At 46.2% G+C, this 144,179-nt stretch overlaps 1 protein-coding gene across 1 annotated transcript; it reads left to right on the plus strand.

Moving 5' to 3' along the window:
* The first annotated feature begins 15,047 nt into the window (after window positions 1–15,047).
* LOC126523600 (ovochymase-1-like) lies at window positions 15,048–108,399 on the plus strand. Its single transcript, XM_072288999.1, has 13 exons — window positions 15,048–15,633; window positions 38,243–38,270; window positions 40,891–41,018; window positions 43,747–43,880; window positions 53,218–53,443; window positions 54,959–55,089; window positions 68,356–68,480; window positions 70,878–70,928; window positions 77,225–77,310; window positions 80,741–80,832; window positions 81,933–82,177; window positions 88,377–88,510; window positions 107,152–108,399. Exons 1-13 carry the CDS (start codon window positions 15,592–15,594, stop codon window positions 107,341–107,343), a joined length of 1,614 nt encoding a protein of 537 aa, XP_072145100.1. The 5' UTR covers window positions 15,048–15,591; the 3' UTR covers window positions 107,344–108,399.
* Window positions 108,400–144,179: the final 35,780 nt, after the last annotated feature.

The following is a 144,179-nucleotide window of genomic DNA, read 5'->3' on the forward strand; positions in this document are numbered from 1 at the left end:
GTCAGTGTTTATTGGCTGCTTATTTTATGACTCATAGAAATCGGGCCCCTTGGTTAACCCCATTTTTTCTCGTTCAGTGCTCATGTTCTATTCTAGAGATCGACTTTAGTAAAGCTCTTGCAGCCTGTTCACCTGATAACTTGTAGTTGTAACACTTGTAATTTTATAAACACTTGTGAGATATTTTGAACCTACAGCCTAATCGTTCTCACAGTGTCATCACATTGGAAGCATATCATGGTTGCATTCAATTATGCTTCGTGACAAAATATTGCGAAGAGTTCGAAATTTGCGGTTGGAATGTATCAATCCTTACAAGAATATTCATCAGGAACTGCGATTTAATTAGAGCAAACGCAACAAATTCACAGCCTAAATTCAAATGCGAATACAGAGGAGTAAATATAAGTAGTGGCAACACATGAATCTAATATTCTCACACGAATAACGTTTAAGAAAATATACATATTCTCTTTTCTGTCCAGTTTTTTAGTCGAAGACGTGGACAGTTTCCTTGAAAAGTACCTCCTCGGGCCGGTTGCTGCTACACTCCGCAATATTGCGCTGCCAAAGAAAGTATTACGTCATTTTCACATCTGTGTATACCCACTCGAAGGAAGATGGCGACAAGGTTTCTGCAAGTCGTCGTCGTAAAGCGTCACCTCGATGCGTTCTTTGTGGTATATGAACAAACAGATGAAAATTAGAGTTACCTAAGATTCCCAAGAAGAATGCGGCTTCCCGGTGTAACATTCCCTCAATTGCAATGCACAGCCGAAATGTCTACTATGTTTAACTGTTATGTAGTAACGATGTAATTGATTTAGAACCTCTGATGGGTTCACAAATATATACGTCAGCGAATATAATTTTGGCATTGTTACTGAAATCTAAATCAATTCTCTTTTTGGCAGTCAAATAAGGGGGTTGAAAAGAAGCTATTTGACGCTGCCAGAAGCCTTTTCGCTAGGTTCCTTGAATGATTGAGTTGCAATAGCTTGAGGTGTGTGTTTTGGCGGTGGCTCTACGCATTTACTTTCGTGCATTATTGATTCTGTAGCATTTCTTGCAGTACCACAGAGGCAGAAAGCAGGTATCTTATTTTGTTTTGTGTATATAGTTCTGTTCACATAACTCGCAATTCCATTTTGGACCGCATTATGTTCCACTATTGTACATTTCCCATCAAAAGAAAAATTTGAGTTTTCTTTAGACTTTTTGGGCAAGTTGGTAGGTTTTACTAAACAATGTTTTCAGGTGCTAGATGACACATTTCTTTCCATATGTGCTGTCATTATGTACTTTGTGCTTTCATCATGTCCAATCCTTCCCTTTGTATGTCTCTTATAGCACCCAAAACCAACGGAGGTTATTGTGTAGTTATTGATACGCGGTACCCTTAAAGGCATTTCGTTGAGGGTATTAGATAACAGGAATTGTACAAATGTAAAAGATATTACAAATGAATAGTGGCAATAAAGAATAGGACAAAGTACAGAACAAAAGTATGCCAACAGTGCTTAGTTATAAAGAAACAGAGTGTAGGAATTCATAAAAATTGCAAAATGAATGTTAGGCTGGAAGCACAATAAAATGCTGAAAATATGCGTTCTGACATTGACTATACTATTAGTACAGGTGTTTATTAGTAACTCGCAAATACAACTGAGCAAAAATGTAACAGAAAGGCAAATATTTAACAGTGCGTAGCACGTCGTGAAATTTTATAGGGTCAGATTCTGTGGCAAAATCAGAGGGCAACCAGTTCCATACAGTAATGGCGCAGGGTATAAATGAGCATGCATATTGTAACGTATGACATAGTGTGCACTTGAATATGAGATGGTGATCCCGGCATGAAAAGACGGCAGGCGGTAACTCAAAGAAATCATTGTGAAGAGAAGTATGATTATAGAGTTTGTCAAGCAGGCAAACACGCACTAATTTCTGGTGAAGGGATGGTGCTTGTAAATAAGTGCGTGCTTTTAATGATGACACGTTAGTGTAAGACGAATAGTCGGAAAAGATGAAGCGAGCAGCGCAGTGTTGAATAAACTCAATTTCGTCGACACTGAATGCCTGCCTGAGTCCTATATTACTGATGCGTATTGAGCTTTGTGTGGATTAGTGTAGTGCAAGCAAGTTTATCTATGTTAACTGGAGCACGCTTTAGGTTCCGTTTGATGATGCCAAGAGAGTGATTAGCAGCAGCAAAGGCGGAGTAAATGTGATGCTTTCATGTTTTGTCGTAATGTGAATGAAAGCCAAGATACTTATAGGTAGGATGAGTTCCACAATACTCTGTTCTAAATCATATGAAGTGGATACTCGAGCAGCTCAGCTAGTAAAAGATATAAGTTTAGTTCTCGCATATTTCAGGGCAATAATCATCACTTGCACTACGTGTGAATTGCATCTAAATTATTTTGGAGGGTTATATGATTGTTATCACAATGTATCTTACGATAGCGTACACAATCATTGCCAAAAAGCCTAATGCGGCACGAAACAGTTAGGCAAGTCGTTAATATACACCATTAAGGAAGACTAACGGCTCAAGCACACTCTCCTGAGACACTCTAGATATGACGGAATTATGGTAGAGTAAAAGTTGCTAGCAGAGGTGTAATGCAGTTTAGACGCTAAGAAATTGTACATACACTCTACAATATTGGTATGAATATTAAGTCCTCAACGTTTAGCCAGAGGTCTGTAATTAGGCACACTGTCGAACACTTTCAAGAAGTCTAGGAATATGGCGTCAACCTGGAATCCAGCATCAATAGAGCCATACAAGTCGCAAAGAAATCCATTGAGCTGTGTGTCTCAAAAGTAATTTTTTCCAAAGCTCTTGTGGTAGTTAAATGTTAAACTTTTATCCTCGAAATAGTCGATGGCTTTTTTTTTTTTTTCAATCAATCAAATCTTCATTCCATCCACAAATCTGTTCTTTTGTGGAAGACGAGTGCTCGAAAAAAAGTGGATCTATCCACTTTTAAGTAATAATATGTTCCATGAATTTCCAAATTGTACTGGTTAATGATATTCATTGGTAGTCAAGGGGTGAGAGACATTCGCCCGATTTATAAAATGGGATGACTTTAACCACTCGCCAGTCTTGAAGAATGGAGCCATGGGGGCATGTCACAGAGACACCGTGACACATTCTTGAGTAGCTTGTTATAAATTCGTTGTGATGTGCTCTAAATGAAGTTTTTAATCTGTTTAGTAAGATAAAAATGCCCGACTCATTAATAACAACTTCAGACATGTCTGATCGCGTGGGGAAATCAGGGCATGCAGTGATGTCTTCGCAGGTGGACACTCAACAAAACATGTCATTTAGACTCTGTACACACGATAACTTGGGAACTACGTCACCACCAGAATTAGAATTATGTCAAGCTGAGAATTATTACACTCCATAATCACAATTATTCATGATATATCATAGCCGTAAATGTGCCGACGTGTGGATTTTAGTAGCGTCTGGTATTTCTGACATAATATGTATCCTGGCATGTCTTGGAACTGTTTCTTTTATTCGCCATTCTATAAATGCAGTCAGTTAATTTTATTATTGAGGTGCTACAGGCGTTTATTGAATATTTTGTTACATCTAATGCTGAGAACAAGGACGAACATTGTGATAAGATTTGCAAGGGTGCCTCTAAACATAACCAATAGCTCTAGTATGCCTGCAAAGGTGACGAATTCAGGATTATGCCGAGTAAAGTTGTCCCTATTCTAGCATCTAATCTGTTTAGTAGTGTTTTTTATTTGTTTGTTAAGGAGAAGTTAAGCAGATCTACTATAACAGCGTAATCAGACAGCCTATTCCGGTGCGTATTGCCGGAACAGAGTATAGGAACGGTCGTCGAAATGGGGGGGGGGGGGGGGAGATCTAGACTATTGACCAATGTACATGACGAACAGGCTGGGAGAGTCATGAGTTGAGGTAACGGGATGTGTAGACAGGGAGGAAGGAAAATATGCTCTTGACTGTAAGCAGCTGCGACAGATTCTGTTGCCGCGTTAATAACGGAGAAATTAAAATTGCTCTAAATGTTCCGAGTAGAATGCCGAAATAGCATGCGGACTTCATTTATAGTGTTTGAAACTCACTTGAATATGCATATATTTACATCTGGAGGGCAGTAGTATGCACCTATGATAAAATTTCTGCTTGAGCGTTGAAGCGAAACGTAAATGTCCTCTAGGAATGAGCGAATGCCACTTGCAACTGCAAGAGAGAGAGAGAGAGAGCAATGCCTTTTGTTTATGTAGCTGGTAGATCTTTTGACAGAATTATGTAGCTGGCAGATGTAGGTGGCAGATTATTTATGTAGCTGGCAGATCTAGGTGGGGCCAACCCCACCTAGATGGCGGCCACAAGCCCTTGGGCTCTGGCGGCATCTTCGGCCTGCTCGACGGCCAAAGTTTGTCTTCGGGGGCCGAGCTTAGCAGCCTTTCTCCAACTGCTTCCAATCCTTAACTACTCAGCCCTGTCCGGGCGCCCGCGGTCAGGACCAGATAATGTGATCCAGGTCCACCCTTTGTTCACAAAATTTACATTTGTCCTAATATTCGTCTGGATTATAATGATTGTAAGCCACAGGATTCGGATAAGTATCGGTTTGAAGGAGGTGCCATGCCACCGTCTGCTGCTTATTAAGCGATGAGTGTGCGGGAGGAAAACGCACCCTCCCCAATCTATAATGGTCAGTCATCCCCCTGTAGCCAACCATCTGGCCCTCTGTGAGCCCCAGCCGCGGCGCCCCGGTGGCTCGGCTTGTGAGTCCTCGAGCCACGGTGCTGGCCGCCTCACTACCGGAGAGGAACGAGTGCGCAGGCGCCCGAATGGTATGAACAACCCGCTTACCGCGGAAGTTTGCCAGGATTCGCTGTGATTCATGTGAAATGCGCCCTTTTGGGTAATTTGAAATTGAGGATTTAGAATCTCAGATTATTATCGTGGCCAGTGTGGAAGCCACACTGGCCGATTCCTCAGCGACCTCTGCTCTGTGGGTTTTAATAGATCCTCTGACCTTAAGATCACCCTCCAAGTTCACCGCAATGATAGACATATTCTGATTCGTCGTATACTGTGCTGCGACGGAATACACCACGTCCAGAGAGCATTGGAATGTCGTCGGTGCAGCCCTTGCCCTTTCCTTCCGCCTTTTTGTGTGGTGTTCGGGATGAAAGTTTTTGACTAGCGGTGGGATAATAAGCTGCTTCCTGATGTCGTGGGAAATATCTACTTTAGTGCCATGCTGTAATGCGTATGTTATTCTAAGCTTGTTACGTATGTGTCTGCCGGTAGCGGTTTGTGTGAGCCTTTCGTATTGCGCTATGGGATGGGCTTCTATGAAGTCTTCGAACGTGTTGTGGACACCTATGGCTAAGACTAGCCTGTCAATCTGTGTGTTTATCGGCAATCCTGCGTTATTTGAATGACCGTCTAATGATGCCTTCGATTTTTGTCTTTTGTGCTACTTAGAGATTTAGGTAGGAGGTTGCATATAATATGCGGCTAATGCCAAAGCCTGGACTAGTCGTAGCAGATTGTTCTCTTTCATGCCATAATGTCCACTAGCAGAAATTATTTTTTTAAAACTATGAGCTTGCCACCTTCTTTGCAGTTGCATCATTCACAACGAAAAGTGTTGTATGCCGGTGTGGAAAAAAGATTTATTGGTGATGGTATCATTTGGCCACGTCTTGGTTAGTACACGAAGATATGTCGAGCATGGATCAATAAGCGATGAAAGTGACGCATATTTTGACATCACACTTGAAATTTTTGTGTATAAGAATTACAGGTTTGCAGAAGTGTTATAGGTGTGTGGCTGCATACGCTGTCAGTTTCCACACACTTGCAGAAGATGAAGGTTTGGCTTGTCATTCGGAAGCATGCTGAGTTACACGTTGCTTCCGAGTTTGCAGTTTGCTTCCGAGTCCCAAACATACGTGTCGCTGTTGACCAAGAGCTTGCTGAAAACCAACCGAAATAAGTGTTAGTTGTCTCATACTGAATACAAACTTTAAAGCATTAAGAAAATAAATTAACCTGATTTGCTATTCTTAAATGATGTAGTACTGCAGAAATGACATATATTTTATTTGTACGTCTTGTATGTACCGCACAGCAAAATAAATGACAAAGAAAGAAAGTAAAATGTAATTCTGTGTAAATTTACAGATGGAGCATCCCTGTGTATTTTTCATGCTGAAGTATAAACAGATGCGCATGTGAATACGATATGTGCATGCATTAGAATGATTTTCACATCAATCATATTGTGTCAGCAGGACAGCAAGGTGGGCGAAATGATTAGGATCTATCGCACATTTGGTAGCAGCTAGTGCTGTTACCAAATGTTACCGAGTATGATGAGTAGAAAATGCTAATAAATACACAAGCAGGGCTGGTTATAGTTTGTGAATACTTTTCTATAATGCTATATGTCATATCCGCGACAACGGCGACCAGGCCGGCGCGGATAAGCGTAGATTATGATCGAGCTCTTCCCTGTTATTTCACGCGCTGATAACCACGACTTATTACAATACGGCAGTTTTTTGCCATTTGGTAATCCGGCTTGGGCAAAGCTCCCGTCGTTGTGTGCGGTCTCACGTTCGCGCTACGCTCGGATGTCATTCGGATGGTGTGCTCGCTGCGGGAAGGAACCCCGCAGATGAAGGGCATGAGAAAGTAGCCCGTTCTTACGACGCGGGGTTCGATATACGACCTGTGATTAGCCCGAAGATAGATTGCGTGGCGAGTTGTGCGGCCCAATGCTTCGCATTGCCCTATTATAGACGGTGGCTGGGGTAAATTTGTTGTCGAAATGAACATATTTGAATTGCGCTTGCGTTTCCCTCACGCATAAACTTTCAGCAACTCACTGACTTCCCGGCTGTCACCAATGAATGTTCCCCAGACGCTCCTAGGTCGTAGCCCGGCCCGGGCCCGAGTAAGCAATTGCGTGCTCGCCTGGACAGACCTCGCAGCGAGTTTGGCATATGCGGCCGACAACGCTTTGTCTGGCCAGCGCTGGACGTAAAATCACGTTTTGTCAACAATTAGCGTGTTGACGGTACGTGAAACGTTGGTTACTTCCGTATCATAGCTCTATTGGCATTCGCGTGTTATGTATTCTGATACACAGTAGGCGCTAGGTGCAATTGCGATCACCTAATTCTGACGGTTATGTATTAAGCCAACAACATATATATATATATATATATATATATATATATATATATATATATATATATATATATATATATATATATATATATATATATGTGTGTGTGTGTGTGTGTGTGTGTGTGTGTGTGTGTGTGTGTGTGTGTGTGTGTGTGTGTACGTGTGTGCGTGTGTGTGTGTGTGTGCCTGCGACGTCGTCGGCGATAGAGCAGGCAGGCTGGATCGAGGTGCCATACTCGTTAGGGCCTTTCCTTGCCGTGCTGCACGTACACTATCACTGATAGGTCGTCTGTACGGATGGTAGATCTTAATAATGAAAGTAAATTTAACCCCCAGAAAGGAATTCATGCGACATTCTGGCCCTGCAAATGGGTTCATGTTTCTTTAACCGCACCGAATGTATGTATGACTCGGTCGAATTGGCACGTACAATTGAGAGGCTCACATGAGATATGCTCGCCAGACGAAATGCCATCGAAATGGTGTTTAGTATTTTTCTCGCACGTAACTATAAACAAACTTCCTATTAGCGTGTAGACGAATGATGAGCGCAGTGTATATGTACAGTACCGTACATATTCACCAGATGAGGAACATTAAAAATATAATTATTATGTGCACATTGTATTCACATTTTGTTAATTTAATGATATATGTGGGCTGTAAGGACGTATATTGTGTAATATAATATTGACAGGTGTACTTGTTTATCTTTATCGGTTGACCGCGTTTCACCATCTCAGAAATGTTATCGCACAGTGCAGGACGCGCCCGCATGTATAGGAAGTTTCTCGAAAGTTATCGATGGTTCTGTCCGCTGCCTGTCTTCAACGAACCTTGCGTAATCTGATTTCATCGCGCGACGCGAACGGCGTAGAACTTTCTGGAAGACGCGCGGGCCTCAGCGATTACTCTGGAGCGTTCTATGACTGATGTACAAAAGCCGACGCACTTGAACCGCTGATCAGATTTTCGACGATCACCGACTGTGTTCACCGCTATCGCCGTTTTTTAGTGTAACTTGCTTTTGAGGGCATAGGTTCGCCCAATAACGATTTAGTTTCGCCCTTTACAGTCTCGCTACTGTGTTCGTCACAGTCACTACCACGTGACATCTGGTGGAGGTGCGGGAAGCGAGAACGAAGACAATCCTTGCTTAAATGCACCTAGGGAGAACGTCAGTGGTCCTCTTTCGCGCGACGCTTCATTCGAGCTTGGGTGTCCTTGACGCTTAGTACTCAATTTGGTGTCAGTGTGCTAGCGCGCGATTACATGGCCCTCCTGTATACGTGACCAGCACTTTCCTGAGACGGCAGCTTCAAGTGCTCTCTTCAGGCTATGAACGATTGTAATGTTACGCTATCACGGCCCAGGACGCGACTGCCACAGCCCAGCACCTGTATTTTTGCCGCATAGAAAAGAAAGCTCAACTTTATTTTCTATGCGTAGCTTGCTTTTCCGCCGGCCGGGAAGCGTGGAGTCAGAACCATCTGGTGGGGTTGCAAGAAACCCAGCGCCGCGCGCGAGCATGGATGGATGGCAGGATGGATGCTATGAGCATCCCCTTCGAAACGGGGCGATGGGATGCGCCACCAGGATCTGGTTATTATTTTTCCTAATGTCCTCCCTATAGTTGTTAGGGAACAAGAAGCAACAAAAAAAAACAATAAAAACAGAATTTACTGCATCAAAGCTTTTTTAACCACTGCTGGGAACTTTGTTATTGTACGCCTCCGTTGTTTGTGATCTCCCTACTTTTCTACTACCACACTTGCAATTTTCACTTACTAATTTCCATAGCGGACATATTTTTCCCGTGCCATTGCTGAACCCAAGGGGCTCAAGGAGACCCGAGGAGAGAGGAAGAGAGTGCCATCTGGTGGTGTTGCAAGAAACCCAGCAAGACCACAGCAACAGCGCCGGGAAAATCGGGAGAAGATGCAAAGAAAGCTTTTTTTTCAAAACACGTGACATAGACTTGGACTGAGGTCAAATTTGTTAGTAAGCATCCTGGAATTAAAGTAATTTGATGGGTGTGAGAAAAAAATTTGGTAGATTTCGGCCTGGGTGGAAAACGAACAGGAGAGCCTCTAAGGTGCGAGAATAACACGCTTCCCCGATTCCACGGCAGCTCCCCAGTTCTGGATGACAGCAGGTGTACCAAGAGCGTGCGTGATTACACACGTCACGTCGCAGCCATCTGGCTGACTAAAGGTGTGGGCTTAGTGCGTATGTCATTGTGCACGTGAAGGCGCAGCTAGTAGGGAGGAGGTGGCACCACGTAATGAGTGTATAAAATGAGCGCGCTCCCTCCCATGCGTCACTTGCGCTTCGAATTTCATTGTTGCTGCGTCTACTGCGACAGACTCTGAAGCGTCTCCCTCAGCGACAACTGTGAAAGAAACACACGCCAAATCAGCACACGGAATTTCATTGCATGTCGAAGACATCTATGAAGAAGATTTCACCAAAGCCACAATAATGCTTTCGCATTGCCATATCTGAGCAGTCTTGAGTGTCTCTGCCGAAATTTTTTGTTGTAGTTGCTTTAAGATTTCACGTTTTCTCAAATTCAAATTGCTGGCAAGCATAAAAGTGTACATAAGATTTCTAGTGAATGCTTTTTTGCAGGAATTAATCTTATAAGCTTGCTTTTGCAGCCACTTCCATGTTTTAGGCCCCGCCTCATATTGACTATACTGTTCGATAAAACCCCTACACCAAGCCTCACTCCACACTCGCCAACACAAGCATCGCAGACCTACTTATCCTCATTTCCATGACGGCACAGCGCCCGTTAGGCATCTGTCATAGAGGTGGCGCCAGATCAACCTCCCGGTAATGTTGTGAGAAACTCGTTGCTACCGCGATGCGACACCTGCAATGCCGTTGCCAGCGCTCCTCATCACGCCAGTTTTCAAAGAGGCCTTCCGCGCAACGCTGAACCTTGCTATGTGCTTCAAATTATTCGGAGAGAGAGAGAGAGAGGCAGGTTGCACAGACAAAATAGTGGCTATTTGTAAATGCCTCACCTTTGAATAGATCTGGCATTTTTTTTCTCCTTTCCATCCTTGCTGCGTGGCAGATTCGCCCAGGCGTTATTTACGGTATCTGAGCTTCACGGGATGCTTCAAGAAGTTCTCTGCTGCTCGTGATCTGTGCGTGGCAAGGGCGAAGCGCCAAGCCCTTTCTATTCGTCTGCTCCGCCGAGGGTCTTCTACCAGAGACATGGGCGTACCTGTTTGCTGTTTCTGACCTGGAAGCTACATCAAACAGATGCGGCTCACTTCACGTGCGTGGCCATACTACGACAGCTTGCCCTCGGAGGCTGTCACGCCGACGGAACATGGCTCTAGTAGAGCAGCCGTTGGAAGTCATCCTCCTGTAGGTGTGTGTTCTAACAGTGTTTTGTCCCCATTGAACAGCGGGTGCTCCGACTCATGCGCACCGCCAGTTAGTTAACCAACACCGAAATAGACGTCCAATAAACGCCTTCTTTTTACTCTAAGCGTTCTCCTTGGTGCGCTCTGCCTCGCTCTTAGTGGCTGCCAAACGAGCGTCCACTTCGGGCGCACAGAACACACGCGGCTAAGTTGATCGTCTGCCTTGAAGGCTCGGATCCTCAGACCCGTGCGGTTGTCTATGTGGCTCCCGGTGGAGCACCGCAAGATGTGACCCCAATGGAAGTGCTGATAACCACCAGTTTTATTGAGATATCTTGTAGGAAGTTCATCAGCACTTTGTAGGTATTTTCTGGAAAAATATGGGACACTCACACTACTTTCAGTGAAATTACTACGCACTATCACCTGGGCAAGAGGACTTATCCTCCCCCTCACAGCGAACTGGCTAGACCCCTGGCGCCCACTTTACGCATGCTTCAGACGAAGTGCTATCCAAACCTGGCCCTTTTCCACACGATCACTCCAGTGCCTTTCAGCTCTACTTGCCCCGACTGTGGGGCTGTTAGCAATCTCGTACACATGCTCTGGCGATGCCCCTCGTTACAGGGACCCAATCGCATCACAGAACAAGAATGGAGCTCTGCCATCCGGAGCTCAGAATATGCACGTCAAACTTGGGCTGTCCAGAGCGCCCACGATGCGGCGGTTAGGCTCGGCCTACCAGTCCCCACGTGGGAGCGGCCCGCCGCTCTGCCCTAGGGCAAAGCTTCTCAGGACCTTGTCATTAAAGTTATTTGTCTGTCTGTCTGTCTGTCTGTCTGTCTGTCTGTCTGTCTGTCTGTCTGTCTGTCTGTCTGTCTGTCTGTCTGTCTGTCTGTCTGTCTGTCTGTCTGTCTGTCTGTCTGTCTGTCTGTCTGTCTGTCTGTCTGTCTGTCTGTCTGTCTGTCTGTCTGTCTGTCTGTCTGTCTGTCTGTCTGTCTGTCTGTCTGTCTGTCTGTCTGTCTGTCTGTCTGTCTGTCTGTCTGTCTGTCTGTCTGTCTGTCTGTCTGTCTGTCTGTCTGTCTGTCTGTCTGTCTGTCTGTCTGTCTGTCTGTCTGTCTGTCTGTCTGTCTGTCTGTCTGTCTGTCTGTCTGTCTGTCTGTCTGTCTGTCTGTCTGTCTGTCTGTCTGTCTGTCTGTCTGTCTGTCTGTCTGTCTGTCTGTCTGTCTGTCTGTCTGTCTGTCTGTCTGTCTGTCTGTCTGTCTGTCTGTCTGTCTGTCTGTCTGTCTGTCTGTCTGTCTGTCTGTCTGTCTGTCTGTCTGTCTGTCTGTCTGTCTGTCTGTCTGTCTGTCTGTCTGTCTGTCTGTCTGTCTGTCTGTCTGTCTGTCTGTCTGTCTGTCTGTCTGTCTGTCTGTCTGTCTGTCTGTCTGTCTGTCTGTCTGTCTGTCTGTCTGTCTGTCTGTCTGTCTGTCTGTCTGTCTGTCTGTCTGTCTGTCTGTCTGTCTGTCTGTCTGTCTGTCTGTCTGTCTGTCTGTCTGTCTGTCTGTCTGTCTGTCTGTCTGTCTGTCTGTCTGTCTGTCTGTCTGTCTGTCTGTCTGTCTGTCTGTCTGTCTGTCTGTCTGTCTGTCTGTCTGTCTGTCTGTCTGTCTGTCTGTCTGTCTGTCTGTCTGTCTGTCTGTCTGTCTGTCTGTCTGTCTGTCTGTCTGTCTGTCTGTCTGTCTGTCTGTCTGTCTGTGGGTCGAACCCAAAGGCAGTGCACTCTAGCGCAATGTCTTAAAAGAATAGCTGTCCTCAGGCAAGAATACGAGCAGCTGGCACTTCACGCACGTGCCAGGCATTTGAAAGAGCGACTTTGGGGCAAGAGGTCGCGCGTGTGATCGCGGCTTAGTGTTGAAAGCAATGGGCTTCGTTGTATGAATACATAGGTTTGATCCCATCCACATATTTCTTCGCAGTATTATAAGTTGCCTTCACGCACTCTGGAGGTGCCTTACATAAAACCCATTGTTTTGACTGTACGTGAGCATGCAAGAGTATGCCCAAAATCACAGCTTTGGAAGAAATGTGGCTATAGAAACGTCATTTTGATAAATTAGACTGCGCAAGGTCGCGCGTGAAGCACGCACACGCAGTTTTCGAGACGTTACAATCATCTGATTTACAGTATTTTGTTGCATACTTAGATAGTGACGCATTGTTCTGCCGTAGTTACTTTCTGTTATGCGTTATTGATAGCTGTAAGACAATGATTTAATGCTTAATGATGCTATCTTGTTAGAATTTCACCGTTAAATTGTGAAAACAAGCGCTGCTTGAAGTCAGAATAAATGTTTTCACAACTTCGGCATTTTGACTAGCTTTGTTTAACTAGGCTGCTTGCATAATGTATTAGAAATATGTAGTTTCGGCAGCAACGCATCTGTATTTTATGAAAAGCTGCTTAGACAATTTATAATTCTCCTGAGCAGTTACTTCAGAACCAGCATCCATCTACCACATTCCTAAATCGGTTGCGTTCAGTCCTTGCTTCCCCGAAACGTAAATCTATTTTGCACTTTTATGTTTTGGTCTTATGCATTCTATATCATTATCTACTTTTTTCTGGGACATTTGGTGTCTTCTGCATATACCACTGAAATTTTCCTACCGTATCTGATATATATATATATATATATATATATATATATATGTGTGTGTGTGTGTGTGTGTGCTACGGCGTCCGCACTTTCATAAGTCGTTCTTGACATATATGAATTGGTGTCAGCCGTACATGGGACTTTCTCAGTTCCTGAAGCGACGGAGTTTTCTTAAATAAAGTGTAACAGGAACTAGTACCAAAATATACAAGCTCTACACACGGCTATCTCTGGAGACCTGGAATGATTGCCGCAATTAGCACTCGCCAAAAACGTCAGGTACGACACTACACACTTCACGGTGAGGCTTAGTAGGCACGCAAAACACAGCGGTTCAGGCCGATTTTTCAGCGCCTTTTATATTAGAACTCCCTCTATCTTTGTCTGAGTTTTCTCTTGCTGTGTCTTTGCAATCTCCTCCACAGATGTCATTTGGCGCCTCCCAAGTTCAAAACGGCATTTTGCAGGATCCACTGCAGACACTTAAGCAGATTCTGACAAAATCGCTCGACGTCCAGTCGCGTCATAGGCAGCACAGCCTGCACCATGCTCCCTTATGGGCTGCAGAACATAGCTCCTCTTCATTTCCAAAATCACTCCTTCTCACTGCAAGCGGCATCGTGAGATTCTCTAGGGTTAATTTATTCTTTGAACGGGTATCCGTGTAAAAGATAGCGGTCAACTTGCTTCTATAGCTTGTGCTGACGTCCCCGCCATACATGGCAGTGCGCACCCTATATTTCTACTCACACATACACACGGACATAATTCCGCTGTGCGCGTCCCGTAACTCTAGCCTCAAACCTGCAGGCTCTTCTAGAACATTCTTCCATTCTGTCCACGTGGAGGTCATTGCCAACGAATAAAAGGGTGCGTAGCTCCATAAAGACGCCAATGGTAATAGCATAACGACTACAGCGACGTCATGATGGCGATCGCACCATGAAGGTAACAGCCGAACATGGTGACACTAAGACCTCGTTGGCCTGATGAGGACGACCACACGCCAATGGCGGAAAATATTAACGACCGCTTAGAAGAGAGCGCGACGTCTAACACGTCACGCTGCTCCAGCGGCCTTACCGTGTTTGCTCGGTACTCGCTGCTACTAACTTTGTGTTGCGCCACCGTTTTGAGGTACGTAACAGGTACACACAAGCACGACATAGCTCAGAACTAGCCGGACAGCTGCACCTCTGAAAGAACTACGTCACATATTCTACATGGTGGAATGTTAGCATCACAATAGAAAATACTGATGAAATTTAGCCGCGCTCAAAAATCACGGTGGCGTTTTCGAGATGTCTTTGAAACGCGACCTGTGAAAAGACCAAGGCGAGTGCAGCTATCGCCTAGCCCTTAGGTTTTTAAGTTCTTCCGAAAAGAAACAAAAAAGTTCTATTTTTATGCTATGGCAATCTTTAAATCATCATACGGCGTTTTGGAATACATATTATGCGTGAGGGTTGCCATTGTCCTTAAGTGCTTGTTCTCAAGTTCCTAAGTGTTTGGTGAACGCGGTTCCTGGGTGCGAAATCAAAAGAAAATCTGTTGCTGCTTAGACTAAAGGACTCTTGAGTGGAAGACAACAGCGCAAACTTCAAAGACCAGCGCACCTCGGACATTAAGCAATGAAAGGCTAAATAATGCATTCCGCTGCCTGATACAAAACTGAAATGAGAAACACTTTTCCAGGTCGATTGCTCTTGTCGGATGCCTCCTTTTACAGAGGGAATTCAAACAAACAAAAAATCAATTACTAGCGAACTGTCTGATCCTTCTTACTCACTTCTGTTCGCGAGCGTCCAGATACTTCGGAAACCGCGCGGCGGTGCACAATGGAACGAAGAGAGTGCAGCTTCTGCGACGTCACATTGTTGTGAGCGGTATAGATTACAGGCTTCGAATTTTTTATGTGTTTTTTTATTTTTATTTTCTGCTTCTTTGAACTTAAGTACAACGCGTCTTCTATGTACATGCGCTACGCGTAGAAGCTTGCGATACGACCTGAAACGACAGAATCCGCAGACGGTGCTCCTTTTGTTTTCGTGTTGTCGCTCAGCTGCTTGCCTCGAAAGTGCTATGACGTACGACCTGCACATGAGAGCACGCGCTCGCAGCTCGCACTCTTGCTGCAGACGCGGCGAGGACACTGAAGCGATGAAAAGGCAGCACGGCGCTGGCGGGATCCCGTGCATGCTCAACGTTCCTTAAAAGCGTTCCACGGCTGCAGACGATATTATACGAGCTCCTGAAACGTGAGCTTAGAGAAAAAAAAAGGAAAAAGCGGCTACTGAAGCGGCGAAAACAAAGCAGACTCGAATCCTACGCGAGCGAAACAGACTTCAAGGGCGGCATGAAACTGAAAGCTCCAGCTGTCATCGTGTTCTTCGTTCCGGTGAGTCACTTAGAAGGTAGGCTTGGAAGCTGTACTGTGACACCGCACCTATAGAAGACGGGTATCATCTGTCGGCGAAGAACGTGCTCGTCTGCGTATAACGTGCTCGTCGGCCCTCTGTCAGAATGCATTACATTACAGTTAATTCATTCGAATTTTCATTATTGCGAAGCAGGTGCAGTGCAATATTAGCTGCATTAGTATTACTGGCAAACGTTGCGCATTTGTTGATAAGGTTGGAAACCCTGGTCATGTGTCAACTCGCAGCGCGCAAAGGCAATATTGGTGTTATCACTTAATTTTATTATGCAAGATTGTTCGCCAAAATCTGATTGGAAAAATCAAGCTAGAACACTTGCGGTTCGACAAATATTCAAACATGCAAGAATCATCGAAAAACCCTGCTCAGACATTGAAACAAATTTTGGTAGCAAAATCCAGGCAATAAAGTCTGGACTCCGCTTGGAAAATGCCAAACACAAGGAGCACACCGACGTGAACACAATTACGCCGATTGAGAACATGATATATTGTCCAATTAACACGTCTGTTTAGACAACGCCTCAATTACGTTGAGCTGCATGTGGACTAGCGAGCTATGTTTATCGCGGTACGTTTACGGCTCCAATTACAAAAAACTACCAGATGTCATACATAAAAACCATATAGGAATCCGAAACAGTCTTCATGTCTTTATCATGTCTTTAATGCGTAAACCATGTTCGGTTGTAACGGTTCAACAGACGCGTTTGTTCTGGACGGACATTTAGCAATAATTTAGTGGCACCGCGCCTCCACAAAATGCAGTCAACAAACGTGCTGAAACGAAAAGCACATCGCAACTAATTGTACTGTAAATAGCGTAGGCGAAAGCCGGAAAAATATTCGTCGCACTCGCCTATTGGTTATCATAGCCGTACTGTACGCAATTGAGTGCATTACTTTTCTGTACTTCGCCACACACACTGCAACAAATGGTGAGGCGCAATTTAAACAAATGCGCATGCCCACTGCGCAGCGATTTCTTTTTTTTTCAGCACCGCTTTCAACCTTTCTCATTCTTACTTACATTTTCGCTCGTCTCACCCTACCAATGCGGAGGGATAACTCCAAAAACTGTATGCTAATAGGTTATCACTGTGTAATAGCAGCGAGTAGCATTTACTAAAGAAATATACAGTAATCATTACTCGTAAAACATGTGCAAACTACATAACGTAGCAACTATTGCCAAAGAAGCTCCATTCTCAGGGTTAGCTGTCTGGTCATTTCTGTCCATAATGTTCTCCACATGTCAGCAGAAAGGGTGTTTTGGTTATGAGGCCATTCAGCATGAAATAGCTTTAAAAACATGAAAAAAAAACTGTACGCTTGTTTAAGGTTAATTTGCAGCGGATCCTATTTGCAATCACTAGGACATAGTGCTGCTTCAACAGTACTTCGTTGAATCTCATGACTGTAAGAAATGGTAAGTCCTTGAACAGACTGTATTTGCCTGTAATTCCAGTCAATAAATTCGGTAACTCCTGTACAGCCATGTCTGAAAAAATGTGTAAGTCATGCTATAATGTCGTGTTTAAATGACTCTTCGTTTGTTTAACTTGGTTTTGTGATCACGTCTTTAGGAGTGCTGACTGCCTTAAGTTCATTCTGGTTAACCCGTGCGGCACCATTTTAACAACACTTAATCATCACTAACTTGGACTTCACTGTATGTTTGGACTTTCCTGCTATCCATTTTAGTACATCAAGGACTCTTGAACCAATGAGCATAAAGGTAACATAAAGTATAAAGCATTTGCGTAGCGCCGCTGACAGATGCTAGATGTATAAACTGTCGGTTGCGGCTTCGTTATGTTGTTGTGAAAGTATCCTTTCAGAAGTGCACCTAGTTTGCGGTGTGTCTGTATGTATGTACGTATGTATGCATGCATGCATGTATGTATGTATGTATGTATGTATGTATGTATGTATGTATGTATGTATGTATGTATGTATGTATGTATGTATGTATGTATGTATGTATGTATGTATGTATGTAAACCTTTTATATTCATCATATAAAACCCATGATTACGAATCACGAAGCAATCATAGGATTGACTGCTAATCGCGTGACAGTCAGCAATCATCTCTGAAGAATGGATGCACCGGAAATTGTATTTCGATAGCATTTTAATGCGTTAGCATTCTTAAAGCACTTCACGTACTTTCCGGGTGCTAACTACGCTTATATGTATGTATCTAACCGTTCTCTCGCCAACCAGAGTCACTGTATAGTCGATGGTCGAATAATTAGATCAAGAGGCTACTGTACTGAGGGTACGCGGTTCGGAAACAACCGTCACACCAACGTCAGCCACTGACTATTTGGAAATGCCGTACATATGTGCCACGCTTTATAACCAACCTCTTTCACGTCGACTTGGAGCACTGGGTATGTGCGGATGGGCCTGTGGTGGTCTTCGACAAACCCCTTTCAAGCCAAGTTTTGCCACTGGGTATCCACCAGTAGGCGCGTACCACTCTACATTGACAAAAATGATCTTTTAAATATCTCCACTGCTGGGCGGAATCGAGCCCACGTCACACGGGTTACTCAAGGCGTGCAACCCAACCTTTTAGCAGGCTGCGTCACAAATCCACTGGGTATGTGCCGCCTTTAACGGGGCCCTGAACCACTCTTGTCGAAGCCGAGAAATGCATCTGAAGTTGAATTTGACTATTTCAGAAAGGCTTTGCCGCAAAAAAGTGCTTCAATGCGTTAAGCATAAGCGGAATTGCTGGCAAGCAAACGTCGCTTTAGTGGTGTTTCCGTTCCTCGTTCTATGACTTTTACCGCGAAGGCTACGGCGGAGTGGAGCGTGACCACAACGCTCCGCCTACTGAACGTCACCATGGCACGCAGTTGAACGTTGAGTTTGGATGCTCACGTAGACGCCACTATTTCCGATTTCAAGGGCTTACAACCCGCCAAACGCTGTTGTACACCGGGATCCGCACTGCGCTCAGCCAGCGGACGCATCGCGGCACTGAGCCGGCGCCGTGGTATCCACGCTAGGCAGGAGACGGAAGCCAAGCTACATGCGACTGCAGTACGCAGGCGCAGCGTTGTGCACTTTGTACACGACAGGGTTGGAGTGCCCGCAAGCGCTCATATGCCCCAGTCTGGTCATGCGATTTGGTGCCGACTTGCTTCGTCCTGCACCGGCTTGACCAACGTATACCAGCCACATCAAACTTGCGCATTTTGAGGCGCTATCAATATGTAGCGAAATCTGCCGAGGCGTCTAACCAGGAGCGGTGCGCTGGCAAACACGCGTGTGGTATGGCCATGAGTGTCGCGGGGTTATAGGCTAGCATATCGTCCAAACCTAGGGCCCTATTACGTAAAACTATTCCAATATGATTTTATTCCAATCTCCTGACGTGAAATTTGCGTAACCACCGACGCAAGTACAGGGCGGTCACCGGCAGGGTTGTTTGAACAGACCAATCAAACGCTTTCCTCGTTCATAGGAGGTTACGTTTGTTTGCTTGAAAAACGAGTAAAATTGCCTGCACTGAGTGGCTTGTCGTATCTAATTGCCTGACAAGAGGCGAGGAGAGTGCTCAAGTGGAGAGGGATACGATGGGGCAGAGCCAGTGCACTGAAAATCGATAACCGCATGAAGAGGGTGGTGCTGGCGTCTGCAATTGGTCCGCTTTCCCTTACTTAGCTTGCGGTGGCTGGTCGAAAATTGCGGCGGCATGCAACGGAAACTTAAGAATGTCGCTAAAACGGATCGTCAGCAACGAAGAGTTGGTAGAATGAGGTCGTAAACGTGCCGAAAGTGCTCGAAAACGTTACGCGGCCACACAAGAAGTTTTATTTTATATATATACGCAAATAAACCTATGCTCTATGGTAAGTGCGAGTAGCCAGCGTCTGAGCGATCGACGGCAGCCATCTTCTATTCCTTTCGGAACGGGACAGCCTGCGGCTATTCCGAAAAAAATTCAGTTTCGTTCGGCATATTAATGCATCTTTATCGCGTACACGTCACTTTGACGCGGTGAGTTTCCGCGGTTTTGTGACGTCGCGTGACAGGCAGGTGAAGTGGGTGCAGCCCGAAAACTTTTGACCAATAGCCGGGGGCTAGTGGTGAAAAGGCGTAGAGTCAGAAATAACTGTTTTTCTTTTTTTCAGTCAAATCATGCATTATCAGTGTATACACATCATATCAGATGGGGAGGTATCGCGGTTTTCGTGACGTCGCGTGACAGACAGGTGTAGGGGGGGTAGTCGAAAAGTTTTCGACCAATCGTGGAGGGCTGATAGCAGAATTGGAATAGAAAAGTTTGGAATAGTTTTACGTTATAGCGCCCCTAGTCGAAATTGGCGAGGCCCGACGGCTACAACAACGATGAGCAGGGTGACCAAAGTCTAATACGCAAGCATCGGCAGCCGAGCGTGACCATACGCTAGTTAGCTCCTTCCGGAAACGCGTAATTTGAAAGCAGATTTTCACTTAATTCAGCGTGTTCATTAAACTGCACCAACAATTATGCAAAGTAACAATTGGAAGAAGCGCACTGATCCAAACACCCTTCTAGATTGATGTCACCTATTGGCCAATAGCAGCCGCTTATGGGAATCTGCTGTATTATGAAATACAGCTTCCAGAAAAGAATGAGGAGCAGGCTTTTGTTGAAAAGAGAGCGTCTAAGAGAAATGTGATTTTGCGCTCTGCTTACGAGCTCCACGCCGCTACATGGCGCCGCGTGTTTTTAGGGAATCACGAAGAGGAGTGCTGCTGCAGTACACGCCTCATACATAACTCGTTTTTGAGATAGCGATACATGTTGTGTCGCTAAATTGATTCAATGTTAAGGTCATTACCGTCGATAGTCATCGACATATGGGTTCTGCCGACTTTCTGGGGGAATTTGCGTCAACCTGTATCTATATATTGTCACAGTCGGTAATGTGGGAAGAAGAGGACGATTATGGTGGCCTTGGGGACGACGAAGAAGAGTTAAGTTTTATCGCTGCTCTACGCTTGTTGGCTCAGCCATTAAAAGCCACCTGTAAATAGACACACGCTTCTTCACTGTGCCGGTTTGCCTCTGTTCTTGTACTGTTGCTTGAATTTCAGACAATCGGACAAGAAAGTGCGCCATTGTATGTATGTATGTATGTATGTATGTATGTATGTATGTATGTATGTATGTATGTATGTATGTATGTATGTATGTATGTATGTATGTATGTCTGTCTGTATGTATGTATGTATGTATGTATGTATGTATGTATGTATGTATGTATGTCCGCATCTAACCTTTCTCCTGTCACCTTGGGTCGCGCGGTCTTCATAATAGAAGGGGTAAAGCATCGAGCTGCTGTGCTGAAGGAACCGGATTGAAAACCTAGCGTCAGACCAACCTGGGTTACTGCGTAGGTAACACTGAGTATATGCTGTTCCTTAATGTACCTATTTAATACCAATTCGGGTCTCTGGGTCGGTATATGCCGCTCTTCGGTGGACCTCTTTGACTCCAAATTGGCTCACTGGATATGTGCCACCGTGCCATTAGTTATGTGCCGCTGTTCAATGACCCTCCTTCACGCCTTTTAATCACTAGATATGTGCCACTGGGCATGCTCTGCTCCTCAACAAAGTTTTTTTTGACGTCAGCTTGGCCCATTGGGTATATGTCGCTGGGCAAGGACCGTGGACTGCGCCATGCCCAAGTGGGCCGGAAAGAGGATAGGCCCCTGCTTACGTACGTACGCCATCATCATCATCAGCATGGTTACGCCCACTGCAGGGCAAAGGCCTCTCCCATACTTCTCCAACTACCCCGGTCATGTACTAATTGTTGCCATCTTGTCCCTGCAAACTTCTTAATCTCATCCGCCCACCTAACTTTTGGCTGCCCCCTGCTACGCTTCCCTTCCCTTGGAATCCAGATCGTAACTCTCAATGACCATCGGTTACCTTCCCTCCTGATTACATGTCCTGCCCATGCCCATTTCTTTTTCTTGATTTCAAGTAAGATGTCATTAACTCGCGTTTGCTCCCTCTTCCAATCTGCTCTTTTCTTATCCCTTAACGTTACACCCTTCATTCTTCTTTCCACAGCTCGTTGCGTCGTCCTCAATTTGAGTAGAACCCTTTTCGTAGGCCTCCAGGTTTCTGCACCGTACGTGAGAACTGGTAAGACGCAGCTGTTATACACTTTTCTCTTGAGAGATAATGGCAACTTGCTGTTCACGATCTGACAATGCCTGCCAAATGCACCCCTGCCCATTCTTATTCTTCTGATTATTTAAGCCTCATGATCCGGATCCGCGGTCACTACCTGTACTAAGTAGATGCATTCCCTTACCACTTCCAGTGCCTCGCTACCTATCGTAAACTGCTGTTCTCTTCCGAGACTGCTACTTTAGTTTTCTGCAGATTAATTTTTAGACCCACATTCTGCTTTGCCTCTCCAGGTCAGTGAGCATGCATTGCGATTGGTCCCCTGAGTTAATAAGCAAGGCAATATCATCAGCGAATCGCAAGTTACTAAGATATTCTCTATTAACTCTTATCCCTTATTCTTCCCAATCCAGGTCTCTGAATACCTCCTGTAAACACGCTGTGAATAGCATTTGAGAGACCGGATCTCCTTGCCTGACGTTTTTCTTTATTAGGATTTTTACGTACGTGCAATTGTACGTACGTACTTACGTACGTATATACATACATACATACATACATACATACATACATACATACATACATACATACATACATACATACATACATACATACATACATACATACATACATACATACATACATACATACATACATACATACATACATACATACATACTGTGATGAAGCATTTATCCTGACGTTTATTACGCGTCGGAGATGCGGCGAACCGACCACGCTCAAAGCACGGATCACACAAGAGCGAGCCCCACAAGCGATGATGAAGAAGAATGCCATATAAACCCCACATGATGATGATCATGTACAGATTGTGTAGCTAATGTACAAAGTGTAGCTAATGTCCCCTCGCGCAAGAGCGCCCATCCTGGCCGCAATTCAAAGGGGCGGCGAACGCCTCGTGAAAGGCTTCATACGGGAAACGTGGACAACCTCAGCAGCGCGGCAGCGGCGGTCATTTGGAACAATAACTGGTGCCACGCGATAGTTAACCGGAGAGGTCCACTGCAAGATTTTCTAGGCGCCGATGACTCGAAGCTGAAACTTGTGACACAAGCCAGGAGCACGAACTGGTGAATAGAGTAGTACTTCCTCGCCAGGGCGGAAGCACACGACGCGGTGAGAGGCGTCGCAATGCTGCTTGCGGTCCTGCTGCCATGCTTCCGTGTTGATGCGGGCGAGCTGGCGACAACGCACAATGCGGGACACATATTCTTCACAGGAGGATGCGCATCGATCGATGGTTGGCGCGAAGAAAGAGACGTCAAGGCAGGAACAGGGCGAACGACCATAGACAAGGTAAAACGGCGAGTAACTGCTCGTGTGTTGAACGACGGTATTGTACGCAAAAGTCACGAATGGAAAAATTGCATCCCAGTTTCTGTGATCTGGCTCGATGTACATAGCTAGCATGTCGGACAGCGTGCGATGAAATCACTCTGTTAGGCCGTTGGTTTGCGGATGGTAACTGGAGGTAGTCTTGTGGGTGGTTCCGGAGGCTCTGAGTACTTCGTCTACTGGTTGCGAGAGGAATGCTTTTCCACGGTCGCTCAGGAGGACGCGAGAAGCACCGTGACGTAGAATTAAGGCTTGAAGTACGAATACAGCAACTTCAGACGCTCAGGCAGAACTCGCACTGGCTGTTTCGGCGCATTGTGTCAAGTGGGCAACGGCTGTCCCAATCCATCGTTTACTGGTGAGAGCCACAGGGACAGGACCATACAGGTCAATGCCAACGACTTCAAATGGTTGCGACGGACACGGAACCGGTTGCAGTTGTCCGCTTGGAGCTGGTGTAGGGAGCTCTCGACGCTGACATAGGGCGCAGGAAACCACATACCTCGCTACACTGGCGGACAAGCCAGGCCAGTAGAAGCGACCTTTGATGCGGTCATAGGTTTTCTGGAAACCAAGGTGACCAGCAGTCATGTCGTCGTGAGAAGCCTGCAGGAAAGGAGCACTTAGAGAGCGTGGCAGGACAGGAACCCAGCGTTGACCGTCAGAGTGACAGACATGACGGTACAGGACGCAGCCGTCAATCTTAAATTGCGTCAGCTGTCGACGGAGGCGGGCGTTATGCGGGCGCCATACTCCTTGAAGGTGGTCTATGATGCGCCGACAGTAACAGTCTGCAAGTTGCTGAGATTGGAAGAATCTGTTGTCGTGTGTAGGCATCTCCTCCACAGTGGCCAAAGAGAAAGCATGTGCAGAGGGGTCGTGCGAAAGCTTGTCACGGATGGCAGTTGGAGGTCCATTGCATGGTGTCATAGGAAGCGGACAGCGAGAAAGCGCGTCTGCATCCTAGTGTTTTTTCCGCACTTGTAGGCAACAGTAAAGTCGTATTCTTGCAGACGAAGGATCCACCGACCAAGTCGTCCAGACAAGTTCTTCAGCGTCGAAAGCCAGCATAATCCATGATGATCTGTAACTATGGTGAAATGGCGGCCGTGAAGATAAGGTCGAAATTTCTGCACAGACCAAACGACCGTGATGGTGTAATTCTTGTCGGCATTTGTGAGAACGCGACTCGCGTACGCGACGACCCTCTCGCCTAAAGTGTCGTCTTGCTGTAGGAGAATGCAACAATGCCGTGACCACTAGCATCCGTATGCAGGAGGGTAGAAGCAGCTTCATCAAAATGGCGAAGCACGGATCACAGAAGAGCGAGCCCCACACGCGATGATGAAGAAGAACGCCATATGAACCCCACATGATGATGATCATGTACAAACGACAAAGTGTAGCTTATAAATGAAAAGAGAGTGGAAACATCATTCTCATTTCCATACCGGTAGCTGCAGATAACTATACGCGCAATAAATGCAGAAATGAACGAATTCTATGTGGCAGCCAGATTAAAAGCATAAGACGTAAAGTCAACAATACCTAACTGGGCAGAAAAATGTTTCGATTTTCGCAAGTAAAATCGGCAAGAACTTGCAGTATCCTGGGTAAAATAGAAAAGTTGACCTTAGCAGCCACGGGGAGCGGAACTGTAATTTCAGTTTTGGACAGCACGAAGAAAAGTGTGCAGATTATGTGTGTTGAACATTATTCTTTGTTTCGAGTTTCAAGACGAGAAAATTTGTTCTGCAGCTGTCCTCTCCTGTTTCAGCCTGGCGAACTTTCGATTGGGCAAGCAGCGTTCTGTAAAAGATCGGTTGTCACCATTTGTGAAATATCAACACTCTTGGGGGTAACAGCCGCTCACTGACATTTCGCTTGATTGACATAGCTGACTGGCCTCAATCACTACAAATATTGAAAAGATATGACGAGACGCAGCCTGGAGGAGGTTGCTAGCGCTGATTTGCCACAGTAACGTACCGATAGCCAGAAGTGATTCGGACTTCACAGCCAAGTTTGAGGGCTGTAGTGCCTAGAGTATATTTATATAGCAGGGTGTTTTCTGTTTGTTTCATTCATTCTTTAAACTGTTTATTGCGGGGCCTTCCGTCCAGAAACCAAGCCACACCCAATTAACCACTATAGCGGTGAACACAGTCATCGGTCATAAATCTGATCTTACTTCTCAAGTGACGACATATTCTCATGTGGCGTGGCACGCTCACAATCTTTTCAAACACGCATCCCATGCAATAGACAGCGTTCAACAAATTTCAGATACTATAGGCGTGTCTTCGCATACCCTGCGCTGAGCTACAACTCAAGAATAGTGCGGTGAAAACAGACAGTAGCAAAAAGTAAAATAACCACACGCGGAAATATACGCTACTTCTTGTTTATCTTGAGCTGCTTTTCTCCTTATACCTAGAGACATGATTTATTTAAGCACTCTTTCATACAGTAGGGTAGTATGATATTGCCGAACTTCGTTTAATAAGTCAACCTAATAGAACGTATGCAGGTCTAACACACACTTTTGAGTCTACGTGCAGCAAAGCTTTAGTAAAGCGGTTAATTTACCAATTTTATTTCTGTGTCCGTGGCTTAATAAATATTGGCACGCGCGCATGTGCCCTCGCGCACCAGTGCTACGCAATATATGACACATATGCGATCATCTCCACGAGTCAGTTGGCGATGGCTCGATAGGAGTATACGTGCGATAGAAGTATACGTAAGTAAGTAATTGATCGAAGCTTTTATTTGAAAACCTCACCGGGATTCGTAACCGTGCCTGCGGTCTGGCTGTTTCCTTGCCGAATAGGCCAACCAATCACAGGGGAGCACGGAAGCCGTTGGGTTACTTGCAGCGCGACCTGATGGTGCTCTCCTCCGCGCACCGGCGTAGGCACCAGGCGTGTCGGGGAAAGAAAAAAAATAAGAGCCAGAAAGCTCGCCTTAGCGCATCCGCGGCTGCACGGTATTGACGAAGTAAGCACTTCTGGCAGATAGAATGGATTCGAATTCCACTACGTGCGTATACGCATGCTGCCTCTGAAACCATGATCCGTTCAAGGCGTCCGTCGTCTTCGCTAGCACTCAGTAACTCCGCTTAACTCCGCTTTGTATAATTCATGTGCGCCCGCCCTTCTGTGTGTGCGTGCGTATGTGCGTATACTGGTGTTTCGACTCTTTAGCCACTCACACAAAGCTTCCCTGTATATAGATTCCAACTCGATGAATGAGCTGCAATTGTTTTTTTTTCATCTGTGACCTATTCAGCAAGACAGAGGCAAAATCGAGAAACCATTGTCACAAATGAATTGCGAGGTTCGTAAACAAGCACCATTTTAATTCGCAGTTAAGCCCGAAAGCAAAGCACTCGAAACGATAGCAAGATTTAGCATTGCGCTAGATTTCCACGCACAGCGTTTTGAAAATGTGCAGGAATGATGCGGTCAAATGCAGCACATGACACAACCACTACTACGGAGCGGTAACATAGCCCTGGCAGTAACACGGTGTGGCAGAATGCTCGAGGGACGGGAAATAAATTCCAACGGTGTTATTGGCGTCGCATCTTGTCGGCGCAAGGGAAAAGAATAATGAAAAGCCGTCGGCATTTCTCAACGCCATATGAAAGGAATAGATAGACCTAGCCCGATGTTTACGACCTGTTCCGCTTAGCCAAGTACATACTCCGTATACACACAGCTCCCTTTAACGTTCAATGTGAGTGCGTAAAATACCAGCAGGGGATGCTAGCCCAATTTTCAGGCTCCGGAAAAGCTGATTGAGCGGTAGGTAATGGCGACTGCGCTTGTCGCGGTTGTTTCTGCAGCCAGATACACTGCGCGTCTCTGGAAGGTACCTAGCCTTCCGTGCGCAGGGCCGCGAATGCGCCGTCGCTTCAAAGACAGCACGACGGTATTGGAAGCGCGAAAAGATTTAGAGTGCCGCTGGAATTGCTATCGCAACAATAAAGCTCACAGATAGCGCCAATCATTCCACTTTGGTAAAGCATCGAGTTGTTTTCGTTTTGTCATAGCTGCTAGGGCACGTCCTTAGACAGAAGTCAGAAGAAGTGAAAGAGGCGTCGATCATGGGGGCACAGCTACCGTGACTGACCTCTTGTATGTCACAGGTCGCGAGAGCCATCAGATTCAGGAATCACTTGAAAGTTGCTTCAGAGAAGGGCAAGAGAATTGTCACTTGTTTTACAGCGCCCAGCTTAACTCCTGGTCCCTATAGAAGCTTCGTGGCCGTGAGTTCAGAGTAACCTTTAACGAACGTCGCAGTGACGTTAACCACACAGCCGGCGCCCTTTCGCCCACAGCAGAAACACGCTCAAGTTGACAGCTCTCGCAGACACAATCGCTCTTTCAATTCTCGGCTGCGCGCTATATGCACAGTCCGCCGTAGAAACCACTCAATATTGGCGATTTCAGGAGACCGTGCAACATTCTATGAAATGGTACCTGCTCCACATTGCTCGTTTTCTGCGCCGAGCCTCGCAGTGATTCACATACAGCTGTCAGCTAGAGTTCATGTCTCCATGAGTTAAGCTGAGACTGAGAACTGTAGTTTTTATCAAACGGATGGTTTCTCGTACAACTGCGTACGAATTAGAAGGCGTCGTTTTATGAAGTGTATCCGGAATAAGCGCTGGAAAATATAGAAGCAAAACAAAATAGCACCTCCGCCTGAAGCACATTTCTCAAGTGAACAGCTGCCCTTTTCGAACCTACCAAACGCATTTTGAAAACCATAGGAAAGCTTTGTACTTGATAAGTACTTTTCAAGGTGAAAACGATTTGCATATGTCTTCATTGCTTGGGTTAATTACGAAAGCAAGGTGGGGTGAAGATTGATGGGCCCTCATGGCGCAGTATCTACAAGGTCACAAAAGGCCAAAGCCAAGGCAATACGCAGCGAATATGACGGTTTCTTCAAGTGCGAGTGGAGCGTTTTACGGCGGGCCCCAGACAACGCACACATGAATAAAAATACTTAAATCAAGCCACAATATTCTCCATGAAGGATATAACATTAATAATGAAAGCTTAACTAAATGAAGAGAGATGGCTCAGATGGCTTTATTATGAATCGTTTTGTTTTCACTTTCGTATTAGTTTGGAGCATCGGGACGACGCTTTTTAAGAGGGGGGCGTTGACAAGTGTACTTGTTTATCCTTTCTTCAGGAACTGCACTTCACCCACCTACAACCTAAAATTATCGGTAAGCGCCGGACGCGTCCGCATTAGTGAAACTTGCTGGAATGTTAGCGATGGTTCTATCCCTTGTCTCTTGTCACCTGAACCTGTGTAATGGGATCGCGTGTGCGACGCGAATTGTGTTTTAGTTTCTGGAAGACATGCGGGCACAAGCGAATAATTTGGTACCTTCGATCACTCATGTTTAAAAGCCGATGCGCTTAACCGGCCTATCCGATTTCGACGATCGCTGACTGTATTCGACGCTATCGTTGTGCTTTGAGTGTAACTTGTATCTGTGCGCACAGCTTGCCCAATAAAAAGTTAGGTAAGTTATTCATAGTTTTAATGCTCTGTTTTCACCGTCACTACTAGGTGACAATTTAAGCACTTGCAGGTACAATGGTAGTGATGCATCACATTAGCTACATCAGTACTGAATACACCTCTCGAGACTCAGAAGTAGACCTGCCATGGAGAGTAATATCTTATCTGCTGTATTAATCCATCGTTACACAGGTAAATAACAGTGCTTTGAAAGTAAACATTGCGTCAGGGGATGAGAATGCCCAGGGGTGACGGTATCTGCGTATGTGAATGTCTTTGCCTCTTCATGTCACTTTTCGTGGACACGATTACGTTGTAGATTACTTAGATGTGTGCTGTCCATAATCTGCGTGTAATGGTGATTCTCTACCTTATAAAAGCGATTTAATCGTTCACACAGTGACAAACTTGCCTGTTCTTCCCAGCACGTCTCATCACGTGCTGACCACAAACAGGGTTCTGGTCCCATTCTGCATGACTTACACCTTCCGCTGTTCCTTCCTTCCAAGAAAATCTAAAAAATGAAATCGTTTTCGTACGCTCTCAACCGATGTAGCACAACGCCTTCGTTTCATAGGGACTTAAGCCGATTGGAGCCAATTGATTACGTTCAATGCAAGTGGCAATATTAAGGCCTAATCACTGGCACATGTCGCTTCGCGTCGGTTGGAGGAAAAGAGCACGCAGCCACTCTCATGCGCGCCGACGCTCGCTCCTCGGCTGGGAGGCACTATTACTTGACCATTTGGTCTCCAACCGTCCAAGACCGGCCTAAAACAGCCTGCTGCAAACTTAGCTTGAAACAGTAAGTTAGTTATCTGTATGCTCTTTTAGATATAAAAGCAAGTTTGATTAATGAATGTGCCCGTGCCACAACAGTTTCCTTTTACCTTTGAAGTAACAGTAATGCGCAAGACATCGAGATCAGTGCTTGCGGTCCCTGCTCGCACCGTCGTCTGCCTACAACATTGCTTTGCTAACACCTACACGGCCATGCCATAAAGGAAAAGCTGTCGTATGATCTCATTTTTGGTAGCTCGTTGCACCGCCAACTATGTAAGAATTACATGTGCAAAGGCTCATTAAATTTCTTTATTAGAATATAATTATGCTTGTTGGTGTATTAAACGAACACGAAAAAGGGGGTTCTGAAAATATCAGCTAATAAGAATTGAAGTCCCTGTAGGACTCACAAAGAAGCATCTAGAACAGTTAAAATTTACCATATTTGTAGCTTGTCTCCTCCCATTCCTTAGTTCTGTCTAATCTTGCCAATGGAGCACCTCAATTACTTTTCTAGGTTGTTCTGAAGCATCAGCACCCCATCGGGAGGCCGGCCTTCACATTGAGCGGCATTCAGTGCATAGCTACAAAAGTTGACACTGTGTAAAGGCCATGTTCTATAGCAATAGGCTCCAACGTGTCTAGTCTGTCTTTCTTGGCATACCATCATACAGTGCAAACTTGGGAGAGATATAACTTTGTTATGTCCTTGATGGGGTCCAGGGTTGGCAGGGGTCGGGACACTAACCGACAGTCCCCCCCTTCTTCAGACGGCGGCCAGTCCTTGCTTTCTGGCGGCGTCTTCGGCCATCCGGACGGCCCAGAGCTGCTCCTCTGGGTCCAAGCTGAGCAGCAAAGTCTTCCACTGCACGGCCGTAGTTATGATGCATGTGTTAGTGCGGTAGGAGTTGGTTGGTGAGGCTTTGGGGCATTGCCAGATGATGTGATCGAGGTCAGCGCGGGCTTCGCATGCTTTTCAGAGTGGGGAGTATGCATCGGGGTAAATGCGGCTGTAAAGCAAGAGGCTCGGGAAAGTTCGCATCTGAAGGAGTCGCCAAGTGGTGGATTGGTATTTATGCAGTGTTTTGTGTGCTGGGAGGTACCGTAACCACTCTCTGCGGTAGTGGAGGAGAATTTCTTTGAACGTGACTATACGGTACCGGGCGTGACCGCGATGCAGAGGAGAGGGCTGGTCAGGATCGGAAGGCTCAGGAGAAGGATGATGCGCCCGGTGTGCGAGAGCTCGGGCGGCATCGTGGGTGGCTTCGTTTTCAGCCAGACCGGAGTGACTAGGCGCCCAGATGATCTGGACGCGACGTTGCCTTGAGGGAGGAGTGCCAGAGAGTATCTTCTGCGCTTTAGGTGCTATCAGTCCTCTTGTGTAGTTGCGAATGGCCGTTTTTGAGTTGCTGATGATGCAGTGTGCATTGGTAGCCGCGTAGGCCAAAGCGATGGTCGTTTCTTCTACTTCGGGTTGCGTGTTGAGTATGGATGCGGCCGCAGCGAGGTGGTACTGCGAACCCGCGACTGTGACGACCGCCATGGCGTCGTCGCAAGCTTGAGGATCGGAGGGTTTTAATAGATGCATTTCGTTTCCCCTTTCCAAACCGTACTACGGGAGCACTTATTGAAATATATGGGAGCAGCTAATTTGCATAACATAAATATGTATACAAAATGGTTATTTTCCCAGCTTATACACTTCAAGTCACCAGGAAAAATATGAAAAATTGCACTGTTTACAACCTAATATGATTTTTTTTAATGAGAAAGACATTCAAGTTGTTTTGTGAGGCACGCAATAATTCCTCTGCCATATTAACTTATTTCAGAACACTGTACACGGTAGGCAATCATTGTTAAGCCTCAGAGGAAATAAATAGCACAATATATATTATCAAGCACATAGCCGTTGATAGCGCTTTCTTAATTGCCGCTTTAAAAAGATTCTTGCCCTATAACAATATTGCACAGAAAAGCTGGTGCTCTGAAATAATATACTACTAAACGCTTACAATACAGAATTTTATGCTATAACAATAATCATCAGTATTCAATCAATCAATCAGTCTAATGTTTATTATAGTGCTCACTCTAATAAAGCTACACACGCCAGAGAGCCTTCGTACTGGTGCACTTAAAAGGTATTTGCGAGGCAAAATGTACAGAGAATACAAATTTGGTAGACAGAACAATGCGAAATAGAGAAACAAACAGGGGAACACACACGAAGAAGCGTAAAAGGGAGCTAATCACACAACATGGTTTTCTACATTATACAAAACACACGAAATGAACTCTAAGATATCTTGATACAGGCATAATTCGTATTACATGTCTTTGGAGTCAAGCCATACCAAGGACAATCTTAAATGCAACAAGGCCAGACATAACATGCGGAATGTTGCATGGTATACTGTTGAGGCACGAAAAACTGCACATTATCAAGAAGCTTTGGGGAATATATAATGTCATGCACCACCTTATATAGGAACAAAAGGTCTGATTTAATAAGCCTTGCGCTCACAGGTGTGAGTTTGAGGTATATTTGAGAGGGCTTGACTATGGTCGCCACATTGACAAAAGGGGAAATTGATGATAGGTATCAGTTTATTCTGGAGGCGGTCAGGGAGGTTAGAATTATATTCCCATGTTGCCCCCCAATCTACAGAGGCATACTCTAGTAGTGGAAAGCACGCAGCAGAACACAACTACAGGAACAGGGCAGGTGAGTGGAAATCATCCAATATACGAGATACAATTCTAAGAGCGTGAAGGACACGTTGTACATATTTAACGTGTGAAAAGAAAGCGTTTTGTCGAAGCACAGGCTAACATATTTCATTTCATAGACCCTGGGCAGCGCGGCATCATGGTAGGGGTGTCAGCGTATAACTTAATACCCTAGTACTGGAAGCATTTAAGAGTACCTAATTGTTCCAGCACCAATTTTCGAAAGAAGAAATGCCTTTGTGGAAGTCAGTCCAGTCGGGAACACTGTTTACAGTCAAATAGCTTTAAGTCGTTCGCATACAGTGCCATGCGGATAATATATTAAAATGTTCTTAGAACTAAGAGAAAGCCGGGAGTGTAAAACTGATTCAAACACGTTTGACGTAGTGTAAAGAATAGATATGAGCTGGTAGTTAGTAACTACGCATCTAGCACCGGATTTGAGCACGGGCAAAATTCATGCTACTTTCCAAATGCTAGAAAACGTATTAACGTTTAGGAAACTAATGAAGAAGCTTGTGAGAACAGGGACAAGTACGCTTTCATACCTCTGAAGCACTACGGGAGAAATATCATCAGCACGACAAGAAAGGGAAGGTTTGAGGCGTTTCCTACACTTGAAAACAAGGTCTTCGCTGTCTGATAGCGTACACATCGTGCCAGACTGAGAAGGAAGGTTCCTTGAAGGAGTTTTACACCATATACAGAACAGAAATGTTCTGCAATGGCCTCAGCAGTGTTTCAGACATCACAATTTTCATGAGGAAGGCATACAGCTTCGGCGCTCTCTTTTGAATTACGTTTATTATTTTTTATTATTTTGAATTACGTTTCATACTGGCTTCCCCGTATTCAATGTGGTAGTAGTGATCATTCTATTAACAACAACAGCAATAATAATAATAATAATAATAATAATAATAATAATAATAATAATAATAATAATAATAGCGGTAAACATAGCACTCTAGTCAGCTCGCAAGGCTGAAAGAACGGTGAGGCACGTACGCTATATCGTGTGATTGCAAATCCTCAGGAGCACGAATTTGAAGGGTGCAAAGACATGCGTTCACACACACACGCACACAAGCACACACACACACACACACAAGCACACACACACACACACACACACACACACACACACACACACACACACCACAAGCACGCGCGCGGGGGCCTTGCCAACTCGCAGAGCACGTCATCCCCATATACAGGGCAAGAACAGAGCACTCGACGGGTGGACAACACGCAGGAGGGCAAATTTAGTCCGTTCGTAATGAAGGGGAGTTCGACTGGCCAGGGGCATGGAGAGGAAGCTCTGTATACTAGATATAAGCATGAAGTTGCGATGTAGAGCTGTACAGGCGTGATGGGCCTCAGGTTGTGCTGAGCGCTTGTACAGATGGACTGAAAAAAAAAATTGAGGATGCTCAAGCTTCGCTTTTAAAAGTAGAACGCGATAACATTGAAATATCCTTGACTGCTTCTCACGCTTCCCGGCAACTGGAGCGTATGTAACCACAATGTTTACCAGGAAACACTGCCCGCGAACGCTAAGTACGAAAGAGGGCTTTCTGGCAGAAACGCGGCCTCTTGTGTGGGCTGCGATGCGGTGGAGGCGAGCGACGTGTGGAGGTATTGCAAAGTCCTGCGCGCGCCGCTCCGTGGCCCCCGACATACTCACGCGCCGGTGCGGGCAAACGGCGGATGCTGTGGCCGGTCTATGAATGGTAGAAACGCAAGAAAATGGGTTTTTTGGTTTTTCTCGTAATTTAATTATGTTTTCTCGTCTATTCAATTTATAATCCGACGCTATCATGTCGGTAGTTTGTGTGTAAGTCGTACTTTACGATTTTTCTGTGTATTTTAGCTTGAACATTTCACTTAGTTCAGTAGCTTTCTCGCATTACGTGGGGGCACTGGGTAAGGGTGGTTCCAAAACCTTTTCGCCGAAACGACGTCCGACGCCGTATTTTCTGCGACACGTCGCCCTTAACGCTATCGCGTTAAAAGAAAGATGAGACCTGTTGTGAGAGCCGTGAAGCGCCTTGCGAAATCGACAGACTAGTGCAGTGTTGTTCAGGCATTGCAGGCTGTGCCACTTAAGGGTTTTAATGAGGTGTTTTGGCATGAGCTTGCGACGACCGGAAAGACGGAACTGTAGAGTGCGTGTTGCCCGGCACTGAGCAACTTCGAGTTTGTCAGCGCGGTGAGTTCGGTACGGGGACTATACCAAGCCTTGCCAGAATGAGAAAGTGCACTGTTCTGAACACCTCAGGTACACAAGGAAGAGAGACACGAGACACAAACACCAGAATGCGACGAGTCTTAGAAACAGTGTTGGTGACATGTGCAGCAAAGTCGTAAAATGGATTGAATGTTACACCCATATTGGGAAGGGGCCGCACGGTCTTCTAGGGTTGCCGCCGAGGAAGTAGATTGGGCACGCCGCAGGTTTGTGGTGGCTGATACGCATGGTCATACCTTTTTCAGGGCCAATATAAAGTTTTTTATTGCTAGCCCAGTCACTCACCTTTACAGAACTCATTTACTTAAAGCGCATGCGCTGTGGTATCGACATGATGTCGCAATGGAACTGTTATCTTGTTATTTAAGGTCATTTTGCGAATATGCGTTAGGAACTTGGTTTTGAGTTCATCTTTTCGTGTTCACAAGCTATGGCATCTAAGCAACAAGATATTAAAGGCAGCTGAACAGATTCAGGCAGATTAAGCATACCCACTGCACAAAGCACTGATGACACTTTTACCCCTTCCCCGCAATACACTCACACCGTCTGCTGTTTCCATAAACAAAAAAATAGGTGAAAAGTGGGGAGCAATTTCGTTGGCTCAGTGCTGCTCAAGCAAGCATTGAATTAATCCTGGTATACGCGGCGCCATCCATAGGTCTTGTATGATGCAAGTCCGCCTGAGCACTGCGCACGCTCACAAATGACAAACAGATAATTTCTCTTTGTAGTGCTCAAGTACAAGGACAGACAGACTGAAATATGACAGCGCCGTATCACGTTTCGCTAAGCGTTTCAGCGTTCTTGATTGCTACACGAGTGATTTTTTCCCCAAGCATACCTTAGGACGCGCCTGCACTAGAAAGAAGTGAGTGAAGAAGTACTGTTAACCTTTGCTGAACTGAATTTGACATGCCGACATGAAAAGCACACTGTCAGCTGAAACGTGCGACATGGCTGAAGATGTACTTCTCATTGCTCGGCTACTAGTTAGTTTCTTTCGCTTTTGACAGTTATCTTTTACGGTGGAAACTGCGCAGAGCTCGCCCGCTAGACTTTAGTCACTTGATACCACATAATTCACAAACTAAACCCGCCGCGGTTGACCAGTTGAACTTCCACACGGTTCATTCACGACGCCACAAACCAGTTTAAGTCAGGAGTGCTCTCCTCGCTTCTACTCGCTGCAGCGCAAACGGAACTGAAAATTTATTTCGTGTGATAGTTGCCAGCTGGGCTGGTTCGCACGCCAGTTGCGAACTCGATGGATACGCATCGCCTACGCCTAAAGTAAACAACATCGGCGAAAAGCGAATGCTAATTATCCAGACATAGGACTTCAACAGCATGTTTCCGTGCAATTCGAGCCCAACAAAATACACATACAACAAGCACAGGCGCTGCCGAAATCATGAATCGGTACGACATTTTAGAAGGCAAACGCATTGAGGCCGGCGTAATGACAGTCGGTAGGTTGGATTTGTCGGCGTCGTTCGAACCCGGCAAAAATTCTCGTTGAACTGCCAGCACCCACAGTCGCCGGTCGTGTCCTTGTATCACGAAACTGTATTTCAGGAACATTGTCGCACCCGTTGAACGTCCAGAGAATTCGGACGATCGTTGGTGTGGGCGTCTTCGCATCAGCGGCTATCATAGGCATAGCACCAGGGGCTTCTTGGCCTCTGGTTTGTGTATGCCGGTTACGCGTCGCCGATATCCTAGCATCGGTAGTCGGCAAAATCTCCGCACGTGGCCATGCGTCATCCTGTTCGCGACCAACGCTTTTGAAGCATTGGATGCATTGGCACGTGCCGACGAGTGCCGACGCACACTTGTGGTTGAGCCTTTAGGGTACTTCACTAACTTTCTGGTAGCTTTGTTTCTATCTGTAACCGTATTCCCACCAACTTAGATCACTGGTTCGTCCATTCTCTAATGGGTGGACCATCGCGTTCCTGTGCTGGGGAAATCGTGTTAGAAAGTAGCCGTCGTATTAACGTTGACCACTGAGTATTTGACACTGAGTATGCGCCGACCTTTAATCAAATTCTTTCACGCCAACTTCGGTCGCTGGATATGTGCATCAAGGTATGTGCCGTTCTTCAAGGAACCACGTTAATTTCGACTTTGGTCACTAGTGAAGCGCCACTGGGTATGTGTCATTGTTCAATGAAACTCTTTCTGGCCAACCTTGATCAGTGAGCTTTTTATTGAAAGTATTTTACGTCAACTTCGACCACTCAGTGCGTGCCACTGGATATGCGAGCCGCACGTCACTGGCGAAAGAAAATCACTTGCTATTTCTGGGGTGCTGGGTGAAATCGAAACCACGTCAGCATATTCAGATAAGAGCCACTCGTGGGCTTCCTGGTAACGCCGCTAGATGGCGTGATAAACTCTGTGTTTGATGGATGGATGCCCAAACGCGGAGTTCCGCCTGCATACATGCTTCACACATTACACATTTTGGGGGGGGGGGGGGGGGGCAGTACAGTGTGTTGGTGCTATGTTTCAGTGTTAAAGGCATTAACTAACGTCACCATTCATCGTGAGATGAGTTCTGCCGAAATTCTTTTGGTGGATCCATTCTGATTGTTCCATTGTTTTACTTTCATGAGAGAAAGAGAATTGATGCATACACAGGCAGGGAGCTTAAGCTGAGATAGTTCTGGTTGTCTGCCCCGCCCGGGGGAAGTAGTAGGGGATAGATTAAGAGAAAGAGATATGGGCACAAACAAACCGCGTACACTATAGAGTAGTATAGGGCGGCGTTCTTAAATTTTATTGTGTAGGCCCGTAGACCGCAGGAATCTTAGTAGCCAGAATGAAGATTTCGGCCCCGAGGTCCTTTGGAAGCACTGGCCTAGAGGTCTTTGTTCTGATAGTGAAGCATTGTTCAATTGGCCCAGCACTTTGCAGATGACATGCCTCTCCCCAGTATACAGCTCGGGCAGCTGCTAGACACAGGTAACAAACACAAATCTAAAATTACAGTCTCGAATTTAGCGTACAGAAATTACACCATGAATAATGAGGTGCACAATGGATGATGAGTGACAGGCGGCGCATTAATTCTGACTACCAGGCGCACCCTAATGTGCACTTAATCCAGGTATATGAGCGTTTTTGCATTTAACGCTGGTACAAATTCTATCAGCGCGGCCAGACGTGGAACCCAGGACCTCGTGTTCACAAGCAGAATACCATACTCACTGAGTCGGAGCGACTACGGCAATGTTTTAAAAAAACGTCACACTAGACTTGCCTTTTATTCTTCAGGAAGTTGAGGCAGAGGGTTCGGCAAACAAGCGTATAGAAACATTTCTGCTGATAAAAAATGGTACTGGTCAAAGTTAAAAAAAAGATGTGGTGGTATCCACTAGTCAATAGCCTTTTTACCTAATCACGTTACCGGTGAAACGACGCGATTGGATCTGCATACGTATGCGTAGCTTATGGGCAAGTAGCCACTGGTATCGTATGAGTGACACAATATATTGAAGTAGCCTTGTACTTACATTTACTACTTTGAGCTGGATGGCCTCATAAGCGCTAAGAGAAAAGTTAAACGTACAGCCCGCGGTAAAAGCAGCTGTGAATGGTGTGGACGGCTCATAAAGAACATTTGCATTTTCTACAGGAACGCTGATGTTTTGAGCGTAACGTGAGCGAATACTATATTTCATTATTTTTGAACCACGTCCACCTGTTCTCATCAGTTTCCTTCGCTTTTTTTACATCGCAGGTAGTGCTGGACTTATGGATGTTCTCAGGTAGGCACACAAATTTTGCGATTATACATTTTACCCCCCAATCAGTTTAAGGTACAGCAAACTGAACGATTGCCACCATTGTAACTTTACGCGCCCTTTTGAGGTCGCGCTAAAAGGAAAATGAGAAAAATTATTCTATTTAGTAGAACATAATTGCTAACTGTACAATGTGTACACAGGCATTGTTATTATTTATGGAAGAAAAATATGTTTTGGAACATTTAACGTATGAATTAGACGCTATCATACTGCACCGCTGAAAACAAAGGAGCTTCTCAGTGAAGATAGGCAATAATTCCAGTATGCAGCCCACTTCAATAATGTACGAGTGCTTAAGTGCATGCAAAAGAGATTTGCAGTAAGTAACGACTCGAACAATATCCTCATCCAAAAACATTTTGAGGTTTGACGCCTTAAAAACTCTAGTAAATTCGACACAAGAAAATTATGCGCCTTTAACACTCGCTAGTTGTATCGCCGCAATTCAGTAGCCAAAATAAACAGTATCTTGTCGGAACACATAATTGTATGACGCACCAAAAGAACCACAAGACTGATAATATCACGACGAATGTAGAAATGCGTTCGGAACACACCAGGTGCAAATGACCGGCGGAAATTTGGAGCCTTATTTGTCAGCGCACCATCTTGAAACGTACGCGATCAATGTTCGTTATGCTCATTTAGTAGGCCCACTAAACGTGAGGTGACAATAACCAGTGTCCCCTAAAGTCCTGAGTTTTTGCAGCGCAAAGGGATAGGTCATAAAGGCACTCAAATAGTCCTCGACTCAAAGCCCTTTCTACACCACCCAGTTGCGCACAGCGCGATTCTTAAGCTGAAGAACATGCAGCCTTTCTCAAGAATCACCGTGAATTGTCAAACGAATCCATGGGACGTATTCTGGGGCGATCACTTTCAGCGAAACTATCGCCCCGGCCATCTGGTGTCTGGTGATTGGCTGTTTTAGCATTACGTAATGCGATGGCAACAGTTTAACTGAGTGACTGTCAGAGGATCATCATCATCATCAGCCTGGCTACGCCCACTGCAGGGCAAAGGCTCTCCCATACTTCTCCAACTACCCCGGTCATGTGCTGTCATGTCATGCTCGAGAATCTGTCCCCATAGCTTCCAAGTCGCCCAATCACAACGCGCCCTGTTCAGCGCACGAATAACTGTCAACGAAGTGCTGCTACCGCTTCTGACTTTGTTAAGCCCAGGTGAACTGGTGAATAGAGTTCTGTAATACGGAGATTTATGTCCTGTCCATTTGCGCTCTCAAACTCAGTTTTTCGAGAGAAATCTGCCAATTCGGCTTTGTATGAATTCATCTCGAGGTTTCTCCGTCGGGCCCCTTGAGCAATTGCTGTATACCGAAAGTTGGAAAACGTGGTTGAGGGAGCATTTTATCGAAAGCATATTTCCAGCGATAAAGCGCTCTCCAGCATTTTTGTCCTTCCTTGTGTCTTAGTCGTTTGCGCTGCCCCATCAATATACTTACAGAGAGTTTAATAATCTCCAATGTATACACAAGCGTTTTGACGCAATGGTAGTGCAAACAAGCGCTTCACCGCAGTCCTCAAGTTGTTCGCGCTGCTGCTGGCTGTTTTTGAGGAGCAGGCGGGATGCGTGACGTGGAGGCTAAAGTGGTGTCGCCATGTCCGCTGGGCAGGAAACTTGATAGTATGAGGAGGCGGACACGACGTCTAAAAAGGTCACTTATACAAGGCGGGCACTTTCCAACAAACGTAGAACCCACGCAATTTGGCCTCTAAATGCCGCGAAACTTGCTTTAGTTATTGACGTAGCACCATTAGCGGGGGACACGAGTAAAGCCTCGTCACCTGCAGGTAGCTGATCGCTGTCTGCGTCACGAGGAAGAAGGCGATGTACTATAATCGTCGAGATACAAATTACGATAAGAGGTGCATGCGCATAAAAGTATACGACACGTATGCAATGGTATTGAAGGCTCCGTGCCGCTTGTGTCAAAGTGGCACATTCACTTTGGGAGATGGGTAAAGAATGGACACATAATCTGGGCAACGCACCCACTTGCACACAGCCAGTGCAGAGGATGTCATGGCACATACTAAGCTGCAGCACGCCCTGTGACCCAACTTGTCTACTAGGCCAGACAGCAGACGGCAGTGAGATATTTATTCGGGTGCATACACAGAGGCTGCAGTTCTCTACTAGACACAGAGAAGCTAGAAATTACCAGTGGCCCAAGTTTTTGTACATATCCACAAATATATCCACAAGTAGATGACGAGCGCCAAACACCAAGGAGGAGGCAAAGAAAACCTTAAAATCACCGCAAGCGGTCATTCAGGCAGATGTCACTAAAATATATCATAATAATTTAGAACTTTGACGGCGCTGCGCGGCAATGAATGAGTTACAATGCTGTAATGAAAGTCAAATAAATAAATAAATAAATTGATTGATTGTTTGATTGATTGATTGATTGATTGAAAAATAAATCATGCGTTCAGAATCTCGAATATCCTTGCATATACTGTCTGTAGGTGCTGTTCCTCACTTTAGTCACACTTACACAGAAAGTCAGCGCAATGTTACAATGCAAACTGGCAACAAACTCGGACGTTTTCAGTGGCCGTAAGTGTTCTACCCAGCAAGTTGATCACATTGACGAAGGATCACACAGAAGACTACATCGAAAGTCCAAACTATCCCGATGACTATTACCCTCAAGACACACAAATTCAATACAAAGTTGAGGTGAGTAGCCCTATGAATGTGCCATAATATATATTTGAGAAACAGGAGATAGTAGCTGCAGCTTGGGGATTCATGATTACCGTTAAAAAAACCTAAACAGTAGGGTTGAGTACGTCTTAGATACATCAGCAGCCTATTTTGACTTGTCAGCAAATGACACGCCATACCACATTGCGGGGTGCGCGCAAGACGCCACTTCAGCTATGCAATAAATTGTTCTGACAGCGAGAGGATTTGGTATGCTGGCCCGCGTCTGAGAAAACTAACCTGCTGTCAGTGCGACGTCTTTCGAAAATGGGTCGGAATCCTTTATAAATAACAAACTTGCGAAGTTACGAATTGATTTGCATATTGAGAGCGTGAAGTTTCTGCCATAGTTTTAGAAAGTAACTCCAGCCTGTCAGGCACAGAGCTCAATTTTTTTTCTGTGTCACAATATTGGTGAGTTTTGACAGAGTTCTTGTTTTGGTTCAGATTGCGCTATCCCCCTGTATAACCGACCTAGCAGGCGTAAGCGTAAAATGCCTGAGAGTTTTGGTGCATGTAGATAATGTCTACAAAACAGATAGCCACAGAAGTGTATTTGATACAAGAATTACACATAAAGAAGCATAATTTCTTGGTCGAATGAGCCCTTTCGATGTGTGAGATACGTCGATATATTTGTCTAAATCCCATTACACATGTAACGCTGAAGGGCGTGCACAATGTTATTAGGATTGGCTTGTACAATACATGAATTACAACAGCATGATATGCCCATTTTGACATCTCCGCGAATGACACGCAATAACAATTTCTAGGTTCCGAATGATTACAAAAGTATCGCGTAATGTAAAAGCGATTACGAGGTGATCCTCATGATTTAACTAGCTTCACCCTGTTGCCCCCGCGTCAGCAGACTTTGCTCAGCTAACTGTTTTTTTTTTTCTTCTCATAATTGTCTAGGGTGAGCAATTTATAATTGCTACTAACTATGTCTGTTTCAGCGTACTAGTGCTAATGAGACGTGAGACACGAAAACTCGAGATGCGGCAAGGAACAGGGAAAGCTGTTTTGTCTGTACTCTGTTTCATTCTAAGCAAACAACACTGGTGAAGCTACGCAAATATAGTTGTCTCACTACGCGCGTTTCATACGGAAGTTGTGTTTGATTGGCGAAGATTTCTATGAAATAGCCATTTCAAACATTACGACTACACTTTGTGGATATAAGGCTCTGTCAATCACTTACTATTTGTGCACATTTATGCTTTCCGTATACACCATAGTGTGCTTAGGTCACAGCACAAGCGGTAAATTGTGGCCACTTGCCTCAACAACGTTTCATTCCACTCACTCGGTGGAAGATAGGCTCACATCTGCGACGCCTTCCTATTATGTCATATAGTGCAACATAAACGCATGAAATTTAGTGTTACATGCTAATTACACGACGCTTACCTGTACATTTTCTTTTTCACAAATGGGAACAGTAAGAAGTCTCTAGCGCTACCTGCTAAATATGAAGGATAATATTATTCCGGAACCTTATCTAGAGATGGTATTAGCTAGCGAAATCAAGGTGCTTCAGTATTAAAATCCATTGTAATCCCGTGAAGAAGCAGAACGCACGAGTCGCTAACTGGAGGCAGGAGAAAACGCTATTGTGGCCAAGATACGGTTAATAATTTACAGCCCTGCCAGTTATTGTGCAAATATTAAGGTTGAGTATTTATTGTTTGTTTATTTACCCTCAGGGCCTTTCCGCATTAGAGAGGGAAGTGGGCTATAGAAGACATAAGGATGAAATATATTACGAACTTATAGACAAATTTCCTAATTATGCAATGTTAGCTGAAAGTACGATAAGTACAGTATTAGAACGTGGCATATATAAGTAACAATTAAAAGGAAACAACCAAGAGTAGTTAGTAGAAATGTTTGCTACTCTACAGTGTTAGCTAGTGCATTTCGAAAATTATCATTGTTAATAATGGAAACCATATCAGAAGGAAGTGCATTCCAATCTTTTGCAATACGTCGTAAAAATTCATGTAAAATATTTCGTGTTACATGCACCAATAAATAAAACGCGACATAGGCGGCTATTCTTTGTAAAAATTTATCTTCCCCAGACGGAATGACGCACACATTTTCGAAACTTAAGATTCACGGTAACGAGTCTTTAGCAAGCGAGGACATTTATTTGAAACAAAAAAGTAATGGGGTCTTACGGGCAGCTTTCTGGTTGAGACAGTCTTATTTCGATTTACGTGTTGTAAGTTATTGGCTTGCGCTGTAGAATAATATTAAATGAAATCATTGATTTAGTCATGTCATTATACTTTAAAACCAAGAAACAATGACCATATAAACTCAAGGAGCTATGTTCGAAATTAGGACTATCAATAACAATATAACACTCCCATCCTTCATTGAAGTGAGCGAAACGTCACTCACGTAACAATTTTTTTAGAATCCATAACCGGTGAAGAGTATCAGCAATCATCTTCAAAACACGCTTGCTGGTTCTCGCAATAAAGAGGAAAATTATAAAGTTACGCTGTTCGCAGTGTTCGACTCTTCAGCGTCACTACAACCTGAAATCTTCTGAGTGTGGTTGGTAAGAGATTAGTGATAGCCAAAAATATATTTTACGTGAAGTTTAAGTAAGCGTACCTTCGATACCACTGAGCCTTCATCGATCCCAGGTAATACCACATTCGCATGTGCTTGTGACGTCCAGGTGAAGATGGGAAACAACGTGCTCCAGGAGATGGCGCGGATCCAGGTGACGTTCGAGGTGTTCTTGATGGAGCGTAGTGCCTTCTGCCACAAGGATGGCCTCGACATCGTCGACAGAACCGGCGAAGTGAGAGCGTAAGCGGTCCAGGCAGACCTGAGCACGCCCTGCACGTTGATGGTTCAAAGATTAATTGATTGCCAGGATATTGACGTGGTTTTCATAAGGACTGATGTGTGATGATGGGTATTCATAGAGTGGAATGTAGTTTTGAGGCGCTGTCGATGAGACCTCATAAGAGACGCCTATCACCTCGAATACCCTCCTAGAACGCAGCCCAGCATTTAATTTCTCAGTCTGTGCCAACATAAGCGAACAATGCAGTCTTCTACGTTTTTACTGTCTACGGCAACACGTTTTCTCAGAGACTGCGATTTGTGTACTTTCGATGTGGGCTGTACTTATCAATCACGAAGCACGCAAAATAAACGTTTGAATAATAAGCTGCAGCCTAACTTCTATGGGCAGTGGAAGAGGGGCTACAGACGCTAAATGGTAGCGACAAGAAAAACAGTCAACACCAACACCTGCACAAGTCAACACAAAAGCTCATTGATAAAGATTCATAAAGAAATTTAAGCACTTATATTAGACAAATAAGCTATTGACGGCTTCATATGATTTCATGATCGTATTGAAGTAAGGTTGGCGCTATGTTTATGCAATTTCAACGTTTTGTAAGAGCCTCCTTGCTGAAATGTTAAAAGAGATGAACGTGACAAAAATAAAGAATATTTAGAGTGATGGCATTTGAAAAAAAAAGCGGAATCAGTAAACAAGTGTTTAAAACCCTGTACGCAAAACAAAAGCTCTTCGTACTATTAGGAACCATATGTACGCAGTCACCTCTACCGAACAATCTGATCAGCAAATTCGATTATTTATTAGGGCAGTAAGAAATTTCACACCGAACTTTAGAGCGCCTACCACTTAATGAAGGCCACTTACTGGTATAGCTTAACTATTCAACTTCAGCAAATTAATATTCATGAACTTATTAGGGCTTTGCAAAGTGCAGTAAGGAAAATTGCAGCAGGATGGCTATATGAGAGTCCATCTCACAAAAGATGGCTGGGATATTTTACTTCAAATGCTTGCTACCCTGTATAAATAATACCATGATTTCAAGTCTACTAAATATTTGGGGATGATGCCAAAGTCATATTGTCTCGAGAGGAAAAGCGAGAGAAGTCCACCGGCAGCGAATGGCGCCTTTAGTGAAACAGCCGCAACAACCAACGTCGTCCACGTCGTCTTCTACCCACCTCCAGTTCAACAAGTTGCGCCCGACCAGATGATGATGATTGTGAAATGAACATGTAACACACGCGTAGTAATGGGCGCCCTATCTGATTATGATCATTATAGAATGAACATGTGAAACAAGCATGGCAATATTAATCCATAAGAAAGGAGACGAAGCAGAAGTAACGAATTGCAGGTCCATTAGTCGGGCTTGCCTTTGGCAGCGTACCAAGTATTGGATATTGTATATACAAATATAATCAGGCCAACACTCGGCTTTCGTCGGCCCTGAAAACATGCTGAATTTAGAAAACTTTACTAAACAGGCGATCGCATCGATACCTTGCCTAAAGTGACTGCGAAGTCCGCAGAATATAAAGAATGCGGCCATCATTGATTACATAAAAGCGTGCCTGCAGATACCTGCAGTTATGGAGGTAGTCATGGGTAGAGCAAAGACACATCGATAACTTCGAAAAGGTTCATAGAGATTTCGTCACTCCCAGACTTCGTCACAACAAAATCGAAAAAGCTTTTAAATAGGGGAGGTTCCAGGCAGCGAGACACTTCTCCTCAATCCTCTTCACTGCATTCTTAGAAGAAGCATTCAACCTATTCAGCGGAGAACCAATAGGGCACTGAATCAGCAACTTGTCATTTAAAGATGTATTCGTTTATCTTGAGGCATTGGCAGGCCTGTTGGTCCAATAGCAGGCAAGCATTGTTTCCAGTATCGGGGGGGGGGGGGAAGGAACGCTCAAATTTACACTGACAGGGTAGACATGCTTGCTGGAAAACAAAAATACACGCAAAGTAATCACTAATGAAAGTTATTATACAAACATTGTCATGACAGTGACATTCAACAGAACAGTCAAGTATATTAAGGGAGCAAGAACACACTTAGGCAAAACTACAAATTGAAATACACGCGTAACCAGTTTAGATGTACTAGAGCTAATAATCATTTATGTATCTTTAAAACTGCTGACTTGAATGGCGAAATCTGGTAGAGAGCTACATTCATCAAATTGTTTTGTTCAGCAACGGCTAAGATGACCTGCGGCAAGGCAACTTTACGAATAATATGAAGAAGACTGATTACTGCACAGGTTTCGCGTGAAAACGGAAGACTTCTTGATTGGTAGTCAGTCTTTTTGGTCTGTGGAAGTGTATGTTTACCTAATGTGCGAATTAGTTACATATGGTACGGATCATAAGAACCTTGCAGACAAAGTTGCCAGGCACTCCCACGCGTCAGTCTACCGGTTTCCTTAAAAGCCGTAGAATCAATGAATCTATGCTGCTGAAACCCTGAAGATAACAATAAATTTGAAATATAATTGAAGGACGTAACGAACGATGGCGTGAAAAATAATGGGCGTAAATTTAAGAGACATGAACACAATGGTATGAAAAGAAGAAACGATGTCCAGTTATGTTCTTCTTAAGGCCGAGGCATGGAGCTGAGAACGTCATGAAATGCGTAAAACAGATAACCGATGGTTTACCATGGTAGTGTATTTATAGCCGAGGTAAGCGAAACTCAGTAGAGAGTGACAAAAGTTTGGGTGGTGCGATAAAGCTATGAAATTTCTAGGCATGTGATCCAGTAATTTGACACAATACGGGAAACTGAAATACTTGGTACATGCTCTCTTCTTGCAGTGCACATGGAAGAGCACAATGCCAGTAATGATAATTACAACCTATGGCTCCGGACAGGCCGCCATTGGAATATGAACCTGGCAACGTTTAACGCAAGAACATTATCTAGTGAGGCGAGTCTAGCAGTGCTATTGGAAGAATTAGAGGGCAGTAAATGGGATATAATAGGGCTCAGTGAAGTTAGGAGGCCAAAAGAAGCATATACAGTGTTAAGGAGCGGGCACATCCTGTGCTACCGGGGCTTAGCGGAGAGACGAGAACTAGGAGTCGGATTCCTGATTAATAAGAATATAGCTGGTAACATACAGGAATTCTATAGCATTAACGAGAGGGTGGCATGTCTTGTTGTGAAACTTAATAAGAGGTACAAAATGAAGGTTGTACAGGTCTACGCCCCTACATCCAGTCATGATGACCAGGAAGTCGAAAGCTTCTACGAAGACGTGGAATCGGCGATGGGTAGAGTGAAACCAAAATACACTATACTGATGGGCGATTTCAATGCCAAGGTAGGCAAGAAGCATGCTGGAGACAAGGCAGTGGGGGAATATGGCATAGGCACTAGGAATAGCAGGGGGGAGGTATTAGTAGAGTTTGCAGAACAGAATAATATGAGGATAATGAATACCTTCTTCCGCAAGCGGAATAACCAAAAGTGGACATGGAGGAGCCCGAACGGCGAGACTAGAAATGAAATAGATTTCATACTCTGCGCTAACCCTGGCATCATACAAGATGTGGACGTGCTCGGTAAGGTGCGCTGCAGTGACCACAGGATGGTAAGAACTCGAATTAGCCTAGACCTGAGGAGGGAACGGAGGAAACTGGTACATAAGAAGCCGATCAATGAGTTAGCGCTAAGAGGGAAAATAGAGGAATTCCAGATCAAGCTACAGAACAGGTATTCGGCTTTAAGCCACGAAGAGGATCTTAGTGTTGAAGCAATGAACGACAATCTTGTGGGCATCATTAAGGAGTGTGCAATAGAAGTCGGTGGTAACTCCGTTAGACAGGATACCAGTAAGCTATCGCAGGAGACGAAAGATCTGATCAAGAAACGCCAATGTATGAAAGCCTCTAACCCTACAGCTAGAATAGAACTGGCAGAACTTTCGAAGTTAATCAACAAGCGTAAGACAGCTGACATAAGGAAGTATAACATGGATAGAATTGAACAAGCTCTCAGGAACGGAGGAAGCCTAAAAGCAGTGAAGAAGAAACTAGGAATTGGCAAGAATCAGATGTATGCGCTAAGAGACAAAGCCGGCAATATCATTACTAATATGGATGAGATAGTTCAAGTGGCTGAGGAGTTCTATAGAGATTTATACAGTACGAGTGGCACCCACGATGATAATGGAAGAGAGAATAATCTAGAGGAATTCGATATCCCAGAAGTAACGCCGGAAGAAGTAAAGAAAGCCTTGGGAGCTATGCAAAGGGGGAAGGCAGCTGGGGAGGATCAGGTAACAGCAGATTTGCTGAAGGATGGTGGGCAGATTGTTCTAGAAAAACTGGCCAGCCTCTATACGCAATGCCTCAAGACCTCGAGCGTACCGGAATCTTGGAAGAACGCTAACATAATCCTAATCCATAAGAAAGGCGACGCCAAAGACTTGAAAAATTATAGACCGATCAGCTTACTGTCCGTTGCCTACAAAGTATTTACTAAGGTAATTGCAAATAGAATCCGGAACACCTTAGACTTCCGTCAACCAAAGGACCAGGCAGGATTCCGTAAAGGCTACTCAACAATAGATCATATTCACACTATCAATCAGGTGATAGAGAAATGTGCGGAATATAACCAACCATTATATATAGCTTTCATTGATTACGAGAAAGCGTTTGATTCAGTCGAAACCTCAGCAGTCATGGAGGCATTGCGGAATCAGGGTGTAGACGAGCCGCATGTAAAAATACTGAAAGATATCTATAGCGGCTCCACAGCCACTGTACTCCTCCATAAAGAAAGCAACAAAATCCCAATAAAGAAAGGCGTCAGGCAGGGAGATACGATCTCTCCAATGCTATTCACAGCGTGTTTACAGGAGGTATTCAGAGACCTGGATTGGGAAGAATTGGGGATAAGAGTAAATGGAGAATACCTTAGTAACTTGCGCTTCGCTGATGATATTGCCTTGCTTAGTAACTCAGGGGACCAACTGCAATGCATCCTCACTGATCTGGAGAGGCAGAGCAGAAGGGTGGGACTAAAAATGAATCTGCAGAAAACTAAAGTAATGTTTAACAGTCTCGGAAGGGAACAGCAGTTTACGATAGGTAGCGAGGCACTGGAAGTGGTAAGAGAATACATCTACTTAGGACAGGTAGTGACTGCTGATCCAGATCATGAGAGTGAAATAATCAGAAGAATAAGAATGGGCTGGGGTGCGTTTGGCAGGCATTCGCAGATCATGAACAGCAGGTTGCCATTATCCCTCAAGAGAAAAGTGTATAACAGCTGTGTCTTACCAGTACTCACGTACGGGGCAGAAACCTGGAGGCTTACGAAAAGGGTTCTACTTAAATTGAGGACGACGCAACGAGCTATGGAAAGAAAAATGATAGGTGTAACGTTAGGGGATAAGAAAAGAGCAGATTGGGTGAGGGAACAAACGCGCGTTAATGACATCTTAGTTGAAATCAAGAAAAAGAAATGGGCATGGGCAGGACATGTAATGAGGAGGGAAGATAACCGATGGTCATTAAGGGTTACGGACTGGATTCCGAGGGAAGGGAAGCGTAGCAGGGGGCGACAGAAAGTTAGGTGGGCAGATGAGATTAGGAAGTTTGGAGGGTCAACATGGCCACAATTAGTACATGACCGGGGTAGTTGGAGAAGTATGGGAGAGGCCTTTGCCCTGCAGTGGGCGTAATCAGGCTGATGATGATGATGATGATGATGATGGCTGCGGAGTGATTAGGTTGACGTGGCCAGTTGAGGGGCATTATGGCGGTTTTTCTTCGTTTTCAAATTACAGTTTATGCAATGCACATTTTCTGCGAACTACGCTCAAACTATTCAGCTTCGTTAATAGTGAAGGCTGATTTGTTTTGTCAACTGCTACCTGCCTCTCCAGACGACATTGATTGCTGACGTCGGCAAACTTCAGATACCACACTATCTGACAACGGCAAGGCATATCCACCAATTTAGAAAATAGTATTTGGAGAAAGAAGCAATTCATAGCCAATGTAGTTGATGCAAGGCTTCAATATTGATCGATCGAGAGAGAGGAACGAAAGTGTTTGTTAGGCAAGACTATATACATCAATTAAAGGCTACCACCGCTATGCTTTCGACAGCATATTGAAAAAAATGAGGCTCTGGAGAAGTCCAATAATATGACAAAATTGTTTTGAACCCCTTTTTCTTGCGCGGACATGGCTAAGCCATAATTCATTACACTCTCCTGGAACTGCACCGTTCCCCACATGCCCTCCTATAGCCCTCATCTTCCTCTTGCTTTTCAGCTGAGGTGACCTCACAAGCAGATGCAAGCTAAAACCACTTCATAATTTGAAAGTAGCGACACTCTCCTTCCCACATCGCTTTCTTCCTCGATTCTCCTCTTCCTCCGCGCTATTTCTCCTTGGATCCCGCGGACGGGCCGCAGTTTTCAATGGAGGCGCATAAATTCAGGCCATTTGCGCGCCCCAGTTTAGTAGAAAAGTTTTCGAAATGGTGATAACAGCATCGAGAATGCTGAAAGTAACGTTTACGAGTAGGTTGGTTCCCTCTTAAAGCCGTATGAATGGGGTACAATGATGTAAAAGGAGCTTTCAGGCGAGTTCTATACCCCAGCAATTTTTTTTCTCCCACATAATGAAATGCTTTACTTTACGCATCTGTTCCGGTATTGCTTGAGGCACATCCCGCTGTGTTGGGATTTTTTTTTCTTGGCGGTGCACGCATGTGCGCCGCATGTATTATAAGTAGCGTGCCTTCTTATAATGAATAAGTCGCGAATGCATCGTCCGTTCACGTGTTTGTCTTCTCAATGCGGAAGAAGTTTTTTATCTGTGGTCTCCAAACCGAATAGGACGGTTGCGCAAATTCAGTGCGAGCAAGCGTGCGCGATCATTTAAACACTTTCTGCCTGTATCCGTGAGGAAACCGAATATTCTGCACCCACTTACGTGTGCGTAGTAGCTCGATTCGATGCAAATTCAGGAAGTGAAAAATAATCCAGAAACTCCACTGGAGTTGTTTAAGCATGCGTAAGCATACCCCCTAATTTCAGTTAACGCCCTCCAAATTTAAATTGGACTACCCCAAAATTTAGGTTGGCCCACCTTCAAATTTCAAGTTTCGCACGCCCAAATTTAGGTCAGATGATGTCCAAATTTAAGTTGGCCCACCCCGAAATTTCAAGTTGGCCCACTCCCAAATTTCAGCTGGCCGACGTCCAAATTTCAAGTTCGCGCACCCGCAAGTTTAAAGTTGGCCCACCATCAGATTTCAACTCCGCTTATTTCCATATTTGTGTTCACCAACCCCCTAAAATATAAGTTGGCCCGCACCCAGATTTAAAATTGGTGCAGCCCCAAATGTCAAGTTGGCCCACCCCAAACTTAAGTTGCCCTATTCTCGAATTTCAAGTTGGCGCATCCCCAAATTTCATCTGGCCTACCCCCAGATTTCAACTTGGCTTAAACACAAATTTTAAGCTGGCCAACTCCCAAGTTTAAGTTGTCCCATCCCCAAATTTGAAGTTGGCCCACCCCTACTATAAGCTTCCCCATGCATTTTCAAGGAGTCCTCTGTACTCTAGGAGTATTCTCTTCTTTTTTTTTTTTTTTGAGGGAGGGGGCGTTCATACTGCTCCTTATCGCTTATAAAGCTACCAATCATTTGCATTTACTCCATTATAACGATTACATCTGTTAAGTTTGCAACTTACGTATTTTTATGCAGATACGATAAATTACACTTTTACGTGACGGGCTGGGGTTCTCACAAAAGAATGCTTACGCATTAAAAACGCAAAGTCGACTACCTAGCGCTCATCACCCGCAATGCCACCCATATACTTGCAATTAATTTTTTCAGGGCCAGCATTCATTGTACTTAAGTGACTGACGCACTCATCGAAGTAAACTGGAAAGAGAGTTCTTCTACAAGCCGCTACTTCGATTTTCAGTAAAACAGGCAACGGATCCTAACAATCACTAAAAGTGCGATCGTGAGGCGGGGTCTTCACACATGTATTTTCACAACAGAAAGCAGAACCTATAGTGCTGCATTTGCGGCCGAATAACAGTCGGTGACGGGCGAGGTGATGAATCTCAGCAGACCATTCAAGCATATTGAGGACAATCCCATATTTACGCTATGTACGAATTGTCGCCGCAAAAACGTTGATGAGTAGGCCGGTAGAACTAAAAAAAAATGAGGCATTAGGATATGCTTTCATATGAGCAACAAGAAGGACACCTTACCTCTCAAAGAACACTGTTCTTTGTCGGAAGAAAGTTCTTTTGGCCAATTTTATGTAGCCACTGCTTTTTGCGCAAGCCGTGGTGCTTTCCTTGTCGTATCATAGAAAACTGCGTAACAATATTCAGGCTTCCTGCTGAAGTTACATGCGCCACTGTACGGCATAGCGCTAGCACAACACCGCAGGAAAAAGCACATGCAACGTTCGCTGCGCCGACCCACTCGAGCGAAGGAGAAAAATGGCGCCAGCGGAAAAATAAAACGCTAACAAAACTCAAGATCCGCGCGTTTCCAAGGGCAACGGCAAGGACACCAATCGTCGTGCAGGAAAGTAGGGGCGAAACTGGTTCCAGTGGTGGGCACGCGCAAGGGGCGAGGAAGAGGCGAGGAAGAGGCGAGGAAGTAGCGCGGTGGTGGCAGAGTTCAAAGAGAGGCGGTACGTTAAAATTATCAAAGGACTTTAACTTTAATGCAAGCGAAGCCTGCGTTCATGAATTGTTCTGGAAATGAATGCAAGATTTCTAACGCGTGCGACATTTGCTTCCTATCTCCGTGAACGCTCCAAGAGAAAGCAGAGTGTGATAGGTGTACAAACATAAGCAATAGCATCATGCCCACAAACATAGATCTATTTATAGAAATGCCTAGTTCGCTCATTCACAAAATCAAAAGGCAGTTTCCACAATTCGAAGTTTTGTTTCAAGCACGCACGACTGGACAACGTCATTATGCGTCCCGATATGCCACAAGTATCAAGCAAAAGCACAGCTGGGCTAATAAAGCAGTTGAGAAGGCACCTGCGTCGCAATGCTTTCTTGGGACACCTGACGTGGCGCTTGGCGTTAAAAGGTTAACGTCGGTAATTCATGGCGAAAAAAGAGCACATTGTCGGAAACGGAGACACAAAAGGAAAGAAAGTTTCGTATCTATGTAGGCAAACAATTAAGGCTGGACGTGGATTTTAAGAAACGCCTAGACAGCGCTCTGTGTCTATGTCTTTCTGTGTCCCCTTCTGGGCTTCAGTGCAATCGCCATGGAGCTTGCTCCTCTTTATACAGGTACTGCGGTCCCCAGAGCGGCCGCAACTTTCTGATGGAGGACAGCGTCATCATCATGCGGATGTACACGGACGCAAACGGGCGCGATCGTGGCTTCCGGATCCGTGTTCGCCTGCATCAGTCACCCTGTGGTGGTGTGTTGCGGCTTTCCCGGTCGGGATACATCACTACGCCCGACTATCCGTACAGTTACGGGGCCCACAGGTTGTGTGTATGGAGGATACAGGTAAGAACATGACAATTAACGGTCCACTTCACCGTCTATAACCTGTATATCCGTGGCATCGTAACAATATCTCCGCTGCTCCATTGGAAAGTGGCTCAACGGCAATTACCACTTTTTTTTAATTCAGTGCTATAATTACGAAGCAGTTTAAAACAAGAACAAAGCGAAAGCTGCAAATGCACCCAAACATGAAGAAAATTGTTATTTCAGTTCCTGCACAGTACGTTCTGTCTCAATAAATACAGATCATAAACAAGACGAGCAAGGATTTCAGGCTTTACACCGGTGCATTTCTACTCATCAGGCTACGTAAGTACCTAAAGGAACACTAAGTTGAAAAGTTTGAGCTGTGTTAATAAAAATACTCCAGTGCAAGAAAACTACATCGATTGAGGCTTGGTGAGCTGGAAAAGACTCAAAAGCAAGACACAGATGGCGACGCGGCCTTCAAGTTCCCGCACCAGGGCGCCATGAAATCATGAATTTTACGGCGCCCACTGGTGCCGTGGTAATTTTTGTCGGTAAACATGCACCTAATTGTGCTCTAAAAGAGCCAAGGGCTGAACTTAAGAAGTTTCAGAAAATCTACCTGGTCATTACAGAGACAAATACGCACACGCAAGAAGAGTACCTTGAAATAGTTGACGTCACAATGACGATCAGCGCTGAGGTTCTCGCGGAAAATTGATAACATGAAACAGTGACCCTAATTAATTTTATTCTAATAACGAAACCATTGCCGCACCACTTATGCAAATAGACTCCTGAAATAATACTTTATCCGTATAGACTGAACTAGCTTCTTAAAGTGTCCCTTGAAGTCATGAGGACATTTCCTCAAAGGCACTTGAGTTCTCAGGAGTCTGCGATCCAACGCCACTCAGCTGCGAAGACTCTCCCTAGTTCCTGCCTGTGTTGAACCTCAGTAACTTGATTCATCGATCGATCCAATAATCAATCTATGAACCTCTGTTGGACAGATTTGTTTACCTTTACGGCATGAGAACAGACCACCAATACACACCATGTATTCGCGAGTAAAAAGGCCGTAGGCTTGATTTTACATCAAAGTTTAACTTGGGAAACGGCGCTGGTTTACTTGGCTGCTGTTGGCGTAGCATTCTTCTTTGTACTCAATATTAGGCACGCTGAAATAGTGAGTACTAAAAAAGCAAAGGACGGCTTTGACCCTTCTGTCATGGCTCGTAAACAGGAAGAAAAAGTAAAAAAGGAACATAAAATAAATTTTAAATTAAAGTACATGGTTGTATGGTATAACGCCCTTCGAATTCTTTTGCCGATGTAAAAAGCAACGCGACAAATGCAGTTCCCTCAAAGCTACCTTTCTAGCCTGAACTTATTCTGGAGATTGTCCAGTTCCGCAAACCAGCGAGTTAAAGTGTTCGGAAATAAACAAGTATGCTTTGTGAAATATCTTTAGTTCCATAATAAAATGTGTTACATGGTGAACAGGCGCCGTGTAACAGATGTGTACTTTTGATACATGTTTTGCAGGCCACCTTTGGCATGCGCATCAAGCTGAGCTTCGATGGCTACTTCGATATGAGAAGCGACGACCATGACACCTGCTTCATGGATTATCTCGAGATTAGCCGATCGGGCAAGTTCGAAACTGACTCGCAGCGGTAAGTTGGTTGGCCACCAATTGCAGTCCGAGAGGTATGTTTATTCAAAGCATACCAACACACAGCAAAGGCGCGTAAACAGACCTGTGGTAGGCTTCTTCATAGATCACATCTCGCCCTCGTGGTTGTTAGCATAGGTTCTAAATGGGTCGCCAAGCTTTGGGCGAAAAGCGGTCGAGTACCAATAGTCGCCGACATCAGCAAGGATCGGTTATTGGGAGCTGCGATTCAAGCGCGACTATGTGAGGAGAGAACCAACGTTGAGAAAAAAAATCATTTTATTCTAAAGAGAGACACACTTGGATGTCATTCAACAAAAAGAAAATTTCAAATCCATGTTATATATTTGCGGCACGGAAAGAAAAGAGAACTCTCTTTTACTTTATCATTCACAATAAGTGTCTCCTTTCTAGCAGCCGCTATAAAAGGTGGCGCTCACGCTGTTAACAAATGTAATGCAATGCAGCCATTGAAAGCACGCACCTAATGCTCACTGAATGCTACATGCCCCCCTGACAAGTTCTGTTTCTTTGTTTGTAACCGCTAATCTGATTTCTCCTGGCGCGGAGTATACGAGGTGTATTTCATCGTTGTTCCACGGGCTCAGTTAGGATACGTGCGTTAGAACCGCTAGATAATTATTTACTTAAGTGGCCTTCGTGCGATTGCACTGGCCGTGAAGCTTTACGTCCGACGATGCAACCAGTACACAACACCCAAAGCTTTTTTGGCCTGCAGAGAAACGATGTTCTGTGAATGGGTGAATCTCTGAATTCGGATGGCCGTACAGCTGGCATTTTGCTGCATCGCTCTCTGCGCTAAAACATCGAAACGCCCACAGCGTAGAATTGCGGGTCATTTGAAGATAGCGCTCCAGTGGCAGGCCACGAAAAGAATGTTGGTGAATTTGATCAGAAAAATGGCGTTACTTTTGTTTTAAACGTAAATGGTGTGACATTATTTTTTCGCCGGAGGTGGTCCCTCGTCAAAGAGATTCGATCCCACGATCTCGTGCTCATCAGCCCATCACCATAGCCACTGAGTAACCACGGCGGATTCGAGAATTTTGAATAAATACCATACGTAATCTGTGCACTATAGACAGTTCTCCGTACATCTTGACCTCATCCTTCAGCCATCCGGTATCCTACATGGATAAGTGAAAACAAAATTTCGCACGCCACTATAGCGGCGTGTGGCTGAAGGCCGAAGTACATGTACCTACGCGGCCGTACCTACGCGGGCGCGCGTACCTGCGTACCTGCACTCCTACCTGCGCGCGTATCTGCGCGCGTACCTACGCATGCGGAGATAGTTGGGGACACATCCTACGCGTCGAAGGGCGGCGCTAGTATGGATATTTTCTCCAGACAAATATTGTTCCTCGGGCTGCATCATAAAGCTATGAAACGATGTCTTCCAAGACGAAAATAGTGAGTAAGGAGGGCACGCGCTGACGCGCATATTGTAAGTTCTAACCACTATTCCTCACGAAACGCGACAAACGCAAGGCTCGCGGGCGCGAGCTATCGTGCGCCGGCAAGCGTACATGTAGTTTGGTCAAAGAGTTCCTTACAGGTCTGGCTAATATGAGCTGATAAGCGCAGTGCATAGAGTGTGCGCTAACGATAGTGTCTGCTATGTATTACATCCCTTCGCGTCGCAAAAAGCAAATAAATTTCAAACGAAACACCATTGTCCCAGCTCGCGGGTGCCGCACACCCATCCGGAGATTCGACGTCTACCGCATCTTCGTCTGTGGCCTACGTACATGGCAATGCTCTCACGTCATTCATACTGGCATTTGACTTCGAGGTTTATTCAATACAACGTCAGTCATATGTTTAGCCTGTTGCTTCAATAGACGAATTAATATATACAGCAATGTTCAAACAGACCAAGCGAATGTCTGCGTGCTTTTCTTTTACTTCGTACCGTAGCAAGAGAGATGTACTTCTGTTTCTTTGCTTGTTCCCAAGTAGTGCAGTCGCGCGTGCTGAGCACAAAACAGTGTGATTTTCTACTGTGTTAGAGCGTTGTGATCATGCTCTTTCATGTTCTCGAGTCTGCCTCAGAGGTCGTGATTGTGACACAGACTTATACAGATAATCAGGTGCTCTCCTGCAGAGCGTGCCAAGTCATCCACTACGCGAAACGAGACAAACGGAACAGCTCGCGCACGCGAGACCGCTACCGGAAGGGAGCCACTCGGCAAAAATGCTCGAGAGAAATAAATCAAAGGAGGCCGCTGCTGTGACGTATTCTTCACGCGATCCTTCGGCTATGGTAGGTCAGAAAGCAAGGAAGGAATTTTGCTTGCGCAGGCTAGAGGGAACAAGTGAAGAGCGTTGCTATTTTGGTGGTCGCGCTCGCCTCCGGAAATCATGGGTTCGCGGCACTTCCAATATTTTTATCTCTGCTATTTATGAACGAACATGAAACATTATCGCGCCAGACCACTCTCTAGAGGGCACCTTAGAGGGCATAACCAACCTTTCCACAGTGACCTGGTGAGGGGCCCTTCAAGGTGGTTTCGCGAGCGCTCTTGCCTGCGGCACCAAGAAGCTTTCAGTCGTGTATCTTTTAGTCGTTTATGCAAGGGCGGCCTCAATGTGTTCAGCATCAACCTAGAGCATATGCATAAGCTCATGGCGTTTCTTTTTGAATGTGTTGGTGAAGGGGTCCGTGCACTATGGAATAACGCAATAACTATTGTACTCACTGTAATAAATATAATCTTTGAAGCGCATCGTTCCTTTCATAAGGCGACTATCATCATGGGGCTATTCGCATACATTGACAATTATCATCGATAATTTCTGCACAAGCCCCTCGCCTATTTCGCCCGTTATGGGACCGTCGATCACTGCTGCTAATTGCAGGGAAATTTTTCTAGATTTTGAGATATAAGGTATTGTGTAGGGAAATAGGACAGTTAGTTGAAACCTTGGGCAATTTCGCGCTAACGCATTGAAACGACCACACTCCTGACGTGATGGCATGTCTTGATTTGCGTCTCTGCAAATTTCCTTTGCATTAGAATGCAAAGTATGACTTTTCCCTACGTCAGCGCAGTGAACACATCGCGCGCCCAATAATAGACACGGTGCGCATGCCGTCGGCCCTCTAAACAAGTATGGCTACTACGAGCTTGCCGTTCGTACTGCATGAAATATTTGTCGCAAAGCGGTAACAGAAACGTATGCTGCAACTACAAACAAATTATCACGGGCACATGGTGTAAAATTTCTGCAGCGAGAAGCTCTGAAGTGCGGAAAAAAAAGGACAAAAAAGGACAAAGAAGAAGAGTTGCAAGAGGACAACACGAGCGCTCAACACTGATCAACTAACCCTCATCACTATTCTTATTTAGCACCGGTACATGTGAGCATAAGCGAAAAGATACCTAGGACTGAGCAGGACTATGCGGTCGTGGTGCTAAACAGCTCACTATGCATGCGTATATGAAAGTTTGTCCGGAACTGCCTATAGGCAAAACAACTTTGTACGGAGTGCGAGTAGTCAACCGTTTGGGCAAGTTTTCGTTGGAAAGCAAGTGAAAATTTTCTAATTCGCTGAAATTACATTTAAGTACATAACTGTGGTGTTGCTGCAACACTTCATTGTCCGTATAAAAATTATTCTATTTTTTGTACATTGCTGTCATGAAGTGGTGCACTGTTCTGGCGCTTACTTTCTGTAAGTGAGGTCCGGCGCCTATCTTTCTTGCAATTCAAATAAGGTTCCATGTAATGTTTGTACTTGGGCCAGGTCCCACACAACTTTGGCCAACAGCAAAGCATGCACGTGGTGACGTCTTCTTCTGCAAATATGGCTTATAGCTAGAGTCCGTGCTGTCAACATAACAACTTGCACTGCGACATCATTTCAGCTTGAGTCCAACCACATTTTGCCAAACATATGCACATTTTTCTCTCGACTTAGGGAAAAACTGGCTTCAGAGGTTGGCAGCACTGCCACTCTAGTTCAGCCGAGTTACGTGCCGGGTTCGTCGCCGATTTCCAACTTGCTCTTCGATACACACGTGCTGCCATGCGAGAGCTTTGGGGCAGCTTTGAGGGTTTAGATGATGTGGTGCAGCTCTCGGGAAGGACACTGCTCCTTCTCTTCTGCCGCCACCCTCTTTCCCAGTGGGGGCTGGAGGATGTGGCCGTGGCGTCGCCTCAGGTGTACTGGTTAACGGTTCTGGGGCGCTATAGCGTAAAGCTATGTCATACTTTTCTATTCCAATTGTGCAATCAGCCCTTCGAGACTGGTCAAAATAATTTGCGGGTCGCCCCAACTTCGCCTTTCTGTAACCCGACGTTACTAAAATTACGGTAACTCGGCATCTGGTTTGACGCGAATACACTTATTATGCATGACTAGACTGGACAAAAGAAAAGTAATTATTTCTGATTCGATGCCTTTCAGCCGTTAGCCCTCTGCTATCTGTCAAACGATTTGGGGCTGCGATCACTTCACCTGTCTGTCACGCGACTTCACAAAACCGCGAATACGCGCCGCGTGATAGTGACGTGTACGCGTTGAAGATGTAGTAATACGCCCGACAAAACTGATTTTTTTTTTCTGAATAGCCAGAAGTTGCCTAGTTCCGAAATGAATAGGAGATGGCTGCCCACTGATGCTTCTGGCACTGGCTGCTCGCACCTGCCGGAGAGCATGGACTTATTGTGTATAATAAAGCTTCTTGCGGGGCAGTGTAACGCTACCAAGCCAGTTCGGCAAGTACACGACATCGCTCTGCCAACTCTTCTTTGATGAGAATTCGTTTTAGCAGCATTCTTAGCCTACCGTTGCAAGACGCCGCAATTTTGGACCAGGCACCCGCAAGCCAAATACAGTGAAGTCGACCAATCGCAGACGCCAGCACCACCCTCTTCATCCAGTTATCTATTTTGACTGCACTGGCTCGCCCCACCGAAACCATCGCCACTTGAGCATGCTCTTCGCCTCTTGTCAGCCAGTTGGATAAGAAAAACCGCTCAATGAAGGCACTTGTTTTCGTTTCTAAATTAACAAAAGTGACGTCCTATAAATGAGGAGAGCGTCTGATTGATCTGTTATGACTTCGGTACGGGTCACCACCCGATGCCTACGACGGTAGTTACGTAATTTTCACGTCAGGAGATTGGAATAAAGATATCTAGGAATAGGTTTACGTTATAGCGCCCCTGTTCTCGCCTCCCTTTGGCAACAGGACAATCAGCACCTAAATGATATAAGGCAACATGTAGGCGCCTTCGAGGTGATCATTCCTTTAAAAATGGCCAAAATTTTGCTTGAAGTTTTCAGCTATTTGACTACATTGACAATGACCATCAGTGGCTTCTGCTCAATTTTCTTGAGCTTGGCTCATCTAACTTTTGGGCCTTTGGGCACTGCCACTGTGAGACAATTGGGTAGGCTGGGCAGACCCGCTGAGACACATTGACATACAACACTACAACAAAAAGATTCTAAAAAATTGATTGAAACATACAGGGAGAAACGAACTCTACATAAAAACATCTCAGGCAACCAGCCAAGAAGAGCAAACTCGACAGTAGGAGCACCAGATGGTGCTGATTTCTCCAAAGAATTAAACCAATCTAATGCTGTAGACATTTCATAAGCATTAAGCAGGGATGAAACAGGCCTGCTTAGCAAGGGCGTAAACTTTTGTCCCACGAACAACACATAAATTCGAGCTTCGCACACGCGACCTCAAACTCAACCACCTCGATGGTTCGAATAAATGTATTTTCTCTCTCTCTCTCTTCCTGACGAATGCGTATCAGAAATTTTTGGCAGACAACAATGCACCATACAGTGAGACGACACCACTTAGAGCACAATTGACTTGGACTTCAGAACCAGAACAAATCGTTGTGTTCGAGATATTTTATTTATTTATTTCAGCAATGCTGCTATCTTGGAAAGCCTGTGAGTAGGAGTGGGGTACAAGATGCATAAATACAAAACACAGACCATACGATACATGTTTTGCATAACGTCCCTTCCGCATAATTTATATATATATATAGATGAGGAGTAATAGTTCCGCGGAAACCCGCAAGGTGGAGAGGAGTAATTAATAAAGAGAAAATTAGACAACCACCCAAACGTAGTTCAGTGCTACAAAGGAAACCATACGGGTTCCTCGAAAGAAAAGCTTCGCAGTTCAGGAAAAATTCGTCCTGGCCCGGGACTCGAACACGAAACCACCACCTTTTCTGTGGAGCCACTCTACCATCTAAGCTAACCAGGCGGCTAGCAGATGGTAGGCGAAGTCGAATTTGTCAACAACTCAGAAGAAAAGGCAAGAGTGTAACGTAATAGTGCTGCGCAAACCCACAGGGTGGAGCGGTGGTTTGGATTTCCCCTTTATATATATATATATATATATATATTGTCACGTGGTAGTGACGGTGAAGAAAGAAGCAGTATGGTGGAATACAAAACTAGCTTTTATTGGGCGAACCTGTGCCCACAAAACAGGCTACACTTATAGCACAACGAAAGCGGCGAACACAGTCGGCGATCGTCGAAAATCTGATCTGCGGGTCAAGCGGGTCGGCTTTTATAGAGCAGTCGTCGAATGTTCCAGACTAATCGTTCGGACCCGCGTGCCTTCCACAAAGTTCTACACCATTCGCGTCAGGTGATGAAATCAGATAACATAAGTCTCGGCGACAACAGACAGCGGATAGAAGCATCGATAACTTTCCAGAAACTTCGGATACATGCAGGCGCGTCCCATGCTGTGCGATTACATTTGTTAGGCGGCGAAACGTGGTTGCCCGATAAAGATAAGTACACGTGTCAATACCCCCCTCTTAAAAAAAAGCATCGTCCCGATGCTACAAATATAAGAGAGCGAAACACAAAAGGACACTTCTTAAACATAAGTAACAAAAAAGAAATAAAGTCCAAAGGTCAGTTACGCGAAGCCACAAAGTTCGTTAACGCTGGTAGTAGGGCTTGAGTCGCACAACGTGGACTATTTCAGGTCGCGAGCGGCGCCGCTGTGATAGCGAAATACCGTCTGGCACGACCTCATAGTCCAGTGCGCCAATACGTCGGATGATCTTGTACGGTCCGAAATAGCGACGCAAAAGCTTCTCGCTCAGTCCTCGTCGGCGTATAGGGGTCCAAACCCAAACACGGTCACCGGGCTGGTACTCCACGAAGCGTCGTCGGAGGTTGTAGTGTCGGCTGTCGGTCCTCTGCTGGTTCTTGATTCGCAGGCGGGCGAGCTGTCGGGCTTCTTCGACGCACTGGAGGTAGGTACGGACGTCAAGGTTCTCCTCGTCCGTGACGTGAGGCAGCATGGCGTCGAGCGTCGTCGTCGGGTTCCTGCCGTAGACCAGCTTGAACGGCGTGATCTGTGTTGTTTCTTGTACCGCCGTGTTATAAGCGAATGTTACGTACGGCAGGACGGCATCCCAGGTCTTGTGTTCGACGTCGACGTACATCGCTAGCATGTCGGCGAGGGTCTTATTCAGCCGCTCCGTAAGACCATTCGTCTGCGGGTGGTAAGCCGTTGTCCTCCTGTGCCTTGTCTGACTGTATTTCAGAATGGCTTGGGTGAGCTCCGCTGTAAAGGCCGTTCCTCGGTCGGTGATGAGGACTTCTGGGGCGCCATGTCGCAGCAGAATGTTTTCGACAAAGAATTTCGCCACTTCGGCTGCGCTACCTTTCGGCAGTGCTTTTGTTTCAGCGAAGCGGGTGAGGTAGTCCGTCGCCACGACTATCCACTTATTTCCGGTTATTGACGTCGGAAAGGGTCCCAACAAGTCCATCCCGATCTGCTGGAATGGTCGGCAAGGAGGCTCGATTGGCTGTAGTAATCCGGCTGGCCTTGTCGGCGGTGTCTTGCGTCGCTGACAGTCTCGGCATGTTCTGACATAACGGGTGACGTCGGCGGTCAGGCGCGGCTAATAATACTTTTCTTGTACCCTCGATAGTGTCCGGGAAAATCCGAGGTGTCCAGCGGTCGGATCGTCATGTAGGGCGTGCAATACTTCTGGACGAAGTCCTGACGGGACAACAAGAAGGTAATTGGCGCGGACTGGTGAGAAGTTCTTCTTCACGAGTAGACTGTCTTGAAGCGTGAAGGAAGATAATCCGCGCTTAAATGCCCTGGGAACAACGTCGATGTGCCCTTCCAAATAATCGACGAGGCCTTTAATTTCCGGGTCCGCTCGTTGTTGTTCGGCGAAGTCTTCCGCGCTTATTATTCCAAGGAAGGCGTCGTCATCCTCGTCATCTTGCGGCGGCGGGTCAATGGGGGCGCGTGATAGGCAATCGGCGTCTGAGTGTTTTCGTCCGGACTTGTATGTTACAGTGATGTCGTATTCTTGTAGTCTCAGGCTCCACCGTGCCAGCCGTCCTGAGGGATCCTTTAAATTCGCTAGCCAACACAAGGCGTGATGGTCGCTGACGACTTTGAATGGCCTGCCATATAGGTAAGGGCGAAATTTCGCTGTAGCCCAAACGATGGCGAGGCATTCCTTTTCGGTTGTAGAATAATTGCCTTCCGCTTTTGACAACGACCGGCTAGCGTAAGCTATCACGTGTTCATGTCCATCTTTTCTCTGGACCAGGACGGCGCCGAGGCCTAGGCTGCTGGCGTCAGTGTGGATTTCGGTATCGGCGTGCTCGTCGAAGTGCGCAAGTACGGGCGGCGACTGCATGCGTCGTTTGAGTTCTTGAAATGCGTCGGCCTGCGGCGTTTCCCACTTGAACTCGACGTCACATTTAGTTAGCTGCGTCAGCGGCTCAGCGATGCGTGAAAAGTTCTTGACAAATCGCCTGTAGTAGGCACATATGCCAAGAAATCTACGCACTGCCTTCTTGTCGATGGGTTGTGGGAACTTTGCTATGGCAGCTGTCTTCTGCGGGTCGGGGCGGACTCCAGATTTGCTGATGACGTGGCCTAAAAATAGAAGCTCCTCGTAAGCGAAGCGGCACTTTTCCGGCTTCAGAGTAAGTCCTGATGACCTGATGGTCTCTAGTACTGTTGCCAGCCGCCTAAGGTGAACGTCGAAATTTCCGGCGAAGACGACGACGTCATCCAAGTATACGAGACAGGTCTGCCACTTCAATCCTGCTAAAACCGTGTCCATTACGCGCTGGAACGTTGCAGGCGCCGAGCACAGTCCGAATGGCATAACCTTGAACTCGTAGAGGCCGTCTGGGGTGATGAAGGCGGTCTTTTCGCGATCTCTTTCGTCGACTTCTATTTGCCAATAGCCAGACTTGAGGTCCATGGACGAGAAGTATTTAGCGTTGCAGAGCCGATCCAATGCGTCGTCTATCCGTGGGAGGGGGTATACGTCCTTCTTCGTGATCTTGTTCAGACGACGATAATCGACGCAGAAACGTAGGGTTCCGTCCTTTTTCTTTACCAGAACAACAGGGGATACCCACGGGCTTTTCGACGGCTGGATGATGTCGTCGCGCAACATTTCGTCGACTTGTTCTCTTATAGCTTCACGTTCCCGCGCCGAAACTCGGTAAGGGCTCTGACGGAGTGGTCGAGCGCATTCCTCGGTGATTATGCGATGCTTGGCGACTGGTGTTTGTCGAATCCTCGATGACGTCGAAAAGCAGCCTTTGTATCGTCGGAGCAGACTTCTGAGCTGCTGTTGCTTAATCATAGGGAGATTTGGATTAATGTCGTAGTCTGGTTCGGGAACCATGGTCGTCGGGGTAGATGCGGCGGAATCCGAGAGGACAAACGCATTACTTGTTTCCAGAATTTCCTCGATGTACGCGATCGTCGTGCCCTTGTTGATGTGCTTGAACTCCTGGCTGAAGTTTGTCAGCAACACTTCAGTTTTCCCTCCATGCAGTCGAGCGATCCCTCTTGCGACGCAAATTTCACGGTCTAGCAGTAGACGTTGGTCGCCTTCGATGACGCCTTCTACGTCAGCGGGTGTTTCGGTGCTGACCGAAATAACAATGCTGCAGCGAGGCGGGATGCTCACTTGATCTTCGAGCACACTCAAGGCGTGATGGCTACGAGGGCTCTCCGGCGGCATTGCTTTATCTTCCGACAGCGTTACTGACTTCGACTTCAGGTTGATGATTGCGCCGTGTTGGTCCAGGAAGTCCATACCGAGAATGACGTCTCGTGAACACTGTTGGAGGATAACGAAGGTGGCAGGGTAAGTCCGGTCATGAATGGTTATTCTTGCCGTGCAGATCCCAGTCGGCGTGATGAGGTGTCCTCCAGCGGTGCGAATCTGAGGGCCTTCCCATGCGGTCTTAACTTTCTTCAACTGGGCGGCGATGGGTCCACTCATGATGGAGTAATCAGCGCCTGTGTCCACTAAGGCGGTAACTGCGTGGCCGTCGAGAAGCACGTCGAGGTCGGTGGTTCTTTGTCTGGCGTTGCAGTTAGGTCTTGGCGTCGGATCGCGGCTGCGTCGTGTTGAACTCAAGCTGGAACGTCGCGTCGTCAAGTCGTCTTTCGTCGGTGTAGTCTTGGCTTCCTGACTGCGTCGGGACGGCGGCGGCTCGTTATTATGTCGTCGAGGTGGTCTCTTCGTCGTCTTCGTCGGCGGCGGAGGATCTTCGTCAGTTCGACGAACAGCAACCGCACCTCCATCGGTTGCTGCTTTTAGTTTTCCGGGTATGGGCTCGCAGAGCGGCCCCGGGCTGGGCCAGTGTATGGACGGCGCTGCGGCGACAGGTAGCGGCCTGGTGACGGCGAACGGGACGGTCGTCGAGAGTTCCACTGAGTGCCGGCTAGGTAATCGGCAATGTCACGTGGGCGCTCCCCAAGCTATGGACGCGGCGCGTTGACGGCGAACCCTCTCAGTCCCATGTCGCGGTATGGGCATCGGCGGTACACATGGCCGGCTTCTCCGCAGTGATAGCAGAGCGGGCGGTGGTCGGGGGCTCGCCAAATGTCCGTCTTCCTCGCATAGGTGCGCTGGGCAACGGGTGGGCGCGCTGGCGGCGGCGGCGGCGGACGACGGAATTGCGGTGTTGCAGGACCTTGGCGCGGTCGCGCAGGGGGGCCTTGACGGCGGGCGACGACGGCGGCGTAGGTCATTGCTTCCGGCTGCGGTGGTTCTGGTTGCACCTCAGGAACTCCAAGGGATCGGTGCACCTCTTCTTTCACGATGTCGGCGATAGAGGCCACTTGAGGCTGCGACGAAGGCAAGACCTTGCGCAGTTCTTCGCGCACAATGGCCCTGATGGTCTCGCGCAGATCGTCCGTGGCCAGTGATTGAATTCCTGCGTAGTGGGTAGAGCTTGTGCGGCGGTTGAATTGCCGGTTCCGCATTTCGAGTGTCTTCTCAATGCCGGTGGCCTCGCGAAGGAACTCTGCTACGGTCGTCGGTGGGCTTCGTACCATTGCGCCGAAAAGTTCTTCCTTCACACCACGCATGAGTAGGCGTACTTTCTTTTCCTCGGCCATATCCGGGTCGGCGTGGCGGAACAGACGGCTCATTTCTTCCGTAAAGATGGCAACGTTCTCATTTGGTAGCTGCACTCGGGCGTCCAGCATAGCTTCGGCCCTTTCCTTGCGCACGACGCTTGTAAAGGTGCGCAGAAAGCCGGTACGGAACAGGTCCCATGTTGTCAATGTCGACTCCCTGTTCTCGAACCACGTTCTCGCGGCGTCTTCTAGGGCGAAGTATACATGCCGGAACTTGTCGTCGGAGTCCCAGTTGTTGAAAGTCGCGATTCGCTCGTACGTCTCCAGCCAGGATTCCGGGTCTTCAGTTGCTGCTCCATGGAAGGTCGGTGGGTCCCGAGGTTGTTGCAGGACAACGGGGGTCGCTGGGGCAGCCATTGGGGTTGTCTTGGCCACGATCTTCTTGGTCTTCTCAGGTAGAAGTCCGTGTTCCGGGGGCAGCTGTTGTAGACGACGGCTTACTCGATGGTCCGTGACTACGTTGGTGCTCTCTTTACGGTCCGGGCTTGGATCACGGCTTGTCGGGGGCGTCCGGTACATGGACCAAAAGCACCTCCACCAGATGTCACGTGGTAGTGACGGTGAAGAAAGAAGCAGTATGGTGGAATACAAAACTAGCTTTTATTGGGCGAACCTGTGCCCACAAAACAGGCTACACTTATAGCACAACGAAAGCGGCGAACACAGTCGGCGATCGTCGAAAATCTGATCTGCGGGTCAAGCGGGTCGGCTTTTATAGAGCAGTCGTCGAATGTTCCAGACTAATCGTTCGGACCCGCGTGCCTTCCACAAAGTTCTACACCATTCGCGTCAGGTGATGAAATCAGATAACATAAGTCTCGGCGACAACAGACAGCGGATAGAAGCATCGATAACTTTCCAGAAACTTCGGATACATGCAGGCGCGTCCCATGCTGTGCGATTACATTTGTTAGGCGGCGAAACGTGGTTGCCCGATAAAGATAAGTACACGTGTCAATATATATATATATATATATATATATATATATATATATATATATATATATATATATATATATATAAAGTAAATCTGTCACTAATGAAATTATAAGCCAATCGAAGGTAAGCAACTGAAAAAAATACCTGTCTCAGAGAGTCTCATCATATCAAATCTTATTTCCTGGGACGACATTGCAACTTAGGAAGCAGGTAAAGATGGAAGTACTGTCATTTTGTCACTAAATAAGGACAAGCACAGGCTTGCATACAGCAAAACAACCCTGAACACTACCGTTAGCTAGAAAACAACCCGACATTACTATACGCACTGCGAATTACCAACAGGCTGAAACCACTTTTTTTCTGATAGATTCATAACACTGTCAGAATTGAAATTTCGTAAACCAAGCAACAAAACTACAGGGTGCTTTTATCTCTTTACCAAAATTCATAAAATCCTAGCCACTGAACTATATATCGCAAATATCCCAAGGCGTCTGATATTATAAAAAGTCAACACACTGATGGAGAGCCTCGCAACATTTTGCAACCGCTGCCTTCGATATTTACCCTAAGCACCTCTATAATTAGTACAAAGTATCCTACACCTACTGACAATTATGGAAGACATTAATACAAAAGGCACACTACCGCAAAACAAAATTCTCATAATACCAGGTGTCACGGCCTTATACACAAATATTCCAGTAGTAATGGTTTAACTTCGATAAAATGAAGTTTATATTAACCAAACATAATTTGCAACAGTCTATCGAAGCCTGTTTATCTATTTCTGAATTAGTTGTCACATAAAATACTTCGAACATGAGGAGAATAACTACCTATATATATAATGTTTATACGTGCAGGTACTGCGGACAGACGCGACCCAAGACGATCATGTCTACTACTAACAAGGTTGAGCTGAAGTTTGTGAGTGACTGCTGCGAGGAAGGACGTGGTTTTAAACTGCGCTATGACATTATTCCTTCTTGTAAGTACTGACTCAAGCTTGAAATTGTTTAAAAGGGAGGATTTACAGAGCTGTTGCTTGCAGATACCTTGCTGCAACTCCTTAGATAGCATTGGTTTTTTACTATCCAAGCATCCATGACAGTTCCTATAGAATTTCTACTAAAGTGGCGATTATGTTGAATTAATATGAAAGAAAAATTAATATGCGACAAACGACTTATATATACAAGGGCACCAAATTGGCTTAAGGTGAATATTATCACGCGGAAAAAAAAGAAGTTTATTGAGACAAGAATTATGAGCCACATGGTCAAAGGTCAACAACGGCCCACCGACCACACAGGTGAGCCTGTCTCTGGCGTTCCAGTCCACATTGGTGTAAAACCAAAAGGAAAAAAAAAGCGTAGGCGGACGAGTAACGGTGCTCAAATAATACGAGCATGGCATCTCACGTTTTGTTTCTTTTTTGTACGTGCACACAATGATCGTTAACTCTGCGTCTTTGCATTCCACTTCCACCAGTGTGCTGCCGCCATGCCAGGCATTGAAACACGCGACCTTGTGTTGAATACAATTGTCAATTCTGATTTTACATGCTGAAACGACGATGTCATGTTGAAGGGCGCTTTAGTTTGGGATGTCGGTATAATTTGGACACTTGGATTTCTGTAACCTGCTGCTAAGTCCAAGCGCACGAGAGTTATTTTGCCTTTGGCACTCATCGAAATGTGGCCGCCGCAGCGGGGATCGAACGCGCGACCTCAAACACAACAGGGCAACGCCACAGTCACTAAGCTGTCGCGGCGGGAAGGGAATTGATGAACAAGACCTTGTTTTAACGTGCGATGTTGGGCGCCAACGATGAAAATGAGTAAATATCCGCTAGTGTGATTATAGCAAAGCAAACGCCGATTGGCGAAGCGGTTGTGTATAGAAAACAGAGAGAGAAAAGTTTCATTTGTAGCAAATTCTTTCTCTTAGAAACCACCCAACTAGCTTTCTTGGACAGTGCTGTTATGGAGTTATGAGGTGCGTGGCTTATTTTGTGCTTATAGTCGTTAGTGCAGCTACAGAATAGGCCACAGAGGAGCTGAAGTGATCGCTCCTTTAGCAGCGCTTAAGATAGATTCCGCCTGTACAGACTGCATGTGCAGCTTCTGATGTCCGCACGTTTCCTTTTCCATCTGTGTTTGTTTTCTTGGGACCGGAAATATCATGTTTCACTGTTTATCCGAGTCTTTACTTAGCGTTCAATCTTCGCGGTTTATTTGTTGTCAGGTATATTTTACATTTATTTTGTGGAAATTTACCGACGTAGTTTCATTTCTCTTAGAAGTAGTAGTGGCCTCATTTCACCAATGTTTCTTCGACGTTCTTTGAAGCTGTTTCTTTTTCACGCTGTTCCTATTTCACTGTTGATTTCTTTTGGCCCTTAGCTAGTGCATTGGCGTCATCCACTACAATGTGGTATGTGCGATAAGTGTTCTTCTGCCACGCATTGAGGCTCTCTTCCAATGGCCTTTGCAACGTTTCCCCCGTAACTTGTTTCTCTTTGTTGTTGTTGTTGATACTGCTGTTGTAGTAGTTCGTGAAAATGCAGTTGTTGTTGTTGTTGTCGCATTTCGATGTGTGGTATTTACAATAAATATGTTCTGTTTTAGGGTTGCAATCTTTCGCCTTAGTTTCTAATCACATGTTGCCCTTCCCTGTGGGTGCAAGCTTACTTGCACTCGCCACCGCATTGTCTGGGGATCGGAGATCGGTCAAGAGGCAATGCGCCGCTTTTGATTCGTAACCCAATGTTTGTCTTGTTTAGACATTAAAACATCGTCTCATTCAAAGGTCAGGTTTGTTTAGGACTGTATGCTGTTGGATTTGTTAGTGTTCCTTATTCATCATTTCGGGGAGCGTGAAAATTGCCGAAAAAGAATTGCCCATCCGAGGCTGCTGTGCGTACTTCCGCTGCGCATGCTTGATTCAGTCGCTCATAGCAAGGTTTGGATAAATACTCATTTCCTAGTGAGTGTGTGCGCTGTCTGCCTGGCCTATTTTTTTCCGCAAAATTTTTCCGCTCGGCGCAGTGATCAATATATGTTGGCTTCAAAAAATAAAACTCGTTATGCGTCAAGGAGTAGCAATTACCAGCGACATCATTTGTGTTTCTGAAGGTAACGTTAATTGGAACAACATCATCACATGCGCTGTACGAAGAATGGTCAAAGACGACCTGATTAGGCCAAACTTTCTGCAGAGAGAGTGTACCAATACACTGCCGTGTAAGCCAAGCGTCATTCGTCGCAGTCCCTGTGCCGAGAAACGACTCGCGAACGCAACATGATTGTTTCGAAACAACTTGTCCACAATAGTCATAATGATTGTGAAAAAGTAATTCCTTGCTATGAATTTGTAATTCCAGGGTCCGTTGTGCCTACACCAGCCACTGATAGGTACAAGCCAGTACCATGCCGTAAGTGAGTGCGCTTGTTCGGGAATTGAAGTCAGTTTCAAGAAGCCATTGTTGGCACCTATTTTCTGCGAGTACTTGTTCTCAAAAAAATATTTTCTTCTTTTAAATTGAAAACTACTATGCACATGGAATCCTTTATGTGACAACAAAAGAAGAAAGACAAAGATAAGGAGCGAGTGCAGTGTTAAGTAAATAATGCAGCTCTTTGGCATCTGCCAGCACGTCTAGACAACACGTGTTCAAAAAGGTTAAATACTCTTGTTGCCTGGGTGGGGAAATGAAAGCGAAAAGTGCACTAGGCCATTTGCACATTGCAATAAGGACAGGAACCTTAATTTCAGGTCATTTTTTCTTGCACGTGTGGTATTGCATTCTTGAGCAGCGCACACAAAAACCGAACACGAGAAACAATACAAGTGCTGGTCTAAGGATTTAAAGTTTTTAGTGGAAGAAAAAGATTATATAGACAGTGATTATGAAAGTGATGTGGATTAAGCAAAAAATCACGACATTTCACAAGCAATCAGTGTACGTGATATCCTGGCTTCATAGAGAAACTGACGGCTCAATTATATTAATTAAATAATGGGGTTTTACGTGCCAAAACCACTTTCTGATTATGAGGCACGCCGTAGTGGATGACTCCGGAAATTTCGACCACCTGGGGTTCTTTAACGTGCACCTAAATCTAAGTACACGGGTGTTTTCGCATTTCGCCCCCATCGAAATGTGACCGCCGTGGCCGGGATTCGATCCCGCGACCTCGTGCTCAGCAGCCCAACACCATAGCCACTGAGCAACCACGGCGGGTGGCTCAGTGATATACATGTTCTTGTTGTTGACAATGCTATATGCCTCAGCAATTTCACGGGCACGCTGATCGTGGTGTTTCATTATTGAGATATCCTATCAACAAGGAGAACAGCCACAATCACGAAAATTGCTGGCATGATGCGACGACACCACTTCCTTTCGGCACTGCCATGTTTCCGTAGCCTGATATTTACACAGCGGCGAGTTTGTGTGAGCTAGAAGTTGCCACGCACGCAAGCAATGCCATGCATCATTCCAGAAAAACAATCAGTCTACTTGTTAACATTCTTAATAGAGCAAGCGCTGTCGCTCGCTCCCGCGCCAATCCGTGCACCCCTCTCAATCACAACGCACAGACTACCAACTGTCTTGCCACCGAAAAAAAAAACGATGCCAACGCCATAATGCCCGGCAACTCTCACTAACCAATATGAACTCAAGTGCACATAAGGAATTACAGCAACTCTCCTGCGCCCACTCTCTGACACAAAAAGCTGATTAGATGAGGACGCTTTGCATTTCAGCTCCTTTAACGAACGCTCAGAAGCTCTCGCAAGAAAGGAAGCGGGAAATTTGACCCACATGGTCAAGCCTGTTCAGGTCATCGACATATTACAGTGAAACTGTATATCTCTATCGCCAATGAAATTTTCGTGTCGTTCTGGTAAGCAAAGAACTCCCATACGTGGGCTGATCGCGAAGGTAGTGCAATGCCGGGCCGACCCGTGGTGGTGGTGAAGCAGGCATTAAGCTCTCCCCATACGTGGGCCGATCCCGAAGATAGTGCAATGCCAGGCCGACCCGGGTAGGAGGTGCAGTTCGCCATTAAATGACCCACATACACAGCTTCACTGGTCATCCTTCTTCAGAGAGGGGAAGTGCACTGAGATTTTTTTTCAGAATGCTTGTTGTCATAGCCACTCGGGCACCACGCATCATCAGCTTTGCCGCTGCGGTAATTCACTTATTTGCCGGCACGTTTCACTACGGAATGTCTGAATTAGAATTCTGGTGTTTCTGTTTCATGAATTATCCTTGACAGGATAGCGAATTACCAAAGAATTGACTGCAAAATTTCGCTAGAAACGGCGTTGCTGCTGGCGCACGACCATGGACATTGCTGTAATAAGTGCTCGCATTCATCACACCACTGACACGTATTTTTCCATTGTTCACAGAATGTGCAAAAACGGACTGTTTTCTTGAATAATATTAAGCAGTGTGCTGGCGTAAGAGATCAAATTACATGAAACAGAAGTCTTCTGCTGCTAGCAAACTGGTGTGAATTCTCGAACATAGTCGTAAACTACGACAAAACTGTTTATCTTTATCACTAACAAAATGATTCGGCTCCAGTTTACATACGATATGACTACAAAGCTGGTTATACATGTTCAGCAACAAAAGTATCTGGGAGTAATAATAACGTACCCGCTTAAAATGGTCAAAACATATAGCAAATGTTTGTTCTAATGCTACACGCAAATTATGGTTCTTAAAACACAAACAGGCATCTCCACTTGCCAGTAAGTTTAAAGGCATACAAATCAATAATCAGACCCTCTCGGCAGTGCGCCAGCATCACTTGGCATCCCCCCCACAGCAGGCCATGAAAGTAAGCTGTAGGAAATTTAGCGCCTAGTTGCCAGGTTTCTCTATAACGACTTTAGGCGCAGAGATGAACATCTGAGAGGCTCTCCTCAGCCAAATTAGACTCGTTTAAGGATAGACGCAAAGTAGTAAGACCAAAGATTTTTCATTCACTCTAGGTGCCTAAGTTCGGTATAAAACCAGAAGAGCAAAGCGGTCCCACCTTAAGCACAGCAAGAGTGTGAAACCTGTTGTTGCAGGCGTAGACTGTTGCAGACACTCCTTCTTCCCTACAGCTGGAATTCCTTGCTTCATAATTAAAAGTTGCTTGATTCAGAGGAGTAGTTAATTTTTTAGTGCACGTGTTCGCGTGGCTGTACTTGTTCTTTATGATCCTTATGTATTGAACCTGTCTTTAACATTTGAAATGGCCTACTTAGAAACTTCTTTAGCATGTTTTAAAAGTGACTGTACACATATATGTCTGCCCTATTCTGCTTGGTTCCATTGTGGTTAGCAGGAATGAACGAATTAAATATATAACTAAATAAGTAAATTACATAACCTTATAAACAAACATTATACGAGAGAAGATGAAGTTGTAATGATATTAAAATTATGCAGATCTAACCATGTCTTGCAATTTATTTGAAGTGAAGCTTTCATGAAGAGGTTAAGCAAGGGCTACTAATGTCTCCATTTCATTCGTGGGTGTTTGGCGTAAAGCCAGTGGCGTGGCGTGCACGTGCTATGCAATTTGACACATGCGACCATCATCTCAAGTAGTTATGCGGCGTTGGCAAGATAGAAGTATGCGTGTGTTTGTGTCCTAATGGTTCGAGGATCGGGCTGCTAGCTAGGGGACGGAGGTTCGATCCTACGATTGGGCACGTAATTAAGTTTTCAATGCGTTAACACTAGGAATATCAAAGTGGACAACCATAGCAGTGGCGCGACTATCACCTCTAAAACAGGCGAAGAAAAAGGCGGGCCCACGTGCAGGTTGAGCGAGAATAGAATATGCTAGAGCGCTCGACCTGCGCAGCCGCGGTAGCTGCCGCTCCCGAGATCCCGCAGTGCCACGGCTGGCTGGTCTAAGTAAACCATAGCCACGGCGGCTACCTCTCCGCGCCAACTCCCATACCATGTATGTGTGTGATGTGTGGGAAGCCAGTCACGGAGTAACGTATAGAGCGGACGGGAGAGCTTAGAGGAACATGAATGTATGTATGTAGGTATGTACGCACGTATGTATGTATGTATGTATGTATGTATGTATGTATGTATGTATGTATGTATGTATGTATGTATGTATGTATGTATGTATGTATGTATGTACGTACGTATGTATGTATATATGTATGTATGTATGTATGTATGTATGTATGTATGTATGTATGTATGTATGTATGTATGTATGTATGTATGTATTGTTAGCTAGTAGTGTTTGCCGCTATGAAATGACGTGAGGAGAAGAGGAACACGATGTGGCGCTGGCATTGATCAGTGGTATCGCTTTTCCCTCTGTTATAGAGCTACGGTTTCTCTCTGCAAATATTGTACCCAGTAATATTTGGTGGAGGTCCATATATATATACAGTGCAGCAGACGGTGGTCTGCTCCACACCACCGTCTGCTGCACTTCCCTCCTCGAAGAGGCGCAGGACGTGTGTCGAGTGAGCTGCTCAACAACATTTTACGATGTGGTGGATTACAATGCCGTAAATCATGGATCTGGGGCCTCAAGCAAGTGGAAAGAAATGCTAGTGCATTTCTTTAGCCCTTACTGCTAAGTCATCACTGAATTTTTATTATTTCTTAAGGTGTGAGCTATTCAGGAGGGTAGCAACAGCACCTAGGAGCAACGTTCAGGAATGCCCGAGAGGGATTTTGAAATAAGGCTTCGCTTTAAAAGCGGAGGGATTGGCGTGAGGAGCGTTTCTTTGATCTGCAACTACACACAAGTAAAAAGGAAAAAAAAGGGAAGTAGAGAAGAGGGAATAGTGACGATGGAAAAGTACGACGTGTCGAAGCACATGCTAGCCGATCAGTCCAACGCGATCATTGTTCCTGACATGTGAAGGCGGTCTGACAAGCAGCTGTGAAATAATGTCATGCGTGCAATTTAGTAGGGTGAGGTGTAGCTATGATGCATGCAGGCAGCCTGGGCATGTGCACGGGTTTATGTCGTGATGTGTCGACGTTGAGAAATGTACGTACAGTTAGAACGCGTGTTGATATATATATATATATATATATATATATATATATATATATATATATATATATATATATATATATGTATATACTCTGTGCTTCTCGTACTAAAGCTGTTTCGGACTATCGTTCTTAAAAAGTACAATCGGTTACGACTAGGCAAATGTTTTCAACGGTTTAGTTCTTTCTGGCGTTTCCGTATGTTATCAGTGACTTGATGAGGAGCGATTTCTATGAAGTTCTTAACTTTTCGTCACTCCTCGAGATATTCCATTTCATCATACAAATAAAAACCATGGTATATGTCCATTAAAGAACAAATGCTCCTAAACAACTTTTTCGAACATGTAGAAGGTACAGCACCAGCTTCAATTCAAATTTCACCTTATACGAAAGCTAAACAGGGCATAAAGCCAAAACTTGCTTTCCTGTCAAATAGTAATGTTTTCGTGATACGAACATAAAGTTCATTGAATGCGAGGAAGCATGACGGCGAGCTGACATTTGTCCCTTCTGTGGGTCCCGATCAACTGTTCTATGTATAGATATGCTTATGTCAAATCAGCGCCTTCTGTGTGCAGGCATGCCGTTATTCCCGGCATCTGGTAGCTAATGGCTACGTATATAGATACCGAAAGCAATATCAATAGCAATATCTGGAATTTAGTTTCCAATACTAACCAACTCTGAGCCCACTTCTAATTTTGTTCAAAAGTGTAGACGCTTGAGTGAAATTGCCGCAACCATCAATAAACCGGCCTATGTTTTCAAGGCAATTACCCCTAGGCGGTGATTCCACGCATTTATTGAATTTTTAGCCGTTGGCAACGTAAATGACAAGTTGGTGTTAAATAGAATGCAATGTTTCTTTTATTGATTCATCTGTTCGAGTAAGGCCAGCTTAATTTCGTGTTTTGCCATCTCACCATCTCTGGTGATCGGATAAATAGCGGTGGGAGATCGTGTTCTCGAGTTATTACATGACAAAGGTACTCTACTTTGCACCTTCGTGTTCGCATTTTGTTTGTCCACGGCTGCACCTGCGACCTGTACATGTTCAATTTTGTGTTTGTAGACAAGCGTTTTCGTAAACCTATGCCAAAGGTAAATATTTGAAACAGCGTTCCGTGCACCACCAGTTGTGCGTGGCCCGGCTGATATCAACCTCAGCAGCTGCTGATTGAGCAGTCTCCGCAAGAGAGTGGAGCTCAGCCAGCGAAAGGATAAATTTGGCTACCTACGTTTTTATACAACTTTACTAAATCTTCATTACGAAATTCCCGGTGCAAAGAATAATTCTGCAGATCTAAAGAATAATGTTTATCTTGTAGGTAACATCATTATCGAAAGAAGTTAATTGCCGAGACCTAGCGATTATTAGCTTGAGTTCTTTTCGGCCTTGCTTGTTGTCGGCATGTAAATGACAGTTAAGCATTAAGCCATTTCAAGAAAATATATAATATTGACTACGACATTTCCTACGTATACGCATTATATTGCTGGCCATCGAGAACAATCCCCCAACCTTGATGTGGATGAATAAATTATAATGTGTATTGGCGAGAAACCCTATTTGAGGTCAATCCAATTTTTCGAATGAAAGTAATGATACACCACACCAAGTGATTGTAGGTTCGGAATGAGTAGCTCTAACAGCATTTTTTGCACTATGGCAGACATGGCAGATTGCGGCAAACCCCAGGAGCTGCTTCCCAGGATTGTCGGCGGTCAAGAGTACACCGAGCACAAACACCCGTGGCTCGTAAGTCTACTTGCATGCGATACAAAAGCGCTGTAGACCCGCGGCAAAAAATAACCCGTATCCCTCTTAGAAGTCCTAGTCCAATCTTCCATTAAAGGCTCCCTCACCAGATATGAACAATGCACAAAGACAACCTCGGTGCATGGATCACGTGGGGACGATCACGTGGGGACTATACCAATGTATAAGCTGCTAAAACCGCTCAATATTCTAACTAAAGCCTCTGCGAAGGCCCCTTTTTCCAATGAAGGAGGGTTCAAAGAGGGTTCAAGGAAGTTGCAAAGAAGGTTCCAAGAAAGGAAGCTCACGCCACCATCAAATTGACGTCACGAGCATTGTGACTACAAGCAACCATTTAGCAGCTTAGAAGCGCAGCGGTTCCAGTGACAAGCAGGCCCCGCCAAACGGCTATTAGCAATTAACCAAGTACAAATAAGTGAACAAGTAAATAAATAAATGCCGGAGGCACCGACGAGGTGATTGCGCGGGTGCGGTATCTGTAAAAAAAGAAGGTGCGTCTTCGTCTTCTGCATTGAAAAAGGAGAGGAAAATCGCTTGTGAGGGCTGGTCAAAGCAACGGGAGAGCAGCTCGGGTGCAGTGAAGTGTAGATTTAATCGTGTCACCATCGTCTCCAGTCGTGTCAATAGCTCCCATGTCAGCTACTACTAAATAAGGCGTTCTGTCCGTCTGCATTCGCATTAAAATACAAAAGGAGCACGGGGAGAGCTATAGGAGGTTACTACAGACAAATAACAAAGACAGATAAAATACGATATACTGAAACACTATATTGGACAAATATACATTCTAACCTGAAATTATTTGCTATGGATTGCTGACTTCTTGATTGGTGTTGGTGGTTTTAACAATGTAAGAACAGCACAACGGTAATGAGGACCGCCGTAGACGAGGACTCCAGGTGAATATTATTGTCGGCCCGAAACGGTGCGTGAACGTTTTTGCATTCTTCTCCCAATGGAATTCAGCCGGCTCGCGTGAGAATTGGACCTCTGACCCCAAGCACAAGAGAGTCATTCCGCTCCGATTAGCTTATATGCGACTATGGGACGCAGCATCAAACCAACACCAATTCCAACAAAACAACATGAAAGCAGGTTAGTGTCAATGTCGCCAGTCTTCGTAATGTACACACCTAAGCCTGCTTGTCCGTGCACGGTAAAGCGCAATCTTTTCACCGAGACGAACAATATCTAAAGAACATCCAGCAGGTTCCCATTGTTACGGTAATATGAGCCATCACTAGACCCATTGAGAAACTGGTTATACACTGGACGCAGGTCGTCTGTGGTCACTGATTCTACCCCGGCGTAGTCTGTTGAGTTCGTGCGGTGGTTGAATTCTCGGTTCCGCATTTCTAGTGTTTTCTCAACGTTGGTTGCCACGTGAAGAAACTCTTCGACGGTGTTCGGTGGGGCTTCGTATCATTCCGCAGAAACGTTCTTCCTTCACACTACACATGAGTAGGCGGACTTTCTTCTCGTTGGACATTTCTGGGTCGGCGTGGCGGAATAGGCGGCTTATTTCTTCCGTAAATATGGCAGCGTTCTCGTCCGATAGCTGCACTGGGGCTTCGAATAGAACTTCGGCCCTTTCTTTCCAAACGATGCTCGTGAACGTCCTGAGGAAGTTACTGAGGAACAGGTCCCACGTTGTAGGGGTGTACTCCCGGTTCTCTAACCATGTCCTCGCAGCATCTTCGAAGGAGAAGTACACGTGGTGCAGCTTGTCCTCCGAGGTCCAGTTTTTGAAGGCTGCGACCCTTTCGAAAGTCTCGATCCAGGTTTCTGGATCTTCCGACGAAGCTCCACGGAAGGTAGGCGGCTCTCTTAGTTGTTGAAGCACGATGGGGGACGCTAGTGCTGCCATTGTGGTCGTTGACTTGGTAACAGTCTTCCTGGTCGTCCCAGGCAAACGTCCATGCTCCGGGGGAAGCCCTTGCAGCCTGCGGCGAGCTCACTGGTGCTTGGCGACGGTGGTGTTCTCTTCGTGGTTCGAGCTTGGATCAGGACTTGTCGGTGGCATTCAGATGCCGCCCCAACGTTCATCCCTGCCCAAGGAACTATCGTAGCTCAGAGGAAGCGTTTTGCTGCCTTTCGTGCTCCTCAAATTTTCGCGGTGCGATTTTGTAGCCATTGTTTGCCCGGCACCTGAGCATCAAGCTTTACAAGATAAAGAACTTTAGGATAAGTTGAACGAAAATGCCATTAACGTGGTTAGAACGACTTCAATACAGTGACCGCCAATACGCGACGATCAACAAGATGCAGGTGACGCGTTCAAATAATCTGCGCACTCTTGGGTCTCGAGTGGTGCCTCTGAAAGGGCACCTCGCGACTCCCAAAGAGCAACTTTATTTTCTGAATTAATACAGCGTGCGATGCGTGGTGTCGGCCGGAAAGCTCGCCGGTCAGATTTCGGAAGCACGCGAGAGACCATGTGAACTAGGACTGCCCGCACACGGTAGGCATGAACACACGTTCATTTCCTTAGTCGGCACGTATACTGTTCTCATAATAGGTCCTCGATGAACTTCCACCAGAACGTTGGTTGCCAAGCATGGTAGTCTTAGAATACATTTGAACAGAAGAACGTTAATGTGCGTGCACGAAGGAATAATTGACTTTGTCCATTCGCAATAGTTGACCGACTAGAATACACGCCTTTAGTTCATATCTCAATCTTCTGAATATACACGCGAAAAAGCTGATCGAGTTGAGGCCTTTCTGCTTGCGCTGGTCATCCAGAGCGGACGCTTGTCTGCAACCGCAGCGGCGGAGTCCACGGAGTCACCGCGGCTGGAGGTGCACTTCACATTCCATTCCGAAAGCTACTTTTGCAGCCCAATTTTGGACAGTAGTAGAGGTCTGACGTTGAGTCATCTGACATCGCATCAGTAAAGAGAGAACACGTTACAAGATCACTAACACAACGAGGAAATTTTGAACAATTGTTGTCAATACGAGTGCCCCTTCCCCAAAAACAAGTCACTATGCGTTTGAGGTAGGTTATAAAAAATATTCGCGGAAACCGAATGCGGTCTTCTAGTGTGAGAAGTCATGCAGCTTATGTCTTGTGACGTAATAGGGAGGAGTTGGGGCAGAGGTGGGGGGAGGTGGGGAGCTTCACATTGTTGTTGTATCCTTTGCAGTTTCAATTCAGGTGACTTGCCGTGGTATTGTAGTTACTTGACGTTGCGCTGCTAAGCCCTGTGATTGTGGGGTCAAATCGCAGCCCTGGCGACCGCGTTTCCACTGGGGCGAAATGTAAAAACGCCCACGTATCTTCCCATATGTGCACGTTAAAGACCCCCTTGTGATCAACATTGATCAGGAGTCCTCCAATAGGGCGCGTTCCATTATCGTAATGTGGTTTTCGCACGTAGAACATCATATATTTTTTTCAATGCAGGTGGCCATCTTCGACAAGTACAGTGATTTCATCTGCGTCGGTAGCCTGGTCTCTCCACGCCATATCCTGACCGCCGCTCACTGTTGCGATGGGTAAGTGGCGTCCTTTTGTCAGCAAAAAAGGTGACGAACGTTGATTTAACGTTGGTGTACTTATCGCTATACTATTGCACAAAAGGTAACATACGCAATGTTAAAAAGAAGTAATGTAGTAAATATCGCGCTGGTGCTTCATGCCTGTAAGTTGCACAAATGGTAACTTACGCGGCGGCTGGCGGCAAGTTAGTATGGCACCTTTGGTTGCATACAGCTGAAAACAGATTTTGCCCTGTCGAAAAGTTGCGGACATTGACAGACGCAAACGTGACGTAGCCACGGCCAATAATATGATAGCACGGTTACTGTACCATGAAGCATATTCCTTTAGACAATTCAGGAAGTGTTGTAGTAGCAGCTGCTAGCATGCAGTATAGGACACCTACAGCCAATAAAAACAAAGATGGACAAAAAAGCAAAAGGGGAAAAAGAGCTCTGTTTGCAAACAATTAGAGCAAATTGTGAGGTGCGCACTATCAGCTTTAAGCACAGGGGCACATGGCGCGACGCCGGGCATGCTCGGGGAGCTGCGCTAGCAAGCTGCGCCAGTTATTCCCTGGACAATATGTAATTGTAGAACTTTTGTCCGCTTGCCGGGTCGGTGTCTGTGTCTGGAAGCCTCAGCTAGCTGTCTCGCCCAGAAGCTACCACTGTGGACTCACGGATTTGGCATTCAACGTTAGGCTTGAGTCCACGACACTAAGAATAAGATCCTCGTGCTCTACCGACTGAGCTAAAAAGGCACAAAATATGTGGGTGGAGAGGCTAGGGGCCGTAAATAGGAGTAGAGAGGACACGCAAGTCAAGTATCGTCCGTTTGGACTCAGGCCAGGAATCTGCACGAATTTGATTGGTAAGACGTGTCTTCGTAAAGGTGTCTTCTTTGTGTGCCTTCTGTGTCGAGTTATAGCGTAGTACTTCAGTAAAATCTAGCTTCCATACCACGAAAACTGCTTTGAGGGCTTAGCGTACTTCACGGCTCCTTCAAAAGTAATAGTAACAACGGTGTTCCGAGAATTATTACCAGTTCAGTGAGGTATTGTTCAGCGCACAAGCTGAACGAGTTTTGAATCTCTTCTCACAATTTCCGGTACCAGTCAAGAGAGCCTCAGCGTCAAGACGGGTGTGCATCGTCTCACTGACGGCCCACACCAAGCTGTCCTACGTTGCCACATGCACCCGCACTACAGGAAGCGCAACCTGGCTAACGACATTGCTCTTCTAGAGCTCGTCGTCAGTGTCGACTACAACGAGTTTCAGAGGCCCATCTGTCTTCCTCTGGACGCCAAAGACCTTGTGGGAAAGGACGGTGTCATCGCCGGATGGGGTCGAGAGTCTTACGGTGAGAACGAACTTATAGACCACCATTACCGATGCTGCGGAATCCACTGTGGTCGCGCTCTCTAGTTTTTGGCTGCTCGAGCGTGGCCTTAAAACACCTCGAAACACCTCGGCGCAAATCTATTTCACGTTGCCGCATGTGCATTATGCTCCACCAATGAGATCTTTATGACCCATTGCGGTTGTTCTTATGAAATGTTTCATTAGGAAGGCAATTAATGCTTGGTATGAAAACTACATCTCTTGTTGACATTGTAATAACCAGATAGCAACTTGCGAGAACCACATTTGTCGATGTTCAGAATGTGTAAACGCGACGAAAATGCTAAGGACTTGGCACTCACCTCAGCAAGCGAGGTTCTCACCTCACTGTGCGGGAGTTTCGTAATTTTTTTCTTTTGTGTGGTAACGCGTGAATAAAATATTGGATAAGAAAAACTTGCATAGTGTACAAACACTTAGTACATCGTCACAGCCTATTTCAGTGCACTGCAGGAAGGAAAGGTCCTCTAACATGCTCCAGCTATGCCATTCTTGCGTAGTTTGCAAGAACACAAAAAATGGTACATGTTACGTAAAAAAATTAGAATAGGACAGTATTGTCATGTTGTCGTGACGCGGACGAATAAGGCGCTGGGAAAGGCATTGAAACGGAGTAAATAGACAGGATTACCGACTCGGCCTGAGAAGGCGTTCCACGTATTCCCAGCGCAAGCATGCTTTCGTGACGAGGATCATAGATGGCGCTGAATTTAATGGCCCTCGTGTGGATCGGTGTCGGCAGCGCACGGCTGCAGCGGCTTGTCTCGTGGCGAGGATGATAAGTCTGCTTTATGTTCAATCAACAGCCCGCAAATACAACTGTGCGCTTGCTCGCTGCAGCATCCCGCATAGTTTCATCCGCCGCCATTCAAGCGCGCACAACTACGAAAAATTCAGTGGAACATCTTGCCGGAACACAATCATGATTGCGTTTTCCTAATAAGTACAGCTCCTTTGTAAACGGCAGAAAGAAAGAGAAAAAAAAGGAAGCAATAACGAGAAAACGAAAGAAAGAACGAAAGAAAGAAAGGCGCTAAGATAACGCACTAGCATTTTACAAGTAAATGGTGCAAACTTCCTGGTTTGGTTTTTAATAATTAAGTTGTTAATAATTTCTCATGAAAGACCCCTAGATAGTCAAAAAGACGAAGCCTGTTTTCTGACAAAATATAATACCACCATTTTACTCTACCACCATCTATCTTACCCCGTGCTCGGAGCTAAATGATCACCTAAAATCTACCACGAGAAGCATTATTGCGCATTTCATGCCATCAATCGCTATAACACATCGTGTACGACTATTTTCTAAGAGACAAACAACTTGGGTTCACCTTCAAACGACCATTCGAGCACAAAGCCCTTAATGTTTATTTCATTACTCCGACTCGCCGCCGTCAGATACCTTTTACGGCTGAAGCCACTTCTCTCCTCAATGGCAGCTCATGTGGCAGGGTTATTTCTTTTTTTTTTTCTTATTGCACGCTCCCCTTCTGTCATTTCATTTTTGTCGTTCGCACTTCGTGTATTCGTCAATAGGATCCGTGGTAGCGTCTTTTCCAGTCGCACTTACAAGCGAACAGTGTGCCTCAATCACGTCGCGTTTCATGGGGCGACACAAGCAGCAAAGCTCTGTGTGCCGGACTGATTTTGCTGCCCATGAGGTTTTCGATGATATCAGTTGGTGACTTGACCGCAAAGCGGCGTAAAATTTTATTACCTGCCGGTGTCTGCGCGTACCGGCCGCCTATATAAGGACAAAAACATACTGAAGCCAATATAGGCAACTATACAGATGAGGACACGCATATAGGCTGCAACGAAAATTCATAGCCCACTCAGCACATCCTAATAGAATGCGAAGGGATGCACCCAGGTAGACCCTTAGGTAACTTACACGTTCCAGAAGCGCTTCGATTTAATGTGAACGTAAGCATGAACTGGTCAGCAGTCGAGAAAAGCAATATATGTTTAGAGTATGGTGAAAAAAAAACAGGGAAGATATTGATACGACCGGATTTTACAGGCATAGGATGCGGTACAATGTAGATTAAGAAGTTTTGAGGAAAAGAAAATAGATTGAAGAGACGCATTTAGAAATGCTAGAATGGAAAGCATGAATAGCATACCTGAGTAACTAAAGCAGACTAGGGGACTTTCTTTTACCGCCCCGTTTCAATGCAGACGCCAATAAAACATTATCATCATCATCGTATCCAGGGAACAGCGAAAAGGAAGGGAGTGCTTCGGAAAGCAAAGGAAATGAGAGGAGGTAAGCGGGGTTAGAGAGCACGGCGGAACATTGGGCCTGTTTTATCTCTTGGACACCAGTTGCCCGCATCAAATACATTAGAAGATAGGGATTTTGGAGCCCCTGTGTGGGCGTGAGTTATGAAGTTGAGTCTTTATCGGGGAAACTTGTGCCGTAGAAAAAGAGGAACACTCAAAGCACAAAAAAAGCGGAAGGCACAAGCGGCGCTCGTCGAAATCTGATGAACGGGCCAAGTGCGTCGGCTATTATAGATGTCGCTTGTCGCGCATATAAAAGTAACCGTTGGTGCTTGCGTTTGCTTCAGAATGCACACCATTATTTGCCTAGCCCATTGCCTCTGATCAGGCAAGATTGTTTCGCTATTTAATCGCGACAACGCTCAAGAAAATTTCGACACATGTGGGCGTGCCTTGCGCTGTGCGATAACATTGTAAAAGCGGTTAGTAGGTGCGAAACGGACACTGGAAGAATGTAAACAATGTGCATGCGTCAGTAAATTTTGAAAGAGCAAATTCATGTAGTTGGCTTTCTGGCTGAATTTAAGAGGGAAAAATTGGGTTTTACGTGCCGAAGCCACCGTCTAATATTGAGGCACGCCGTAGTCGGCGACTCCGGAAATTTGGACCACCTGCTGTTCTTCAGCGTGCAAGTAATCTAAGTACACGGATGTTCTCGCATTTCGCACCCATCGAAACGCGGCCACCGCTGTCGGGATTCGATCCCGTGACCTCGTGTTTAGCAACCCAACACCATGGCCACTAAGCAACCACGGCGGGTAAACTGTTATTGAGTAAAAAATTTAGATTAGTAGAGCAGATAAGTCACGAACTACTGGACTGGCAGAATAAACGAGAAGAAAGCGGGTTATCCGAGGGGCCCGATTTTTATTAGTCATATCAGAAGAAGCCAACAAACGCTGACACCGAGGACAACATAGGGGAAATTACTTGTGCTTAATAAATGAAATAAAGAAACGATAAATTAAAGGAAATGAAAGTGGATGAAAAAGCAACTTGCCGCAGGTGGGGAACGATCCCACAACCTTCGCATCCACTCTCATTTCCATTCATTTATCGTTTTCCTATTTCATTTATTACGCACAAGTAATTTCCTCTACGTTGTCCTTGGTGGCAGAGTTTCTTGGCTTCTTATGATAGATTGGCAAAATGCGCCTCAAAATAGGAGAAACACTGAAGAGAATGTTAGAGCATGAATGAGACTTGGGCATTTGCAGGCATAGGATGTAGTTTACTAGGACATTCTTACAATACTTACCGAAGGTGATCTTTGTTAAGCATAATGCAGTTCGATAACTATATTTTATGCCCCGGCGACATAGGTTAGCGACAATACTAACCTTTGAGCTTAACTGCTCTTTTCCATGTTCTTTTGTTTTGGTTCACTTTTTTATTTTTAAGGAGATGTTGGGGTTTCCTGCTGGTCAACAAGAGGCCTCTGGTTCGATACCCGGCCGCGGGCATCACGTTCCGTGTACAGAGGAATACACGGACGCTCGTGTTTGTTTCTTTAGGCACTTGCTAAAGAACCTCAAGTCCATAACTGAGGTTTTTTAGCGCACGAAAAGGGACGAAACACAGTGGCAAGACGCGGACACAGCGGACTTAGTGCTGTGTCCGGGTCTTGCCACTGTCTTTCGTCCCTTTTCGTGCGCTAAAAAACCTCAGTTATGGACTGCCAACACGCCCTAACCTACAAACCTCAAGTCGTCACGCTTAGTCCCGAGTCTTTACCTACGACATTTATCAAAACACACTGTCACCTTGACACAATAATAGCGATCAAAGCAGTAATGAAAAAGTAAATCAACTCTTTAGGCAAATCTAAGTGGAAGCGAGAAGCTGCGAATATTCCACATGCAGCGTGATTAGAAAGAAAGCAAACTGAGGAATTGTTCTAGACGGCGAGCGCACGCAGTTCGTAAACCAAAGGAAAGGTATGGGGCAAACTGCCTCTTATAGAAGCAAGCTGTGCGAGCACGCGTTCCTGCTGCACGAGCATCACACAAGAAATTACGTGTGTGATCTATTACGTGTGTACAATGCTGGCGTGCTGGACAGAGACCCATGCGGTACGCCAGTGTACGTTAAGAATTTGACGACGAGATTTATTGTTCACCACGAAGTACGTCGAAAGGTATGGCCAGAGCTCTTCGATAAGGTTTTGTACGAGCCACAGTATTAGTTCACGTCAGCATCAGAGACATAAAAGTTCATAACAGAGACATAATCCGTAGCTGGTCCTATTATAGCCTGTTGTAGCTTACCGTTCAGAGGAGACTACAAGCGTGTTTGGAACTGTTGCTGCTGATTGGGAAGCTGTTGGCCTAAGAGGACTTGCTAGGGTTTAGTTGGCGCATGCTGGACAAAGAAACGCGCAAACACACAGACACACAACCCGGGCCATCTTTTCTTTTTGTTTTTCATGTGTGTGCGTGTGTGTGTGTGTGCGTGTGTGCCTGCGTGCGTATGTATGTATGTACGTACGTATGTATGTATGTATGTATGTATGTATGTATGTATGTATGTATGTATGTATGTATGTATGTATGTATGTATGTATGTATGTATGTATGTATGTATGTATGTATGTATGTATGTATGTATGTATGTGTACGTGTGTGTGTGCGTGTGTTTGAGCGTGCGCCACTGTGAGTACAACCGCGCGTAAATACAGCGGCACTTGCATAGACACAGCAGACGCACGTGAGCGTATGTGCCGCGCACCTGCTTTGTCTCCGTCAAGATGATATCCACAGTAGAAAGGGTTTTTGGCAAGTCCGGGGCTCGAGCGGGCACGAAGGTTCCATGGCTGGTGCCGTATCATGTGCCGACAGAAAGAGAGGTCCATAGCGATGCGCGAGCGATAGGAATACATGTTTTATGTACAGGTTCCATGATGGTAGATAAAATAACGGCTCCATGATTCTGGGAGCACATTACATGTCAAAGTCTTTGCATGTCCGAGCTTATTTTACAACACTCAAGCTCCGGTATTTAAGCACTTCATCTCCTTTTTTTACTCCACGAAGTAATTCAATGTCTTTCTGCTCGGCCAATTGTAACTGTCGCACTGTCTTCAAAATCCCACCCACGGTGCCGCACCACCACGCCAGATTCCTACTCTGGTGTCCAACCTACGATCCGCCTTCGGTGCAATGCAGACTCTATTTCATGTGAGAGCGAGGTCAACCCTGTTCCCCTGAAGTCCTCAGCGTAGGTTCTTTGCACAAATTAGTAGGTTGCACATGGCCGATCACCCCTTCACAGACTAGGGTCCCAGAACTCGTCTTGTTCGTCAGCTCCGGGTCGTTGAACAGACGAAGACACGACACATAATTGTTTTTCAATCATCGTGGCATCCCATCACGGCTGGCGTCGAAAAGGCAATGAAGCTTGAATGGCATTCCATAGCTGCACGCTCGCCGGTATGCATCCTTTGTCCAGAAGGGCTGCCAGGCACATCAGGGAGCAGCAAAATCATGAACCAGCCATGCGCCTTTCTTGCACCTTTTCTGCACCTTTCGAAACGAACGGCGTGTTTCAGAAGGTAGTATCGACGCACCACTGAAATGGATGGCACGGTGGAGCACCTCGTGAACTGGTTCAGTCAGTGCAGGCGAATCTAAAGTACTTATAAGGTGTTTGCATCACACTACATGAGCAAATGAATGGTTTCATGTCAGCGACACCCGAAAAGAACTTCATGTCACTGTTTTTATATACTGAAGCAAATGACACTATCAGGTTTAGGAAGCGCCCTATTCTTCATTTCAGACGTCTCACGCCTATGGCTTTTCGAACTTTTTCTAATGCCTGCGAACAGGAGCATGAACAGCATGTTTTGCGCGCTCCCCTAACTGGTCCAGGTGGTCGAGACAGACAGACGCCGAAGGAGGCCTCGGTACCTTTCGTCTCCCAGTCAGAGTGCACGTCGAAATACGGTGCCATCATTCTCGAGTCAAACGTCTGCGCCGGCGGTGACGTGGAAGATGCTTGTCAGGTAAGCATCCGTGTATCGTCGCTGTACCGATAGATAGGGAAATAGCGATCACTTGTAACTTGGGATGCTGGCTGTTAAGACGCCATGCATTTTTTTCTTACGTTCAGATGTTTAATTTGGCATGAAATCACCTACTATATTCTAATAATATCGTGATTGTTGTCTACGTCCTTTCCCAGGCAATTTTGCTATCGTGCGCACTTGGTCTACATCACGCGTATATTCGCTGTTTACATTCCTCTCAAATTCGGCGAAAGGTTCTGGGAAAAAATCACAGTTTGGAACGATGATGGTAACAAAGACAGCAAGAAAACAATTTAGTTTTGTTCATTCAAAGTAATCAGATTTCTTCAATAAACTTTGGCCTCAGCCACCAAAGAAATGTTGCCCATGTGAGCTTTATACGCGACACGTTTGCCTGAAAGTTGAGTTGGCTCGTAAGCACAATCTTTATTTGGGAACACTTCGTAGAACACCGTTTAATTTGATGTGCAAGTGGAGATCAATAAAAGCTGAATGCAGGTCACATTCTTAAGGTGCGAGATAATGCGATGAAACGGGTGTCACCGTGCTACAGAATTTGTTGCTTTTAGTGTTTCAGCATATACGAATAAAGAAAGAAATTTAAAGCGTTAGAATAAAGCCGAACCTCCACGTATATCTTGAAGACTCAGGTATTCTGCAGGATGCATGATGCCTATGCGCGTTTACTAGGATAATATTTAACGAATTTCACTTAATGGAATGCAAGCGTCGGCGCGTTACAAGACGAGAAAATGATGCACCGCGACAACTGAGCGTAGCCTCCTAGTTTAGGCAACAATTCACCAGCACGACGTCCGCTGCACAACTTGTCAAAAGATTGAAAACAATCTTAAAGCCAAGTTCCAGGCATTTTTTCGTAGGTATCTGGCTTCCAACGCCGAACGCGTTTAACGGGTGGCGCCATCTAGGAATGGTGAGGCGGAGAAGTAGTTTACGAGTTTACAGTTTCGTGCAATAATTACAAGACGTAACTATGGCGCTAGCGTCTATGGGGGCTGCAAGCAGGACGACTCAGCCAGCATGGGGCTAATGGTTAGGACGTTCATGTCCTTAAACATCGTCCTTCTGGCTTCAAATAGCTTTGCGACTTTACAAGCTCACAATTTTCAACAAAGTACGATGCTATAAATAATTGAATCAACATTAATAAAATTGCCCCAGGGCAGAATTCGAACACAGAATCTCTAACACACAAGCCTGACATTCAAACCATTGCGGCACGGACGTTTTTTTTTTTTTTTTTTATTGCCTTGCTTGACGCAGAGTTTACAAGCTCAGCAGAACAGAATAACAAGATCATAGTACTGATAACCGTCAGCTATGTTGTGACTGCAAGTCATCACTGTTTCGGCATGTGCAACAACATTTCTATTCTTGGAACCCACTCTGGAACATACGTCAGCACCTTCTGCACTTCGAAAAAATAGGACACAGATTCCCGAAAATATTCGCGAACTGGTCTAGCGTCGATATTCGCACTGTGTACAGCATTCCGAGTTCGCCATACACTGTTCAGGCCCAGCAGCATAACCAGATCAAAAGGCACACCATCGTAGTTTTCGGCCGTGAGATAACGGATTCCATGCGGACTTAATGGGAACTCTTTTTTCAAGGTTCTCTGTAAGATGTCCCAGAAAAACACTCCACCCCAGAAATCTAAAAACACATGGTCAATTGTCTTTGGTGTTTTGCATACCAATGAGTACCCCACGGAACAAATAAACCCTTTTCTTCTAACGATGTTTTAACGGGTAAGGTTCCTGTGTTCAGCATAAAAAAAAGGTTTTAACCCCCGGCGCAACGAGCATTTTTAACGTGTTTCAAAACATCTTTTCCCTTGCCTGCACAGTATAATTAACGGTACAATGGCACGGGAAATAACACATCCACAAGGTTTTGTACAGATTTTACGTTACGCATTAGTCAAATATTGCCAAGAAAGACGTACCGATAAGAAGCGGAAAGATGACAACGCTTCTTTTAGATATCCCCGTACTCGTCCTTGCTGACACACCGAAGACACAACAAACTCCGGTAGCACTTTACGCAGCCTCAGTTGGATCATAGTCCTGCGAAAGGTATCATCTACATCTCTGAGAAAAACAAATCTGCTGACAAGTTGTCTCACATACAGATGCACTAAACCAAGCCCACTATCATTCCCTCTTTTGAACAGATTTGTTCGGCTCGTTTATTCCCATAGAGAGCTCCAAATAAAGACTGCGAACAATATGTGCATTTTTTGCGCATTTAGCCTGCTGCGGTGCAAAATTTTCATTACATACCACAGCTTGCTTAAGAGAAATAAGTTGCACGTCGTGACCCGTGCGAAAATCGACTTATCCCAGCCATTCCACTTTTCTGCATTTTCACGTAAGACCTGTTTGTTTTTTCCAATAAGGTTCGTTCTCAGAGTAGTACTGCAGGGGCACTCCTAAGTATTTTGTCGATGTTGTTTGCCATTTAATGTTCAAAAACATCCTGGGTGCGACGTCCCATTCCCCATGCCAAAACCCAAGGCACTTGTCCCAGTTTACTGCACTACCACTTGCTTGACAAAAACTTTTTACAGCATTGACAGTAAGCATTACACTTTCATGATCAACACAGAAAACTGCAATGTCATCAGCCTAAGCAAGAAGGCCTCGGCTTGATGTAAGGGAAATTCCCGTATCGCGTTGTTCCTATTACGCTTAGAAAAAAAAAGGTTCAATGTATAAGCAAACAGGAAGCGTTGATAACGGGCACCCTAGTCTGACTGAGCGCTGTACTGGTATGTGCTCACCAACTGGTTTGTTAATTATCAACCTCGTCGTACATCCGGCGTAAGCCATCCGCACACCTGCGCTGATCACATTGCCTACATTCACATATTCAGGTATAGATGGACGCAGATCGTGCGGCACGTGGTCCAATGCCTTCTCAAGGTCAACTTGCAGCATGGCGACTCTGAGTTGCATTGCGTCACAGCATTCAAGGATCGATCGTGCAATGTGTATATGTCATAATTGTCCTCCCTTTTATTGGGCACCTTTGATGTGGACCAACTAAATATTTCATTACTGTCTGCAACCTGTTAGCCAATACTTTCATTAATATTTCATAGTCTATGTTTGTCAGACTAATCAGTCTATACGATGTGACATTACGTGATTTGATTGGGTCTTCAGTTTTTGGTATTAGGACCGTGTATGCTGATAAAAAGGGTGGCGGCAGATGTTTCTTCGCGTAATTCTTTTTGTATACTTCAGTCAAAACAGGCGCCATAACACCCTTAAACGCATTGTACTGCGCAGCGCCTAAGCCATCCGGTCCTGGTGATTTGCCATTATTTAATAATCAATCGCATTCTTAACTTGCTCCACTGTTATGGGAACTTCTAATATTTCCTTAGTTTCATCATGTAATGTTGGTATCAATGAAATGAAATCTTTGTTAAATCTATCAGTGACCCGCCGCGGTTGCTCAGTGGCTATGGTGTTAGGCTGCTGAGCACAAGGTCGCGGGATCGAATCCCGGCCACGGCGGCCGCATTTCGATGGGGGCGAAATGCGAAAACACCCGTGTACTTAGATTTACGTGCACGTTAAAGAACCCCAGGTGGTCTAAATTTCCGGAGTCCTCCACTACGGCGTGCCTCATAATCAGAAAGTGGTTTTGGCACGTAAAACCCCATAATTATTATTAATCTATCAGTGTCAGCTTGGCTGCGAGAAAGCAATTCTTTGTAATATTTGAAAAAGAACTTGCTATTATTTTTTTGTTCGTAGACAGTGACCCATTATGTTCTATTTGTGTTATTTCATTTTGGGAAGCCCATTTCTTTTCGACTCCCAATGCACGTTTTGTTGGCATTTTTCCTGTGCACCATTTTGCAGCTCTGGCTCGAATCAATGCTCCCTTGTTCTATCAGCTCAAGTTTTTGCTTTATGCTTTTTATGTCTTCTAGAAGTAACCGGGTTGTGTACTTTCCGCTTCCAATAATTGCTTCAGATTCCATCAAAGACGGTACTCGGGTTTTTTTTCGCGTGACTTAAAACACTGGCCCTTTCAAGTGCTTTCAATTTAATTGTTTGCTTACAAACTTCCCATTTATGTCCCCAACTATCTGAGGTCTGAGTTGTTCTTAACTGCTTACAAAACTGCTTACAAAACTCGTCGTTTTTCAGCAAGTTTACATTAAATTTCCAGATATCCCAAGAAAATTATTTTTTGTTCGTTCTTTCTTTTAAAACACGGAAAGAAACCAAACAATGATCGCTAAATGCAGCAGGTGGGACTCGATAACCTCGACACGAATGAATTAGTTCAGCCGACACGTACACTCTGTCATGTCTAGCATGGCTCGCACCCTGGAAGTGGGTAAAGATGACCACTTTTTCGCCGCAACGACATTCACCCACGTCTTCTAGATGAAATTCTGCAATCATATCTTTCAAAACAGCAGTATTCGCATCATTGTTTCCCACTGGTTTTGTCACGTTCCGCACAGGCACAATTGAAATCTCCCGCCAGGATTAGTCTACGCTCGCATTTCAAGTACGTCTCAATTTCTTCAGTAAAAAGCTTTCGCTCTAGAACCTTAGTTTGTGCATAAAGATAAATTACTCGCAAATTTTCTGTTAACAGGGAAAAGTCACATACAATGAAACGGCCTGACTCACAGGTAGTAACCGAATGAACTACAGCACCAAGGCTCTGCCGAATTAACAAAATGCACCCCGAAGACCCCCCACCGCATGGGCAACACACACGCTATAGCGACTCGCGAAAGGACGCACCATACGCTCTGTATGATGCTCTCTCTCCACTTTGGTCTCCTGAATGAATACAATACCAAATCGTGCTCTGTTACGAGGCCGCCTCTTGGCACTAAGCTCTCGGACGTTAAGTGTTGGAATACTTATCGACCTCTCTAAGGACCCCACATTGGCGAGTGACACCAGACCGAGCCTACGACGCTCCCCTCACAAACCTTGCCATATGACCTTGCCTTGTAGCACAACACAGACCAGTCGATGCTCAGGGCGTCGACTTGCCGCCGCCGCGTGTGCGACGCCGACCGCTGATCGCTGGCCACACGAGCCTTTTTGGTTCCAGGCTCGTTCCCACGCCTCTCCGTTGCTCGTAGCAGCATGTCTTGAGACGCCGTGCTTGCTTTGTTGAATCGGTGCTTCGTAGGCATTGCCTCGGCGTCCATTGCAGCATCATCCGTCGAATCACTGTCTTTGAGCGTCGCTACAGCCTCGCTTACTGCGGTCTTGAGTTCACCTGTTTTAACGCGACAGCGTTAAGGAGCTCCTGTCGCAGAAAAACCGGTGTCGTCGGCGTCGGTGTCGGCGTCGGCGGCGTTGGCCGTGAGCGATAAATCCCAGCAGGCACTTCATGAATACAAAACAACTTGCAAGATGGGCTGGGTGGGAATCGAACCAGGGTCTCCGGAGTGTGAGACGGAGACGTTACCACTGAGCCACGAGTTTTTTTTTATTTATTGCCTGTTTTGTACTTCTCTATCAAACAACAAATGACATTTGAGAAAACAAGAGAAATTTGCAAGTTTTCAGCACCAAGTGTCAGCCTTATAGGGCTGACTATTTTAGAATTCTTTGAGCGCGGTCAAGAGTTCCACCCTTGACAGCCACGCCGGTACACAATCTTGTGCTTTCTGAATTTCCACATATCTCGACATGCATTCTCGGAAAAGCATTCGTGCAGGCCGAGCATCCGGATCGCAGTGATACCCCGCCATACGGGCGCGCCATAGACAGTGAAGGCCAACTAGCATAATAAGGTCGAATGGCAGTCCATCATCGTTTTCTATAGATAAATATCTAATACCCTGTGGCTCTAAAGGAAAGTCCTTTTTGATAGTCCTCTGAAGTACATCCCAAAAGAAGACACCCGCCCAACAATCTAGAAATACATGATCTATAGTTCTATGATCTATACATGATCTATAGAGTTCGATGCTTCAAAGCGGTACAAAAGCGCCTCTAGTGAACGCGGTGTTGCCTTAGAAACGAGCTGCTTCTAAGGCTCAGGCGTGCGTCGCTTGCTCAGGCGCACATTTCGTTGTCGCGCCGAACGCTGCGTTGCTCGGCGCTCACCGCGTCCGATGCGGGGTGCGTAGTCGCTGCGCCGTAGCCCATTGTCTTACACGCCTTGGCGGGTCGACGGGAACGCTCTCGCGTTCCACTCTTGAAGGCGAAGCTTAAGCGTCCTCCAATTTTTCTCCCCAGTCCCGGACACACTTACTGGCAGCTGCTTGCTTAAAAAGTGGGATTCAGAAGGGCGCTCTGCTGAACCTTCTTCATCTTCGTACTTTCCTGTCGAAGCGTCTGCCACAGTGGCGTCTCCTGCCCGAGCGTCTGCAGCCCCGATTTCTTGCGAACCTGCATCGCTGGTGGACGCCGCGGCGTCGCTGAGAGACGCCACCATCCCAGTCACGCTCTCCGCTTCCTCTTCATCCATGAGCATCTCGCTCCGGTCTACTTCACCGCCTTCGCTTGCCACTCTGGCGTACGAGCGAGTACAATTAGCCTGCTCGTGCTCGAACGCTCGACAAGCTGCGCATCTGGGCACTCGGCATTCCCGTGGGATGTGTCCAGTATTGTGACAACGAAGGCATAACAGGGCACGTCCAGGCACAACCACTAGCGCAGTGCCGCTACCAAGACGCATCTGATGCAGGATGCGGTCTGGTGTGACACCCTCACGCAGCAAAAGACGCAGTCGTTGACTCGGCGCTTTTAAAGTCCTCGGCCTTCCCCCGATCACTGATGATTTCCTTTACCTCGCCATACTCTCGGAAGGCTCTTCGAATGGTCTCAGAGGTGACGTCTAACGCCACCTAGTGAAGCATAATCCCGAGCTCTTGCCGCGCTGGATCAATGACGAGGCAAGGCCGGTTCTTCGCCAGTAGTGGTCCGGCGTCCAGCAGCGTCTGCTTTGCCTCATCTGTCTTCACGTTTAGCAGCCACACGTGCGACATTTGGTATGCACCAATTTCACCTACTTGTTGAATTACTCCAGCATCCTTCAAGCGCTTCCGTAAGTCGTCGATTCTATAAGGGCATCCAGTGTCATCGCAGTGCAATACAACTGCGCGCCTTTGTCCTTCGCCTGTTGGTAACGGAGGCAAGATGACACGGTAATCCTTGGGCAACGCAGAAGACCGGGCACCACGGCTAACATCGGCCTCTTTCGCAGCTCTCGAGGAGCCTTCCATTCTGCGTCCGTACCGCACGGCGTCCAGAAGCAGAATGTTACGCCACAGACGCATACGTCGAGAAACCGTATAGAACACGCTAAGTCGCAGCGAAGCCAGCACGTTGAGATGCTTGGCGCGTTTTGATCTGCAGTTGCACTAGAAGAAATCGACATATATAGGAAGTACTGCATGTAAATATGTGGATATATTATCCAGCCTGTCTATAATTCACTGCAAATAAGATCGTTTCCTCGTATAAAATGCTGCTCTTTCATTGTGGTATAAACACATCGAAGCACTTCATTTACCCACACATGTGTCAAGAGCCAATAACACTAAAATCTTTCGCGGTACGTAGATGTGAACTATAGTTGAGTCTGCCTGTTTCTTTAAGGCGAAACTCTCAAGTGGCTCGTTGCAAAGGCCCCTAAAGCGGCGTCTAGTCGAGTGATATTAGCAGCAATGGCTCACACCCCCGCAAGCAAGCAAAAATTCAATAGGTGATGCATTCATTGAAATCACCCACACAACATTCAGAACAGCATGTGTTTCAATAAAGATAAAAACAAGCATCCGAACCATCACTAAAGACACCCCCCCCCCCTCTATTGCATACCGCCTCGGAAATACCCTACGGCCGAGGATGCTCGCCACGCGTGAAACGAGATGCGACTTGCGAAGCGGCGGGAGCAAGGCGTTCGGCCATGAGTGCTGCTCTCCCCTGCCGAGAGGATGCAACGTAAAGTCGAAGATACACCTCGTTGGGGCGAGTCTGACCCCGCTATACGAGAGTGCGAAGTCGCAGCTACGCGTCTAAAACGAGCCGAAGAAGCCGAACTGCGAAAGCAGCAACCCGACGATGCGAGACGGCAACGTAGGGCTAGGAGGCCAAGGCTCGCAGACAAGGGCCTGCCACACATTTACTTCACACTGTGGCTCGTTATGTCTTGCACGAAGTCTGGCCCCTCTTATCGTATAAATTAATGCGCTACCAAGTGTTCAGCAGGCTTTCGCCTTCACGTGTTACAGGAGTGTTACACGCTGCCGAACTTTTATTGTCCGTTTTGCGGGGGTTTACTGCTGCGTCGAGTACAAAAAGGGCGAAGTTAAATGTGATTGAGTGTTCTGTTACCTCCATTAGCGACGACCCTTGAAAAGTGGCACTGTGAGAGGCATTGGTGGTGCATTGCGGTTGGGCTTATATTCGCGGCCCTGAACAAGGGCGCGTGGCAGTGGAGCTTCTGGGTGGTGTAGGAGGTCGATGAGCGGTAGCCAGCGCCCCGTCACAGCCGCTGGTGTAGCGGAGCGCTTTGTATAGCCCCACTCTTGCAGCCAGGTAGGCCCGATACCTGTCTCAAGTTTGGCGACGGCTCGACTGCGAGGTTCAGACAATAGTGGGTAGTACGATAGCAGACAGCAGGTGCTCTATACATGTATTAACGCGGCACAGCCTACAAGCGCCATAAGTTGGGGCATGTAGCAGCTCGGCAACACTGCTTGTTCCTCTATGATGGTTGCTGTGTTGGAAACACTGAAGTAGATATGACGTCAACAGCCCCCCCCCCCCCCCCCATCCGAGATTAGCTTTCCAACAATGTTACGCTTTGTCGGCGAGTGAGGTAGTGCGAGTGTACAAGTGCTTTGCGCAGGGTACTTACCTTTCCCAAGAGGTAGGCGCGTAAGAAATTTTCACTGCACAAGTGCATTTTCCCAAGCTCTACCGAAGGCATCCGTTTCACAAATGCGACGTCATCGCCTGACATGGCTCAACAAAAGACAGCACGCATATAACGAGTCGGCGTATGCATATGGCGCTCTGTACTACCGCTAGAGATGCACCGGACAATAGCTCTGTCTTGTACGGAATTACGCAACGGCACGAGAAACACCGTCTAAACTTTCTCATTGCAATATATGTAAACCTCAAAGCGAATTCATTGTTCAGAAAATTCAAATAATTTGTTGAATATTCATTCTGTCATTTTTTGCGCATAATGTTCCTTGGCTCTTTCGCCTGTTGTCATACTTCGAATTTCAATGCTAAGGGCATGCGATCTTGCAGAACCGAGTTACGGAGCCCTTGCTTCGGCGAACGCAAATAGCTCTTCGACGAGTACGTGATGTCGCGTGAAGAGCGTTGTGGCCTCTGAAGGTTTACATGCCGTTGTTGGTGGTGGTGCTGGGGACCCGCTTCTCCACCGCCTGTGCTGACCGTTGCGGGGCACGTTTGGTCCCGAAATCCGCTTCGCGTCTTTTTTTAAGATGTTCTTGAATGTAATCTAACACCCTTCCAACGAAGTAAATGTTACTCCTGCCCCTCGATTGAAAGAGACACTGCGTTTTGACAATTCCCCTGGGTCACTATTACGATGGTGACTTGCATGAGAAAGATTATCACCTAAGTGTCTTCGAGTAAACGGAGAAATTACCGTAATCTTCGCTGAAGAATCGCCATGGAATAGCTATAAAGAGCAAAGAGTATTCCTGTCGATGAACGGTGCTCCCATTCAGAATTAGGTAGGGAGCCTCCACACGCAGACCAGGCAAAGCGCTGCGTTAGATCGGTGACTTCTCCAAACGTTCTGCCGCTGTTGGCCTACAGATTTGGAAGACCGCCATTTTGGTTCTCGTTTAGGCAAGAAGGCGCATCACGTTGTCAATTCTATTGTTAAGTGCTGAAATGTTCTCATGGAGCCATGCGAAATATGACAGTCCTTTAATTTAGTTTTAATGCAATGCCTGTAGAATACCCGAACGCACCGACCATAAATATGATACCTTTTTTTTTATTTCAATGTCCCAAATAGCTCCGTATTTTTTTTTCGCAGTTGCACATCCAACGAAGCACTGAAATCAACAAAACCGGGTGCATGGTAGCGTGAGTTTGTTAAAATGATGTCAATTCAAGAATGGGGACTGTATCCTGGCCTATTTTAATGCGAAAGCATCCTTTGGCGAGTACCCCAGCAAAATCTGTCTATGCTGACACCTTAATCTGCAAAATAAATGCGTAATTAGTCGCGTTAACAGATGTCATTCTTATAATAGTGCAATAGTAAAATAATGGCAGCGTAAGAAAAAAAAATAATGCTTCTAGCCCGGATTCGAACCATGGACCGAAGCGTGGCAGACAGATGTCTGTGTAAGCTACACATTCATGGCAGTGGAAGTTGCTATTGCCTCAGTTTGCGTCACACCCAGCTGCAGCCAAAAGGACACTAAGAACTTTCTCTCCATTTCATTAGTTTCCTACGCTCCTATAATAGTGCGTAAGCACTCTTTGGCGAGTACCTTAGTAAAATATGTCCATCCCGGAATGCCTTGTCTGCAAAATAAAGGCATAAGTGGTCAAGTTAGCATACGTAATCGTTATAATGTTGCGATAGTACAGATTGGTAGCGTTTAAAGAGAGACAGAAATGGAATAAGACTGGGCACGTCTGCGCGGCCTCATTATGGGCGTAGCAAAAAGGAAACTAAAGAAGCTAGCACGTGTAATCCTTATAATAGTGTAATACTAGACTATTGGTAGTGTTAGATAAAAAAACTGGTGAGGCCGCCGTGGCCACGTAAAGGCCGTAACAGAAAAGGACATAGGAAAAGGTGTGGTGTGCCAAAAAAAATGGTTGTGACAGCGTTTTGGCTCAGTTGATACGATATATCTGCAAACTTATTGCATAATTGGTCAATTTAGCACACCCAATCGCTGTAATAATGTAACAGTGTATGATCAGTAGCGATTGGTAGAGATGCATATGCTAGATAAATAAGTAAGCGAAAGAAAAGTAGCAGCCAAGCCGAGGAATGCTTAGGCATTATTAGACGGTTCTCCGAATTTCTGTAGCATTTGCCTGCTCTCGCGCTAGCACATAGAATGAACTTTTTCTCACGCTTCTTCATAAAAAAAGTCTCAGTTGTCTGTTCATTCATGCGGTAGACGTGTGGTTTGTTGGTCTCACATACTCTGTCAAAATAGCATCCGATAGATATATCGTCACGGGCACCACACGTACGTAGGAGGGATAGAGAATGTAAATGTATTTACAACAAAATGCAAGACCGCCAAAACGACCAACGCCTCGTTACACGTCTTCCTATCTCACTTTGTCTTCGCGCTGCCAGGTACCCCCGCTGCAATGTATCTATATATACATATACATATGCGAACGTATTCAGAGCTGCTCAAATGCACCTAAGGCTGGTTTTCAGGCAGGTCATGCAATGCATATGCACTATGTAACTGGTGGCCAGCTAAAGTAACAATATCGGCGACGAGGAACGGGAGACGGAGACCCGAACTACAAGGCTTGCATTCACAAAATGCTCATATTCTGCAATTGTTCGTAAGCAGAAATTCCAGCCAATCCTGATGGTGCACATACTATTAGCGTAGACGGCGTACTAATAGCGAAAATCTCTTATGAACCAAAAATTCGCAGCCATTCCCCTCTGCGAATGTGGAATGCAAGCGTAATGGTTTGCTTTTTGGAGGCTTTTCCCTTACGCGTCTCCGGAATACTCTGCTAACACGCACAATCACTACTGATAGCGGCTCAACGTGCCCAGGTGTCGAAGTTGGAACGCGCCAAGCGTCTCAAGACGCTGGCTTGCCCGCATGAAATTCATAAGCTCGTTCCAAGCCGCTTGTCGACGCTTACACCCAAGCCATAATGGCTTCGATGGCGGGCTTCTGTGCTACAGGTCCTGTGCTTGAATTGTTCCGGCAAATAATCCTAATGATGTTTATTTAATTATTTATTACGAAGTACACTTTTGAATATGGCGAATTTACAAAGTCGAAGAAGCGCCTTAAGCGAAAAAGATGACGTTTAGCCGAATCTATGTACTTCCCATAATTCCCATACTGGCTTAACCGCCTCAATTGAAGCTTCGAAGCCATAAACACTAGCGCCAAACTTTCATGTGTAATTATTGTCCGAAACAATGTATTAGGTGGTTTCTGAGCTTTCCTCTTGCTACCCCTGGTGTCAGCACATACCTTAGGGTTTTGCTTTGCCTCCCCATAGAGGGTGCGGGAAATTTGAGGCCAGGACATTGAAAAATACACGGACGGAAAAAACTTTAATGGAAAAAGGACCTGCGAGTTTGCCAGCCCGGGCTCAGGCCACCCGGGCATTGTGTGCGGTGAGGCATAGCCTTTCCACCGCTGCCCGGGCCCGCTGGATAGCCCATAATTGGTCGTGTAGTTCTGAGCTCGTCAGAGCGCTTAGCCATCGCTCCTCGAGAAGGTCCGGTTCTATGTTGTCCTCTACGTATACTGAACTGATCTGTGTGCACTTCCACAAGATGTGTGCCATGTCTGCGTGTTCGTGTTTGCAGAGCTTGCAGCTTGCGTCTGGATATTGTGTTGAATTTATTCTGTTTAAGTGTACTGGGTTTCGGAACGTTCTGGTTTGCAATCTTCTCCAATCTGTTTCTTGAGACCTGTCGAGTTGTTTGTGGGGTTGTGGGTATGCTTCTCTTTGTTTCGTGTAGTGTGTCAGTATGTCGTGGTACGTGACCAGTCTGTCCCTGTCGTCTTCTATCGCTTCTTCGTCGTCGTCGCCTCCTCCGTCTTCTCCATCGCCTCCGCCGCAGTCCTTCCCCCTTCCCCGGGGGTTGCGGGGTGTTGGGCCGTCACTGGCCGTGCCGCGGTGGGTTAGTTTTCGCGCGACTCGGTGGGCCTTCTCGTTGAGGTTGGGAGGGGCACTCATGGTAACTTCTCCCATATGCGCCGGGATCCATTTGAGGTATTTGGGTGTAATTGTGCCGTTCCTAAAGTCTTCTGCTCTGTGGTTCAGGATTTTGGCCGCCTCGGTGGAGACCCAGCCCTTTGTGAAATTCCTAATAGCCGTCTTGGAGTCGCTGATTATTGTTCTGTATTGTTGCCGACCGCTGATTATAGCCAATGCGATTGCCGTTTCTTCCGCTGCCTCCGACGATCTAGTCCTTAGGGAGCCCGCAGTAACGGTCTTTCCTTTCGTGCATACGACCGCCATTGCGAAGAGGGAGTTACCTTTGTCAGCGCCGACACCACCATTGTCATCCCTGTTTCGGGGGTACCGCGCGGCGTCTACGAAGAGCACCCCCTCCCGCGCGCCGTGGTTTTTGAGAATCGTTTTCGTGCGGCATTTCCTTCTCTCGACATTGTGCACGGGGTGCATGTTCTTCGGGATATTTTCCGTGTTAATTGCGGCTCGGACGTCTGGGTGAATCTGGATCTTGGGGCCGTTCATTCCGTGGTAGCTTATGCAGATCTTTTCCATGATTTCTCTGCCCGCCTTGGTTCCGGAGAGTCTTTCGAGTTGCGCTATTCTCTGTGCTTCTGCGATCTCCTCCAGCGTGTTATGCACCCCGAGTTGTAGTAACCTTTCGTTTCTTGTGTATTGGGGGAGACCCAGTGCTGTTCTGTACGCTTTTCTAATGAGCGCGTCGATCCTGTCTTTCTCGGCCTTGTTCCAGTGGACGAATGCCGCCACGTACGCGACGTGGCTGATTGCGAAAGCCTGAACGAGCCGTACGACGTTTCTTTCTTTAATGCCCCTCCTGTTGTTGGAGACTCTCTGTATTAGCCGAATGGTCGCCGTGACTTTCTTTTCCAGGCGTGTTATAGTTTCCATGTTTGTTCCCCTGGCTTCGATCCAGAGACCTAGGACTCTAATCTTTTGGACCATGGGTATCTCCGTGCCTTTCCTCGTGGTTAATCTGATTCCCCTTTTGTGTAGTTCCACTACGTCTCTGGACGGTTTGCCTAACCTCCTGGGGCGGTAGAGCAGCAATTCTGATTTTTCCGGCGAGCATTCAAGTCCGGTGCCCTCTAGATGATTTTCGATTGCCTCTACCGCCCCTTGAAGCCTGTTCTCCATATCGCCTTCGCTTGCGTCTTTCGTGGTCCAAATCGTAATGTCGTCTGCATAAACGGTATGATTAATGCCTTCTATTCGGTCCAGTTTTTCCGATAGTCCGATCATGACGAGGTTGAAGAGCATCGGTGACACGACGGACCCTTGCGGCGTGCCAGCGCTGCCCATGTCCACCTGGATACTCTCCTCCTCGTCCAGTCTGATTCTGGCTGTTCTTCCCGTGAGGAAATTTCGGATAAAATTATACGTTCGTTCGCCCAGGCCGAGTTGCACGATTCTGTTGAGTATGGCCGTGTGCTTGACCCTGTCGAAGGCCTTCTTTAGATCAAGTCGTAGTATTGCCCTCAAGCCCCGCCCCGTGGTATCTATGACTTGCTCCTTTAGTTGTATCATGGCGTCTTGTGTAGAGAGCCCTCTTCTGAAGCCAATCGTGTTGCTGTGGTACAGGTCGTTTGTCTCCAGGTAGCCGTTAACTCTACTCAGGCAAGCGTGCTCCATCACTTTACCAACGCAGGAAGTGAGAGAGATCGGCCGCATGTTCTGTATTTCTAAGGGTTTACCCGGCTTCGGGATGAGGATCACGTCGGACCTCTTCCATTCGTCGGGTATCCCGCCGTTCCGCCAGCACTCGTTGATGTAGTCTGTCAAGCGGCTCGCTGCCTGGTCGTCCAGATTCCGGAGCATCTTGTTGGTCACTTTGTCGGGGCCCGGAGCCGACTTGGTCTTGATGGTCTGCAGGACCGCCTTGATTTCTTGCTGGGAAAAATCTCTGTCGAGGTCTTCGTTGGGAGAGCCTGAGTAGTTCCGGTGTTCAACGGCTGGAGGTCTCTCAAGGTAGAGCTTGACGATTTCATCACCCATTTCACGGATGTTTCCTTTGTACTTGTGTCTGAGCTTGGTCATTTCCGCTTTCGCCGCTGTCTTCGTTCCCGACGGGTCGAGCAGGTGCTTGAGGATCTTCCACGTCTTGCCCGTGTTGATGTTGCCGTCCATGGCGTCGCATACCTCGTCCCAATCCTGATTGCATAACTGGGCGCAGTGTGCTTCGATGGTCTTGTTTAGTTCCGCGATTTTGCGCCTTAGATTTCTATTGTGTGTTTGCCCTTGCAGCCGTTTCTGGATGGATTTTTTGGCTTGCACGAGGTGCGCGAGCCTGCTGTCCATCCGCGGAGAGTGACCACCACCGTTGTCGTCATCTTCATGTTCGCGTCGAGCCTCCCAGTCGTCCCACTCCATCTCGGTCGTGGCCTTTTCTACGTCTCCTAGCAGCTCTCCGTTCCATTCCTCTATGTTTCTTATGGGTCCCTGTTCTTTTTCGTCTCTGACTTTGCGGAATTTGTCCCAGTCTACTAGCCGGAACTTATGTTTTATTCCCTTCGTGACGCGGGCCTCTCCTAGGGCTATGCTGAGTATCCTGTGATCGCTCCCCAGGTCCTCGAAGGTGTTCTCCCAGGTGATTCTCCCGGCTCTCCTGCATAGCGTTAGGTCTGGTGTGGTGTCCCTATGGGGGCCCGCACCCACTCTGGTGTGTGAGGCCGGCTCGTTGAGAAGGGTTAGGCCAGCCTTTTCTATGAGGTCGGCCAGATTTTTTCCCTTCTTGGACGAGTGTCCATATCCCCACTGCGTGTGTGGAGCGTTGAAGTCCCCTCCGATGACGAGCCTGTTGTCGCCGGCGATGGTCAACGTTTCGTTTATTAAATCTTCGAAATTGTGTGTTAGGCCCTTTTTGGACGGGCTGCTGTAGACGTTCAGGACGAAAGTGCTGCTCTCCTTCTTGCTGCGTGGCACGACTTCTATGAGGATGTGGCTAATGTCCGTAATGTTTCTCATAATTCTCGGGATCGCGACCAGTCCTTTTTTGACTAATGTGGTCATGACTATGTCCCTCCCCGTCCCTTTTGTGCGTTGTTTGTGGGTGGCGTACCCGGCAATTTTGGCGTGGTCGAATGTTTCCTGGAGAATTATTACTTCGGGCTTTTGTCTTTTTGCGGTCAATTTAATGTGTTGTGTCATTGTTGCATTTTTGTTTGAGAAGCTGCGGCAGTTCCACTGCCAGATGACGAGTCTTCCCTTTTTGGTGCCCACCATCTTTACGAGAGCTTCTTCTCCAGCTCTGCGAGCCGCCTGTCGTACTTTAGGGCCTGCGCCTTCCTCTCTGCCTCGCTGTCACTAATGCGCGCCGCCAGCATCTCGAACATTTTCTCCATTTTGTCAGAGAGTTTGTTGAGCATGTCCTCAAGGACGTCAGTTTTTTTGTGCTAGGTCGGGGTCTCTTGACCTCCTGTACCGAAGCGACCTGTTCGTTGGTCTTGGTCTCCGGGATTTTACGCTTGGCGCCCAGTGGGTGTGCTACATCTGCTAACATATCCACTTCCTCCTCCATGGCTTCGGTGTATGGGGCGGAGACGGAGGCGAAGGCGGCTGACGGGGGCGACGATTGTGTCTGCATTTTGATAAGTATTTCATTAAGTGTTTTCTGTAGTTCGTCAATTTTTTTGGCTGATTCGCTGTTTTGTTTTTTTTGCCTTTTCTAGCTCCTGTCTGAGTAGCTGGTTTTCCGTTCGATATTCCTTCACGCGTTCCTCTATGTGATCGTACCTGCCCCTATCGTTACTGGTATTGCCGGACCTTCCCGATTCGCGATTGGCCACTACGTCTGACCAGCTCACCTTTGCTGGTGTCGTCTGTTCTTGCTTCTTCCCCTTCGTGTCGGGCTTCGTCCCCCTCGAGGTGGATATGGACCCACTCCCGGTCCTGTCCCTGTTCCTGGACCTGGACCTCGAGGTCGGTCGTCCCCGCGCTCCCGGCCTAGACCTGGATCTGGATCTGTCCCTGGACCTCGAGATCGGTCGTCCCCGCGCACCCGGCCTGGACATGGATCTGGATCTGGACCTGGACTTGGATCTGGGTGCGGGAGATAGTTGTGTGTGGTTGCTTTCCCCGCCGTCAGGGTCTTGTGAGCCGGCTACTCGCAAGAGTTCTTCCTCGTTTCTTCTCGCTGTCCATCTTCTTAGTTTTACCATGTACGGCGTCTTGTATTTAGCCCAGCAAGTCCGGTCCGCCGTGGGGTGAGCTTCTCCGCAGAGCTTGCACTTAGGTGTGCATTCGTGGTCTTTGTCCAGGTTTTTGCTACCGCACGCCGGGCACAGCTTGTCGTCCGGTCTGGGGCACACATCGGGTCTGTGCCCGAGCCTGCCGCACTCTTTGCAAAAGTCTATTTGTTTCCGATAGAGGGATACTCTCATCATGATGCTGTTGAAGTGCGCCCACGCGGGGACCCTGTTGCCCTCGTACAGTAGTATCACGGTGGTCGTGCTGCCCAGTCTCTTGGCGTACGCCAGGGAAGGGTTCCTCACGTTCACCAGTGCGTGCAAGAGCTGGTCTTGTGTGTAATTGAGGGGAATGTTGCGGATTATCCCCTTGGCCATCTCTTCTGGTGCCGAGACGTACGCGTTGGTCGTGTGTTTCCTCCCGTTGATTGTTAGTTCCTTGATTTTGGCGACTTTAGCCGCCATCGTCTCGTCAGGTGTGCTTACCACCAAGATGTTTTGCGTGTGGTTGGGGCAGATCGTGATGATTTCGTCGCTGCTCACTCCTGCTTCATTGCGTATCGCCTCGTCTAGGCTGGCTCTGCACGTGTTTCTGATGTTCAGCCCGTCTCTCGGTCTTACGATTATCTTGATGTCGTCTCTAGGTAGCCTGGGCATCTTGCTTGCTCGTAAAATCTTTTTCACTATGCTCTTCCCGCCTTTGCGCGTCGGGCTTCTCCAGCGGGTGCCTTGCTTGTCTGCCTCTTGGGTAGCATTCGCGCGGCCCTTTCTTTTGTGCGTGACTTCGATCCATCCATCCGCGTCGCCGTCCTCGGCTCGGCTCACGGGATCATTTCTTTCTTCTCTCGACTTGGTATTCAGGGTTTCCCCCACTTCTGCCTCGTCTACCTCCATTTCGGAAGTGCTTCCGAACCTCTGGCTTACACTGCGACACCGTTTTCCGCCCTACCGGGGGCCGGTAGGCTTCCGCTATAGGCCTAGTCGGCGTTAAGCTTAGCTGGGCTTCTCACTTCGAAAAATCTTCGAAAATGGTCGCTCACCCCGGGTCTCGGTGTCCCTGGGTTCGGGTCGATTTGCTCTATCCGATGGTGGTCGGTTTTCAGGTATATGGCTCGATAATTCAGCGGAAAACATTCATTAAGGCAGAGCCGTCGCGAAGTGCGTCCGCTGCACTAGCACCTCTTCTTCCACCACCGAAAAATACATCGGAGGGAAGGCATACAGCTCCGATGTAAAACACTCCTGAATGCCACCCTAAATTATTAGGAGGCGTGATGGGATTAGCAGATAGAAAATGCTAAGATGCAGCTAGGAGACGCAAGATTGAAGAACTAGAGTTCAGAGGGAGATGCTTTTGTCCTGAAGTAGAGACATGGGCAGCTGAATTCAACAGCTTGATATGGGCTTGGTTCATTTGGATTATGACGACTATGGCAATAAATATTATAATCATGATGATGATGTTTACTCGCAGGGTGACAGCGGAGGGCCTTTGATGTCTACTGCGCACGCTCGCAACCGGGTTGTCCAGATGGGCATTGTCTCGACGGGAATCGGGTGCGGCCGCAAGGGACACCCGGGCATCTACACCCGGCTGACCTCGTACCACGACTTCGTCTACAACTTAACTCACCAGCAGTGGTGCACGGTGAAGTCGCGGTTGTGAGAAACAGTCGACGGGTGTCGAAGCACAAGTGAACACCTCGTGAAGGGAAAGAAGCTATAGCTGCAGTTAATTCTACTGCACCCATCATTTTAGTAGCGCGGCACACAGACACCATTTGTGAAAAAAAAAAAAACTCAAAGATTCCGTTGCACATGGAACACCATGAGAAAATCTGCGAATTTTTCATCATATCAACCATGCCACAGTTTCTCACTATTCGACTTTCATCGACTACGTCTCTGTTATATGAGCAGTCAATTCGGCACGGAGAGAGGATGCCATCTATCATTGCGCCCTCGCTTAACTTTGTAATTTTCACTTTACCTCAATCAGACGTACAAAGAGTCCACTTCTTCAAGTAATATATAATAAATATACTAAACAAAATCACAGCAACAGGAGTTAATAATTGAAGGACCAGGTAAAATGTGATGCTTGGAATTATACTTGGCACTTAACATCCTTCCCACTATAGAAAATAATAGAGGCGCACTCCACAACCGAGTCCAAGTAAACATCACGGTGGCGCTTCATACTAAAGATATTTAGGGTGAAGCTTTGAAGCCCCAACTATCAAAAAATAAACAAAGAACGCCGTGACAGTCTAGACATGGGGGTGTCAACATGTGTTGTTCGTGCTGCGATAACAACTTGAGTAAAATAGACGCGTGCCCTGTGGGCGGAGGGTTGCAGGCCCGGTGAGGAGGAGGAGCTTAATACGAATGGTCGGCCTTATACACAGGGTGTCCCAGCTAACTTTAGCCAGAGTTGAAAAATATGCGAATGCTACATAGCTGGACAGAGCCAGGGTAATGGTGTTTGCCGTCGCTTGGAGATACTTAGATAATTTTTTTCATTCCGCCTAATTAGATAATTAGTCCTCGTTAATTATCTTCCCAAATGTTATAACTAGATAAAAAGTGTCAACGAGAAAATTGTAGAGCGACAGGAAACGCTCCCGGTACAGCTTTATCTTGCGCAATACGTGCTACATAAAAGTGACTGTCCGAGCGTGAAAGAAGCCCGCGAATACACGCAAAATTGCCGCGCGACTGGCTGCTCGAGACACCTTGCGTGTACTCGCGGGATTCGAGGCTAAAGTAAGCTGGTACACCCTGTGTAGATAGTTTTTACCTGTCGCCACGGATGCAGCGTGTGACCGTGTTCTCACCCTGCTATTACCCGAACACCGCAGTTACGATGATGTCACACGTACATTGTTTTGCTTTTTGCCTATCACCTTTTTTTCATTCGGTTATCAGCGTTACTGATTTATTGGTCGGCGCAAGAGCGTTGTCCTGCTGTCGTATTGACACGTTCCTTATTTACGGAACTTCTCCACGTGCCAGTACACAGAGATGGTAATTACTATGATGTCAATGCAAACGGTCTATTCCCGAGCTCAATTACTATTTTTTATGAACTTGTGTGATGCCCTACACGCGCCGGCATCGCGTTGCCTCGGCTGCCATGACTTTAGTAATATTTTATTTTTGTCGGCAAAATAAACAGAACACACTGAGACTTACCCACTGAGAACGCACGCTTAAGAGGTTGCGCTGTAAGTACAGAATAGCTTTCATTTCTACATGAAGAAGAAGAAGAAGAAACTTTAGTAAAGAATAGTCCGGCAGTTCTTGAAAGAAGCATCTAGTTGGACAGGAGACCGCGAAAGCAAACACTGTACAAATGTTTCAACGTTTCAAGAAATAGGAACCGTAGAAACATCGGCTTGATATACAACATATTACTTTCTCGGAGCTACGACCAAATTTGTTTTCTCCTTCTCATCAATGTCGGCGTGTAATCGCTATTGCCTCACCCATCACATTTTACAGCATGTTATATTTTTTTTTTTGTTAGACGACTACATCCCCAATGCACATCGAAAAATTAAAAAAAAAGATCCATGGCACTTTCTGCGTCACCAATGTATAATTGGACGCTCTTAAACGTAAGCTTTCCGTTAAACTAGAAAAATGACAGGTACCATAAAAATTAGTTAGCAATCTCGTTACCTTCTGAGAGCCCTTGTACGATTTCACTGCACGTTGTCTTCATCGCCTTGAAATATGACTTTGGAAACTTTCATGTAAACTGATCATCCCAGATAAGAACATTAGTTGCACGCGGAGCTGCGTGGACGAGATTTAATTATATTATTGCGGATAGCTTTCGAGAAAATTCACGGAATTGGATCGGGAACGTGATGCCATCCCAGACACTGAATGACGATTGTGAAATTCATTTCCGATAAAGCGATATGACATAAAAATCGAGGATGCAGCGTCAACATGCCTATCCACCACAGGATCTTAGATCTTCATAGGACAACAAACGTAAAACTCTTCAACAAGACGGAGCACCCAACACCAGCGCTACTGTAGTCTCCGCTCTTGTGTGACTCTCGTGTTGCATCCCACATCTTCGTCACCATGTTTATTGAGCGTTTTACATTTGTTACTGTGCTATAGCAACAAGGCCGAACATAACGCCTTGTTAGATATTCAGCTCTGTGTTCTGCCCCAGATGGGCATTGTCTCGACTGCGCATCAATGAATATTAGAACAGCTTGTTCACTTTTATATCTTGTATGGAGAATAGACTCGTAGCAATAAAAAAAAAAACAGGACATGTTCGTCGCTCACAAAATAATCGATTATATCGATTGATTATTCACTAATTCGTTTTCTGCATCATGACCTGGAAACTCGCTGCAGTTGCAAGAAACGCTTCCGTGAGCTTCGCGTTTTGTGATATCAAATTAGGCCCAGAAAAATTAATACTTTAAGCTACGGGGGTTAATAAACAAATGCTGTATGTCTTGCATCAAATAAAAGGAAACCTTACCTTGTCCACACGCATGGCGATGTTGCTTTAGGAATCTAGCATTAGTAATTGCAAGATATATTTTTTGTATTCGTAATCCAGACGTAAATAATAAAAAAACCAACTTGTTATGTCAATAGCGCCGCGTTTAAATTCATTTAAAAAAATCTAGATTTCTCAGTGTTGATTTGCTGGGTTTGCCGGTAAGTGAGAGAGCACACGAGACCAGCCACTTTACTAATGTCACATTTGACTGGTGCCTTTCGAGCGGTCTAGCCTCTTAAGCGCTTTCGACGTGCTTCGCTCGTCAACGTGATGCTTGTGAACTTTGCTTTTAACGAACTCAGCTCGTCCACGGCAATAATTGCGTTTACAAAGCGACGTGGTCGAATGGAGTACATCTACTTAGTTTGGTTGGTTTTTGGGAAGCCCCTTTTGGCAGGAGGTTTTGAAAGAGGGCGTCTCCCGCTGACAGCTCGCTTGTCGGAGCGAGCCGTGTGGTAAACTTCGGACGCCATTCCGTGCTTCATGTAGAGTTCGCTCACTTCATGACTTGCCTTATCAGAAGAAGAATGAATGAAAAAAAGCTTTATTTGGCGCAGAACTTTGTTTCGCCTAATAGGTGATATTGAAGGACCGTAATATAAAGCCTTTACCTCGTTTCTGACTATACCGTTCGCGAGAATGACAAATACATTTAGGTATATATTGCTTAGAGTTGAGATAAAATGAGGTTTGAGCGCTGGAAGTGTGAAGTGAATTGGTTAAAGTCTTTTTGGAAGTGTTTTGTAGAACGAGATTTTTCTAAACATGCTCTGTAAAAGGAGCAAATTAAGGTAATTTTTCGTCGGAATAGTAATGCGTTTAGGGGATGGAGTGCTCTGTTGGGGGTGTTCGCATTGGCATGGTTGAAGTATAGCGCTGTAACACATTCGCCGGCGGCGGGTTTATTCAGAGCGTCGCGCTCTAGCTCAAAGCGTTTGGAAGCGCTCCCACCTTCAACCATGGAGCGCGTCCGAGATTCGACAGAACATTGATCACGTGGTTACTGCGATTGCCCTGTAAACAGCCGGCATGTTCGGGTGGGGCAGGCTTTCTCTGGCTTCAGTCTAGAAAGGGCTTCGTATCGCGGCAAACCGAGTTGGTTTGCGGTAGGAGCCAGTCCACTGTACCTCAAGTCAGTGTGCAGATGTACTGCTTGAGATAACTGACCCCGTCTCGAACTTCACCCAAACACGCGTTGAAACGCATCCGATGTAATTGTTTCGAGCTCGCATGTAGCTACCCCTGGTCATTGTGCGCCTATCGAAAGTTCGGTACACGAGTGTTTTTTTTTTTTACTTTCTTACAAGGCAAAACACAGAGCCTGCGAACTTGCACTAAGCAGAACATGAATGTAGCCAGTGGGCCATCGCGTCGAGTTTAGGAACACCTTTGGGTGTGCAGTGCATTACTTCACAAAATAACCGTGCTGAATCAAATAATACGAGTGCTGGGAGTGACAAGAAAGGGGGCCATCTTTAGAGCTAGCAGCAGTAATTTGTGTAGAGAGAAATGAAGCCGTCATGTCAGGAATCTTTAACGTATTTCTAGGAGCTGTATATTTCCCAATTTTTCGCCGCCGCGGCAAAGCTGTTCTGTCACGGCGAGAGTCAACTTTAGCTGATAACGAGAATTCCCATCTTATTTCAGCGCAAGATCTGCCATCTTTTACAGCGAACCCAGCTTTATAGTGTATGGAGTGCCCTCTTAAAAGTTGTTGTCATGCCTTATGAGCACGCGTTGTCACATCGTTTTAAGAGGGTAGGGGCCAAGTATGGTTTGAGGGTCGTTTTTTCTGCTCCGATGAAGCTGGGTAAATTAGGGGCAGCAGTTTAGAGAAAGCCGGAAGGCTTTAAACGGAATGCTGCACGCAAGGTAAATCATGTCAATAAGTACATCAGTTGCAAGAAGGGCGCTGTCTACCAAATTCCTTTATCTTGTGGTCAAACTTACATAGGCCAGACAGGCCGTTGCATCAATATTAGACTAATGGAGCATGCCAATTCATTGGACAAAAAAGACACTAACCTGGCAAAGCATTGCAGTATTTGTAGATGCGTACCTTTCTTTGACGATATACAATTGTTATTTTTTCATAGTGACAAGACTACCAGGGAAGTCGCTGAAGCATTCCGTATCATCAGAAAATCTAATAGTTGCGTTAGCAAAACATCTTTAATCTTGTCAGCGAAAGAAATGGCATTGCTGCATAAAGGGTAGATTGCAAGGCAGGTACATCGCGTGCGTATGTTGGCTGTCCGGAGTTTGTATCTGATCATCGATGTATGACCGGGCGCATGCGTGCCCAGTTTTGTATGTATAAGTTGATTTCTTACTTCAACTAAATCAGTTGTAAGTTCAGCGCCGTGCTGTCTCCTCCTCTTTCTGGTCCTGTCGTCTAGCTCTGTTTGAATTTTATTGTTACCTTAATTCTTAACCTCACCTACTCTTCTATTTCCATTTTTTTTTTCTTCCCTCCTACTCAATTTAATATACTCTTTCAGGTTTTTAAGCTTATATGAACTGTACGACCCTCCTTCTCCCATGTACACTTGCCCCCGCCCGCTTCTGCGCACGTCACCCTCGTATTTGTTATTCCGGTTTTGGTCCGCCCCCTCTCTTTCCCTTTTTATATATATATTTTTTGAGACACGTTCTCCAACACATCCCGAAGTCCCAGACGTCAATATGTCTCTATCGGCGCCTCAACCCATGGTATTGCCATTTCTGGATGCCGCCGTAGCGACACCTGTGTTGAGCGACTTGTGCCAATGCCCCTTGAAAGACCATGCCGCTGCCTGTAAGTCACCCCACGCATTGCACCGCAGACTCCTTGTCGCCATCTTAACTACTTCATAATTACTCGACGTATTGCTGCTATGCTACTCAAGTCACTCTTTCAACTCATGTTTTCTTTAGGGGGGGGGGGGGGGGGGCTGTGTTACTCGCGCACTGACCGCCTAACCGGCTCTTCTAATGCCACAAAAACATGTCGCCAACGACACCCCTGAACGCTCCCTAACCTCACGCTCCCCCAACGCCACCCCATGCCCCTTCTTTCTTTATATTCTTTTTCGTCTTGGTGTCTCCCGGTTTTTGTTTTCTTCTTCTTCTTTTCTTTCTTTTCTTTTCTCCCCGCCTTCCCACTCTCATGCTCTTGTCCCCTCGTCTTGGGAAGGAATCTCACAGACGTCAGGTGAATCATTACCTCTGAAGTCTCTCCCTTTATCTTAGTCTCTCCACCGACATCACGTGACGTCATTGCACTAACCCTTTAACACTGCACGGTCTGCGCACAGGCCCTCAGAATTTTTACAAAGAAAGAGATTAAGAAACACGTCATATACTGGTTCCCGGCACACTTAGGACTAAAGATCGGCGACGTCCCCAACCTTAGCGAGGCGGCGCACGAGGCTGCGCGCGCGCTTACAGACCGCGCGGCTTTACCCGACCACTCGGAGAACAAGGACGCCCCCTCTACATACAATGAAATCACGAAACACTACTACCTACAACGCAGAAAGCAAAGCACGCCACACCGCACGCTCACTCAAGCTCAAGCGGTTACACTCAGAATGCTACAGACAGACACATACCCCACGCAAAACAGACTACACCATTACATGCCTGAGCTTTACGACAAGTCTTATTGCACCAATTGCAATATCATCCCTTAACGTCTATTATTTACTCTTGCCGTGCTCGCAAGCTCACATAAACTGCGAACAGGACAAGCGCAAGTTTGAGGAAGCAATCCGCAGCGAAGAACTAGCTCCCCAACTCTAGGCCGTCCAGCAGGTCCACGACGTTGCCAGGAAACTCAACCTCCCGGTTCCGTCGTGGGAGACGCCCACTCCATGAGAGCCGAAGGCTCTCGTGGCCTGCAGGACCTCGAATAAAGTTGATTTCCTTCCTTCCTTAAAACTAACATGCCCAGGATCACGAGGCCGCCTTTGACGAGCTACGTCCTCCTATCGAAATGTTGGCCAGCCTTTCTGAGGCACCTTATCCCTGTTTACAAACTTTATACCACAGTGTGCTATTCTATCTGTCAGCCCCTTTCTTGATTTTAAAATTCTATTGAAGCATTCTTCCCTTTTTACCTACTGCCATCGGATTCATGGCCGGCCCTCCGTAGTGGGTTGAGCCATTTCGGTAGGCACCAAACCAAACCAAACCCACGCTGGCTGAACCGCCCCGCTTGCAGCTCCCGTAGACACTAGATCAGCAGCTCTCTCTACGTATTGTGTGGAAGGCCATGCAGAATAGAGCCCCAGTTAAGCCAGCTCCTTCGGCTCATCCGTAAGTTGCCGGTAGTCCGCAATAGAGACGGAGAGTTTGGTGGCGTACGACGCCACATTCAAGCACACGGTTGTCGTGTATGCCGAGGAGCGCGGTTGACGAGCAGCCGGACTCAGCTTCGGCGTCGACGAAATGTGCGTACGTCGGTGGCTGAAACAGAACGAGGAGTTCACCGCATTGAACAAATCGAGGAAGGTGTGCTGCGCGGGAAACTGTGCAAGCTCCCGGGACACGTAGCCGCAAAAATTTGACCGAATAGCCCGGTCTCGTGTGAGGACTGCACCTCGACAAATTGGCCCAAATTAGATTTACGGGCCTTATCGAGATTATATCCTATATACAGGCCTCATACACCACGCGTAGTGGTGGTGGAAATATGGTGCGTCGCTGCAGCTGCGCTTCAATGCTAACCACAACAACGTCGACCAAACGCCGTATCCAGAGAGAGAGAGAGAGGGAAAACATTTATTTGTCATGAAATCTGACTCGGGACGCCCTCTCAGCTTTTCTGTCATAATAAATGTGTTTCTCTCTGTGACTTGATAATGATGATGATAACCATAAAGAAAGCGGTATACCTTGTCTTGTCTTCTATCCTCAACAGTGGCGCGTGCCCACTATGGCGGAGTGGCCAAGAAGCAGGCGGTTTTCCGTATGCTTAGAAGTAAAGCGAAACTAGACTTGAATAGTGGAGCGGGGACGATAGAACTGTAATTGAGAGGTGTAATGAAAATATTGTTAAGAATTTTGATAAATTAATCACACACTCAGTGGGTCGGCCAAAACTTCATCTCCTTCATTTAATGTATTGCGCGTGCCCAAGAGGATGGGATGGGCAATGGTTCGCAATAGAAACAGAACATGGTTCTTTCTTTTTGTTTACCTACTGATCAGTACTACCTATATTTAATTAATAGTGATTCTAAATTGTTTCTCTTGTGTTATTGTTCTTTTTTTAAACGTTGTCATGCCAATTTTCACGAAGATGATAGATTTTGAAAATAATGTGATCTAGTGTTAACAACTATGAAAGTATGAGCAACATGAGAGTGACCCTGTAGCAATGACGTACTCATGCACAATATTGTTCTTGTTCGCTAGTGAAATGGCGCAACCCACTCAGGGGGATCGGCCATCGATCGGGCGCTGAAGGAACTGTTAGGATTCTTTATTTTTTTTTTTTTTGACACAGTTCATCCCAAGCCGAGGTATTACTTCAGCGTCTTCTTTTGCCTTCATCGTGCTTATTCAGCTGCATACACTATACATATCTGAAATTTTCACTTTTTAGGTGAGAAAGAGAGAAATGTTTAATTTTGCGAAATTCGAAAATTACTACTCCCTGCCGCAACTACCACTGCCCAAAAAACTGGCCTATTGTTCGTAGTGGGTTGTGCCACTTTTCTCGCAACCAACCAAGCACAAACCGACACAGTACGAGACAGAAGAAGAGAAAGAAAAAAAAAGCGGAGCACGGCGTTCTACGGTCGCTGCAGAAACGTACGCCGTAAAACACGGTGAGTACTGCACCATCATTTCTTTCTCCATAGAGAACTCTAAGACGTCATTCCATCGCACTATGAGGACAGTAATCTCTCACCGCACATATGGAAGTAGGGGGCACTCTCTGCCTTGCGAATCATTTTCATGTGTTAGCTGGTTAACATTCCCCTGCACAAATAGGCGCCTAAAAACAGCCTGCAGAGAAACATTTCTTAGCAGGGTGCTTTTGAGGCTCACTCGGAGCGGTAGATGCACATGCAGGAGCCGGGGACACTGTGCGAGCAGCATTTAGCTGGTGTAAAATTTACCACGCACATAGCATTGATGCCAGAGCGCTATTTACCCCACGCTACCGGCAAATAAAAGCAAAATACAACGAAATTATTTTACTGTTGTTGCGGTGATTCGAATGTTCTGTGCACTCATCGTAGCTGGAATGTGTTTTCAGGGGAGGGCGGTAGTCGCCGCAGAGTAAGGAATTTTTCGATACTGAGGAGAAAAGTGGGAAAACGGCATTAAGAACGTTAGTCATACGTTGGCTTTGAACCGCTTATCTGATTTCCGGACACTTGGTGACAGTGAGCACCATGTGTCGGTGTCGTGATAGCATTATGTTACGGGCGACACCACTCGTGATGTCACGCAGCACATTTCAATTGACAGGAGAATGAAATGAGTGAGCGCTGTAGTCAGCAGATGGCGATAACTGCCCAGCGAGAACATTTTCTACTTTCGGTAGTTCAAACGCGAGGAAACACCATACGATACGACGTTCACTGTAGTGGTAAATTGCGTGCCGTTTCTACGTATGACTCACACATATGTGAAAGTTCCATTACAGTCAGTGGCAATAGTCACGCAAACGAGCCAAGTGTTCGTAGCAAATGGTGTTGTCTTTGGTACTTGCAGCTACTGTAATGTAACGCAGTCGACTCTACCCCCTCCCACCCATCCCCCTAAAGAAAGAGGTGCTAGCGGCAATCTTACGCTTTAAAATTGAAAAAAAAAATGCTTGACGTTCTCATATATTGTGCTACCGGGAGTCTTACACTTCAGATTGATATGACATGCACGGGCATTCAATCTTGCGTCATAGACGCAGTTCCTAAAGAAGCATTATAAAATAATATATTAGGAGTGTTTTTTTGGTTTCTTGTGTGTATTTGCGCGTGTGTTTGTTTTCACGTTTTTTTATAAAAGCGCAACGTAGGTTATCTCCAGCTAATATGTGCAGCTTTGCCGGCGTATATTAGCTAAAAACGTCCAAAAATCTTCGTATACAGTCGAAAGACTCTAATTGTTTAGAACTCTTTTGGCGTTAACAACTGCTTTGAGCATCCATCTCCGACATCCGTTTAGAGAAAATTACGCGATCTTCCGGGGTACGCCTTGCTACCCTTCACACACAAAGATTTGCGGTGCCAACTGCACATATTGTTTGCTTCCTACGACATACTTGTATCATTACCATTGGCCTTCTTTGTGCGTACAATCGTCATTATGAGGCCGGCATTTTCCGGCGGTCGTCGTCATACTGCAGGCATTAACGCTGACGCGTTGCTTTTAGCTGTACTGCGCATGTAATGATTTAAATATGGCAAAGATATGCAAGGCCTTTTTTTTTTTTGCTTTTCCTCAGCTAAGATTGAGGGAAGACCGATCGAACAGCAGCGGCAATCCTTAGGTATGAGCGGCATTGATCTCGGTAGACGCGACAGTGACAGCGCAGTCGAGAGCGCCGATCATAAAGAGTCTACGGGCACTCAGTGTGGAGCTTGTAGTCATCGCAGAAAATTCGTTGACCGATTTTAAAAACTCAGAGCTCGGCAACAATTCAAGCCATGATGGAAGAAATGCAGCTGCTAGTAGCTATGCACCACGACACACACTCTACCGCTGTGATCGACTGTAACTCCCGAGCACCCTGACTAGTTTACAAGATGGTTCAGCATGTACACTCAATCTACAGCCGCTGCATTTTTTTAGCGTGGGCCATCTCAAGCCTTATTGCGGAATCAGATGAAAAAGAAATGCGCCAGTTTCACTCTAACGTCCAAGCAATGACTGCTATAACGAGATATTTTGATATTGCAGGAGTCGAGGCTCCTAAATATATGGGCAGTAAAAATGGTGACGTTTGCTAATGAAGCACCAGGGGTGTCACGCGTCCCAAGACTAAACGTGAGCAGAGTTCATAATTGTAGCAGCGCGATCAAAACGACGACGGAGTGAAAGGACACATGGCGAGCGCTGACTCATTACTGAAACACACATCAGTAATGCAAGCGACACAGGTGGTTTTGATTGCGCTATTACCATTATGAATGTATACCAACTCGCCCAACTTTCCCACTTTAATAGGGAGCAGAGTTCACTGGAGGAACACAAGCGCTCAGGGTCTCAACACCGGTGTGATGACAAGCACTGGCACAGCGGACAGGGTGGGCGCTTCTTCCGTAGCGAACGTTCCTTGATGCCACTTCCTTCACCGGCTCAAGCCTGTTTCCGTCTCCGAAACTCAGCATATTACGCGAGCTCAAGGCCTGCCACCACGAAAAGACCTCCTAATGGAGGGAGGCTAGTCATGGCGCTACTATCGGTGGCATTCCAGCTGAAAGGAAACATTGTATTGAGGAGGAATGGAAAAAGCCAACATTTAGCTTTTTATATCTTCGTTACGAGATTGTTTTTTCACAAACTTCCGCGTCAATATCTTTAATAAAAAGCACCTCATTAGTCCCCGTCTGTCAATTTTGAATAAAACATGTTGCAGTGCCCGTTTAGGGGGAAAAAAAATAGGCGCGATCAGGCCAATTCACGGGGACAGGAACTTGGAACTTAACAGCGAAGTTTAAAAAGTTAAGTATCCAAGTGCCCCGTAGCAAGCGGTGTAATGAAAAATTTTAGGCGTAACATTCCGACATATGAAGCAGCGGTGTGGATTAGAGCGCTAACGTTGGGAGCGGATATTCCAGTTGGCAGTTGTGAGGAAAATGCGGCTGAGTAGGCCATTTAGTGCATAGGGCAGATGACCGGTTGTCTCTGAGAGTTACAAAAGTTGTACCATGGAAGTCAAGTGCAAATGAGAACACCGTAAAACTATTCATGGTGTGATGAAGTTAGGAAGTTTGAAGGCACAACATGAAATCAGCTAGCGCCAGACAGGGGTAATTGGAGATAGCTGCATGAGGCCTTTGTCCTGCAGTTAACACGAAAATAAACTGATGAGCAAATATCACATTTACACCATTAGCCAGGCTGACACGGAAGAATATGCAGCCATAAGGCGCAGTCGTAGAATGTGGGTACACACAGACATACGCTCGCCAACTAAGTGGCTGCCTCAAAAGAAATCGCAGCAGATCGCATCCAACGCTCGGCAGGAAAAGGGAAACACTTTTCTTCAGCGGCAGGTAAAGATTGGGGGTTTCTAAAAAGCTTATCGTGACATAGCATAACTCAGGAAAATTCGTGCACTTAAGTAAAAAAGCTAGGAACGAATGTGGGGACAACTTGCTGCTGGCGTAGCTAATGCATACTTCTCAACTATTAAAGTAGATATTTACAGGCAAATACAGCAACGTCAGCCCGAGACCAGAATTTCAATACAGCCGCTGCCAAACTCACGCCCCGTATTCTCTCTTGTGCCCGAAATTCTAGCTACACGATGTTTTTTTTTTCTCAGCAACGAGTTTTGTCTTAGCATGCTTCAAATACTATTTTTTTTTTTGTCGTTTAATGAGACCTTGCCTTTCATGTGGCAAGAATGGTGCCTTGGCGCAACTCTTGGTTATTGTCTTCGTTGCAGATCATGGCCGAAGAATCGGCAATGTCCACGGCAGAAAGCGGAGTGCCACCGCCACCCGGAGCTGCCGGGTGAGTGCAGGCGCACAAGAAGGTTGCGGCCATTATTGATAATGATGTGATAGCTTGCACAAAAGCTGTGCATCAATGTATACCTATCGCAATTTTGCTGCCTCGACGTTAACAATGTTGTTTTTGTGGCAGTAACTTGAATATTGTGAAGTTCTGCCACTACGAAAACAATTTCTCACGCTGACACCTACATTCTGTGCAGTCTTACGAGAACGTGAGCTAACGATAAGACATGTTTCCCTGTTTGTTCTTTCTTTTTTTCTTTTGGAAACATGTGCTGCTTCTCGCAACCTCTTTCTGACTATATGATAGTGTACCACGGGAAGCAGTATGCCCGTAAGTGCTGCGGCTTGGGCTAGATGGTAGAATATTTTTTTTCATTTTCTTACACTGTGCTGTTTTGGAGCACAAAACGGCGTGGTAATTAGCGAAGAACGCACGGCAAATGAGGCAGCGGCGCCTAATCTCGCTTCAGTCTGTATGCTGTTGTGTGTTTTGTGTTCAAAATTGGCGCAGTAAGAAAACTAATAGGGATATGACTAACTTGCACAAACGGGCTAGGTGCTTGACATAGCGTAGGAGCCACCGATATCAGCGTTTCTCTGCAAGTGACAGTGCCATGAAGACGATGTAGTGCCAGTGGCTTGAAGGTTTTGCCGCCACCGGTCATTAAAGCGTGACCGCGGCTTTCAGATGGATCTGAAGGGCATGAAAGAAAGTCGAATATGGTTAAGTAATTTGTCTGCGAGTTACAAGCAGCAGGAACCATCACACTCGGGCAAACTAGTTAAACGATGTCCCCTCGAGCCCTTAGACAGTCTCGGTAATCAGTTACCCGTCCACCATCCCCATCATATCAGCCACTGTTTGCCTACCGATGCCATCCAAGGGGAGAGTGACGGGTGAAATATGTGCGTAGTTCATAACCATGCAGGCATCGTGCGCCGTTGCAACTTGCAATGAACAAACAGCTCCTCCACCAAGTTACCGATAGCGGGCCCCTACATCTGAAATAGTTATGTAGGTAGCGGTTGACCCTCCATGGGCAAAGTATACGAGTTCCATTTGCGGGAAAACACGGCGAAATAAGTAATACATGAGAAAAAGACAGGACAGGCGCCTTGCGAGCACAAATACATCCGCATACCGCAGGAGAGCGAGATAAAACACGCGCATGCGCCCTACTCTATCTAGGACGGTGAGTCGCTCAGCTGCGGAGATTGTCGGTTAATGCTACACATGGTGGACTGAAACATGCAGGGCCTGAGGAACGCATAAATCGGAAAGACGAGCCGTCGTATAAACGATCATTTGTGTGAGCATGCTAATTACCTCGGTACTATAAGGCCGGCAGCAATTTGGTGATCTATTGTACCTGGTGCGCCTATAGTCTCCTCACTGATACCAGACGGGTATCGCTGCCGGCTATCGCAATACACACCGTCGGGACATGTTTGAAGCGTTTGCTACGCATTCCATAGCATTCCTGCGTGTGTTAGTTCATCATCAATTGCATTAACCAACAATCTCCGCAGCTGAGCGATTTACTGTCCAAGATAGGCTAGGACGCATGCGCGTGTTTAATCCCCCTTTTGTGGTATGCATATATAGTTTTGCTAAGCAAAAATGAACGTTAATGTTGGTAGGCAACGCCTGTCTTGTCTCTCTTGTCTTCCTTTTTTTTTTTTTTTTCGCGCTGTTTCTCTCGCAATGAAGTCATAACAAGAAGCTCAAATTTACGCTCTTTCAAAGGATACGAGAATGTGAAGGGGTCCGAGGCTTGACGAATAGCACCGTTATTTCCGGTGGCAGTCCATTGGCCCGTGACCTCTCTCCACTCTTCCCTGTGGCCACCTTTCTCACGAATACTGCTCAGTACGCTGAGCTTTAAGCGGCGACGTCACTTTATGGCCATAGTGTGCACTGCGCAAGGGGCACTGATGCGCACGTCCAAGATGTCCTTTAGCGTGAGCGCCACCTTCCAATCCCGTGCTTCTTTTGCAATCGCGGAATTGTATATTGTTTTTCAGTACAACGTACCATAAAATTCCTATTTAGTGGCCGTTTATTTTTCGTAACTATGGTCACAAATTTCTCGGCGCTAAGACTGGGGCGAGGCTATAGTAGACAGTTCTGCGCGAATGCTGCATTTCATGTTGCCCTCGAGCCAAATCCGCATGGGAGCAGAAAGACTCGAGCGCATTCCCACGAGGCGAATTGGCATGCAAGTGAAGGAAGGACGAAGGTGCTTTCATTACAATTTAGTTATTTCAGCAATTGTAGCAGCTTACCCTAGACATTTCGGCTGCAAGTTTAATTGTCCAATTCATGGATGCGAACGTTAGAGCAAACATCACCTTTTTTCTCTATACTGTACAAATGCTCAAGGTATGTGACGTAGCTCAGCTGTCCAAGAACAGCACAGAATTTGATAAAAACTCTTTAGTCGGAGATTTCACACGAGGTACGACCAGATGGCATACAAAATAAGAACCCTCGACTATAGAACAGTGGCTTGTACATATGCCAGATGCCCAACGCGCCGTACCAGAGCTCATCGCGATGATTAGCCGCGAGGCTCACTCCCTTCCTTTGCCCCAATGTTCCACCGTACGAGCATAAACTGATGCCTTCAGGAGTAATTATCTCCCTGTCTGTGAGCCCCTATGCTTCTCTAACGGGTACCTAGTGCGCTGTAGACGAGCTTCTTTGCATTCCGCATTCGGCGGAATGCAACCACCGCGGACAGCAATCCAACCTGTGCCATCGTGTTTAGCGGTACAAACCATTAACCGGTTCTCCCAGACTAAGCCACCGGCGGCGGCAGAATGCTGAAGTTACAGCGCCTTCTGCTAGGCTCAGGCTTAGGGGAACGGCGCTCTGCTTAAAACGGTCAAGGTCACCGACGTTAATGTTTCAAGTTCCTTCTCGCCTTCCACTTGCAGGCCCGGAATACAGGCGGAGATGATCACAAAAAAGCTCGCCAATTACTGGTGTTTAATCGGGTCGATTCCATTGATCCTGTTCCTGCTTGTCGCCATCCCCACCATCCTCTACGTGAAAAAGTTTTCGGGTAAGCGCTGGCTGCCTTGTGTGGTTGTTATTGGGCCGCCTCACGATCATAGAAGAAATGGGACGTAAGAGCTCGCACGAAACTGAAACGTTTCTATGCTGATCAATATGTATAAGAGTGAACGAATCTTTTACTTATCGATAAAGCAAGGAAGAAAGAAGCCCTGACATTTAGCCCTAAATGCAAATTGGATTGAGACGTTGGTGGATCGAATCGCCGTTGAAATCGGTCATTGCTACTGGGACCTTCTTCAGCCGTTCTATACAACGCAATGTTTGCGAGTGGATTAGCCTATGATCTATGTTGATTGAACAGCGCAGAAGCAGAAGAAGGAAGGACAGAAAAACGAAGACACGCGCTTGTGAGCGTTTTTTGGTCCGTGGTTCGGCTGCTTCTGCGCTGTTGAAACAACATGGTTCTATGCAAGCGGTGCACCCAATTAGGCACAGAATTTTCTCGCATGCTGCGTGCAATAACTTGTATGAGAAGCTTAAGCCCTCATGGCTTCTCTTTACCAACACCGTTGAAATACCGGCCCGTTATAAAGGGACTTGCGATTCTGTAGAATATATATATATATATATATATATATATATATATATATATATATATATATATATATATATATACATATATATATATATATTGACTCGGTCTTGTCGTTTTCTTGGTCCTACTTAAGTTTTCCGAAAAGCGGCTTTCATGATCAGGATCGTTTAATATAACATTTGACACTGTTACTTCCCTAATTTGTCAATAAAAAATTTAATGTTCCTTCCTTTTGCCTCTCGCTGGGAGTTACGTTCAAAAACACGCCAGATGCGCCACTTCCACTTTCTGGAGTAGGCAATAAGTAGCCTTCATTATTTGATTGCATTGATTCCTCGGGCGCGCATCGAGCAGACCCAGACGTAGGAAACCTTTCAAGTCTTTCCTAAAAAATAGGCAAGTTACATTAGTAGTAGTAGTATAGCAGAAGTAGTAGTAGTAGTAGTAGTAGTAGTAGTAATAGTAGTAGTAGTAGTAGTAGTAGTAGTAGTAGTAATAGAGCAGTGTAGGAATATCAGTTTATTACTACGCTTAGACATGACGAAACGTAGGGGGGCGGTGACATCGACGACGCAGACGCTCCTCTTTTTTCCAGCCTGTTTCGATTTGAAGGACCCTGTCAAGAGAGACCAATTCTTTGCGTAGCTCCCACGTGAACTCCGCTATAGAAAATGTGATCGCTGGGATAGGTAGTGCCGAGGACGGGCCCCAAAGTACTCATTTGCTGTAGACACGTATTATTGATAATTAGAAAGTTAATTAGCGTAACATCGCGAATTCCCCACGTAATTGCGGTAATTGCTCTATATCTAGAAGCTGCCAATCCGTACACTCGAATGGTAAACATAATGTTACCGCGATGTACATATTTCTAATTTTAAAAAATTTGTTGCAGCTAGGAAAAAAAACACCGTGTATATAGACCGGCCACACAGTTGCCACTTCCGGGCAACTGCATCTTATGCAGCTGCAATATTTACCACGAATCGCTTGTGGCGAACGCTATGCGCAAACCAGGCTTTCTGGTCCTTTTTTTTTTTCTTTCCACAGAACGGCCGATGCCGTGCATGCGTGGAGGCGAGCACCATCTGGAGGTGCTTCAAATTGGCTTCCTCCGCTTTCCTCCTCATGCTTCCGCTGCACCCTCCTCCTCCTCTGTCCTCCTCGTCCTCTCTTTCTTCTCGCCGTCTTTCATCCGCGTTCGCTTTTTCATCCTTCGCTGTGCTCGTTCACTTGGTTACACCTAGGAAGAACTCCGAAGCCCACCGACGCTCAGAGTAGCAGTTCGCGCCTACGTTATTCCGCGTAAAAGAAATGGCTTCGGTAACAATTGAATTCGCTAAATCTTGTTATTGCAAATATAGATCTGAGCCTGACGGTGAGCGTCCAGGGTCACCCATCTGTTCTTCGAAACCCACCTTTAAAGCTGCAACAAACTCTCACAACGTAGCCCTTGGGCGGTGGGTATGCTGCAGCATCCTCCAAGTGTAGTTCGGTGACTGCGGTAAGCTAAGTAACTCTGAGAACCCCCCGCGTCGGCTGCCAGTCCGTTTCTTCGTTCTAGCATACTCCGTCGTTATACAAGATCTCTGAGAGATAACTCAGCTCCTGAGTTCGACGCAGCATTCCACATTACAGACACAACAAGAGAGACATAAACGCAAACTCGTGAGTCAAAGCATGATCCACGAGCTTTTCTTCCCTTTTTGTAATCCAAGAGGCATAGTTTTAAAGCAGAAAAACTAAATTGCATTCTTTTTTCCAGAAATGGTCTTCTCTTTACGGGCTCTGTTAGGACGAGCCCCTCCGTTTCTACCTTGTGTGTCTGTCTAATTAATTCTTCTTCTTTGTACCTTTATGGAGAGTTGTCGTTCCTGTGGAATATCTTTGGCTCTTCGGTGTGACGTTAGCGGACAGTGCTGACTGCAATTTTCGCTCTTTTATTTTCTTATTACTTTCCTTGCAGAGTACGTGAACGCCGACTACTGTGGCACGAAGTCGTGCAAGGATCTGGGTACGGAAATTATCTTGCGCTTCTTCTTCTTTCCGCCCGAACATTTCGAATGCGCAACTTACATCGGTGAATCGATTTCGATGGCCTAAAGCTGTCGAATAAAAAATGTCGTTACTAGTCACAGGCATGTCGAAATACGAATGAAAAGATTCTTCATATAAAACCGAATTTGGTAGAAACATCAATAACAATTGCCAAAGTCAGCGTTATCTTCTAAATATCAGCGAGCATGTTGGCGTTGGGAACTTTCATTCGCATGTACGTGTACATGTGGGAACGTGCATATGTCGCGATAAAGCCGGTTAAGCGTTAACCATAAAAAAAAAAGAAGAAACAGCGCGTACTGTGTGAATTCAAAATAATTCATGTTTACCTTGCTCAGCGGGCGATTACGAACCAAGAAAAGCAGAACGTGGGTTAATCGGGTTAGGAAAGCGGAGCGCTCGCTTTCAGAGACCTCGTGAATCGCTATACTTCCCGCCGCTCTGCAGAGATTAAAGATTGCGAGCTATTTCTTTTGAGTGATTGACTGACTTAGGGAATTCAAAGGGAGGCTAAAGAGAGAAAGAAAGATATTTGTCATTTTGGTAAATTACTATTCTACAGTAGTAATCATAAACGTCACTTTCGTTCTCACAAGACGCTTGGCAAACCAGAAAAGGCGCGGCAATAAAAGACGGGTGGCGAGGCCAACTTGAACTTTACGCATCAACCCGTCGTGAGGTTACGAAATTGCACAGCATCTGCTCGCGCCTAGTTAATGTTTAATGAGTAAAGACGGACTGCATTGTGTTCTCAAAGAGCCGAAGGCTCAACTAGGACACTTTCAAGAGCTTTCACTTAGCCGCAACGGCCGAAGTGCGTGAAAATAGTTTTGAAATTTCTTACGTCAGAATAACGTGGCAAAACTAAGGTCTCGGTCAGTAGTTCAAGAACGCAGCTCTCATTATCAACTTGATTTCAAATAATCAACCTCTTACGGCGAAGTTAACGAATAGAAGGTTTCGAAAAAATGCTTCAGTCGTGTCGAAACTAATTTAATTCTTCTATTACGTGTATGTCGTAAGCTTGTGGCTATATTTCTCTTAAGCGTATGTCTCATCTTAATAGTTATTAGTAAGTACAAGGAATTCTGCCCGTGTTTTCCTTAATGTCTCTGTTGGCTTCTTATATATATATATACATATATATATATATATATATATATATATATATATATATATATATATATATATATATATATATATATATATATATATATATAGATATATATATATATATATATATATATATATATATATATACATGACATAGAGTGTCCAACTATCGAGACATTTTTGAAGATGCTTTAAATCAAATATTCTTTTTTCAAACTTTGTTACTTTTCACTCCCCTTTGCCTTTCCTTCTTTGCGTTTTTATCTTACATTATGTATTATTCATTATCTTACCAAGGTGGTATCACTATTTTTCTTTCTGTTGCTATGAGCGCACGCCCGTATTCATGTTTCTTGAAATGGCGCTACGCTTCCTCCCACCTGCGAATTCGTACTACACGCCTTTCCGGTTTAATTTTGCATGATAGCGAAGCATGACAGCGAGTGTATGATAGCGATGTTTCCACCTTCAATGTGAACATTGGGCCTATCACCGGCGCATAAGGCTTGGCCCTGTATAAAGTACCCAGCATCCTTCGTTGTTGATGCCTTGAGCTTGACTTAGTGTTTAAGTATGGTGTTTGTTGGTGTTACACAATCGTTTTTGTTATTATTGCCTTGTACCTTTTTGTGCGTCATGTAACACCGACTCCTGCCTGCCAAGGGCCTTCAAACGACGGCTGGCACTATTACTTATATATATATATATATATATATATATATATATATACATAAGTAATCTACCTGATTATCACGCTTTCCAACCACCATTACTTGTAGATTCAATATGCATTTAAAGAAAGTTTGTCGTTCTATGTGCGATTTTTACACTTTGTACACTCTATTAGCAAACTATAAACGTATATTATTTATGCTAGCGGGACACACCTAGTGGCCCATGTGCAGTGACTCAAGCTGACGTCAAAGAAGTTCATTCAAGGATTGCAATTACCAAGAGGCTTAAACCAGTAAACCCAAGTTGGCGTCAAAATAGTTCTTTGAAGAGTTGCACGTATACCCATTTGCAGACACCCCAGTTGGTTTTCGGTTGGATTTCTAGATATCTTGATAGCAGCCTGCCCCACGCCTCCAAGAAAAGAAAAACAACAAGCTGGTCCGACAATGCCAGGAGCGTCGTTTGCCTCAGTAAATAAATAAACTACATTCAGGGCTTTGTTCTGGGCAGCTGTCACTGGTGCATGAAATCCTCTTCGGTGCCTTTTCTCCTTTCAGCGGAAGTCATTGCGAAGATGGGCAGCACGCATGACGCCTGCGCCAGCTTCAGCAAGCACGTGTGCAAAGCGAAGGCCGACTATGCCTTGGAAACTCTGAACAAAATTTACTCCGACATTGACAAGTTTACACGTGAGCGCATTTTCGTTGTGTACGCCTCATTTTCCGCAGCCTGGCCCCAACTAATTCTCCGAGGACCTACAGTTGCCTTGAATAACTGCAGCTGTGAAGTCGGATCCAGAAATAGGCATTATCTTGTCTGTAAAATCATAATATTGCTCGTCGCGCTATCCGCAGCCTGAGTACGCAAAGTTTGTTTCGAATTTTCTTTACGGCGTTTCACGCTCCATCGAGGAAGCAAATGCAATGGAATTACCCTTTATGAAAGGAACCGGTTGCATCGGGCCCACTGATTTACCCGAGAAATATAACACAATCCGTTCCTGAACTATAGACTCAAAACAGGGAAAAGAACCCATGTAAACATAATCTCTTTCAAAGGACAGCCACAGCTATGGTTTGTTTGTCAACAGCAAGAGCTTTTTTTTTTAATTCTACTGGATAATTTTATTGCCTTCAGTGCCTTAAGGAACACCAAAGTGAAAAATTACTTTTCCTATGTTGTTAAGTTGCCGTACAATAATACTAAAATCTCCTTTATCGCTAGAAGACTCTTCGTAAGCAAGAAAAACGCTCAAGAACAAAACATGTGTATCGACGCCACATTGAAATTCTCGCTACAGCGGGCCGTTACGTCGCAGATCTAGAAGCTGTCCGCTCAGGCCTAGTTGAATTTTTATCCGTAGAAATGCACTAAAATTGTAGTCTGGTAGTCTATGAGCGGCAAAGACTAAACTTAGGAAGTTTTAAGAACGTTTACTGAAGCACAAAGCCCAAACTGCGAAATAACACTTTTTTAATGTGTGACGCAACCCTTACGCACCGGTTCACATGTTTCGGGACGAAAGTAAAGAAAATGGCACTTAGGCCATGATTTTCTTTTTGTAGTAATAAACCTATTACCGAGAAATTAATGAAAGTAGAGTTTTTCAAGAACAATTTATCCACCTAAACTCGTTAAGCTGCTTCGCTTTAGTAGACTGTTGTATTTTAGTGTACGCTATAATATAGCGGGTCGTTACTGCCCATGCAAAGAACGCCAAACGACCTATAGCGTGTAGCGTACGCGGGCTATTTGTCAGATTTAGCGTTAGCGTCATTGCGTGGTTTGCGTAGTTAGCGGGAAATACTGACAGGTCCTGGCAGCCCGCTTCGAATTGAATTTGGCATTGCTTTGTAAAATTCACTTCATTCGAAGCAAATGACTGTATAAACGGCTTTCGCATATCCTCAGGCTGCTTCAACGATGGATTATTATGGATAACCTTGTGGAGTTTTCGAGATCGCTTCTCGTTTCGAACGAGTCAAAGCCTAGCGAAATGCATGGATGTTATGAGCGTCACCTATGGAACGGGGCGGTGGGTTGAGCTACCACACTCTTGCTATTATACTGCCTAATGTTATACCTAGGTAACAAAAAGAAAAAGAAAGAAACCAAGATGAACTCCCACAACCAAATTTTCTGACCCCCTACTGTGAACTTTCCTTTTATACGTCTCCGTTATTTGTGTCTTCCCTTGTTTTCTTCCGCCAATGTTCCAATCGCCTCTTACTAATCTCTATTGTGCACATGTTTACTTTTCCCCTGCCCGCGCTGAACCCAAGGGCTTCAAGGAGGCCAGTGGTGCATAAATCGACCGCTGCACAGATGTCTTCACATTCTAATAAAACATGCTCCATAGTTTCCCTGGCTTTACTGCAGCAAGCACATGCTTCTATCTCGCTTTATAGGTGCGTGTTCTAAGGCATCCTGATCTCGCTTCGAAAAGTAATGAGCTTCCCTTTGAGTTATCATAAATTGTTTATCTTCTGATTCCGTTTTTTTCCTCTTAAGTAGTTACTCGCGGCAGGTTTCTTTTGCACTGCCGCTACTCATGAGATTATTTCAGCCTATCTGACTTTCCGCTTGATGTTCTTTTTTGCTGTATTGCTCACCCTACAGGCCGCATATTTGCTGGTAAGCTTCCTAGTTCTTTTCCTCCTGTGTTTGTGAATTTTTTTCCTGTACAAATACTTGGACACTCTCCGAGCCCATTTACTTTCTTCCGTATTCCTCAGTCCTTCTTCATAATCAATTTTACTGTGAGCTTCACTCACTTCAAAACTAGTCCAGCACATACCACCCTGCACAGCTTCATTTGTAGTCTTCCCGTGAGCGACCATGCGAGGCGTCCCACTGATCTTTGGTTCCCATCGAGTTCTGATTTTACCCCTGATTTAAAGCAAACAGCCGCATCACCAATAGTAATTCCTGGTACCATTACACCTTCCCACATACCCCGGAGCACCTCGTATCTATGGTATCCACATAATAGCACTCTGTGCTTCATTATGGCTGCATTTCTCTTCCTTCTTACGGTTATTGTTTTTTCCTGTGTTCCCATATATCTTTTACCTTCGTTTATACATATACCATGGTATATATGTTATTTTACCCGAGGTATTTCCTGGCCCTGTATTGCCACTATCTGTTCACTGTTTTTATTGATTACGATAACACCTAATTTTCTAGCACTAATCAAACCTAAATTCTCGCCTTCCTGTGGACAGGTAATAGCCAGACGTTACAGATCACTTTGTTTGTTAGCTAGCAACACAACGTCATTCGCGTAAAATGAACAGGGAAGCTTCTGCTCTACTACTGCACCAGCCTGTTTGTATGAGAGATTAAACCCGATATTACTTCCCTATAGCGCCCTTCACATACTTTCCATGTACATCACAAACAGTTGTGGGGATAAAGGATACCTCTTCCTCAGCCCCTTGTTGATATCCAAGTTCTTCACGCTCAAAAGCTGCAGACAATCGTCTCCTAAGCCTTCCCCTTCCAGAAAATCCCACAAAATGTTGTGGTCTACGTTGTCGTACGCTCCTTCTATGTCTAAAAAGGCCACATATAACGGTCTGCTTTCTACTCTTCATATTTCCATACACTGAGTAAAAACAAATAAGTTATTGTCCAAACGCCTACCTATTCTGAAGCCATTCTGACGTACTAAAATGCCATAATCCTCGGCCCATGCTTGCAGCTTTAATTTGATTGCTTGCATTGATAGCCTGCATATTATCGATGTAATCGTCAATGGTCTATACGAGTGAATTCTATCTTTCTCCCGCTCACCTTTATAAATTGAATTCATTCTACTTTGTCGCCAACTGTATAGTATTTGTCTATCTTTTAAAGTTTTTTCCACTGCTTTCACCAGAACGTCCTTACTTTTTGGTCATAGTTCATTAATCAGCCTAACGGGAACCTCGTCTAGCCCTGTGGCAGTGCGCCGAGGAATTTTCTCCTCGGCTTTCTTCTAGTTGAAATTTGTCAGCACCAGCTCCTTTTCCATCTGGCTCTCTTTCATGCTCTTTTTCTCATCAAATACAACCTTGTAATTGCCTTGGGAAGATTCGGCTGTTATTTTTCGGAAGTAATTTAATGCCGCTTCCTCTATCAGTTTGTTTCCAACTTCGTCTAGGATATGTTGTTGTATTGTTGTTGACTTCCTGCCTAATAGTTTTATTTGGTTCAAAAATATTCTTGGTGCGGCCTTCTTTATCACGCGTATTTCTGACAACCAACGTTCATTTTCACCTTTTATCTTTGCTTTTATCTTTTTTATCTTTTTTTCATCTTTATCTTTGCTTTTTCTCCCGGTATATTTCCCATTTACTGGCTAGTTCATCCTGCGGCAACTGAGCCTTCTTTGCTTGCCTGTGCTCTCGGGAATCTTTCTGTCGTTCCTCGATCGCTTCTTGTATCTTCCTGTTCTACCAGCTTCTCGGTTTCTTTTTTTTCCTTTCCAGCGAATATGTTGTTTCACTTTCCGTATTTGTGTCGTTCTTACACTTAGAAGCTCACTATATTCCCAGTTTTTACTTCGCCATTTGCAAAGTTCTTCCTCGTCTATAGTGACTACATTTGTTATTTGTTCAGCGTTCAAATTTGGACTATCCATTTTGCACTCCTTGCTCTCTTTCTCAACTACATATCCGATTTTCAAAATGATGCGTTTATGGTCACTCCCTATGTTGCTATATCCTTCCTCGTCAATAACCATTTCTCTCAACTTGTTATAAACTCCGGCCGTCATCAGACAGTAATCAATAGTCAATTACCGGTTTCGCACTTCCCCCGTGATCTGCCCTTCACACTTAAGCCCTGTATTCACAATAACAGGGTCATGTTGCTCACAAAGGTCTAGCATTCACTTCCCGTTGCTGTAGGTATAGCTATCTAAATCCTGTATGTGGGCATTCATGTCATCTAGTAGGATAATTTCGGCATCATTTCCGAAACCCTTAATATCAGCACTTGTGCATTCCACTAAGTCTTTATTCTTCTCTGTGCAACTATTTCCGGTCTGCAAATACCTAACGCCCAGCCAAGTTTTTTTTCCCACTCAGTGTACCTGATAACCAAAGATGCTCTTGACATTTTGAATTTACTCTTTTCCATTTGGTTCCCTGATGGATGAGCATTCCGACTCCCCCTTCCTTTCTTTCCGACTTAGTTCTGTTGCACCCTTCGCAGACATAATTCTCAATCACTGGCGGTTCTTCCGAGTCTCTAAGGTGCGTTTCTGTAAACGCATACATCCCTCTTCTTGCTTTCTTTAATTGCTCCTCAATATCTGCCCAATTTTCTTTCTTCTTTCGCCTTGCTTGTTTATGTAGCTTATTGCATGGCGAGCCCTCCTTCTTGCTTTTCTCTTTTTTTATGTTATTGACGTCGATGCTATTCCGAGGTTCCCTTAGGGGGCCTTCTTCATTACTACCTACTCTGACCTCCTGAGCGCCCGTGGGCACCCTAAAGAAGCAACAGTGCGACCACCAAGTCGCCAGCCCACTTCTCGTGCCAGCCTGTAATTGAAGTGGATCCCGTCTTGTTTAAAACCACCGCACCTTCTCACTTCCCTGTTTACTTCGACAACCTCGAAGCCTTTCTCTCCGATCATTTTCCATATCACCTCATTAGCAGCAACTACGGCTCCTTGTACATTACTGTCACGTACAGGCATCTCCGGCACCGTGCACACCACGATCTGCACCTGAGGGGATAGATCGTGCAAGTTGTCCACCCCCTTCACGAAACACTAGGCTAGTCCTCTCCCTTTCCTGTTTAGGACGTCATTTAGCTCCCCTGCTACTATGACTAGATTGTGCGCGTGGGCTTTTTGCGCGAGCTTTGCTTTTGCTCGCTCGATGACAGAACCCAGTGTCCGCCCTGAAAATGACCATACCACCACTCTTTTCTCGTCTGTCACAGTCTCCACAATTGCTTCTGAGCACCTAGCCAGGTTTGAGTCGCAGGCGACAATAACCATTTCACTCTTTCCTACCTCTCCCTGCTTCCCTTTGCCCCTTTTCCGCGTGATTCGAACTCAACAAGGGGCACTGACCCCTGAACTCCTGCTTTTTCTGCGTGGCGGCCTCAAGGTAGGTGCTGCTCTTTTCAGCTACCTCTTTCAGCTTCTCCTCGTTGCACGCATTCCATGGATGGATGGTTGTTATGAGCGTCCCCTTTGGAACGGGACGGTGGGTTGCGCCACCAAGCTCTTGCTATTCTACTGTTTAATGTCCTACCTAGGTTGAAAAAAAAAGAAAAAGAAAAAGAAAACGATCAACTCCCGCAACCAAACATTTTGACCCCCTATTGTGCACTTTGCTTTTGTACATCTTGGTTTTCTGTCGTTTCCCTACATTTCTTCCACCATTATTACAATCGCCCCTTAGTGATTTCTATTGAGGACATGTTGACTTTTCCACTGCTCTCGCTGAGCCTGCTCTGGCGAGATGTCTAGTGTTCCTGTATATGCTCCCGCAGGGAGCAGAGTTGCGCATAGGTCCGCCGCCGTGATCCAGCTCTGCAGCGAAGCCACTCCTCGCGCGCGCAGGAGCCAAATGCGCGCGGTGTTCCGCCTTTTTCTCTAGTGGTCGCTAGCTACAAGCGCCGATTGTTCGCAGGCGCTTAGCAAAGGGCACTTCTTAATACAGGCTACGCTTGAACGAGTCATTCTTGCAGCCGGAGGGGGTGGGCTTCCAACCAACCGAAACTTTGTATGTACCTATGTAAACACGCATATAAAACACACACACGAACGTACAAATAGGGGGTAGGACCGCCTTCGATTCCCCAAAATAAAATACTCCCGTGGCTCCAAAAGCTCCAAAGTTCGCTCGCAAACGCGCAGTACGTTGCCACAAAAAGTGGTGCAATGATTTTCAGCATGCATATGAAGTCTTATCATGGTCAGAAAGCAAGAAATGTTTTAAAGAGTGTTTAAAACTTCACACACGTAAGGTGGACACTTAGCACATTTTGGCTGCCGAAACCAGCCGAATAATGACCACCGCCAAGAGAGCTATCGTGCCTGCAGTTATGTCAGTGACCGTTAACAGCGCCATTTATCACTAACCATCGTTCACAACAGCTGCACGTTTTCGATACATGCGGTGCAGACACAGATTTAAGCGCATTTCGAATGTTGACATGCGCACATTTTAAGCAAAGCTTACTTTTATTTACGATTACTATTTAGTAGTACTTACTATTTAGTAGTGCTTACTATTTAGTAGCAGCAAATCTGCAAGTAGAAAAAGATTCAAGATGCAAGAGCTTCTAGCTGCTCCTCTGAACGCACGATCGACGGTCCACTGATTGCAATGGCGATGGTACTGACGGAAACGACGAGTTCGCATGAGTCGGCGATGCGCCCGTAAAGTTGGCTTCGCAGCGGCGCGGATCATTTGACGTCATTTTTCGCGCTCGGCCAATAGCGGTGCGAGCGGCGCCTTAAAAGTTATGCGCAACTCTGCTCCCTGCGGGAGCATATACAGGAACACTAGAGATGTCGAGGTGTCAGCGCCACCTATCGCTGCAGTCGAGAAATAGCCCCAACAACGGCATTAGGCCTCTGCCGGTTTTTATAAAAAAGCGCTAAAGACGAAGACGAAGTCAAAGGAACACATACGTCTTCCTCTTTAGCGCTTTATTTTTATGTAAACCGTAAAGATGAACCAACTCGCCCAAATCAAGGTATTGTAGGCCTCTGAGATCTGAAGATATCGCAGGCAGTGGCGTAGCTAGGTCGTTTGGCACCCGGGGCCCATAGGTCTTCTGTCACCCCCCCCCCCCCCCCCCGGGTGTAGCCGGCGGAAAGAGCTAGGGGTGTCTTCAGACGTATATGACACCCCCCCCGCTGGCCCCTTGCACCCGGGGCCCACGGCCCCCCGGCCCCCCCTGTTGCTACGCCACTGATCGCAGGGCAACTAAAACAAACGTGCGCTGCTTAGCATACACTATGCCATAGCGTATAGCGTACGCTATGGTTGCGTAGGACATACTATAACTGTGTAGTGTCTTACTCAAGTTTTGCGCGACTACTAACAGCGAGAAACTGGAGCGGCGTCTACTCAAACGCGGTGTCACCGCGAGCTCGCCGCTCGTTCTGGCTCACTTGCTGCACGCATGCACGGAGTGGAGTAAACAAGCGAGCCAGCTGCGCTACTTGTTTTCTAGGCCCATTTTTTTTTTCACACGCTAAAATGTATTCGCTCCAGTTCTTCTGTACAAAACAAATTTTGAAGTCGTATCGCCTTGAGCACCTGTGTAGGGGTTTTCCCCGTTCGAGCACGTAAAACAGGAAATGAATAGTGTTATCATGTATGGATAGTTGTCTGCGCCGTTCTCAATTATGAGCGAACGAAAATACACTCGGTTTGTAATTAACACTATCATTTCCCCTAATAGCGAAGTCTGGGGTACACTTACAATCTACTCACAAAGAGAATACCAGTGCGCGGAGCAGTTACGAAGCTGACTCCATGGCAAGTCTGAAAGCATAGCTTCCGATACCTTGCGGAACAGCACGCGTGCGCCTTGCGACCTCCGAGGCCGATCTGGAAGCGTCCAGCTTTGGCGCAAATTAACCGAATTAGGAGGCGCCGTCACCACGCTACGAAAGCCAGAGGGATACTTCTTTCACTCTGGCACTCTTGAACAAAACCTAGATTTGATTGATTGAGTAACCTTTATTTTACAGTCCTGCAGAACGCGTATTAGCACGTCGCGGGCCGCTCCCACGTCGGGACCGACAGGCCTAGCCTGCCAGCCGCATCGTGGGCCTGCTGGACAGCCCAACGTTGCTCAGCCAGGAGTGGGTTGCGGAGGACCGCCTCCCACCTAGCTGAGCTGAGGTCAGGGCTTGCTATAGAGATACATCCCCAGAGCATGTGCGAAAGTGTTGATCTATCCCCGCAAGCAGGGCACGCGTCATCAGTGTAAATCTCCGGATATATCGCATGTAACGTGAACAGGTTGGGATAGGTTTCTGTCTGCAACAGTCTGAATGTCAGTGCCTGAGGCCTAGTGAGCTTGGGGTGAGGAGGAGGGTATTGTCGCCGCGAGAGATAGAAGTGTTTAACAAGTTCATTATAAGTGGCCGGCGCGTCCCTACCATGCATAACTCTCTCTTCGGCCGTTACAGCGCCAGCGCGGTCAGTCAGTGCGCGCGCGGCAGCGTGGGCCGTCTCATTGAGGTTCGTGGGGACACCCGCCATGTGCCCAACGTGGGCTGGGAACCAAGTAAGCGAGTGATACTTGATTCTATCCGGACCTGCCTTACGAAGCAGCCCAAAAGCATGTTCTGAGATCACTCCACACTGAAATGCCCCAATGGCCGACCGTGAGTCACTGTAGATGACGTCGCTGCTGTCATCAAGCATCGCCATGGCAATGGCCACCTGCTCGGCTACCGCCGGATCTCCGGTTCGTACAGATGCACAGTTCGTGAGTCGCTGTTTGGAATCCACCACTACTGCAGAAAAGGAGCACCCCTTCCGATATGCGGCCGCGTCAACAAAGCAGGCTCTACGCCCCTCTGTCTGGATCTGTTTGAGTATGGTTGAAGCTCTTGCTTTCCTTCTACCCTTGTTATATTCAGGGTGTACATTTCTTGGTATCGGCGATACGGAGATCAAATCTCGTATGTCCCGTGGTAACTGGCATTTTCTTGGTGCTTCTGCAGATGGTGGGTAGCCGAGCTCTTGTAATATCCTCCTACCGGCGGCGGTCGTGGAGGATATTAAGTTAAAGTTGCGCTCTTTCCTGAGCCTCTGCAATCTCCTCCAGAGTGTTATGCACACCTAGCTGGAGGAGGCGATTGGTGTTGGTGAAGATCGGTATACCCAGGGCTCGCTTAGTTATTTTCCTGAGCAACGTGTTGAGTTTGTTCCTCTCTGCTCTTTGCCATCTGTGCATAGCCGCCACGTAGGCAAAGCGGCAAAGCACAAAGGCGTTAATCAACCGTAGCAGATTGTCCTCTTTAAGGCCATGATGGCGGTTAGCCACCCTTCGGATGAGACGTACTGCGTTGTCCGTCTTGGTCGTGAGCTTGATTATCGTTTGCGCGTTAGAGCCAGTAGATTCGACCACCATGCCGAGTATTCTTATTGCGTCGACCCTAGGAATCTTGTCTCGCTTGCCCGTGCGAAGACAAATGGTGCTGTCAGATAGTGGTCTCCAGCCCATGGGCTTACGACCTCTTCTTAAGGGGCGGTAGAGTAAAAGCTCTGACTTCTTAGCCGAACAGTATAATCCCGTGGGTCGAAGATAGCCCTCCGTGACCTCGATGGCCTCCTGTAACGCACTCTCAACCTGTACGTCACTTCCTCCAACACACCAAATGGTAATGTCATCCGCATAGATGGTATGCCTGATGCCCTCGACTCGTGAGAGTGTTCTGGAAAGGCCGATCATGGTCAGGTTAAACAAAGTGGGCGAGATCACCGAGCCCTGTGGAGTGCCTCTTGTTCCAAGCTCCACCTCTTCCGCGATCATGTCTCCTGCGCGGAGAGTCGCTCTTCTTCGGTGCAAAAATGACCTGACGTAATCATGGAATCTTACGCCCAGACCAAGCTCGGATATCAATTGCAGTATAAATTGATGGGCTATCTTATCGAAAGCCTTCTCCAAATCTAGTCCAAGGATGGCCCGAGTGTCCCGCGTGTCATTGTCGATTATATGACTCTTGATGAGCTTCATGGCGTCCTGTGTGGACAGACCTGCCCTGAAGCCAATCATCGTGTAGGGGTAGAGTTCCTTGTGTTCGATGAACCTCGTGAGCCTGTTGAGTATGACATGTTCCGCGACCTTGCCTACGCAGGATGTGAGCGATATTGGTCGTAAGTTGTCCAGGCTTGATGATTTGCCAGGTTTGGGGATCAGTACTGTAAGTGCCCGCTTCCATGCTTCCGGGACCTTGCCTTCCTTCCATGTCTCGTTGATGACTTCTGTCAGGTATTCTATCGAGTGATCGTCCAGGTTACGGAGGGTCCTATTTGTGATGCCGTCGGGACCAGGAGCAGACTTGCTATTAAGCTCATGCAGTGCCCTCCTAACCTCTTCCGTGCTGATGTCTGCATCCAGCTCGGAGTTGGGTGGCCCAAGGTAGTCTGCGTAGGCGACCGATGTCCCTTGCCGGGGACCAACGGGGAGGTACTTCTCCACCAGGCTCTGCAGGACTTCCTCCGTGGTCTTGGTTCGTGTGGCTGTATGCAGAAGCTTTGCCATCACATGCTGCTGGTTGGACCTTGTGTTGGTGTCGTCCAGAAGATGCTTTAAAAGATTCCAGTTTCGACCATTCCGCATTTGACCATCAACTGAGTTGCACACCTCGTCCCATTGTTGCTTTGAGAGGGTGTGGCAGTACTCCTCTGTGGTTCTATTGAGTTCAGCAATCTTTTTGCGTAGTCTGCGATTTAGCCGTTGGCCCTTCCATCGATTGAGGAGTGACTGCTTAGCCTCTAGTAGATGGGCTAGTCGACTATCCATCTTTTCCACGGGAAGGTCCGTGCATATTTTGTGAGTGTTACTCTTGATATCTTCCCTGATCTGGTCCATCCACTGTTCAAGGCTCAGTCTGGTGGTTGGAGGTTGGCGCTCATTCCTTATCTTGCGGAACTTGTCCCAATCCGTGAAGAAGAACTCCTTCGGCCTCTTAAGTGCTGTTGGAAAGTGTGTAGCGAGGATATAATGATCGCTGCCAAGGTCAACAGCAGTGTTTGCCATTGCGCCATTGACAAATTCTTGACGAACGTTAAATCCGGAGTCGAGTCCCTGCACGAAGATGTTCCCATTCTGGTCGGAAAAGACTTATCAGTGACGAGCGTTAGGCCCAAGTCTGTAGCATTCTGCCATAACTCCTTTCCCTTGACCGTGTTGTACATGTAGCCCCACGCGTAGTGCGGGGCATTGAAGTCCCTGGCTATCACCAAAGGACTAGTCCCGGCGAGGTTGATTGCCTTCCTCAGAAGCGCTTTGAAACGCTGGCGAAGGTCATTGGGGCTACTATACACGTTAAGAATGAAAACACTCTGGCATCTCAATCGGCCTGGTATGATTTCTATCATCACATGCTCTGCCTTACAGGTGGCCATCCCCAGGTCGTGAGTGATATATGTGAGCTTACGATTTACAAGGGTGCATATACCTCTCCTCCCAGTTTGACCAAGAATCGATTGATATCCCGACAAATTGACTTCAGCAGATAGGGTTTCTTGAATAAGGATTACATGTGGTTCTTCGGAATTGCTGCGAATGTACTGCTGCAGAGGCGCTTTCTTCTTAAGAAAGCCCCTGCAGTTCCATTGCCAAATGCGAAAAGATTCATTTGAGCCCGCCATCTTGTTGCTGTCTACTGTTGTCCCCATATTCTGCGGATGAATTGTCCCCAGTTATAGGGGACCCAATGGTAGAATGTGGTACGACATTGACGCTAGGACCAGGGATTGGCAACATTACGTTCTCTAGGAACGATTCTATTTTGGACACACGTTTGTTCGTACTTTCAGCTTGAAAGGCCATCTCGCTTTGTATCTGGGAGACGTTCTCCGCCAGTTGCCTTACGCTGTCGCTTAGCGCTGAAAACATTTCGCGAATTTCTGACCTTGCGCGTCCCGGAAGACTATCCTGCTCACAAGCCACTGCTCGTTTTTTAGAGGGTCTCGCCTCATCTTGTTCGCTCTCCGCTGTAGGAACCTCCATAGGTTGGGGTGTTTCCAATGGAGCGGACGCAGGCGGAGGACGCGTTCCTCTCGCGTGTTTGATCTCCGTGATTTCGGACGTAAGCTTTTTAATAACCTCCCTCATATTCGCATTCTCGCGTTCAAGTTGTGCTATTTTATGCGCGTTTCCTGTCGCATGCTCTGAGGATGCCCCCGACCTCACCTCTGCTTGTCCTTGACGGATAATGTCAGCCCAGGTGGTTGGTCTCGACGATCCAGGAACCGGTCCTGTCCGGTGCCCTCTGGGTCTGGAACTGGACCTGGTGCAGCTGTCGGGCCTAATGCGGCTTCCGGAATTGATGCGTATTCTCATCCCTCTAGACGCTGTCCGTCCTCTGGATCTGGAGCGCCCCCGGGATATGGAGCGCCCCCGGGATCTGGATCGCCCTCTGGATTGGGAACGGCCTCGGGTGCCGGATGGGGCCGATGAGTCCGATTCTTGAGAGCGTGGGTGCCTTTCACCGGAGATAGCTGGAAAGTGTTGCTCATTCTTGAAGGGTGGTGATGGCTTGCTTCTTTCCTTCCGCTCAGCGTTGCGAGCGCGTTCTCCTCTTCTGCGTCGAACTACGTACGGCGTCTGGAAGCGTTTCTTGCATTCCTTAGCCGCGGTGAGGTGGGCCTCGCCACATAACTTGCATTTTGGATCGCAGCTGTGTTGTTCATCGGGATTGGTTGCTCCACAACCCCTGCATACCACTTCCTCTGGTGACGGGCAGACATCGGAGCGGTGTCCAAGGCGTCCGCAGGTGTAACAAACATCCATCTGTTTGTGGTAAAGCGTGCACCTGATCAGAGTACGCAACGTAATTTGGGACCTTATATCCCTCGAATAACACCACAACAGTTCCAGTATTCTTGATTCTTTTGGCACCGAGCGCGAGTGGATTTCTCCGGTTGACGATCTTCCTGTCAATGACCTCAGGTCCGTCCTCGCTTGCGAAGCGCCGAATTACCCCCTTGCAAGTGGCGTGCGGCGCAGCAACATACGCGCTCACCTCATGCTGCTTCCCGGCGACTGTAATGTTCTCCACAGCGGCGTAACGAACCGCGTGTTCGTGACTAGATGTGCTGATCACCATCACAATTTGCATCGGATTGGGGCACATAGTGTCCCATTCTCTTTCCGTCGTACTGATACCCGTTGCAGCCCATATGGCTTCTGCGACCACTGTTGGGCCTGCCTTGGTAACTGACTCAGTCCGCCTCTGGGTCTGACCACAATCTTCATTTCGTCCTTTGGTAGTGGTGGCATCTTGCTGCCCCGGATAATCTTGCTTTTAGCTTATTTATATCTATTTCGGTCCGGCAGCGTATCCTGGCCGTCAGGGTGGGCCGCGGACGAGTTTGCGCCAAGACGCCCGGAAGCGTTCTTGTAAACGCGCCGTTTGGCGACCGTTATCCAGCCAGAATCTTTCCCAAAACCTTCTGGGGCTAAATCGTCCCCATCGTCTTCACTCTCCATCGCACAAAAAGCGGTGAACTAGGGCCTACAGGCTAACGCAGGCCAGCGGCAGCAGCCCAGCGTCTCGTCGAGATCGGCGCCGTTGCGTTTAGCGTTAGGGTTAGAACTCAGTCCGGCGTGGTCGGCACAAGATCGGCGATAAATGTTCGGAAACTCCACCCACCTCCAAAAAACGGGTATCCACGTGTTCGGTAGAACTTCACTGAAATAATGCACGCAAAGTTCACGGGCCACCACTTCATAAACCTCCAAGATATCGATAAAAAGCAGGAGCCGATCGGAGCGCGTCCGACCTACTCGGCGTCATCTTCCTCTTCCAACAAAACCTAGAGCCTCTCATTTTAAACAACGTAAAGGTATGGGCCGAGTAGTTCCATGTAAGACTCTGTCTCTCTTTTTGTGTCGCAATATACGACGCATTTATTACATGAAAGGCATCACAGATCTCTGCTTATCTGCCCCAACACGAGCGGAGTGGCAGGCTACCCTGGCCAGCAGTCACGATGCAACGCTTGTGCTCGCAACGACAAAAAAAATTGAGTACTTCGGAGACTGCACAAGCATGCACGGATAGCAACTAATTTCAACGAAGCCCAACGTCTGCAACTTGTAGCTGTGATATTTGAAGTAGTTATCTCCTAGAAACCTTCCAAGATAAAACTGTTGTACTGCCAAACGAGTGCAGTGCGAGTTCAATGACGGCGCTATACTTGCGAAGCTTCCGTCGCGTTACCGGCTAAACGCGAAACGGAGTATAGCGTAACACTACCATTTAAGATGTCAGTAATGGGAGCATCGCACTTATGTCACGTGCACAGTGTCGAACCGAAACTTTATTTTGTTCCGGTTCTCGATTTGGTTCGCTGAAAACTGCTCAGTTCCAGTTCAATTGCAGAGCGGAAACATAACGGTTGAATCCAGTTTAAACCGGTTCGCGTTCACTTGCTTAACAGAAGAATAATTACCGGAAAACAGTACAAACTCGTTTTGTGCAAGAATTCGACGCTGTTGCTTTTAAGCTGCACTGATTGTTTACGCCTGTTGTTTATTCTCTAGGCCGCATATAATAACGAAATAACTATGCAGATCTCGCGCCAATGCTTCAATCTTTTTGAGCGAAGCATAATTGACGGAGAGAGAGGGACGGAATATACTGACGAAACGCTGACAGTCCTTCTGCCTGCTACCGAAGAGGGAAAAAATAGGGGACTGAATAGTAATGCTATCGACTGCCAGTATGACGCAATTATACACGTGTTCGTGCTCGAAGGGCCCGTTAAGAGCCTTGAATCTAGGCCTGTGTTAACTATATATTCTAGTGAGCCTTCATGACTGGCTTCCTTGATATGTCCTACCAATGGCACAGTAACTCTTTTTACTGAACGGACTGTTGTTAATTGGCGATAACAAAGTGATCAGTGCCTGCCGTTCACGGTCGTACTAGGGATAAACAAGTACATGTGCGCCACTGTCTCATGTACCTTGCAGTCATGACAGTGTGGCGAGTCTGCGTGCCAGATGCGATGAAAATATTGTCGGATTATCACACCTAGAGCCCTATAACGTAGAGATATTTCAATCTGTTTTTATTTCACTCTCCTGACGTCGAATTTACGTGAAGCATACGCAAGCATCGGGTGGTAACCCACAAAGGACGTATTCTGCGGTGAGCGCTTCGGTGATCCCATGGACTTCACGTAACGCAAGATAGAACCCAGCTAGCAAATCAGCTCATCCGATTTTCCTCGTCTAGCCAATCAGCGCGCGCCTGACCACGTAACTATCGCGTAGGCAAAAGTATCCCCGAAAGTGATGGTCGCAGAATACGTCCACAGTGTTGTTTGAACAGCCCTATCAAACGCCCTTGTCGTTTATATGAGGTTGCTTTTGTTTGCTTGCAGTTAAAGAAGCATTGTATACTCCTACAGGTTTTCTTACCTAATTGGCTGACCAGGCGCGAGGAGCGTGCAGAAGTGGAGTAGCTTTCGGTGTGACCTAGCGGGCGCTGCGATAGTAGATAACCGGATGAAGGGGGTGGAGCCGTCATGTTAGATTGGCCAGCTTCGCCTTGCTTAGACTGCGTTGGCTGGTCGAAAATCGAGGCGGCGAGTAACGGGCATCCTGAATGTTCATATTACCGCTAAAACGGATTCTCAGCAAAGAAGAGTTGGCAAGGGGATGTCGTACACGTGACGAAAGGGCTCCACAACGTGATACAGCTAGGCAAAGTATTTTTTATAAGCAAATAAAAGCATTCTCACGGCAGCTCCGATTAGCCAATGACAGAGCAATCACCGAACAGCCCATCTTCTATTCCCTCGGTAACGGAGCACTTCTCGGCTATTCCGAAAAAAATATCAGTTTTCTTTTTCTTTTTGCATATTAATGCATCTTTTATGCGCACACGTCACTTTGACGTGGTGAGGTTTCGCGGTTTTCTGACGTCGCGTGAAAGAAAGATGAAGTGGGTGTTCGCCAATAGTGGTGCACTATCGCAGAAAAAAGGTAGACAATCGGCAATATTTTTTTATTAATCAGTCTAGTTATTCATAATCAGTGTGCACATGCCATATCAGATGGGGCGTTTTCGCTGTTTTCGTGCCGTCGCCTGACATACAGG

This window comes from Dermacentor andersoni, chromosome 6 (assembly GCF_023375885.2).
Source record: "Dermacentor andersoni chromosome 6, qqDerAnde1_hic_scaffold, whole genome shotgun sequence".
NCBI classification, from domain to species: Eukaryota; Metazoa; Arthropoda; class Arachnida; order Ixodida; family Ixodidae; genus Dermacentor; species Dermacentor andersoni.

Coding starts and splice junctions, on each gene's coding strand:
- LOC126523600 (XM_072288999.1), top strand. CDS start 15,592: ATGAAACTGAAAGCTCCAGCTGTCATCGTGTTCTTCGTTCCG. Junction 82,178..88,376: donor ATGGGGTCGAGAGTCTTACG/GTGAGAACGAAC, acceptor TAACTGGTCCAG/GTGGTCGAGACAGACAGACG. Junction 88,511..107,151: donor ACGTGGAAGATGCTTGTCAG/GTAAGCATCCGT, acceptor GTTTACTCGCAG/GGTGACAGCGGAGGGCCTTT.